Raw genomic sequence first — 144,179 nt, forward strand, 5'->3', positions numbered from 1 at the left:
GAAAAGCACAGGCTCAAACTCCATTTTGCGAAGAACAGGTTCTGGCCACGAATCTCTGGCTGCCCTATCGCTCTCTACTTGCCCCTAGTTATTTTAGAATGGCAAGCTCACTCCCTGTTGGCACATATCAGAAAGACTAACATACAGGACTTCATGTCTTCTGATTCAGTGCTGACACGGAAAGTTAAAGAGAAGAAAAGGAGGCATCAGAACATGACGTTTCAAAAGCACGAGCTGAGCGAAAGTCCTGCAGGTCCTACTTCCAGAAAGGTTCCATACCTCTGAGTATAGAATTCCCATGCTGGTTCTTCACAGGCTTCACTTCACCTCTAAAGCTTATCTTCTGGACGTGTTTCTGATCAATATCAGAGTCTTTCCCAGCTCGGAGAAGAGTCTCTAGAAGCCCAGACCAGCGTCAAGTCCTGTCTTTCCACGCCTGGGAGTGCTTCCCAGCCACTCAGGCAGCAGCACACCTTGTGGAAGCCCAGCCCAGGGAAACAAAGGCATTGGCTTACAGTCCAATGATCCAAGCAGTGTGTCATCTAATGTTACAAGCCAGAGGAGCCGGTTTCTGAGTCATCTATGCTCTGCCAGTGGTAGTATCTCTGGAGAGGAAGAAGCCAAATTGAGGGGAGAGTAAAGTTCTCCTATTGGCAGGAAGTTCTGGGGTTCACAACAGGGCACTGCAGTTGGGACACTTCCGGAGTGACCTCGGGTCCTTGAGCAAGGCTGGAAACTGAGAATTCACCTAGAGAGCCACACCTGCCTGGCAAAGAGGATGGTCCAACAGTTAAGAAACACAGAAGCAAAAGTAATCTCCAAAATTGTCCATATTAATTTGGTAGTATTTTTAAACACTGATAAAAATCATGTATTAAAAAATAAATAATGACTTACTATCCTGTGAAGGTTTTATGCATTAGTGTAAGCTGATATTTGTTAGTGAAGCGCAAATGTTTTGAGAGTGTTGAGGGAAGTGAATGTACAAATGTGCTTTACACAATTGATGTATGTATGGATTGTGATAAGAGTTGTATGAGCCTCCAATAAAATGATTTTTTTAAATTAGCAACAAATTAAGGCCAATTTCTAAGTGGCTGTTTTACATAATGATTTGTTCACTGTCATTTTTGAGGGCTCATTTGAGCAACTCAAATTGAAAAATAAATGGAACGCTTTGAAGAATCAGTTACATTTATGTCCAGTAGTTAATTATATTCACTCACAAGGTTTAAACAACGCTAATAAAATTAATTATTTAATTTTTTCCTTTTGAAGATGTCAATTTCCAACTACTCAAGCCAGCTTGTAAGTCTAAATTAATTACATTTACCAATATAATAAATGTCAAGTTGACTGCAATATTCCACTATTTATAAACTTAGTCTATCATATAATATTTAATTTTAAAATCTTTTTTTAAACGTTTTATTAGGGTTTCATACAACTCATCACAATACATACATACATCAAGTGTGATAATATACATCTGTATATTCATTGCACTCATCATTTTCAAAACATTTGCTCTCCACTTACGCCCTTGGCATCAGGTCCTTTATTTCCCCCTCCCTTCCCGCTCCCCCCTCCCTCATGAGCCCTTGATAATTATTAATTATTATTTTGTCATATCTTGCCCTGTCCGATGTCTCCCTTCACCCCATTTTCTGTTGTCCGTCCCCCAGAGAGAAGGTCACATGTACATCCTTGTAATCAGTTCCCTCTTTCCAACCCACTCTCCCTCTACCCTCCCAGTATCGCCACTCACACCCCTGGTCCTGAAGGTATCATCCAACCTAGATTCCCTGTGTTTCCAGTTCCTATCTGTACCAGTGTACATCCTCTGGTCTAGCCAGACTTTCAAGGTAGAATTAGAATCATGATAGTGGGGGTGAGGGGTGAGGTGGGGAAGCATTTAGGAACTAGAGGAAAGTTGTATATTTCATTGGTGCTATTAAGCACCTTGACTGACTCATCTCCTCCCCTAGACCCCTCTGCAAGGGAATCTCCAGTGGCCAACAAATGGGCTTTGGGTCTCCACTGTGTACTTCCCCCTTCATTCACTATGGTAAGATTTTTTGTTCTGATGATACCTTATACCTGATTCCTTCAACACCTCATGATCGCACAGGCTGGTGTGCTTCTTCCATGTGGGCTTTATTGCTTCTGAGCTAGATGGCTGCTTGCTTACCTTCAAGCCTTTAAGACCCCAGACACTATATATTTTGATAGCCGGGCTCCATCAGCTTTCTTCACCACATTTACTTATGTAGCCATTTGTCTTCAGCAATCGTATCAGGGAGGTGAACACACAATGATATGATTTTTTTTTCTTTGATGCCTGATAACTTATCTCTTCAGCAACTCGTGATCACACAGGCTGGTGTGCTTCTTCCATGTGGGCTTTGTTGCTTCTGAACTAGATGGCCGCTTGTTTACCTTCAAGTCTTTAAGACTCCAGATGCAGCATCTTTTGATAGCCGGGCACAATCAGCTTTCTTAACCGCATTTGCTTATTCATACACTTTGTCTTCAGGGATTGTGTCAGGAAGGTGAGCATCATAGAATGCCAATTTAATAGAAGAAAGTATTTTTGCATTGATGGAGTACTTGAGTGGAGGCCCAATATCCTTCTGCTACCTTAATACTAAACCTATAAATATATGCACATAGATCTATTTCCCCATTCTCATATATAAATATATTTACATATATGCATGTCTTTATTTAGACTTCTATAAATTCCCTTTGTCTCCTTGCTCTTTCCTCTATTTCCTTTGACTTTCCTCTTGTCTCACTATCATGCTCAGTCTCCATTTGGGTTTCAGTAATTCCTCTTGGTTACATTACCCTTGATCACGCCCTACCAGGCCTCCTACACCCTCCTCATCACCAATTTGGATCACTTGTTGTTCCCTTGTCCCTGGGTTTGTTAACACCACTACCTTTTCCCTCACCTCCCCTTCTCCCATGTCCCACTGTCGGTCCCATTGTTTTCACCTCCAGATTGTTCATCCAGCCTATCTTATTTAGACAGACCTGTGGAGATAATAACATGCACACAAACAAGACAGAGCAAAACCAAGCAACAATATATAACAAAACCACAACCACAAAAAACCAATGGAAAAAAAACACAAAAAAGAAAAGCTTGTAGTTAGTTCAAGGACTATTTGTTGGCCTTTAGGAGTGTTTTCCAGTCCAGTCTGTTGGGGCACCATGTCCTGGCCCTGAAGTTCACCTTCAGCATTCCCTGTAGACCTCACAGCTCCGGTCCCTTACTGTTCTATTGCACCCCCTTAGTGTTTTGCCTCGGTGTGGCGGGATCAGATCAGGTGCAAGAATTGGCTAATTCTATAAATGAATTTGGAAGTCTGCACCTAAGATTGCAATGGACTTCCTCTTTGACTTAGTTTTGTTCTGTATTTCTTTAGTCTCTGAAGACATTTCAGTGTCATCCTGGTGGTTTTAAAAAAAAGTTAATGTCATTTCCATTGGGTACTCTCTTATGCAAATCTCTGGTAACTTTTTTTTTGGGGGGTGGGGGTGGGAAGCCCTGGTGGCAATGCAGTTATGTGTCAGGCTGCTTACCACGAGGTCAGCAGTTTGAAACTACCAGTCGCTCTGCAGGAGAAAAATGAGGCTTGCTACTCCAGCAAAGAGTTAGTTAGCATCTCAGAAACCCACAAGGGCAGTCTACCCTTTGCTATGGGGGCCCTATGGGCCACAATCGACTCTGTGGCAAGGAGTTGGGTTGGGGTTTGTGGGTCCTGGTCACATAGTGGTTAAGAGTTGGGCTGCAACCCAATAGTTCAGCAATTTGAACTGATCAGTCACCCTGTGGGAGAACAATGAGGTCTTCTACTCCCATAGAGAGTCACAGTCTCAGAAACCCACCCACCCAAAAAGCCAAACTCACTGCCATCTTGTCAGTGCTGACTCATAGTGACCCCCTGTGACTTTCAGAGACTCTAACAATTTGCAGGATGAGAAAGCCCAGTCTTTCTCCTTCAGAGCTGCTGGTGGTTTTGAACTGCCAATCATGTGGATCACAGCCCAATCCTTAACCACTGCACTGTCCTATAGTGTCACTATGAGTCAGAACTGACTTCATGACAGTGAATTTGGTTTGGGGTTTAAGGAGTCCCTGCTGTACAAGCGTGAACCAGCTTGGCTGTTAATTGAAAGGGTAGAAGTTCAAGTCCACCCAGAGGTGCGTTAGAAGAAAAGCCATCCTTGTTTGGCTTCCAGAAAATCCATCCATTGAAAGCCTTGTGTGACACAGTTCTACTCTGGAACATATGGCTTATGGAACTGGTTGCTTTTGTGTTTTAACCTTTTAAAAAATGATTATGTGGGAAGAACCCTTCACCCTCATAGCCTCTCTGCTAAGATTGCTGCTAACTTCCTCCTTCAAGCTCTTTCCTCCTTTACATAACGCTGAAGAGTTTATTTTTTTATAATTTTGGTCAGAATCACAACTCATCTAATTGGATGCTGCGCCTCTCTCGTGAGTCCCATTTGTAAGGTATAATATTCATTATTCATATTCATTATCACCTCATAATTGTGAAAGACTACCTCTTTCATTGGAGGGTTAACTCCAAAACAAACCAATTAAAAGAGCAACTGACTCATCAACATTGGATACTTCCATTTAACTCTAGGTCAGTGATGCTCAACCAGGAGTGACTTTACCTTCCAGGTAGAGTTGCTAGATTTAGCAAATAAATATACAGGCTGAGCAGATAGAGGTTAACTAAGAGGCAATGGTGCTCAAACTAGGAGGGCAGCAGTGTGGATGGCGAAGAGAGGATGTGCTGCAGAGAGAGGCGGAGAGGGGTGGAAATAAGAAGCTGGGGAAATTGTGGGTTATGAGGCTATTTGTTCTCTGCTCCAATCCCCCTTTTCTATGTTGTCTTCTGCCACTGGCACTCTGCAAGCATGCTTCTTTTCTCTTAACTGACTTCCTGGTGGATTCTCCACATAGGGAACTCTCAAGGGCAACTTCAAGACTGAAGGAAGAAGAGACCTACAAGGCGCCCCCCTGCCTATCCACATCATCCCAGGAACAGACAGCACTGTGACCTAGAAATAGGTCCAGATTTGTCCCACCTTCCAGGAACAGTCTCAGTCATACGCTTCAGAGATGCTGCACCAGGTGGTCACCCTCTTCTTTAAAGCAAGTTCAAGAAGTCACTCGGCTGAGCTCTTGGCAAACCAGCAACAACCAGGCAATGAATGATGCCTCCTCAATCACTTCTCAGATTTTTAGGATCCTTCCTCCAAGCTCCAAAAATGTCATAAGCCCAACCTTTCGCCCTGGTTTCTCCAACCGTGGCAGTGGGAATTGTCCCTACCATTCTTTCACTTCCTTATCACGCTTGTGTACCCTCTATGTTTCTTCAGTCCTCTGATGTCTTATAAATTGCCTGTATTAAATTACTTCTTTAAAACCACTAGCAACTTTTTACTGACTGACAGAGTACTGAAAAGAAGTGTATAAGCCAACCACCACAAGTCTTCTCGATTATGACTTCTCCATGAAATACATGGAATGAAGGATGGCAGGCATGTTTCCAAATTGGGAAATTTGGCAGATTTGAATCCCCCACCGTCAAAGTCCAAAGCACCCTAAGGAAAGCAAGGTTAGGGGAGGGAAGAAACAATGAGTTCAGTTTTGTACCAGTATCTTCAAGTGACTTGTAGAACATCCAATTGAATGTTCAGCTTATGACTCTGGAATTTTAGAGTGAGGTTTGGGCTAGAGAGAAATATTTTGAGAGTCAGCATAGAGGACAATGGCCCTCCATACAAGAAACAATGGGGTTTAGATAGTTTTAGAGAATAATTTACTGTATTTTCAGTAAAAATGTACTCGGCAAATTAGTTTCCCTTTGAACAATTCAGATACAATTTGCCCATGACATTGGGTGCTATCCCCACAATGTGTTGGATTCTCCCATGTCCATTCCTCTGGTTTCCCTGTCCCTCCTTAATGTTTCATCTTTGCTTTTGGCAAATGTTGCTTTTTTTGGTCTTTTTTTTTCCAAATCATTTTATTGGGGGCTTGTACAACTCTTATCACAATGTATACATCCATCCATGTGGGTCAAGCACGTCTGTACATTTGTTGCCCTCATCATTCTCAAAAGATTTGCTTTCCACTTGAGCCCTTGGAATAAGCTCATTTGCCCCCTCCCCCTCCATCATGAACCTTTGATAATCTATAAGTTATTATTATTTTATCACATCTTACATTGTCCGACGTCTCCCTTCATCCACTTTACTGGTGTCCATCCCCCAGGGAGGAGCTTAAATGAAGATACTTGTAATTGGTTCTGCCTTTATACCCACCTTCCCTCCACCCTCCCGGTATCGCCACTCTCACCACTGGTCTTGAAGGGCTCATCTGTCCTGGATTCCCTGTGTTTCCAGTTCCTATTTGAACCAGTGTACATCCTCTGGTCTAACCAGGTTTTTAAGGTAGAATTGAGATCATGATAGTAGGGGGTGGGGAGAAAAGAAGCATTAAAAACTAGAGGAAAGTTGTCTGTTTCATTGGTGCTACACTGCACCCTGAGTGACTCATTTCCTCCCCACTACCCCTCTGCAAAGGGATGTCCAGTTGCCTACAGATGGGTCTTGGGTCCCCAACCCATACTCCCCCCTATTCATGATGATATGATTTTTTGCTCTTTGGTGCTTGATACCTGATCCCTTCGACACCTCATGATCACACAGGCTGGTGTGCTTCTTCCATGTGGGCTTTGTTGCTTCTAAGTTGGATGGCCGCTTGTTTACCTTCAAGCCTTTAAGACCCCAGACGCTATAACTCTCAATAGCCGGGCACCATCAGCCTTCTTCACCACACTTGCTTATACACACATTTGTCTTCAGCATTTGTATGGGGAAGGTGAGCACACAATGATGATTTTTTTGCTCCTTTGGTGCCTGCTATCTGATCCCTTCAACCCCTTGTCATCACACAGGTTGATGTGCTTCTTCCATGTGAGTTTTGTTGTTTCTCAGCTAAATAGCCACTTGTTTACTTTTAAGCCTTTAAGACCACAGGCGCTATATCTTTTGATGGCCAGGCACCATCAACTTTCTTCACCACATTTGCTTATGCATTTGTCTTCAGCGATTGTGTTGGGAAGGTAGGTATCATGGAATATCTGTTTAATCGAGCAAAGTGTTCTTGTACTGAGGGAGTACTTGAGTGGAGATCCAGTGTCCATCTGCTACCTTAATACTAAACCTATAAATATATACACATAGATCTATTTCCCCATCATCATGTATAAATATATTTACATATGTAAATGCCTGTATTTAGCCCTCTAAATATGCCCTTGTCCTCCTATTTCTTTCCTCTATTTCCATTTGCTTTCCTCTTGTCCCACCATCATGCACAGCCTTTATTTGGGTTTCAGTCATTCCTCTCGGTTACATTCCCCTTGATGCTTTTTTGGTCTCTTATAATAGATTGTTTAAAGGAGAACAGTCCTACCTGGTATTATTGTTTATGTTATATAGGTTTATTTAGGTCAATCTATTATTTTGTTGGCAGGTGATATCCAGGAGTGGTTTCAATTCCAGTTTAAAAGGTATATAGGGGCTTCCTCTAGTCTATATCAATCCAATAAGCCTGGTCTTTTTATTAATTCAAGTTTTTCTCTACAGTTTTCTCTCATTCTAAGCAGGACCTTCTATTATGTCGCTGATCAGAACAGTCATTTGTGATTGCCAAGCACCATCTAGCTCTTCTGGTCTCAGGTCAGAGGAGGATACTGTTGGTGCCAGTCGTTCAAGTTCTGTGGACTAACAGCTTCCTGAAGGCCTTGGCTTTTGTTATGCTCCTTTGTTGCAGACAGGAAGAGATCAATAGTTACATCTTAGGTGGCCACTCAAACGCTTTTAAGGCCCAAGATGCTGCTCACCAAACTAGAATGGAGAACATTATCTTTATGAACTATGCCAACAGATCTAGCTCTCCTCTAATTATAGTCTGAAGATTTGAGGCCAGTAAATCACTCTGATGAAGTATTTGGATATGTCTAAGAACTTTCCACAACTGTGCTTCTATGTTCCCTATTACATACATGAATATATATGCAACTATACAAATGTCCACAATTCTATGGCAATTACACACACATATATGTACTTTCATACACCCTCCACACATGCATATTTATCTGTATAACTACTCATAAATATTTGGCTGCTTTGTTATGCAAGATTGACTAGAGAAAAAAATCCAGAGATGCTCATATGTGTGTAAGAAAGCACCAGAGAGAGAGAGAGAGAGAGAGAGACAACCGAATCCTGACCCACCAAGCCTGGAGGATGACATTCTGCTTGGAGCAGCCAATGCACAGAGAGGCCGTCACTGAACCACAGTGCTGTGGGGAACTGCACTGGGAACATTGCAGGAATTGTGCCCAGTCTGACCCCCACTCCCACTGGAGTGAGACAAAAAGGGAGCACACGGGAATCAAAGCAATGGAGTCCCCTAGGAATCCTCAAAATAGACTTCTGACTCAGAGGCAGGACTTGCACCTCATCAGACCCGATCAGGAAACAATTCATAAGGGACAGCAGAAAGACCTAGAACTAGTTATAGGCTTAAAAAAAAAACAAACAAACCCATGTCTGTCTATATAAAATAGGCAGGATTACTTACAATCCTGAGAAGAAAGCAATGGAACTGACAGTTCCAGAGGGACATGATAGAGGAGGAGGTTGGGAAAAGGGAGTAGGGAGCCAACAAACCCAGGAACAACAACAAACAAGGGAACAACAGATCTAAAATCAATGGTGAGGAGGGCATAGAATGCCTGGTGGGGGTTGATCAAGTAGAATGTAGCCAAGAGGAATTACTGAGAGTTGAAGAATGAAGGTTGAACATGATAATGGGACAGGAGGAATGTAAAAGATATAGAGGCAAGAACTAGAAGGCAAAAGACATTTGTAGAGGTATAAATATAGGCATGTATATATGTAAATATATTAATATATAATGATAGGGAGATAGGTCTGTATACATATATTTATGTGTTAATCAATAAGGTAGCAGATGGACATTGGGCCTCTCCACTCAAGGCCTCCCTCAATGAAAGAACACTTTGTTCTAATAATCTGGTATTCTATGATGCTCACCTTCCCAACATGATTGCTGAGGTTAAAATAGGGCATAAGCAAATGTGGTGAAGAAAGCTGATGGTGCTTGGCTATTAGAAGGATCTTAAAGGCCTGAAGTTAAACAAATGGCCACCTAGCAGGGAGGCAACAAAGCCCACATGGAAGAAGCACACCAGCCTGTGTGATCACAAGATGTCAATGGGATCCCTATCAGGTATCAGATGACTCAAAACAATCATATTGATGCAAACAAGGCTGATCGAAGTAGAGACCCAAAAGCCAGGTATAGACAATTGGACATCCCCTCACAGAAGGGTCACAAGGAAGAAATGAGTCAGCTAGGATATAGTATAGCACCGATAAAACACACAACATTCGTCTAGTTCTTTAAGGCTTCCTCCCCCCACTATCATGATCACAGTTCTACCGTACAAATCCAGCTAGACTGCAGCATGTACACTGGTACAGATAAGAGCTCTCGACACACAGAATCAAGGACAGATAAACCCCATGGGAACAGTGTGTTAGGCTGGATACTTTAGAGAAACAAATCCACAGAATCTCATGTATAAGAGAGAGTTTTATATAAAAGTTAAGTGCACATCAAGAAAACATCCCAACCCAGGGCTGCCCAACCCACAAGTCCAACATTAACCCATATGTCCAACACCAATCCACAAAGTCCTCCTCCATCTCACAAAACACACACAATGATGCAGACTGTAGGAGGAAAGCTGAATCAGTGAATGTGTAAGCATCTCAGCGCTGGCAGGGGTCTCCACACGGGTGCTCCAGCACCCAGGACTGCATCAGGGTAGGTCCATGTGGCTTCTCCTCAGGGATGTCTTACAGGAAGTAAGCCTTGACAGCTAAAGCAGGGAACTGGCTAAGGCAGCTGTACCCTGGTCCGACCATCAGAAAGCAAGAGACCTGAGAACTAGAAAGGAGAGGCTCACTGAGCCACTTATCTCTCTGCCCTTCAATTAACCCCACATGTGTTTATTGACCAGGTTGGCACCATAACTACCTCAAATATTAGTGGGAGTAGTGATACCATGAGAGTAGGGTGAAGGTGGGGGAACAAGGGGAGAAAGGGGGAACCAATTGCAACGATCAACATATAACCACTCCACATTCCCCACCACTGAGGGAACAAACAACAGAAATATGGGTGAACATGGCAGATGTGTAAGATATGAAAATAATAGTAATTTATTAGTTATCAAGGGTTGTGAGGGTGGGGAAGGAAGGGAAAAAAGAGGAGCTGAGACCAAGTTGATATCAAGTAGAAAAAAAAGTTTTGAAAATGATTATGGCAATGTGTATATAAATGTGCTTGATACAACTGATGTTATAAGCCCCCAATAAAATTATTTATTTAAAAATAAAAAGAAGGTGTATATCGGGAAAACATCCCAGCCCAGTCCAACTCAATTCCATGAGTCTGATACGATACTAGTCTTTAATCCCTCCTCAGACTCATGAACCCATGAGTCTGATCCAATGACACAGAATGCAGGAACATCACTGGCTGGTAGGTGCAAATTCCCGTGGATTTAATGGCAAAGATGCATTACAGGGCTCACACAAATCTCAGCATGGCTTGCCAGGATGAAGGTGAAGGAAAGGATTGGGGGGTGTCCGGGACCCTCCTGACAAGGAGGTCACACCCACAAAGAAGCACCATCAGGCTGTGACCTGTTTGACAGGCTAGACTTCCCCCTTACACTTCAAGTCAACACAAAATGACGTCACTACCACAGCTGCTGTTATTGTTGCCAGATAATTGAATAGTTATAGCACCTGCCATCCAATAAAAGAAGCAAACTCACCACCCTTGAGTCAATTCCTACCTTAAAGGACTGTACGGGAAGTACTCCCTGTGGATTTCTGAGACTGCGATCTTTGCTGGAGCAGAAAGCCTGATCTTTCTCCCTCAAAGTGCCTGGTGATTTCAAACTGCTGACCTGGTGGTTAGCAGCCCAGAGCATTACTCATGGTGCCACCAAGGCTCCAGAATTGACTATAGTTATCCTTACTTATGCTTACTTCTCAGTGTAGATACCTTATTAAAATCTGTTTCATTTTGTGTTTCCTTCTAAAAAAACCCCAAACTCAATGCCATTGAGTTCATTCTGACTCATGGTGATTACAGAGCAGAGGCTCCAGAGAATAACACTTTAGAGAAGTAGAAGCCTCGTTTTCCTCCCATGAAGAAGCTGGTGGTTCTGAACCACTTACATTCTGGTTAGCAGCCCAACACACAATCTGCTGCACCACAATACTTGGTGACGTAGGGTTCTTTTTCCTGTGAATAACATAAGGCCTTTTTATTTTCATTTTCATACTTTTTAATGTTGACAATTGCTATCAAATAAGGTTTTTGCTAATTTTCATGCTTGCATTTCAATTTTTTCTGCATTAAAACCTTTCCACCTCTTTCTAGAATGCTCTTACAAATGTTTTTTATATTGCTTTTCACTTCAAATTAAGTTCAAGATTCAGAGGCCAAATTGCAATAACACATTTTGTTTTATATTAATTAATACAGAGTCTTTACTTCCAAGATTTAAAAAAGCTTTGAAATCAATTTTGAACTTACCCTTAAGTAAGAAATATATTATTTATAATGACAAAGGAAGTGGAGTCAGCCAGTCCCTAAAATTAAAGAATAGAAATAAATAAAATGTATGTTGGCCTTCTAGGTTTCAGCTTAGAGTAGGTCACTCCATTGCTACGTGAGATAGTTTAGCGCTCTGGCAACACTTAATTCCATGAGTGTTCTCTTTCCTTGTCACCCTCTACTATTTACTTGCAGCGTTAGTCATTAACACGCCAATTGAAAGTAAAGAAAAAGAGGAAATATCAGACTCGAGGCCCTATAGCCTTTGGGATATTGTGGTTTGTATTTCTTAATAGTTAAGATATTTTTCTCTGAGACCAGGGAACCTATTTATATTTCTTAGTAAAAAACAATGCAAAACAGAAAATCAAATCCGAAAACAGCTTCACCACTGACAGGTCCTGCTGCACTGGGTGAAGGACGATGTAATAACCTACTTCTGCAAACTGCCCAGTGACTCAGGAATCTGCCAGATCACTTAGATTGTTGGCCTCTTTTTATTTGGTAGCAAAACCAGTTTCACAGTGTGAGACAAGCTATATTCTTTGGGGTGTGAATAAAGTATTTAGTGCTCTCACCTAGATGGAAACCGATGCCTACTTTAAACTGGGAGCTATAATTTCCCCATGTTTGTCAGGGTCTAAAGAAGAGACCATTTATGATGACTCCCTGGAGGGACATTCCATTCTGAGCCTATGAAACGCAGCCTCAAGTTTGCATGGGTGTTTCTATGTGTTTAGTTTGTTCTATTCTTAATAAGGGATTTTTGTTTTTTAATTAAGCTTTGTTAAGGTCAAGGCTATCAGTCTCCAGCTGGCCAGAATCCCTTTTTTTCTCATTAGAAACTGACATACTTCCCAAGCTCATGTTAATGCTGGACTTTTTCACACAACCATTAACCATACAAAAAGGCATGGCCCCAAGGAAGTAGCTTCATGTACCACTCCATCAGATCAAAACATTCCTTTCATTTATCAGTCACACATTGTGTTAGTCTGGGTACTTTAGAGAAACAAATCCACAGAATCTCATGTATAAGAGAGAGTTTTATATAAAGGTTAAGTGCACATCAAGAAAATATCCCAACCCAGTGCTGCCCAAGCCTACAAGTCCAATATTAACCCATATGTCCAACACCAATCCACAAAATCCTCCTTCATCTCACAAAACACACACAATGATGCCGACTGAAGGACGAAAGTCAAGACAGTGAGTATGTAAGCATCTCAGGGCTGGAAGGGGTCTCCACACGGCTGCTCCAGCACCCAGGACTGCATCAGGGTAGGTCCATGTGACTTCTCCTTGGGGATGTCTTGTAGGAAGTGAGCCTTGCCAGCTGAAGCAGGGCACTGCTAAGGCAGCTGCATCCTGGTTCAACCATCAGAGAGCAAGACACCCAAGAACTAGAAAGAGGAGACTCACTGAGCCATTTATCCCTCCACCCTTCAATTAACCCCACGTGTGTTTATCAGCCAGGTTGACACAATAAGCTACCTCACACATCCATCTGAACAAGCAAACGTCCAATTGCCTGGACTTTGTGAAGATGGCCTGCAAAGTACTAAGAATGGCAATGTCCAAAAGTTAAAAATCCTAAGTTCATACTTCATTCGTGACCAACCGTTTTATAAGACACATAACTTACTAATCCATAGACATATCTGTCCATGTTCATAACCACCCCTCACCTCCTCCACCAAAGGCCCTCACTCATTACTGTGCTTTGATGAAGTATTTTAAAAGGCTGCAGAAACTAGAACAGCCAGAAATCCTCATGATGCTTAGAGTCTAAGAAAAACCATCAATTTTTTAAAATCAAAGTATATGTAATTTGAGCATTACTTGCCAAGGCTTTGAATAAATTCTCTAATGGTCAAATTCCTTGGGACTTCCCTTCCCTGCAATATTGAAGAACCCTAGAGGTCAGACACAGAGTAATTTAACGCAATTTAACCAACATTGCTATTAATATCCCGATCACTATTATGTCAAATGCTGGGGGGGGGCGGGGGGGATAAGTGAACCGTGAGGGCTTGTTACTGTGTACATTCCTCATCCCCACATCAGAATCGTTAGGTGAGCGGCTAGCAACGTGCATTTCAGTTAGCATCCCAGATGGTTCCGAAGCTGGGCTCTAGGAGTCCTTTGAGAAAAGTGGTGTTTAATGTCAGATGCAAAAGCAGAAGAAGCACAGCAACCTTTTTCACTCGCTCAGAATGCAGTGTAGTTTTGCACTTACATGTAAATGTCTTTGTCGGTGAGATTTTTATGTCTTTCACATAAAATGAGTAAAGTTACGTTCTGAAGGTGGGGTGGGCGCACTGTGGTAGAAATGGCAAACACACGGAGAGGTCAGCTTTGAAACCATCTCTTCACACTAAACCACCACTGTTAACTCAATTTGACTCATAGCAACCCAATCGAACCAAGTAGAACTGACTGCTTGCTAGGGTTTCCAAGACTGGAGACCTTTACAGCAGCAGACCACCTGGCCTAATCTTGCTTCCAAAGAGAGGCTGCTGCGTTTGAGTAACTGCCTGATAATTAACCCACTGTGGCACCAAGAGTCTTTACATTACACAATGGGCACGGAGAAGGAAAAGAAACAACCCAATATTGAATGGCACCAGCTCTTATTTAGATACTGCCTAAAAGCCCATTGCACTGGCACTGTGGGTCACGGACTTCCATCTCTCCCAGGTGCACAAGAAGCCAGGAACAGACAAGTCGGCAGTTTGAAGTCTTTAACGTTGTTTACCTTGGTCAACAGTATGAGTTCCCCTGGACACCATTTGTCTTATGCTCAGTGCTTCTCGAGGGCAGGCAAGGGTCTGGAAACAACTTATATTTTACAAAGTATTGTACTTGATACTTGGGAGCATCACAGTGTTCCCTGTGGTTACAGACCCTCCACACTTACCCTAGCTGGGTTAAAATACCTCCATAACTTCCATGCCCCTGTTCTCTCCACAGATACTCTCACCCCTCTGGGCATAAAACTACCTGTTGACTTCCAGTTAAAAACAAAAACACACCCAGCCTTTGATAGGATATAGGAACTGAAACCTGCAACAAGTGGAGTGAAACCAGCAAATAGGGTTTTCTAGGATCCTCCCACCACACTACCTCCTCCTTGCCCCATCAACATAGAAGGCGCAGGACCTTAATATGTCTTCCCACACTTAGAATTGGCATGTCCTTTGCTGTTCTGAATGGTAATGCTGAGTCCCACCTATGAACACCTGTACCACATATTGCATCTCAGTCCTGAGTCATTCAATGCCACAGAGGTGCCTATCTTTTTTTGACAAACGTGATAGGAAAAACCGCAATCTGCCTTTACTCTTCTCTTCCTAGAAGGATTCAGATTCATCCTGGCATGCCCTTCCTCTATCAACAGGGTACGGGGGTAAGGGGGGCCACATAAAAGTATCCAATGCAATTAGAAGAACCAAAAGAAACGAACTCACTGCATTTGAGATGGTTTAGACTCATAGTGACCCTGTAGGAGGACCGAGTTGCAGCTGCCGCTGGGCGTTCCCAAGACAGAACATTTACTGGAACAGACAATCCTCTTTCCCCCTCTGAGCAGCTGGTGGTTTCCAATGGATGGTCTTATGGTTAACTGCCCAACTCATAAACCACTGTGTCACCAAACCCAAGCCAAACTCACTGCCATTGAGCTGATTCCAGTCAATGATGACTCAGAGTGATCCTAGAAAGGCAGGAGAGAAATGCCCCCATGGATTTCCAGGACTAAACCTGGAGTTAAGGGAATTGAAAGCCTCGTGTTCCTCAGAGAGGCTGACGATTTTGAACTCCTGACCTGAGGTTTAGCAGCCCAGCATGTAACCTACTATGCCACCAGACCTAACCAAACTCACTGCCCTGGAGTCAGTGCCGACGTGGTGTGTCCCCCCCCCCCCCACACACATGATTTTTGAGAGTGTAATTCTTTATGGGAGTAGAAAGCCCAGCCTTTCCCCAAAAGCTGTTCCGCTGGTGGTGTCAAACTGCTGACCTTGAGGATTGCAGCCCTAGGCATAACCACAACACCACCAGAGCTTTTCAATGAGGAGAAGTAGAAAATGACCTCTTAGGCTGCCATCTGGTATTCTGCCAGTTGACACAAGCACCTCTGTAGTTAAGAGCCATCATGAGGGATGATGATAGACCTCTCCCTTTGGACCTAACTTTTAACAGAGTCATTAGAAACTCTTTGGGACAAATGGACTTAAACCTGCAACAAGTGGAGTTAAACCAACAAATAAGGTATTACTTGGGGAAATGTGGAAGAGCTGATGTAGTGAACTTTTGTATACGATTTGGGATGTGATTCTAAACATGAGGTTTTTCCCACTAGGGAAAACAACAACAGAAAACAAGTAGATTTGTAAAACTTTTTTATATCAGACATAAGCATACGAGAATAGATCGAAAGGTATTGCTATTGGGATTCAGAATGAGTTTATTGCAAACAGAATGTGTTCAAAGCTGTCTCTGAGATCAGCGGATGGCTGCAGACAAGTTCTCTTGGTAATAGACTTGTCTTCGTCCCATTAGGGTGACTTCCCCAAAAACCAGCCTCAATGAAAACAGTGGCCTGGACGGAGATCTTCTGGGTCAGCTAACTTCAAGCCACAAAGGTCAGCTCAGAAGGTTATGGGTTGTTTCTAGGAATCCCAAAAGGGTACTCTTGATAGAGTTTCTCAAAGAACTTGAGTTAGTCAGAGGGGGCTTATGAGGAAGAAGTTAGGAAGAAAATGGAAGCCAAACTTGGTGAGGAAAATCCAGGTAAGTATCACTGAGGAAAGGTAGCAAATTGTATTGGAACACCTTACCCCCTTGACCCCGCAACCCTGACCTTGCCCCTTCAGACATTTTTGATCCCCAAACTCATGAAATGTGTTTGCAGTGCCAATGTGCCCAGATAAATTGATGCCTGCATAAGCAGTGAATGTGTTACCAAAAATGAATAAAAATTCAGGTTTCTTATGATTTCTACCTTTCATACAAATATCTCGGAAAAGATGTTGCTGTTGTTGTTAGGTACCACCAAGTAGGTTCCGACTCATAGCAGGAAATGCTGTCTAGTCCTGTGCCATCCTCATAACCATTGCTATGTCTGAGACACAGCAGTTGCTGCTACTGTGTCTATCTAATTCACTGAAAGTCTCCATCTTTTTTATTGACCTTCTACCTGGCCAGCCTTCTGCATAACGGACGGTCCCTCCTGATAACATGTCTAAAGCACAGGAAACAAAGACTTTCCATTCTCTCATCTAAGGAGCATTCTGGCTGTACTTCTTTCAAGACATATTTGTTAGTTCTTCTGACAGTCCTAGTCTCTATTCTTCACTAGTATCACCGTTCAAATCTGTCAGCTCTCCTTCGGCCTCCCTGGTTCATTATTCAGTTTTTGCATGCAGACAGGCAATTGAGCACATCATGGCTTGGGTAAGGTGCACTGCCATCAATCCTGGCTGATACTATCAATATCAGCTAATTGTCACTTGAAAAATAAATATTTGTGTCGATTTTCTGTCCTTTGTTTTGTCTGGCTTATCTGCCCACTTAGAAGGTAAGCTGTTCTCCTTGCCAGGCATAAAATCCCTCCTGGATGTGCTCTCAGAAAAGAAGTGGATAATGATCTTATTCAGACAATCAGAACCCAGGGTGTGTTACAGTTTCTGAAGGTGTTGTCTTGTCTCTGGCTTTTCAGGTTGCTGGAAACTTGGGGATTTTGTCTTAACTTAAGATGAAAATAATTTCGTTTGGGGAGAACCGTGGATGAGTTTAATCCTTTCTTGATTGCTTCTCCACAACAATGCCTCCCTGGTATAATTTTTCACCATTCTTATAAAACAAAATTTTCCTCCACTGATTTACACAAGCGCATATACACTTACTGGGCGTCCTGAGTTTAATATTTCTTATTAGCACATATATTTGTTGTTTATAATCATTTTTATAAATGTTGTACTTGAGGGAATGCCTTTCAAAAAGCTTCATAATCTTAAGACTGCTCTTTTAAACTAGAAACATTATTTATTGTGTTTGTGTTGTCCTTGCATTAAGAAAACACTTGGTGACTAGGCTGCATGCTATAGAAAGCAAGGACTTTAGATTCTGCCCTTTTGAGATACCCAACATCCTGGCGAAATTAATAATGCTATTAATAGAATTACCATTAGCCCCATGGGGATAGTTTACAATGTTCCCCAATAAAATGATAATGTTGTCTCTAAAGTGGACCAGACCCATATATAAACCATAGATATATGAATGGATTTTGAGATCAAACTTAATCATGGCCCTAATCTAAGGAAAATTCATTTTTGTGGTGTGTCCCTACTCAATACTTGCCCTCCTGATGAGATCATGAAGATATGGGTAATATCATAAAGTATGGTGAATTAGATGATGTCCTGCTTTCAGATAGAATAGCATCTGATGTCTTAAAGTCATGCCTTAAAACAACTAGCCATCTAGGTAAGGTGTCATCTAAGTCTGCACGTAAGAAGCACAATAGCCTGTGTGATAGAAGGATAGTAAATAATACAATCCAAGACTGGAACAGGGAACTGCATTAGAGCTTAATTCCAAGCAGCTGGTTTGCAGAAGGTTATGGCTGATCGTGAAAGCCCAAAACCCATTTGCAGGATCCCCATGTAAATTAAGCTCCAACCATTAACTGGGGCTGTGAGTAGTCTTGTAATCAGAAAAAGTACATTGAAAGAAAGTGGACTAATGCACATGTAGCAGGTTAATATTTAGCACCTTATCATTTGTTCTCTCTTTTGGCTCATTTTTAATTTATTCTAGTTTTCATTATTTTCTACTTTCTTTTACATTAAGGCTTTATTCTGTTTTGTTATTGTTGGTGGGTTTTTGGTTTTGCATGTTCTTGTTTATATGAAATCTGAGATAGGTAAAGCTGTAGACATGGTAACTGAATGGTTTCTTAAGGATATGGCAAAGCGATTGGGTGGAAATGGATGAACTAATAATAATGAAGAAGAATGAAGAAAATGTTCTAAAATTTATTGTGGGGATGATTTTACAATTCTGTTTAATATGATTAATCTATTGAATTGATATGTGAAATATATGTCAAAAACTGTTAAAAGTTAACAAATAAAATACCTCAAAAGAAAAGAAAAATGAAAAGCCTTTCTAACCATTTTCCAAGATGAAGTGTTCGTATTTCATTATCTTCAGTCTAAGATCAGCTACTTTGACTATATTTAAGTTAAGTTTCGATTGAATTAAATATGGCATTGCATCCCCTTGTATTTCAAAGGATGATGGGCTGTTCGAGGGAAGGGGCCTGAGAGATTATCTTCTGGTTTACTGTCCAACTGAGAGGACTCCTGCCTACTCCGATAAACCCCCTCTGCTGCTTTCATGCGTTACATTTGGGCAAAAGCAAAGAAGTAAGACTTGCTTCTCATTTTTTTAAAAAAGAAACAAGGTTTTTTAAAAAATATCCAGAGAGAATTTACTATCAATATGGATATGCATTTGTTGTCGGCTTTCTATGGATGCATTGCACACATAAATTTCAATGTGTATTTCATTTCTATCTTGATTATTTTTTCACTTGATTATTTATTTCAAAATGCATACATGTATTTTCTTCTTTGGGTTTGAAAGTACCAGCACTTCTAAAGATGGCCCCCACCCCTGCCAGAAATAAAAGGTGAGGAAAACTAAGATTGCAGGATGCAATTTTAAGATACCATTTTCAAATTAAATCCTTACTCCTGTAGAAATTTGTTTTCATTAATTGCATTGATCTATGGCAACCTTATATATAACCAAACAAAGTACTGTCCAGTTAAGGGCCATCTTCATGATTATGGAAAGGGTTGAGTCCATTGTGGTGGCTAGTGTGTTCACCCATCCCATTGATGGAGCCCCTACATTTGGCTGACTCACAGCCTTCAGCCATCCCATTGATGGTGTCCCTACATTTGGCTGACTCACAGCCTTCAGCCATCCCATTGATGGAGCCCCTACATTTGGCTGACTCACAGCCTTCAGCCATCCCATTGATTGTGTCCCTACATTTGGCTGACTCACAGCCTTACTGAGCTGGATGGCCTTTTCTAGTGATTGGCCTTTTCCGGGTGATGTGTCTAAAGTAAGCAAGCTGAAGTTATAAATCCTTGAGTACAAGCAGGGTCAGCTCCCAAAGCAAGGACTTTATCCTGAGCCCCAGTGGGGTCTCCGTTCTTCAACGTTAGAATACTGTATTTACATAAACACAAAGACCAGATAATGAATACCCCAGGCAAAGGCTCAGGGCGTAATCAGTTTAGGACTGTATTCTGCCTCCAGGCCCTCATCTCTTCCAATGGCCATGAACACAGAGGTCCTATCGACCTCGCACAATGACCTTCCACATTGGTGTGGAAAGAGACAAGCATCTTTCATAACTTCCAGAATTTTTATTATTGTATACGTTTTTTTTAATGTCATTTTCAGAAAAACACAAAACAGAAATAATAAAACTAGATTTTAAAAGAAGAAGAAAATATATATCACATGATTCTGTCTGCCCATCATCAAAGAGGTTCCATATTCAAATCATTTCTCAGGCACTGAGATAATACTTGATTAAGTTATTTCTACCACATCTGCTTCCTTAGGCTAAGTCAATACATTTTAATCAATGCAAATAGGATCTTAATGAAACATCTGCTGTTAGTCATTTTGTCTAGCCTGAATTGCAATCTGCTCCCCATAACAACTATAGCACAGGAAATCCTAGGAGTCAGAATAAACAGCACACAAGATGACCACACCTATTCCACAGAGAATGAAAATTCTCTTAACATGACTGGGAAGTCACAAACAAACACTCAAGCCCACATCTGTCTGACTCCAAAGTCCATTGTCTTAACTGTTGAACCAAATAGCTTCTCTCTCTGCACACGTGGCTCTTGATCGTGGCTCAAGGATCCAAGTACAGAGGGTTATGTGAAACCAAGGTAGTAGAAAGGGTCATTCTTTCAAACCTTCCCTCCCTAAAGAGCTTCCCTTTAGACCTAAAGTCCAACTTCTGTCGTGTCAGTAATCGCTGCTTTGTTTAGTACAGTTGCCCACCAAATTTTTATCAGCAATTTGGGAAGAAAGCTTATGCAGAAGAACTTCACTTTGGATAGATACCTAAGTCTACTAAAATCTTTGACCCTGCATTTTTCCTTTCATTTTTCCATTACGTCTCAGATGGGACATGTGTGAAGAGGCTATAATTATCCATGCTTATAACCATCCTCTGTCTTCTTGGAATTGGCAGTTAGATGGGGCTATAGGGAGCTTCTTGCTTCTGGTCTTTCTTTCCTTGTGCAGAATTTGGGAATGCAAGGGGAGAAAATTGGGGGAAATCTAGGAGGCTGTGAGTTGCGTAGATTTTGTGACAGCTTTGTTGGGCCAGGATCCTCAGTGGTTTGGCAGTTAAGACCTAGTAATCCCCCAAGAAATGATCCTGCACAATGTAATCAATTCCGTGATGGAATGGGCTATGAGCAGCCAATCAGTTGTAAGACGATCAGGCTGGAGTGCACCCCCCTCACTCAGGTCACGTCCTGATGCAATTGAAAGGAAGTGGTGGGGTGGGGCCTACTTCCTATATTTGTGAGTGCTGTGGAAAAGCTTGCTTGCTTTGTGCTGGGCCTGGACCCTGCATCTGGCTCAAAATGAAGACTTGAGCCAGAGAAGTGATCAGGAAAACCAAATTCCTGCACCGGCTGTGTCTGGAAGATAGTGTTGGAGTTTGGAGAATATATATTGAGAGAGGGGTTGTGGTCGAGCTCAAGGGGCTATGAGAAGACCTTGGGGCCAAATGCCTTTTATAACACTGAAAATGAGATAGAATGTTTAACATGATGAAAGTTCTTCCCTCTAATACTTTTAAGACACCCAGTTGTTACTGTCAGCTGTTGATGAATGAATTCCAACTCAGGATGATGCAACTGTATGGAGAAGAACTTGCCTCGTGGGGGTGGGGTTTACCACATCTGTGAACTCTTGGAAAGAGATCACCAGTCCCGCCTTCCAGGTTGTGTCTTAGTGGATTCGAAACACCAACCTTTCAGCTAGCCACACAGGGCTTAGTCAATTGCACCAAGGAAGAACTCCTGACACTCAGAAAAAATTTAAATTGCTCTCTGAAGTTTGAATGCTGTATGAATATTTCTTTAAATGCCACAACCTACCAAGATAGAGCTCTACGGTAAAAGAACATGATTCAAACTTCAGACTCTTACCTGACTGCTGAACAACTAACCCTACTGCTTGCACTCTTGCCCGTATTCCATCTTGCCTCCTTCGGAAGCTTACTCCCTTCATTATCTCTGTCCCCATTCCATCTTCCTCTTTCTACAAGTCCTGCTCCATGTGCAGATTCCCCTGCCTGGAGGGGAAAAAAATAAAAAGGTACTAAGCTCTGTAAACCTCTGATGAACAGCCTATTTCTCACCTCCCTTGGGGATGACTGGCCCACAGATATTGTCCTCATTACTTTCCCAACACGCACTCACCCTGCGAGCTGGCAAATGTGTCTACTCTTCTGCTAAAAATGGGCTCTCGATGCCCAGTCAGTTCTAAACAACCAGGTCAGATTCCGTTCTCTCGGGCTTTGATCTCCTTGCCCTCTCTGCAGCTGATGGCGTCCCTCATCAGCCCCACCTCCATGAAGCTCTCTCCTCCAGGGTCTTAAGAACACCAGCCCTCAACAGGACTCCACCACTCCAGTCCCTCCTCTGTAAAATGATGCTCTGATAATACGACCCCCCCCCTTCATTGGGTTGTAAGGACTTGGTGTGATAAAACAAGCAAAGCAATCACTTAGAGCTGGCTAACACAAAATAAGGGTCAGTCAAGGTCACCAGTTAGAATTATCACCACTCACACCATGGCTTCACCAAGGTGGCTGTTACCCAGTTCTGTAACTCATAGTACCACCCACCCACCTACCCCAGATCTCCTTCCATTCCATACTAGACAAAATCCTTAGTAATGTTTATTATCAATTTGAATCATAGATGAATATATAATAGATAAGATTGCAAGTTGCTTTAAAGGTATAATTTCTTAGATTACATGAAAATACTGACAAAATTGTTTTAGAAAATCTTTCAACATTGACTTACAGCATTGTTGTTAGGTACCATTGAGTCTTTCTGACTCAGAGACATATACACAACAGAACCAAACCTTGCCTGATCCTGTGCCATCCTCACAAACGTTGTTAAATTTGAGTTCATTGATTCAGACATTGTGTCTAAAATGTCTCATGGAGTATCTTTATCTTTCACTCTTATCCTCTCTACATTACTCTGTTAGTCTGGGTTGACGAGAGAAACAAAACCAGAGATATTCATATGTGTATGAGATAGTTAAAGTTTATTGTGCCAACCTGGCCAATAAACACACATGGAATTAATTGAAGGGTAGAGAGATAAATGGCTTGATAAGCCTCGCCTTTCTAGTTCTCAGGTCTCTGGTTTTGTGATGGTGGGACCAGGGTGAAGATGCCTGAGCCAGTTCCCTGCTTCAGCTGGCAAGGCTTACTTCCTGCAAGGCATCCCTGAAGAGAAGCCACATGAACCTACCCGGATGCAACCCTGGGTGCTGGAGCAGCCGTGTGGAGACCCCTGCCAACACTGAGATGAATACACATTCACTGATATGGCTTTTCTCCTGTAGTCAGTATCATTGCATGTGTTTTGTGAGATGGAGGAGGACTTTGTGGATTGGTTGTCGGACATATGGGCTAATGGTGGACTTGTTGGCTTGCGTAGCACTGGGTTGGGATGTTTTCTTGATGTGTACTTGCCTTTTATATAAAATTCTCTTAAACATAAGAGTTTCTGTGGATTTGTTTCTCTAAAGTACCAGGCTAACAAAGTGTATAAGAGAGCTTTATATAAAATAGCAATTGTATAATGTGAAAACATCGCAGCCTGGTCCAGATCATCCACAAGTCTGATATTAGCACATATGTCTAATACCAGTCCATAAATTTCTCTTTAGACTCATGCAGCACATGCAATGATGCCAAGTGCAGGAAGATCACAGGCCTGTGGGTGGAAAGTCTTGGGGATTCAGTGGCAGAGGAAGCATCTCAGTGCTGACGTGGGTCTCCACATGGCTCCTCCAGCTCTTGGGCTCTGGCTGGGGTGTCTTGCTCACCAGGAAGTCGAAGCAGAGAAGGATTGTTCCCCACCTCCATGGAGGAAGACAGGAGTTCCTAGGATCCTCAGGAGAAGGCCATGTCCACACAGAGTCATCGTTGACTAAGACCTGATTGACAGGCTAGACTCTACCCCTTCACTCAAGTTGACAGGAGATTATATAACTGGGATCATTGATTCAGACATTGTGTCTGAACAAAAATGAAAAGCTACTGAGCTCTGTAAATCTCTAAGTATCTTAAAGTTCCCATTCTTTAATATGCCATCTATAGTTTTTCCTAATCCTCATAGTCAAACACGTTTCATAGTCGATGAAAGCCAAGTAAACATTTTTCTGGTATTGTCAGATTTTAGTCAGTGTTCATCTGACATCAGTAATGGTATCCCTTATTCCATGTCCTCTTCTGAAACCTCCTTTTTTCAATGTACTGCTGCAACCATTTTGTGTGTGTGTATTTTTTATTTATATTAAATACTTTTATTTGGGAGTTCTTGCATCTCTTATTACAATCTATACTTTCATCCATTGTGTCAAGCACATTTGCACATATGCTGCCATCATCATTTCAAGAAAGCATTTTCTTTCTACTTGAACCCTTGCTATAAGCTCCTCATTTCCCCCTGCCTCCCCACCCACCCTCCCTCATGAACCCATGATAAGTTATAGATTATTCTTTTCATACCTTGCATTTTCCTCTGTCATCTTTTACGTACTTTTCCATTGTTCGTCCCCCTGGTAGGGGGTTATATGTTGATCCTTGTGATCAATTCCCTCTTTCTATCCCCTTATCCTCCTGGTATCTCTATTCTCACTGTTGTCCCTGAGGGGGTTATCTATCCTGGATTGTTTCGGGCTCTTATCTGTAGCAGTGTGCATGCTCTGGTCTAATCTGATTTGTAAGGTAGAATTGAGGTCATGATAGTGGGGTGAAGGAAGCACCAAAGAGCTAGAGGAAAGCTGTGTTTTATTGGTGCTATACTGCACACTGACTGCCTCATCTTTTTCCTGTGACCCCTCTGTGAGGGGATGTCCAATTGTCTACATATGGGCTTTGGGTCTCGACTTCATTCCCACCCCGCTGCCACCATTCACCTTGGGTATGGTTTTATTCTGGGATTTAGATGTCCGATACCTGATCCCAGCAACACCTCATGATCACAAAGGCTGGTGTGCTTCTTCCATGTGTACTTTGTTGCTTCTCAGCTAGATGGTCACTTGTTTATCTTCAAGCTTTTAAGACCCTAGATGCTATATCTTTGGATAGCCGGGCACCATCAACTTTCTTCACCATATTTGCTTATGCACACATTTTGTCTTCAGCAATCATGTCAGGAAGGTGAGCATCACAGAATGCCAGATTGTTAGAACAAAGTGTTCTTGTATTAAGGGAGTACTTGAGTAGAGGCCCAATGTCCATCTGTAACCTTAATTCTTAACATATAGATATAAGTACATAGATCTATTCCCTCTCTTTTTTTCCCCAAATGCATTACTTTAATTTTCCTTGTAAGGCAGCCAGACATTGTGAATCTACGCTCGTGACAGTCAGTGATTTCCTTCTCTGCCTGAGGTTCCCATGAACATCCCTGGAGCTCACAGAAGCAGAGTTCTGAGGTTTCAACTATTAAAGCTCTCTCCACAGCCACACATTCCTTTGATGTTTGGGTTACTGAACACAAACTCCCTGGATAATTTATCTTCTACAAAGTCCATTTCTGTTCCTAAAAGGGTGAGTTGTGCTTTCTTTTCGATGAACACTTTGACACCATCTTGAACTACTTCTTCATCAGAATCTCCTTTGGTCTTTGTATATTCTAAAGTATAAGAAAGGCCATTGCAACCCCTGGTTCGAACACCAACTTTCAAACCTACCCCTGCTATGCCCTCCAATGAACAGGAAATGGGCAACATGACACAGAAGCAGATTTCAGTCACGTTTGGTATGTTCAGGCTTATCTTGAAGAAGCTGTTTAATCTTGTGTACTGCTGAAGGTGTCAGGGTGAGGGCGGCCCAGGTGGCCTGCAGTTTCCTCTTGCTCACAGCCTGGACAGTGGCTCGGACTGATGAAGCCGACATCTTCGCTGTCCTGGTGCCTCCAGCAGGAGATCGAACTGCTCAACCTCTCTCCATGGACACAGCCGTACACAATGACCTATTCCCTCTCATTTTATATAAATATATTTACGTATGTACATGCTTATATTTAGACCTCTATAAATGCCCTTTGCCTCTTGGTTCTTTCCTTGATTTCCTTTTATGTTCCTCTTGTCCCACATCATTTTTCAGCCTTCGTTCGGATTTAGTAATTCCTTGCTGCTATATTGCCCTTGATTAAGTCTCACTAGGCATCCTACACCCTTTTCGCCATAGATTTTAGTTCACTAGTTGTTCCCTTGTCCCTTGGTTGGTTCCCCTCACCTTTTTTACTCCAACCTTCCCTTCTCCTGTATCCCCCCAAAACCATTGTTCCCATTCTTTTCATCTCCCAATTATTTATCCCACCTATCTTATCTGGATAGACATGCAGAGACATTAATAAGTGCAATAAAAAAAAAACAAAACAGGCAAAGCCTAACAAAACAGCAAAGGAAGTCAAAACCACAAAACAATAACAACAACAATAAAAAACAAAATCAAAATAACAACAAAAAGAAAGCCTATAATGGAAAAACCTATAAATGGGGTCGAGTTTGATGAGGTTCCACACTCTGTCTCCAAAATATATTTTTGGTATTCCCCAGGGATTTCATCACTTTGTTCCCCTTGCTGCTCTGTTGCATGCCCTTAGTGTTTCACCCCAGTGTGATGGGGTCAGATTGAGCACAAATCCCGCACTGTGTCTCCAGTGTTGCCCCCCGTAGCACTATGGTTTATTGAGGGATGTCATGTCTCGTGGTGAGGCTGGCTGTATGGTCCTCTCTGTGTATTGTCTGCTCTAACCAGGAATATCATCCTTGGAGCTTGGTGGGCCAGGATGTGTTCCCCTTCCTCTCCCTCTCCATCCCTCTTCCTGTACGCTCTAATCAGATGTGCCCCTCTCTCCAAGCTGTAGCTTCAGTGCTGTCCTCTGAAGTGCATTCTTCTGGGAGACAGGGGTGTCCACGTACTTGGGATTGGGACTGGCCCCGCAAACCTCTCTGTTGGTTCCCTGGTATATGTCGGTATGTTGTATTCACATCTTTGCACATTGGGTTGAAGCCTGTTCTCTCTCTCTCCCTCTCCTATGAAGGTATAAACAGTACCCTCCTTTTGGGTGGTTAGTGCCCTGCTCCCCGCCACCCATGTCTTTATTTTATCTCTTTCATTTCCCCTCCTATTTAGTTGGTGGCCATATGTATTCCTGAATTTGGTCTGGCCCCTGCCATAGTCCCTGAACTTCACCCCCAGAATGTATGTATATAGTAGCATTTTTCCTATGCCCCGTGTTTTTTTTTAAGCTTACCTCAGTGGGCTCATGGTGCACTTGTCCTTTTGTGCTTGGCTTACTTTGCTTAGCACGATTTCCTCCAGTTCTTCCCCTGCCTCAATGTGCTTCATGTGTTCATTACTGCTTTTTAGAGATGGGCACTCCTCCATTGTATGTATATACAACAGTTGTTTGATCCATTCTTCTGTTGATGGAAATTTGGGTTGTTTCCAACTCCTTGCTATTGTGAACTGTGCCACCATGAACATTGGAGCACAGATATCTGGCCGTGGTTTGTTTCTAGCCTCTTCAGGGTACATGCCCAGTAGGAGGATTGCTGGGTCAGATGTTAGCACGATTTCATTTGTTTTAGATATCACCAAATCTATTTCCATAATGGCTATACATACAGGTCCACCAGCAGTGGACAAGAATACCTATCTCACCACAACCCCTCCAACACTGGTTAATTTCTGCTGTCTTTGAGGGGGTTAGGTGGTATCTCATAGTTGTTTTAATTTTCATTTCTCTTATGGCTAATGATCAGAAATATTTTCTCGTGTTTATTGGCCATTCGGATTTCTGCCCTTGTTAAACTTCTGTTCAGGTCCTTTGCCCACCTTCTTAGTGGGTAGTTAGTTGGTTTGTTTTTTTCTTATTGAAAGCTTGCAAAGTATTATAGATTTGAGTAATAAGACCTTTGTCTGATGTGTTATCGCTAAGGATGCTATCCAAATCTGTGGGCATGCTTATTACTTTCTGTTGAATTCTTTTGATGTACACAGGTGATTTATTTTCAGTATGTCCCACTTGTCAATGTGTGACTCCTCTATTTGTATCCTTCCCTGTTTCTGATAGCCTGTGTATGCCCTGTGCCAAGGTTTTCAGGTTTGTCCCAATTCTCTCATTGATGGCAATAGTTTGGGGTTTTACCTCAAGGTCTGTGATCCACCTTGATTTTATGCTTGTGCATGGAGTGAGATAAGGGTCTTGCCCCATTTTTCTGCAGGTAGATGTCCATTTTTTTCTAGCACTACTTATTGAAGAGGGATCTGCTTCCCATTTGACATTGTTTTTTTTGGGGGGGCCTTATCAAAAATCAGATGTCTATATGCTGAAAATTGTATTTCTGGGTTTTCAGCTCTTTTTCATTGGTCTGAATGTCTGCCATTATACCCGTACTGCACTGCTTTAACCACTGTGGCCGTGTAAGCTATGCTCACGTCAATTAGAGCCAACCCTCCCACTTTGTCCTTCTTCTTGAGGAGTTTTCTGCCAATTCTGGGCTTCTTCCCTCTCCATGTGTAGTTGGTAATCAGAGTTTTCAATTATTTGAAGGAGGATGATGGGATTCGTATCAGGATAGCATTAAACTTATATAGTGCCTTGAGCAGAACTGACATCTTTTATATATTGACTCTTCCAATGCACAAAACATGGGATATTCTTCCATTTGTTGAGGTCACGCTTGGTTTCTTATAATAGTGATCTGTAGTTTTCCCCATAAAAATCTTTTGTTTTTTCAGTCAGGTACATCCCTAGATAATTCAATTTGTGCTCGGCTATTATAAAGAGTACTACCTTTTTAATTGCCTCTTCTTTGATTTTGTCTGTTGTGTATAGAAGTCCGATAGACTTTTGTTTGCTGATCTTTTTCCTCCCACTCTGCTATATTCCTCTATCACTTCCAACAATCCACTTGTGGAGTGTTGGATATTATCAATATATAAAATCATATTGACTGTTAATAACGATAGTTTTGCCTCTTCCTTCCCCAGATGAATTCCTTTGATGTCCTTTCTTTGTCTTATGCTGTTAGCTAGGACCTCCGATACGATGTCAAATAGGATTAGGGACAAGGGGCATCCTTATCTGGTCCCTTTTTTCAGTGGAATATTTGTCGACTTTTCTCCATTGATTACCATGTTGACTGTTGGTTTTTCATTTATAGTGTGTATTATATTGAGGAATTTATTTTCCATTCCTATCTTCTTGGGTATCTTAAACAGGAGGTTGGGCAGACGTTCCCATAGTAGTGTGGAGCACCACTAACAGTAGGCAGGAGTTTCCCCGGTCACTTGTAGGGCTTTGAGGTGTAGGCATGAGTTTCCCAAGCCATTTAAAGGGGAGATCCCCAAGCTGTTGGGGGTCATCAGAAGGCATGCATGACTTCCCCAGTTGCATGTAAAGCCAACAAGTGTGGGCAGGAGCTCCCCCAACTGGGCTGTCAGAGTTGCCCTAGGCAGAGGATAGTGACCTGGGCCCAGGGAGTGGCTTGTGAAAGGAAAGAGAGTGGGAAGAGAAGAAAAAGAGAGAAAGGAGAAAACAAAGACAAGAGCAAAAGTAAAAAACTAAACTAACACGCACCAAAAAAGAGCAAAGCCAAGACAAAGGAACAGACAAAGAACAACTGAGCCTGCTGAGACTGTGGTGGGAAAGAGAGAAGAGCTAGAAGAAGGGGGGAGTAAAAGGGAAAGAAGAAGAAAAGAAAGAATAATAATAGCTATAGAGATAGCTGAGCTCCGTGCCATGCTGCGTGTAGCACTGCCTCATGTCACTGCTTCCAGGCTGGAGCTCTCCTGACTGGGTGGGTTGAGTTGCCCTGCACCGAGGGCAGGGCACTGGAAGCCAGCAGTGGCAAGTGGAAGGAAAGAGAGGAAGAGGAGAGAAAAAGAGAAAAAATAGAAGAATGAAAGAGAAAGAAGAAGAAAACCACAACTGTGCTTGCTTAGACTGCCTGTGCCGGAAAGAGAGAAGAAAGAGAAAGAGTAAGAGATAATTGATTCCTGATTGCCTGAACGTTGGGGCTGGAGGGGTTTAAACCCTGCCCCAAAGTGGCAGGTGGGTGCGCCCTTGTGGTGCAATGTCCCACAGGTGTTGGGCGGAATTACCCTAGTTGGCAAGATCACTGTGGAGGCCAGGTGGAGATTTCCTCAGCAGTGTAGCACTGGAGAGGGCTGTCATGGCTACTCTGGGCAGTGTGCAGCACTTCCACAGAGGGCAGGCTGGAGTTCCCCCTGCTGTTTGGGCAGAGTCACCCTAGGTGGACGGTAGTGGTCCAGAAGCCGGCAGTGGCTTGTGAAAGGGAAGAGAGGGAGAGAAGAAGAAAAAAGAAAAACTGGGTCCACTGAGACCTCCTACAGTGTGAAAGAGAGAAGGGAGCAAGAATAAAGAGAGAAGAAAAAATAGAAAGTCAGGAGATAATTGAACCCTGATCGTCTGACCGTGGGGCTGGAGGACTTCCAACTCTGCCTCAAAGTAGCAGGGTGGTGTGCCTGCTTGGTGTAGAGTCCCACAGATGCTGGGCAGAATTACCCTTTAAGCAAGATCACAGTGGAAGCCAGGCAGCGGTTCCTGCAGTGGTGTTGAGCACTGGAAATCACTGGTCTGAAGCCATTTTAAAATTATCTTTAACAAACTTTTATTTACATGTGATGTTAAAGATGTTGTTTGATCATTTCCACATTTTGTTGGGGCCCCTTTCTTTGGAATGGGCACTAATCTGGATTTCTTCTAGTCAATTGGCCTGTTAACTGTTTTCCAAATGTCTTGGCATAGACTAGCATGTGCTTCCAGCGCTCCGTCAGTTTGTTGAGAATTTCAATTAGCATTCTCTCATTGTCTGGAGTCTTGTTTTTCACCATTGTCTTTAGTGCAGTGCCAACCTCAAAGTCACCGCCATCCAGTCGATTCTGGCTTGTGGCAAACCCATAGAGCAGGGAAGACCTGCCTCTGCGGGTTTCCATGACTTTAAATCTTCACAGGAGTAGACAGCCTCATCTTTCTCCCGTGGAGCAGCCTGTGAGTTTAAACTGCCAACCGGAGAGCTAGCAGCTCAATGAGTTACACAATAGGCTGTCGGGGCTCCCTCCATGAAGCTTACTTATACGTTACAAGCAACTGAGCCTTTAAAGCCTTTAAAATAGTTTTTCCTTTCTTTACTACTTTACACTTAAAAGAGGTTCACAAAAACGATCCCCAAAGTAGTGTAGCAATAACACCAGAAATCTGACAAAATCATTGATGATAAAAACCCCAGCAGCCAAACCAACAAAATAAAAACCAAACCAAAACAACAACAACAACCAAAAAAGCAGTCTATGCTTGCGGCAGGTGCAGATGAAGCCACATAATTCATGGGACTATTTTAATTTTGTAATTGGGTGAAAGGGACATCTCCAATTGGATTCCATTAGAAGTTTCAACAGGTAAACTAGCACAGTAAGTGTGTTGACATATATAAGCTGGGTCTATTCAAAATGTTTGTGTTATGACAACTAACTACAGGGATATTGTAATGAAAAATCCTACATTTCCACAGAGAAACTTCACTGATATTCCTTCTGGTGTCACTTTCTCTGATCATGTCATACCTGGCCACCCCCATGCAATACCACTGCACCCACACTTGGTAGGCTGTCTTACAAGTAGGGTCATCTGGGCCACTCTTTCTACGACTGCCCAGAACACGGGCACATTTACCAAGGTTAAATCCTTAGGGCTTGGCCCTTTCTCGTTCACTCCCCTTGATGCGTTTGTCCTTTCTCTGGTTTTCCCTTACCACGTGGTGGAGGATTTTCCAATCCCGAGGTGGATTTCTCAGGAGGAGGCTTTTCCATGTAGACGTTCTTCAGTCATCTCAAGCACATCCCTGTCTCCTGATAGTCTGTACTACTGAGTGATATTTTTGTTTCAAGGACACCAATCCATCTGTTATCTCAAAAACATCTTTGAACCCTTTCTTGACCCTTACTAGACATAACGTAGATGCTTTATAGTTGTGTAATTTAAGCTTCCTAAGGATTTTATCGATCCACAAAGAAACCCAAGCTTAGGGGAATTAATTAACTTGCCTTTAACTACAATTCTTGCCAATGAAAGCAACCACTTCTTTTATGCTCGCTTACCCTGCCACTTGATACTCAACTCCCACAACTTTCTGTCATGTATCCCTCTCCAATATGTAATAGGTGCCCATCCGTTCCCATGTAGCATTCCATGTAAGTTCGGACATGTATTGCCGTGTGACTTGTGGATGTGCAATTGTATCCTCCCCTAGTCTACTGCTCCTCTACACATAATCTCTTCACCTCTTGGCCTAATATATGCCCTTCTTGCCCCACAGGGCTGTGAAGGGAAACAATTGACATCGTGGCTAAGAAAGAACTGTACAGTCAGTAAAGCTAAAATCCAATGAAACTAGCTTGCGGTGAGCTAATGGAGTTTCCTGATTCCCAGGGACCATACTAGAGCAGACCAAGATTAGAATGACCGCAGTCGTCAGTGACCTTGACAAGTCGCACAAGCTCGACAGCTCTGTTCTCTCCTCTCAAAGGTAAGAGGACCTGACGGCCTGATGTCTGTGGAACCTTCTGCGTCTACGATGTGAGCGTTCTGTTTATTCAGAAGTCATCCTACTTTTCACCTTACGGTGTGCTAAAGGTTGCTCTTACAGAAAAAAATCAAAACCAAGGACTAAGGAAAATAACAAAGGGAGATCACTGTCAGTAACCACTTAACGTTTCTCCTTTGGGGGAGGGCTTTCTTTGCATTTCTTCAAGTCTCTTAAAATAGAATTAATTAGGATAGATTGCATTGTGATGGCAACACTACTGAAAGACCCAATAAATCAATGCTCCTAAGAGAATGAAGAATTCTACCGTTTCTAGGAGACTGGTATCAAGCAACCGCACACCATCATCTAATTCGTCTCTTTTGTTTATACAACTTGAATGGCAAATAACTGCTATCTATATTAGAAGGCTAAATGTTAAGCCCAGCAACACATGCCTAAATATATATTTAGATATCTGTTATTTTTAATATTTGTCCGCAGAAAAGGCCATGTCACTGCTTATGTAGCAACACATAAATATGAGTGTTTTATTTTAAAACAGTAATGTTTACTCCCAACGTCAGTGGCCCCATCCCTCCTCCCACCCCCCAACCTGAAGACATTCTTTTTCTGCAGATGGAAGTAATTTTATATTTCAAGAACTGATATCATACTACCATCAGTGCTTTCTGCTCAAACCTATTTAATAGCTGTTAAATAACAGGAAACCCTATAAGGAAAGGATTCATATTACATTGGAACAACTTCAGGGGAACTTTGCTGGGAGAAGATAAGTCCCTTCCATGGTTCTGTCTCAGCACACAAAAGCTTTGTACATGTAAATCAACCCCCAAAAAAGATTTCAAACAAACAAACAAATGAACAGCAATGACAAAAATCTAACACTGGATATACTATTAGTATTTTGTTCCACATGTACCAACATCTGATATTCCTGGGTGGTGCAAATGGTCTGCACTCATTGCACAATGGGCTGCTGACGTCAAAGCCATCGGTTTGAAACCACCAACTTCTTTTTAGGAGCAAGATGAGGCTTTCTACTCCGACAAAGAGTTACCGTCTCAGAAACCCAGCTGGGAACACTGAAACTCTGGCCTGTCGGGTTGCTATGAGTCATATTGACTCGACGACAGTGAGCTTGGTTTGGGGTTGTTGGGTTGGTTTTTTTTTTAATATATACACTAACCTTAAAAGATCCCTGTGACCCAGCAAGCTAAGCATCAGGCTGCTACCTCCCAGGAGAGTGGCTCAAGCCCACCAGCCATTCCACAGGAGAGAGATGAAGCGGCCTGCTCCTGTCAAGATCTACAGTCTCAGAAACCCTGCAAAGCGCTTCTACTCTGTCCTGTAGGATCCTTGCCAATCAGAATCAACGTGATGGCGGTAGATTTGATTTTGACTTTAACTAGTCTAAGGGTTGGCAGCTCAAGCCCTCTCAACAGTGTCCAGAAGAAAGGTCTACTAATTTGCTTGGGTAAAGAATAAAAACAGGAAAACCAAATGAAGCGGTTCTACTCTGCCAGGCATGAGGTCACCAGCCCTGTGAGCCACTCCATGGCAGTGGTGAGTTTTTATTATTTGGAACATTTCAAAATCAAAGGATCCAACAAATATAAGTTGATGAAAGAAGTCAGAGGTCCTCATCAAACATCTATCTGTCTACTGGAAAACACCTTTTAAAGGTAAAACACATGACAGTTTTTTTTTTAATGCTCTATGTATACCTTAGCTAATTGGCTTTAAGCTACACAAAGAAGCTTTAGGAGCCCAGGTGGTAAAGTGGGTTGTGTGTTGGATTGCTAACCTCACTCCTCAGGAGAAAGATGAGGCTTTCTCAAAAAAGAAAACAAACAAACAAATAACTCATAGCAACTTTACATGACAGGGTAGACCTGCCCCTGTGAGTTTCCAAGACTGTCACTCTTTATGGGAGTAAAAAGCCCCATCTTTCACCCAAGGAGCTACTGGAGGTTTCAAACTGCGAACCTTGCGGCTATCAGCCCAATGTATAACCACTAGCCACCAGGGTCCTCTACTCCTCTAAAAAGTCAGTCTCAGAAAGCCCAGGGGCAGTTCTACTCTGCCCCCTGGGGTCGCAGTGAGTCAGAATCTACTAGATGGCTTTGCATTTGGCTTTGGTGTGGAAGAGGGTCACATCCTCACTCTGTTTACAATGGGAAGAAATGTGGTTTAGGGACAAGGCCAAGGACAGGGGGCAAGATCCCAGGTATCCCATCTTCATGTGCAGCGTAATGGGCATAGGGACGTAACAGATACACAATTCTCTACAGCTAGAATAACTAACATGAAGAGCACACGGAAACAAGTCCTGTTCATGAAGAGAATCGGTCCATTGTGCCTGTGGTTTCCACGTTTGAAGCAGCTGTTCCCTGCGCTTCCCGGCACAGGTTGTTCCCAGGTTTGTATGATCCTCAAAGGAAAATGAGTTATTGAGAATTAACTAGTTTCCTAGTAGTATAAACCAGTGTTTCTATGACTTTTTGACAGCTAGAATTCTACAGGCTCTTAAATAAGCCATCCTAGGCACCAGATAACTTTTCTGTAGGTGCATTCTATTAAATTTTACTACACTAAAACCAAAACAATCTCAATCACATAATAAAACTATTTTTAAAATAATAAACCAATTACATGGTAACCTAAATACCAATTTATAATATAAATATAATTTATATAAATATAAAAATACAAACTATATGTTCCAAAAGAAAACCAAAAAAAATCAGTGAAAAGGCTATTACTGTTTTACATTTTTTAACAAATTTCTTCAAAACCTGTGTCTGTGATAAGAGAGAAAAAGAAAGAGAAGACACTGGGTTCTTACGTCTGCTTCAGCCTTTGAAGCATTGTAAATATCATATGTGGAAACCTATTCCACTGTAAATTCATGAGAGAATAGGAGCGAAAAGACCAAGAATGTGTTTGTATGAAAATACTCTTAAGGCTTAGGACTCTGAAGGAGCTTCGGGGGTCTCAGGGGCACATTCGGAGAACCACTCCTGGAACCCATAGTACAGTTATGAATTTTAAGAACATGTGTTTTTAAAGACAAGAATTTTCTGAGGTGATTGCTTTTAAGTACATAAAAATATCTGAACTGACTATTTCTTCTAACCCAATCAGTTAGCTATTTCAATTCTTGTCTCCCCTGAAGATTGAGACTTTGGAGAGGATTCCCAACTGGGATATTTTACATCTGTGAAACAGAGAACACTCTCCTGCCCATCCAATCCCAGAAAGAATGCTCAGTGCGGCTGGGACCACCGCCACACATACACCCAACAGCTAGAGGAGGACCCGGATGTGATTTTAATCCATGTCAATTCAACTAACGCGTAATCATTTTGCCCTGAGTTACCAGAAATAAAATCTGACTAGAAGGTTGATGTAAATGGAGGTGAGAAACTCCCCCAGACTCTAGAGCCTCATAGGAGATGGCAGACCTCCGTGTTACGGCCAATCAGAGGCAAGAAGAGCCTCTTTGTATTAAACACCAACACCCTGTGGCCACTCCCGTTTATCTGAACAAATCTGTTTCTAGCATTATTCATCCTGAAAAATAAAAAGAAAAACCCATGTACCGACTCTTGCATTGGTCAATGGGAAAGGTGTTTCCCTTTTGTCATTTGTCAGCAGTTGGGAAAAACTCAAATGCAGCAGTATTTAATGAGAGCAATTTAGAAAACAACATCCTATTTCTACACATGCATCAAATATGCAAATGACCAGGGCATCATAATCCCTTAATGCGTCAAGCTTCTCTGTGAAATAATGACTGTCCCTTCACTCCTTCTTCTCCTCCCTCCCTCCCTCTCTTTTTTTTCCTTTCCTTCCATCAACATTTATAATGTTCCTATTAGAAGTTATGTCCCGTTAGCTGACTACCATTCTATTTATTTTTAATTATATATCCTCTTTTCCCCCTAAAAAAGCAAAATATGCCCATTATAGAAAAATACATATTTAAATACAGTGAAAATAAGGAGATTATAATTGTCCCTCACATACTCTGCAGAGGATAATTTTAACAAATCCATCTCGATGGTTTTATCTATATTTCTACCTGTTTAAAACAATGCCGTGGCATCAGAACACTTCTAATTTGTGATGGAGAGAGAATCAATGGCAGCCTCTCCCCAAAGCTGATTCCCATCGGGGGGCTTCAGACACACCTCTGCTTTCTAGCTCTTCTCAGAGGGGGGGTGGGAGGGTGAGGAGCAGTGGTGGTGTGGTGCTATTTATTTGTTTGTTTTTCATTTTCTAAATTTTAATTCAGGGGCCAAAGAGATTATGACTTAATCTAAATTTACATATTTAGTTCTAAAGAGCCACAGTAAAAGTACATTTTTCCAGATATCCTAAAGCTAGAGCTAAACATAGGTTTATATGGCTGCCCAAATGAGTCAAAACTATTCATAGGTAAAATCTTAGAAGTATTAAGTTTACAGAGTGGTGGACTATGAAGATTATTAATTTTTTGTGGTAAGAGGAGAGACAAAATGAAATAATGGTTGACATTTATAAACTTTCATCAAAACCAAGGTTTAGCAAAAATATTGCCCCTAGGTCGAATCCAGCTCACCATCTAATTTTTTTTAACAGCTTTGTCAGCATGTAATAATATAATATACAATTCGATGGTACAAATATATTTTTTAAAGTTTTACAGTCATCACTCATTAATTTTAGGATATTTTTTCATTCTTGTACTCATTATTATTAGCACCCCATTCCCCCCTTGCCAGAACCATAAGGAATTATTAGCAGAGTCTCTGTCTCTGCAAATTACCCATCCTCTGATTTCATAAAGAAAATCCTACAAACAACTCCCAACAAAGACAAAATAAAACACAGAAAAACCACAATCTAAGGGAAAGCAGAAGATTGAAGATAGAACAAAAGAAAAATGGGTTAAAGGGAGAGCAAATGATAGAAAGGTAGTAAATACTTTTGGGGGTAATGGTCAGAAAGGAAAGCATTCAACAGAGCCTTCATCTGCTGTGAGGACGTTGGGTTTCACTATCACCCATCGTCTTCTGCAAATGGGTTGTTCAGATTTTAAGCTCTGATATAGGACCTCGGTTTCTTTGGTCATTCTTTTGATGGCCTTTTGGGCTGTTTCCAACTTCTTGCCATTGTGAATAGTGGCGCCATGGACATGGGAGTGCATACTTCCCGTCATGCGATGTCTTTTACTTCTTTAGGGTCTATGTGCAGCAGAGGTATTGCTGGATTATATGGTATTTCCATTCACAACTGTTTCAGGTAACACCATGCCACTTTCCACATCTCACATGGGTATAGCTCCCCCAGGAGGACATGAGAGTTCCAACCTCTCCACATCTTCTGCAGCATTTGTTCTTTCTGCTTTGTTTTGTTTCCATTGGATTGTAAGGTGGCATCTCATTCTTGTTTTGATTTGTGTATCCCTCCCATGTGACTAGTGAGCACTTTTTCATGTGCTTGTTAGTTATTTGAATGCCTTCTTTGGTGAATTGCTTATTCATGTCTTGTACCCACTTTTTAATTGGATTATTTGCTTGCTTGTTTGTTTGTTTTTCTTAATGTGATCTTGCAATATTCTATAGCTCTTAGAGATTAGATACTGTATAGCGGGTCATTTTAAATATTTTCCCAGTCCATGGGTTCACTTATTATACTTCTGATGAAGTGTTTAAAAAAAACTGGTATGTCACCAAAGATTCCAAGTCCACTTCAGTTTTATTTTTCCCCCTTTTATAGCAACTCAGACAAATGTTTACATCTAACAGATAAGAAATCTGGAGGATTTTAAGGCTGGGACCCTTCACTCTTTCTTTAGAAACAAGCAAACAAACCTTATTTATTTAGAGTTTTTAGTTTTTATTTAGTATATGTATTGTTTACATTTTTCTGCTTCGTGTGGGGGACATACTCCCTAAAATAAAGAACACATTATAGCAGTTGCACAGCCCTGGATGAAGTCTTTTGATGCATGTCAATGTCTTGGTTTTTGTGTGTCCCAGTCATCTGTTTTGTCTTCTCTGTGTGTTTCCTTTGTTAGATTGGATAATAGGTGAATGCCTCGCAATTGGGTCCTTCAGTTTGTCTTTGTTTTCTTATTGATGATCTTTAGAGCTCTGGGGTTTACATTTAGGTTTTGACCCACCTAGGTTCCGCTGTAGTACATGGGGTGGAGCATGGGCTCTGTTTCACTCTTCTGCAAATGGAGGTCTAAGTCTGCCAACACCATTTGCTGACAAGTCTGTCTTTTTCCGATTTATTGCCTCTTTGACCCCCTGTCTAAGATCAGTTGCCTGGAGGTAGGTGCATTCGGCCGCTCTTCTCACCAACTCTCTCCAAATCTCTACTGCAGCATTTCTCAACCTTCCTCATGCCATGACCCTTTAATACAGTTCCTCGTGTTATGGTGATCCCCAACCAAAAAATTATTTTTGTTGCTACTTCATAATTGTAATTTTTCTACTGTTTGAATTGTAATGTAAAGATCTGATATGAATGATGTATTTTCATTGTTACAAATGGAACATAATTAAAGCATAGTGATTAATCACAAAAAAAATATGCAGTGTTACCAAACCCAGGGACAAGTGAACAACAAGTGATCTAAAATTGATGGTGAGGAGGGTAAAAGAGAGGCCTGGTAGGGCTTGATCAAGGGCAATGTAACTGAGAGGGATTACTGAAACCAAAAAGAAGGCTGAACATGATAGTGGGACAAGATGAAAGTAAAAGAAAATAGAGGAAGGAACTAGGAGGCAAAGGGCATTTGTAGAGGTCTAAATACAGGCATGTACAAATGTAAATATATTTATATGTGATGATGGGGAAATAGATCTATGCCCATATATTTATAGGTTTAATATTAAGCTAGCAGATGGGCATTGGGCCTCTACGCAAGTACTCCCTCAATGCAAGAACACTTTGTTCTATTAAGCTGGCATTCCATGATGCTCATCTTCCCAACATGATCACTGAAGATGAAGCAGGTGCATAATCAAATGTAGTGAAGAAAGCCGATGGTGCCCTGCTATCAAAAGATATTGCATCTGGGGACTTAATAGCCTGAATATAAACAAGCAAGCGGTCATCTAGTTGGGAAGCAACAAAGCCCACGTGGAAGAAGCACACCAGCCTGTGTGATCATGAGGTGTTAATAGGATCAGGTATCCAGCATCAAAGAACACAAAATTACATCATTGTGAATGAGGGGGAATGCAGAGTAGAGACCCAAAGCCTATCTGTAGGCAACTGGACATCTCCTTACAGAAGGGTCATGGGGAGGAGATGAGCCAGTCAGGGTACAGTATAGCACCAATGAAACATACACAACATACACCTTTCTGCTAGTTCTTTAATGCCCCCCCCTGCAATATCATGATCCCAATTCTACCTTACAAATCCAGCTAGAGCCGAAGATGTACACTGGTACAGATCAGAGCTGGAAATACAGGGAATCCAGGACATATAAACCCCTCAAGACCAATAATGAGAGTAGTGATACCAGGAGATGATGGGTAAGGTCGGGAGGAAGGAGTAACCAATCACAATGATCTACATATACACCCCTCCCTGGGGAATGGACAATAGAAAAGTGGGTGAAGGGAGACATCGGACAGTGTACGACATAATAAAATAATAATAATTTATAAATTATCAAGGGTTCATGAGGGAGGGAGGGGAGAGAGGGGAAAAAATGAGGAGCTGATACCAAGGTCCCAAGTAGAAAGCAAATGTTTTGAGAATGACGTTGGAAACAAATGTACAAATGTGCTTGACACAATGGATGGATGTATGGATTGTGATAAGAGTTGTATGAGCCCCCAACAAAATGATTTAACAACAACAAAAACCACTATGTAATTATATATTGTGAAATATTTATATCTAATTACAAATAAATGAAATTTTGTCTTGAAGCATGGTGTAGCATGGGTAACAGTCTTAATTATAAAATAGTAAACTACATTGATACATTTTGAGACAGCATGCATAAAAAATCCAACATCAGTGTGAAAGTTGAGATAGCTTCTTTCTCACCAGATCAGAAATTCTTGGAGCAGTCTTTGAAAGAGCACAATGAAGATCATCTTCCACAGCAAGTCTACTTCTATGAAATTGACAACCAACAAGCTGGAAAGCCCTGTTTCACAAAGATATGTTGGAAAGGAAGAAGAAGACATAACACAGTCTCAGATAGAATAGGATATGACTGCAAACACTTGATCCACAATTTTTAAAATAGTATTGTAGAGAAATCAGTTCTCATGGCATTGCTGTTAATAAGTTCAATGAACTCCTCTTGTGCTGTCTCAGGAACACTTCAATGTTGACTGTGAATGGACTTTCAGAAAGTACAAATGGGGTGTGAGGTAAATTCGGAAAGTATGATGAAATTTCATCTGCAAGCATGTGCAAGTGTTCCTTTTGTCTGGTTCAATTTCATGTTCCCCAAAGAAAGCAGATAAGATAAGCGACATGTAAATTTTATTTTCATCCAATTTTTTTTTTTGGCCAAAGCTGAAATTTCATTTGGAATGATCAGATCTTTTCAGACAAATTGAGGCATGTTGCATTTGGTCCTTGCAGTGATAAATTTAACTCATTCAAGATGGCAAAGATGGCAACCAAGCAAAAGCTATTTTGTGCAGTTCACATTTAGCTGAAAAGTGCTTCAAACTGCAGTCTTGCTTTCTGATTAAAAATGGTTTGAGTTCATCACGAAGCTCAAAAACACGTCTAAAACATTTCCTGTCAACAACCATCTCACTTTAGTGTGAAATAACAGAACATTATTCAGCGCATCCAACTCATTGCACAGTTGCGGAAAACAGTCAACTGTTTAAAGTGCTCACCTTTACAAAATTGACAGAACTTATTACGCGTTTCATTACTTCTTAGAACTCTCATGGCAGTGTTTTTATTGCGAATATTTGCTGATGAATCATACAGTGAGTTCTGATGACTTTTGGTGACTCATTCAGCACCAAACATTGAAATCCAGATCGACATCCTAGCAAAGCTGGAGCACCATCTGTACAAACACCACAAACCTTTTCCCAAGAGATTTTATGCTCTTTCAGAAATGAACCAACTGTTTCAAATGCATCATGTGCAGTAGTTGTCATTTCAAGAGGCTTACAAAAAAGAAACCCATCGTTAAAGTCATCATCATTAATATACCTCATGTAGACCAGTAACTGTGAACAGTTTTCAATGTCTGTAGATCCATCAAGTTGGATGCTAAATATTGGAAGTGAAGTAGATTTAATTTTCAGGATTACCTGATCAAGAATATCAGCAGATATGTCATCTATTCTTCTGCAGACGGTGCCATTAGATAAGGAAATTGCACTCAATTTCATAAGAAAATCGGCTCTTATCATAACTCAAACAATGTCTTTGGCCACTGGCAACAGTAAATCCTCAGCAATGACGTGAGGTTTCATAGCTGGGGCAATTCTGGGTGCCACCAAATATGAAACATCAACGGCTACTACATTTTGTTTGTGGTACTTGCTTCCAGTGTCAAGTCTGGCTTTCTTGAGTTCATCAGCTTTGCTCCTAAAGTGGCTGATATCCTTGCCAGCAAAGCTCGATGCTTGCTATCAAAATGTCATTTAAGTTTGTTCTGCTTTATAGATTCTGCTGATAGAACTTCACAACAAATAATTCATTGCGGTTTCTCCATTCCTGTTGTAATTATTGAGGTAAAACCACACTGTAAAAAAAATCTTCACTATATTTCCTTTTCTTAACATTCTTCTCTACATGATCCATTGTCATGGGATCATTTGCTAATGACAATAATATATAACAATAACTTTAATAATACAAAAGATGATGCATGGCATAGTTCAGTCAATACAGTTCATTAAAGTTTCCTATGAAACTTTAGTGTGTTGGTTTTTTTTAACATAACTGTTACTATCACAATCGGGCAGTATTCATATCAAACACAGCTGAATATAAAAGGACCGATCAGCATCCAGATTGTGTCCATGGTACAGATATTTTTTGCAGTAGTTGATGATTTTACAGTACATGTTTTTACATTCACTCAGTAACTATAATTCATGAAGTGTCGTTTTACTTCCAATACTGCAGCTTTCAACACAGTAGCTATTTTTAACAGAGTAGCGGCTTTCAACACAGTAGCTGCTCTCTACACATGTGTGACTGGTCCGCATAAGTACATTATGGCGCCGACCCTGTCACATACAACTGTATTTGTATGGGGTCTATGTGATGGGGTTGGCACAATGATGCCATCACGTCGGGTACACGTATGTGGGCATATCTCCACATGGGTGGACCCATTCAGAGGTGGATAGAGGAGTGGTGTCTCAGTTTCTAAGACCATCAGAAATATGCATTTTCTGATGGTCATGGGTGACCCCTGTGAAAGGGTCGTTTGACACCAAAGGGGTCACGACCCACGGGTTGAGAATGCTGCTCTAATAGGTTCTATAACACACAGTTTGGGGGTTATTAGGGAAGAAACACACTATAATTCAGGAACAAGATCAACTTGGAAGAACAATAGGAACAATTTTTCTAACAGGACAGCTCCTTCTTTGACCATGCTTGCAGACAGGTCTCTGCTACCAGACTCTGCTTGGATCTGACCTCTTACTCATGGCCTTGGCTCCCAGCCCTTGGTCTTGGTACTCTCTGGGGTCTGGTTTGTGCCCATCCCTTTTGGCTAAGTATGACAAAGCTGTTTGTCTCCAAGGAAAGGTGTTCAGAGAGAGGCACTCTACTCTTCTTGGAAGCCTCCTGCCTGAAGGCACTCGGTTCTTTGGATTTTTGGGTAAGCAAACCCATTGTAGGCTGCTCTCTCGATGGCAGTGATGAGCGACATCTGGCCTGCAGGCTGTCCAGTGCCTGTGGGATCATTTGGTTTGGCCTTACCAGAGCAACTGCAGACAGGACTTGAAAGTCAATCTAGGAGCTTTTTTTCATAGTAACATACATTTCTAATAAGTGAATCACAGTAATGTAAAGTTTGAGGGACAAGCAAGTAATGCCCATCATGAGAAAGACAGGACTCATTTGAGTATATGATAGGACAGACTTGTCTGTTTCTCATCGACTGCACTCGCCTTTCAGCCTGTGACTCAGAGGACAGTCAGTGCCAGGCAGGTGGGAGCCTGCACATTTCGAAAGAATTAATATACTGTGGTGAAACTGGGCAGTGATCTGGTGATGATGAGATGAGTGGCAATGAGATGATTCTCAGGGTATTAAATGGCCTTGCCTCTGATGATTGACGTTAATGTTGTCAACTTTTTGTTGCCTTCCTTGTTGACACACATAATAACTCCAATCCAACCTTTATCCACATGTTCATTATTGACATTTCTTGAAGCAAAAACAAAGCAAAACAGAACTTCAGATGAATATTAAGGAAATTACGGTATACAGAAAAAAACTTTAAGAGTCAATGATAATTGGACATCCCCTCACATAAGGGTCACAAGGAAGGGATGAGCCAGTCAGGGTGCAGTATAGCACTGATGAAACACACAATATCCCTCTAGATTTTTAATGCTTTCTCCCACACTCCCCAAATATGTTGACCCCAGTTCTACTTTACAATCTGGCTAGACTGGAGCATATACACTGGTATAGATAAGGGCCTTTGACAAGCAAAATCCAGGACAGATAAACCCCTCGGGAACAGTAATGGGAGTAGCAACACCATGAGGGTAGGGGGAAGGTAGGGAGAGAGCGGGGAAATGGCCACAATGATCGATACCCCCCAGGGGAATGAACAATAGAAACATTGGGGAAGGGTGACAGCGGACAGTTTAAGATATGAAAATAATAATAATTTATAATTTATCAAAGGGTCACATGGGTGAAAGGGTGGCAGAGGGAGGGGGTATCAAGAGCTCAATTAGAAAGTAAATGTTTTGAAAATGATGATGGCAACATATGTTCCAATGTGCTTGATGCAATTGATGTATGGATTGTTGTAAGAGCTGTAAGAGTCCCTGATAAAATGATATATAAAAAAGTCAATGATACAAATATTGGATATGTTGCAAATCCAAGATGCAGTATCAGAACAGTGGGCAAAGCAAAATAATCATGTTGCTGGTTTCACATACACCAGATAGTTATTAAAACTTAAACAGTGCGACATCCTACAAGTGGTGACTGCAAGGAAAAGTTGATGCAGAGTGTCAATCAGGCCAAGAGAAGTGAACAAGTGATTTTTAGTTGTTGGTTGAAGTCAACGGCAAATCTGTGTGCCTCGTTTGTGGTGATGGATGCTCAGAGGAATGAACAAGGCCAATCTAGAGCATGGTTACAGCTCAACACATGCTCAACTCCATGAATCGGGAGACTGAATGCTTTTCAGCGGAGTTTGGAATCACAAGCCACTTTTGTTAGGCGTCACTGTGACAGAGACGACTGCATTCCAATGAGTTTTTAGTGAGCGACCTTAAACGTGAAGGAGCTGAGGCACCTCGTGGAGAGAGAGCATGTATGAAAGGGTGTGTGGTGGCTGTGGTGTTGTTAGCACTGAACAAATTACAATTGTTCCGGTGTAGTTTGCTTCGGAGAATCATCTCTCAGATCAAGCACTGGCTTAGCACAAGGTATTGAAATAACGCAGCAGGGTTCTGCAGATTTCCAATTTTTCTCCTTGGCTTGTGAGAAGACAAGGGACATAGCAAAGACTGCCCCATTAGCCACTTTTGCTCACGGGCTGACTGCAGAGCTTCACACGTGAAATTGCTGTCACTGGAGGCCATGCAGGGCACTACATGGGCTGAGGACTTGTTTGAGAGACTTGTTGCATCAATGAAAAAACTTGAGATAATCTTTGAAATGTTAAATGTTTTTGCTATTGTGGAATTTCCATGTACTGCAATGTCAGAGTACAGGGCCCCTAATACTTGAGCGGGTCCTCAGGAGCAACTTTGTGATTGTTGGAAATAAGACAGACAGACAGCAGGTCACAGGGGCTCCTTGTCCCAATGTCAGGACCAATAATAGAGTGAATGTATTTTCCAATGGATATGTATAATGGGACTTACAGATCTTTCAAAAGGCATGCACATCACACAGCAATACAGAGAACACATTACATAGTCCATGCGTAATATCACAAGCAGGTAACATAATAAAGAAGCAATGAAGTGAATCATCATCTTGACCTAATGTTAATTGACCTCAAATGCCTCTCACCAGGGGAGCAATCTATGATCAATATCAGGAAAAGGCATCAGAAAAGGGTTTGCTACATTTTACAGTGGGTTGGCTCTAGAACCTGATTACTCTTACCTACAGATACCTTCCTTCCACAGGGACTAGCCAGACTTAGGAATGATTCATCGTCTATGGTAACTCCTTTATAACCATTGCTTTATGGGGTGGGTTGGGGGCTCACTGGAGGGACTGTATTCTGTCATGAGAATGTGTATTAAGATTTATGTATATCTCATAACTGTGAGGGTCTTCTCTCACCAGAGTCAGCTTTCCAGACACGTAATTATGAGCACAGAGGATTCAGCCACATTACATTCTCATCCAGTTCCTCAGTTTACCACAATTCCCCCCTTTTGTATTGTGTTTTAAATTCAAAGGGGCTACATAAGTGGTTCAACTTTCTTCCATACACCAAAGTTTTCTGGAATAATAGCAAACAGTTACAAAGACCAAAATGGTGACAATAAGCCAAACAATTAATCCGGAGCCTAGCCTATATGATAGGCTTTGAACCCAGGCGCATGGATCCAATCCTTCCAAATCATCTACCAAATGTTTCATCATATCTGTGCTAGGGGACATTTTCAACCCATCCTTAAAGTATGGAAGCTCTCCTTTTTAAGCTGGTCGATATCTAATGAGGTGTTTCCCTGAAAACCCAGCAAATGGTTTCTAATCAGGGACCAATCTTGGTCCCTTCATTCTATGGATAAGGGGTTACACAAACGTCAATAATATTCCAATCACATTTCAGCATCAATTGCTGTTGCAAGTCCATGATTTGTTCTGACCACTGGAAGGTTTGTTGTAGCTTGGCAACCTTCCCCTCCAGGTCATCGTCCACCTTTGCCTGGGTGCCCAGTGGGTGTGAGTCCGTTTGCCACTTTTGTTCGGTTTTAACAGATTCTTGGAGTGTACCTCCTGTGACAGCAGCAATGGCGGACATTTCTGCAAGTCCTAGAATGGCCACAATGACCATTCCCATGAATCGGTGAGGTCATTTCAACATTTCCAACAATATCTGCAACATGAGAGATACTTGTGATATGTCTTCCCATCTATGGTCCATCTGTGCTGGGACCCATACCCCAACTGACTCCATAAGATGAGGATGCTGTCTTTAGAGAAGTTTATAAGCAGAGAATTGTTACCGAATGCAGTTTCATTTGTCACGATGTTCCCAACAGCAAGTACAGAAGGCAATTTTACACATGAGACCACGTACCATGTCTCATTTTTAAAGTAAGTCTATTTGGAGCTAGACTGGCTGGTACCTGTAAAATTCCCTATATATCCTGTTAAAGATTTTGTGGCAAGAGATATTTTCCATGAATCCCACTGTTCATGTCCTCTTTTAGGCTTCAGTAACCAGGAACAAGGAGGAGCAAGGCCTCCCTCAATTACCAGTTCCTGCGTTGACCACATTGCTAGGTTCTGCAATAAGCATATGTGTACATATATCTGTTCATGTTACATTCTTGATTTCTTTAGTGTCTAGACCCAGTAGAGTTTGCTGGATCATAAAGGACTTGTGTTTGCATTTGTATAAGGAAGTGCCATACTGATTTCCATAGTGTTTGTACAATTCTAAAGTTCCAACAGCAATGGAATTTAAAGCGTTCCTATCTCTCCATATCTTCTCTGGCATTTATTATTTTCTGTTTTATTGAATTTTGCCAATAAAACAGCGTCGGTGTGAGGTGATATCTCATTGTTGTTATAGTTTGCATTTCTCTTCTTGCCAATGATCATGAGCATTTCTTCATATGGTTGTGGGCCACCTGTCATCTTTGATAAATTGTCTGTTCATGTCGTGTGTTAATTTTTAATGGATTGTTTGTATTTTTCTTGTTAAGATATTATAGTTTTCTATAAATTTTAGAGATTAGCCCTTTGTCTGATGTATTATTACTGAATATTTTGCCCCAACCTGTGGGTTCTCTGTTGACTCTTGATGAAGTATTTGTTGTGCATAAATGTCGTATTTTTAGTAGGTCCCAATTTTTTATTTTGCCTTCCATAGCATGAATGTTTTTCTTTTCTTTTTTTAGAACTCAGCAAAATAAAATACCGGTTTTTTGTTGGACATTGTTTCACACATACGTTAAACAGGCCAAAAATAATTATAAGATAAACAGCAACTTCATAGACCCACAAAAAGGACAAAGAAACCTTTATCTTTGGCCATTTTAACCATATCTTACAAACCAACTACGTACAGTACAGTACAGATAAGTACATGCACGAAAACAGTTACTGGAATGCTCGGGATAAGATTGCATTTTTTGGTTGCTTTTGCTTTTTTTAACAAGGTTTTTTTTCTCCTTTGAGATTATAATGCACATGGTCACACCACAAGTAGAGTCAGAAGTAGGACAGAGGCTGGTGTGGTCATCCGAGATCATTAAAAATGGCTGACCCCTAACAATAGGTACAAAAATACAAACAAATTTTTCCTTTTTAAAGTCTTTTTAAGAAAAAAAGCAGAGCCTGGGAAGTTTGGGTTCTTTATGCCTCCCCTGTTGCAAATCCACGGTGTGATTTCGGTGGGTGGCACACCCCCAGGGGGCGGGCGGGACTCTCCAGGAAGGTGACCACCTTTAGATTCTGAGACGGGAAGCGGAGGGTGGATAGGGCACGATGGCCTCTGTGGTTTTGTTTGTTGTTTTAAGTTGAACTTTTCCTTTTACTGTCTAGTCATCCTCCTCGGCCTTTTGCTTCTTGATATCCACATCGTCATCCTCATCCTCCTCAGCTGCCGGTTTGCCTGTAGCTGCCTTGACCTCCTCCTCTTCTTCACCATCACCTTCCTCCTCCTCCTCCTCTTCCTCTTCCCCACCTTCTTCCTCCTCCTCATGGACCTCTATGTCAGCCTCCTGATCCCAGCGTTCCTGTTGGGGGTGGGGGGGTTGGGTGGGGCATCTCCTCCACGCTCCGCCTCCTCCTGTAGGTCCTTGGGCGGTGCTCTCTGAGCTGGGGTCCAGGGCCCTTCTGACAAGGCCAAGCGCTGGCGATGGGATGACAGAGAGCAAGAGTTGGGGACTCTGGTGAGAGAGCTGCGGAACAAGGCACAGAGGGCTCTTCGGAGCAGCCAGGCAGCATGGGTGTTTTCCATTATGCTCTGTAGTATGTCCATGTTTTGTATTAGAGTCCTAAAATGTGTTCTTAAAGTGTGTCCCTATTTTTACATTGATGGCCTTAAAAATTGTGTGATTTATCTAGAGGTCTTTGATTAAAAAAGGTATTTCCTCCTCTTTGGTGTACATCTGAGCAACAGCTTATTGTAGGTGCCTGTAGTAATGCTGATTTTCTCATAGTCATACAAACATTACAGAACCATGCTTGTAATATTTATTTGTTTTATAAAACTCATTGTAATTTGATTACATTTTTATTCCTCTATGTTTGTTCCTTCAGTAAACAAACATATGACATAAAGAGGAACAGAGGGTAGGTATCCATTTCAGTTCTCTGTTACACCTCAAATGCCCACGAGATCCTCTGAGTGGTGATCGCAATTGCTGTACGTTCAGCAGACATGGAAGGGGGTTTTGCAAGGATGACTATATGTTCATAGAAGAGAAGTCGCCTGTTTCTGATAAATCCAACATAATGACTCAACTAATTGGCCTACCTCTAAAAACCCACCGTGAAGAGATGGTTAAGGATGAATCACATAGCCAAAGATGCTCAGACAAACCTGGATAATATTACAAGTGAGGATGCCAATCAAGAAGCAATATGGAAATATCATGAATACGAATGCTATTGTTTTGTCAGGTATTATTTAATATTTTGTTAATATTTTAAAACTCATAGCAATCTAGTTTTGGGAAGCTCTTTTATTCTTAATTGAGCATTAACTGTATGAAATAATAAATGACCTTTCAGTATATCTCTTTTTTCATATTTGAAACGATCATGAGGGCAGCGAAGTGGCTGTGAAATGATTGGAATCCCACCACAGCTCAGGAGGTTTTACACACAAGGCAGGAGAAGGTCAAACAGTTCCTGGAGATGAAGGGAAAGCTGGCAGGGAATGCAGTGAGGGTGAGCGGCTGAGTGATTCATCATTCATGGTGAACATTGCAGAGAATCTCTCAGTGGGAACTTCAAGCTGCAGGGCCCCAACCAACTTCTCAGCAACTGCTTTCAAATGTAAAACCATTTGAAGCTAAACTAGAAAGTGGGAAGTGCAATTTAAGAGGACTAACACTGCATTTCCTCACTCTGGAAGGACAAACACCATCTCCACCCCCCTGACTATGCTGGTGACAACGGTGGGAAGCCAATTGAGGCTTTTCATGAAAGATTCAAGGACGTGAAAATAAACAAATAGAAACCCATATTTTGGCTACACTGTTCCATGTGGAACCAGCTGATGTGCCTGATAACCTACAACACCGAAGCATTAAGCTGCAACGTGATAGTGAGCTGGAAGCCAGGTACAACCACTTCCACTGTTACATAAGCTGTGATGAATTTCCCACTTTGAAAAGACACACTTTGAAATACTCGTCTGTGTTCAGAACAACTTAGAGTGGTGACCAGTTCTTTTCAAACATCACAGTTGGCAGTGCTTCAGACTGAACAACACAAATATCTGGAAAAGCAGCGACAGCAACATTGTCAATACCAGTTAGCATCACCACCACCCCTCCCAATGAGAAGCAGTTCCAGCTGTCACTGTCAGGGTGAGTTAATTAAATGCGTGGCCAGATATAGCCTGTGAATTTTTAAGTTGACCATTTTGAATGAGCCTTGAATGATGTTGTAAATATCCAAAGGGCCCTTGGCAGGAAAAGGGTTTCCCACCCCTGCTCTGTGGGCTGGGAAGCCCACTGTGCCATCTTGTGTTAGACCTTGGTTCGGCTGCCGCTGTTTCTCTGTTGCTAAACTCTGCCACGTTTGCCGTTGCATCTCACCACTTCACTTGTCACCAGTTCATCGTTGTCTATCTCTCATATATATCAGCTCTCCTTCTCGGTCTCTTTTGTCTAGGCTTTCTCAGATGTTCTCAATGCAGAAGCCATGGGTCCAAAAGACAGACTCTACTCCTGACTCTTCTTTGGATGGTTGTGAGGTCTCTCCTCATCTCATGGAATTAGTTCTTTTTAAACTTAATGGGATGGCAAAAATGGAATAATTCCCTTATTAGAGCACTGCACACCTTATTCTCCAAACCTCATTCGTGCAAGGACTCTGTGCACCTGCCAAGTGATCCAGTCCCCTTGGTGGCCACAATGGCCTTATTTCCACAGCCACATCCACTCATTACATGGGGGTTACAATACCATGTCTAGAAGGGGCATATAAATGATCCACTACACTGCATTACCTTCTTGATATTATGTATCTGTGCAAATTTGTATCTTTTTTGTTTCATGTTGTATTATAAGCAGTTTCAAGGTCGTTTAAAACCCATCATCACCATTTTAGGCCCAAAGTTGAATGTTAGTCACTATAAACAACACTGTAACAAATATCTGCATGGAAAATATTTGTCCCTATTTCAGACATACAGAACAGGTTGCTTGCCAACCCACTGCAAGCTGATTCTGACTCATCAAGACTCCAGAGAGCAGAATACAATCATCCCATACGATTTCTGAGGCTCTAGCTCGTTAAGGTAATGGACAGCCTCAGTTTTCTTCTGAGTAGTGACAAGTAGCTGTGATCTGCTGAACTAAAATTGAGTACCAGCATATGGAATAACTCCAAAAAACAGTGCTCATTTTACAAATTTTAATAACATATGGGTAAATTTGTTTGGTTATGGTGTATCAAAATTATACCACCAGGGTTGTGAGCCCATTCCCTTGTATTCTCACCACTACTGAAAGCAATGTTTATTTACAGGTAATTTCTACTAAAAATAATTTGTATGGTTTTAAAAATTAAAAAATGTATCTTCCTAAAATTTTATATTTTGTTACATCCATAAGTGAGGTGGAATTATACAGGGAGCAAAGTTATGAAAATTACTTAGACATAGCCAAATACCCGGGATGGAATGAGTCCCTGGGCCTGGACGATCAGGACCATAGTCTCTGGGAATATCAGTTTCAATTGGCGGAACCTAGTCCACAAAGACAGTATTCTATATGCAACTTGGGTGAGTAGCCATTGGGGTTTTATAAGCTCGTGAGTGACCCTCTAAGGTGCAACTATTGGCCTCTCTCAATACAGTAGAAAAAGAGTGATGAAAACGGAAAACACCTGGAAATAATTGTTAGACACGTGGGTTAATGAAGCACACAATCACCAATGTCTGTGGCCCTGAGACCAGAAGAACTCAATGATGCTTGGCTACAACTGTCAAGTGCTCTGCAAAGAATCTCATTAGAAGGCCTTGCGTTGAGTGGGAGAAGACCGTGGAACAAGGCTCAAAATCGTCAAAGAGATCAGATTTATGGTCAGATAGAGACTGGTGGAAGCCCTGAGACTACGGCCATTAGTCACCCTTCAGGTCTGAGACCGAACTAATCCTGTTGGCCCAGCATTTAGCTAGCTAATAGACAGATTTATAAAGGAAACAATAACACTAGTGATCTATGTACACCTTAAAATAATCAAACATTTGAGGCCAAAAATGTGGCATTTGCCCAAAAACAAAGTCAAATGGATAGGGAAAGGATGAGGAATGGAGACAGGAGACACAGGAAGAGGTGGGAACAGCGATGCTATGTTGAGGGCATTACACCGAATGAGATGAGCCCAAATGTGTATGAATTGTTGAATGTAAAACTGTAAACCTGCTCAACATAAAAAGCTTTAACAGTTTTGCATTTTTATCAATAACTAGTTTGAACTTTAAAAGATTATAGAACAACTGAAATGAAAGAGCTTTTTGAAATAATTTAAGCTAAAAGTTGTAGACATACATTTGTGTCAACTCTTAATTAGCTCGATTAATAAAAGAGAGACTGAGCTTGGATCACCCCCAAAATGCACTGTGTTAGTCAGAGTTCTTGGTGGCAAAAAAAGAAACTAATTCTGACTAACTTTCTGGTGAGAGAAATGTACTGGAAGACCATCAGGTAGTGAAACAGGAAGTTAAGAGAACCAAATTCCTAGGACACAAAGGGAAGCTCGGCTGTTAGAATCAAAACAGAGATCAAACCAAACTCTCAATTAGAATCCCAGTGCTATTGCCTTTAGACACAGCCGACCTCCTAGAGCACTGCTCTCCATAGACACAGAAGCCACTTCACGGCTAATGGAACTAATTCCAATGGTGTCTTCTTTGAATTACGGAGTTCAGATTCCAAGATATGGACAAGAGACTCTCTTTGGGTGAACGTAGGTCCTGAGATGATTATCTAACGAAGTTCAGGGACTGTAAGGTTTGGAACATTGGGCAAAGTTTCATGAGGGTTTGGATTCTATGTAGTCAGACCATGATCAACAAGCACTAGAAATCTATATATGAAGTATTTTGTTTTATAACAGGAATATGGTTAATTTTTTCAGTTATTTCTCAAATTTAGATAGCTCAGGAGGACATGAGCTTATTCAGTACAGAACCATAAACTCAAAGGTCTGTTTGGGTGCACAGGGATGGTCGGTACTGTGGAAAACTGAAGAGCAGCACTTTCCCAGTCTACATGGAACATCTGCTACGTGGCTCTCTTATCATAAGACTCCCATCCTGTGCCCAATGTTGCAAGATCTTCCAATTTTTTATAAGATGCCCAAAGTCTGAATTTTTGTGAAATTCCCAGATTTTAAAATTTGGAACCAAACTGAAAGCTAAAAGAACACCATCATTGCTTATTAAAAATCAAGGATTCTGGCTGCCAGACTGGCTAGTCCACTCATTGCAAATATCAGTGCTGGAGGTGAGGCCTGGTAAAGTGAAATGGGTGAAGTGCCTGCAGGCAAATAGCTCAGTTCAGTTAGTGCCTGAGCCAGGGCTAGAAGCCAGGTTTCCTCTGAGGAAAAGCCAAAGAGGAAAAGCTGATGGCACACCACTTGGTTCTGCAGTGTTTCACACAGAGATAACTTCCCAAATATACTCTGGAAAACTGCCTGCAACAATGTGTATAAAATGTTTATAGAGTCTGTCTAGGCAAATTAAAAAAAAAAAGGTTTGAGTATCAGACCGCAGTTTAAATGTCCTACCTTCATGGTTGGTGGTTCAAACCCACCAGCCCCTCTAAGGGAGAAAGATGAGATACTGGGCTCCATTAAAAGATACAATACTAGGAACCCTACAACAGTGGTTCTCAACCTGTGGGTCGTGACCCCTTTAGGGGTCCAAGGATTCTTTCACAGGGGTCACACGATTCATACCAGTAGCAAAATTACAGTGATGAAGTAGCAATGAAATAATTTTATGGTTGGGAAGTCACCACAACATGAGAAACTGTATTAAAGGGTCGCAGCATTAGGAAGGTTGGGAACCACTGCCCTACAGGGTCCCCTGAGGAGCTGGAGTCAACTTGGAATCAAGTTGGCAGTGGATTTAGTTTGGGTTTTCTTTTAGTCTATTGTACTTTTTGGTGACTTATTTATGGAAACAATGAGAGTACAATTTATAGAGTCACTTTTAAGAGGAGATACTTGGGTGTCACAAACTGTTAAGTGATTGACTAATGGAAAGTTTGGCATGAACCCACTCAGGCTCTGCTGAGGAGAGGCCTGGTTATCTGCTTCTGAGATTTTTGTGAAATGTTTTAAAATCCTTCTGAGCAGTTTTTCTCTGCACACACGAGTCACCCTTAGTTTCAACTGACTCCATAGTCATGAGGTTTGGTTGGGAAGAGATAAAATGAGATTGCGTGCATAGGCTGTCTGGCACAGAACACTTAGTTAAAAAACCCTATAAATACTAATTATAATAACGCTATAATAACACGAGGAAGATATTGTTTGTATCTCCCCGGCCCACGAAGATTAGGGGGCAAGGGTGTTAAGAAGACATCTCAAAGTCGAACCCCCATTCTAAGGTGTAAGGGCGTTTTTTATCTTTCAAACCCTACCCTTCTCTGAACGCCAATGTCAGTGTGAGTCAAACCCAGTTGCTTCTCTGCATAATCTGAAGTCCTCAAGGCGCTTCCTCGGGTCTTTTTGGTGAAACGGACGGGGAAACGGGAGAGCCCAGGTGGATCCCAGGGCTGGGGGTGGCTGAGATGTGGCGGGTTTCAGACCGGAAGGCCGCACCCAGTTCTCGTACTCCAGCACCCGGCCAAGTGCAGGGGCCGCCTTCCACCTGCACCCTCTGCCGGGGGCCGCCCCGCCGAGGAGGGGGCGGGGGCGGGGGCGGCCCCAGCCCGGGCACAGGAAGCCGCCAGCATCGCAGACAATTTCTCTTCCTGCGACCGCAGCCGCTGCCGCGGTGCCCAGGTCGGCCGGCCGGCGCGGCGGTTGCCCGGGCGGGCGCGGTGCGTCCCCGGCGCTGGGAAGCCAAGCCGAGAGCAGGAGGCGCAGGAGAGGGACAGGCGGAGGAGAGCGACGCCCCGAGCGCCAGCGAGTGCCCCCGGCGGAGAGGAAGGCTCGGCCCAGGCCAGCGCGCGGGCGCCGGCATCACCCGAGGGCCAGCGTCCCCGAGCAAACGCCACCGCGGCCGGGGCTGCAGCGGCCACACGGATGCCAAGGCCACGCGGCCGGCGCGGGAGAGCCGCCGCCGCCGGCCCACGCGGGCGCAGGACCGCGGGTGAGCAGAGGCGCGCGCGAGGGTGCGTGTGCATGGGAGCGCGCCCCGGCGCCGGCGAGGGTGCACGCCGGGTGCGGGTGCCGCGCGCGGGTGCCCCGCTTCCGCGAGGGGCGCCGGCCCGGGGCGGCCGCAGGGAAGAAAGGGCCCGGGGTGACCGCCGCCCGGCGTCCTGCGCTGCAGGGAGCGCCCTGGGCGCCCGGGCGCCCTCTGCGCGGAGCCCCCGGCCGCCTGCGGGCTGCTTTTCTTCTCCGGAGGGGAGGAAGAGAGGGAGGTGGGTAGGCTGGAAGCTGTGGCTCTCGGTGACAGGGCGGGACTCTAGCGGTGACTTACACCAGGATGCGCGCGCGCGTGTCTGCTTTAGACTTCGGGTGCAGCCCGCGAGAGGAGGTCGACTTTCCGAGGGGCCGCCGCACTTTCTTGACGCGTGTCCTGGGGAAGGGTGGGTGCAAGTGTTGGAGAAAACAGACTGAGCGTGTGGGGCGCCCTTTTATTTAGATCCGGTTTCGTTTCATGCCTTGAGGGGCGCCTCTGAGACCTTTCCTCTGGGCCCTGATAAATTTTTCATTTCATCGAAGGCCCCCGAAGAAGTGGCATGTCACTATAACCTGTCATTTTTTCCAGCGCTTAGCCTAAAACCGTACCCTGCAGATAGCCAATAGCCTAAGGTACTGTAATTATAAAATTAAGTTAAAAAAAAAACACACTGTATTTGTGGAAGAAGTCGTTTGATCCAGAACCCCGAGCTAGAGGACGGAGTGAAATCTGTCATGTTCTCTGTGGGACGCAGTGCTTGGTAGTAAGTAGAGCAGACATCTTTTAAAGCGAGCCCGAGTGAACGCAATGCTTTCCAAACATCTGGCTGTCCCTGAAAATTATACGGAACCCTGGGTTTTGAAGTGTTTCCAAAAACACAATGAGAGCGCCAGGATGTTAGTTTGTGACCTCATAATTCAAGGCCGTGTCAAGGTCACCTTAGATTTGTCATAACAGATAAATTACACCTGGATGTTTGTTTTCCTTTTCAAAGTTTGGCCTATGGTTTCCCATGATTGTTTGACGCATAGATATTAACAACCACCCCCACCCCCTCCATTTTCCTTCTCCAGACCTTGTTTCATTTGGCAATTTGGTTTACTGGATGGATACTAAATTGAACTTTTAAAATGTATCACCAACTGGACTATAGTGGGTTATTTTTAGCTGCAATGTAACTATCTTTTTTAAAATACAAGTCAATATATGTGAGTAGTTAGCTATCCTTGTTTTGGGTTTGTTTATTTGTTGTTATTTTGGGTCATTATGACTTCTTTTTTTTCTTTTTCCTTTTTTTTTTAAAGACCATTTTACTGGGGGTTCTTGCAGCTCTTATAATAGCGATTCTTGTTTACTGTTTGTTCCAGATAGTCTTTCATTTAAAGGCATAAAATGTTCATGGAATCTGCATGGAAAATGAACTGACCTGCTTTGTTTTCAGTTCAAGCATCTATGCTACAAATGGTTTGCCACTTGGGAGACTATATAGCAACCATAATTTGTGCATCATAAATTTATCCTGCGAGCCATAAAACTATACATCAGCCATATTCATGTATCAGTTAGTCTTTGGGAATTTTAAGAAAAACTTCGTTTATGAACTCTTTTAAAATCAACAACCAACACACCACTGTCTTAATCCATTCCAGTTCATCCTGACCCCATCCAGACACCCATCTCACTGGCATCAAGTCGATTCCGACCCATAGCAACCCTCTAGGACCAGGTACAACTGGCCCTGTGGGTTTCCGAGACTGTAACTCTTTACGGGAAGTAGAAAGCTTTGTCTCTGTTGCATGGAGCAACTGATGATTTCGAACTGCTGACCTTGAGGTTAGCAGCCCCACTCTTAACTACTACACCCCTAGAGCAGGTTGTTACAAACTACCCCATGGGATTTCCAGGCTGTAAATCTCCATGGAAGCGGACTGTCACATCTTCTTCCCATGGAGTGGCGGCTGGTTTCAAACCACCAACCTTTCAGTGAGCAGCCAATTTTCTTTATCCACTGTGTCACTAGAGTTCTTTGAAAAAATAAAAACCCAAACCAAACCCACTGCCCTGGAGTCCGACCCAACGTTACAATATGATGGTTAGCAGCCCAGCAACCCCCAGGGAAGAATTCAAGTGCTGTACCCACATTGCAGTATTGGGCCCTGACTGCCCATTAGAAGAGTCATGACGCAGGTGCTAAGGTAAGTTCAGCCGAGAGACGTGTACTGTCAGCTATGGCCCTATCCTACCCCTGGTGGAGGCGGGATGGTGGGTAGTAACAAAGAACTGTCTCATGGACTTGGTTCCAGAGAAGGACTGATGAAAACAGTTAACAAATTGTTATTAATAGTATCACTTTTTTCTTATTTTATTATTGAGGTAAATATGAATATTAACAAAGCATTGGCCATTTGAGCAAGTTTCATATCCACAACAGGGTGGCCTTATTTTTACCTATCCCACTAAGCATTTCCAAAGTTCCTATTGCCCTTAACAATTTTTGCCTCCTCATTTCAATCCAGAGGACCGACTTAAAGTCAATGAGCCTGCCCTGACTCTTAGAGACTGCTGTACACTAGAACAAGATGTTGTCTGCCCTGGGCCATCTTCATGATCATTGCTTTGTTTGAACCCATTGTTCCAGCTCCATCTCATGGGACGTCTTCTTTTTCCATTTCACAAAATGCGATGCCCTTTTCCAGGAACCGGTCCCTCCACTAACATGTCCAAAGTATAGGACATGAAGTCTCAACCTTCTGAGCGTACTTCTTCCGAGGCAGATGTGTGTATTCTCCTGGCAGTCCATGGTATGCTCAGCCTTCCCTACCAACACCATAAAGCACCGGCATCAACCCTTGGCCTTCCTTATTCCTGCCCAGCGTTCGCATGAAGACGAGGCCAGGGAAAACACCTTACAGGGTTCTTCCTAGGTTTACTTACTGCTACACCTCAAGAAGTGGGGTTGTTCTTTACAGCAAAGCGGAATAGTCTTACTCAAAAATACAGAGGATACAATAAAGTGAGAGAAAACATATAACCTCTGCCCAGGAAGTGGGTTTGGCTTCCTGTTGGGCCCCTTTGCGCCAATTAGAAACATTTATTTAATTCACTGAATTTATGATTATAAAATTAGCATTTTTCTTCACCCTGTGAAAGAGGTATTGTTAGTTGACATTGAGTTGATTTCAACATACCACTACTCCATGGGTCACAGAGTAGAACTGCCCCATGGGGTGTTCTTGGCTGTCATGTCAATGGAAACCGATCGCCAAGCCTTTGCTTTCTCAGTACCACTGGGTGAGTCCAGACTGCAGCTTTCCACGTAGCAACTGAGTGCAAACCATTTCTGCCACCTCGGTACCCTTGAAGAAGCTCTGGTGATGCCGGGATGAAGCACTAGGCTGCCAAACAGAAGGTTCGCAGCAGTTCAAGCTCACCATCCTCTCTACGAGACAAAGATGCAGCAGTCTGCCTCCAGCCATATTTAAAAACTTGGAAAAATCTACTGCCATGACCTAAAAGATAGCTCTGACTCAGAATTGAGTACGTGAACCTGGGTTTCTTGATCAATTGGAACAAGGAGAAGTTATAGGATCATCCCTGGAAAATATGAGTCAGTTTCCCATCGCTTGAGGTGGATGGATGGCAGCTGTTCAATAAACCATCCTCAAAGCAATGCTCGAGTATCTTTCTTCTTCCCACTCTAGCCACATCATCTCTTGGAATATTTTTTCCTTAATATCGTAACTTCATGTGACTTACCGGGTATTTCATCAAATTGAAGCCGGTGATATGTGTCATCAAGAAGACCAATGTCCTCAAACCAAGAAGAAAAAAAGAAAAAGCATTGTTCTCTAGGAGCAGTAATAACGCTCCCAAACAGAATAAGGACAAACTGAAAGTGCCGCACTGCTTCCTGTTGTTTTGCTTATGCAGCTGTCTGAGCATGTGAGCTTCCAGCTGGGTGTCTGAGTGCACATTCAGAAAACCCGCGCTGCCATCAGAATGTTCAGCTCAGGAATAGTCTGCATGTAGCCGCATCTGGATGTGGCTTTTGTCAGGAAGGATTTGCCTTTCCAAGCAAATCAGATGAACTTCCAGTCTAATCCTGCATCTCCTCAGGCCAATCCAGCGTTTGGCAAATTACTAAACCTCCAGAGTGATTTCTTTCTCAGTTTCAAATTGCACCCAGGATCATTTTGCCCTGTGATGTGGTTGGTGTAGAGAGATTAATTGAGATCGTTAGTTACTTAGTAACTTGTGTTGATTAAAAGCAGCCCCTTAATCGTAGCACCAGCAATTCGTAGGCTTTGATTTGTTCAAGGTACTCCAGGCAACCCGTGCAGTCCATGGCCTGCAAAAGGAAGGGTGGCGTGCCGGTGCCAGGAGCCCTGGTGGTATAGTGAGTTATGCGTTGGCTGCTACCCACAAGGCCCGCAGTGTGAACCTACCCGCGGCTTCTCTGTGCAGAAAGGTGGCGCTTTTTGTTCCCGTAATGATACACAGCCTAAGAACCCACGGGCCAGGTCTGCTCTGCCCACAGCGTGATTATGAGTCAGAATCGACTCTATGGTAGTGGGTTTGTTTTGGTTGGTTCATGGGGGGTGGGGGGTGGGTGGCTTTTCTGGGGTGGAAGGTAGAGCAAATGGTTTAAGCACTGGAGTATTCACCACAAGATTGGTGGTTCATATCCACCCAGCAGCCCCTCAGGAATAAGGCCTGGGTTCTTCCAAGAGGTCCCAGCCTTGAAAACGGTTCAGACGGTGAATCTATTCGGAGTGGCTATGTGTAGGACAGCGAACAGCAACAGGGTACGTTCACTTTTTAGCTTCAGTCCACGTTTTCCATCCTCCATCAGTCGAGGTTCTCCCTGTGGCTCATGATCTAATTTCAGGATTAAAGATTAGATAGCTGACTGAAAGCGTGCAGGATATTAGCCCCGTAGGGCTTTATAAGAGTGCTGATCTCCTCTTGGATTGTATTCTCTTTATATCCTCCTCCACAGGGCTTGATAGATCTTGTTTCAGTCTCAATGAAAATAAAATGAGAAGGATGAACAGTATGTTCACCCCATTGGACTACAAAATTCACTTTATAACGTGAAATAGCTTATCCCTGGAAGTACAGTGGTTGTGCATTGGGCTGCTTTCCTCAAGATCAGAGGTTTGAAACTACCACCTGCTTCTTGGGAGAAAGATGGGGTTTTCTACTCCTTTAACAATGTCAGTCTCAAAAACGCAAAGGGGCAATTCCACCTGCCTCATAGGGTTGCAATGAGTCAATCAACCTTGACTGAATGGCAAGAAGGTTGTTTTCTGTTTTTGTTTTTATCCAGAAGTAACATAAACTGTGTTTCTGCATACTGCAGTGTGACCATTTATATCAAGTATTTATTTGATATGTAGATACTTGATCATTTGAATTTAAGACAGGTTCTGCCCATGCCCTGTGATGGTCTTGAATACTGGGGAGGGTAAAATTTTGATTTGATGTGGTAGACAATTGTAGGTTCCTTGAAAGATCAAAGCATCTTTCTGGAAGAGTACAGTTGGGTGGGGAGTGGATTAAGTAGGAGCGGGGTGTGGAAGCAGCATTCTGGTATGAGATAATTACATCCTGAAATAGGATCCTGGACATTTGGAGAAGGGAAAACTTGAGGCAGTCAGCATCACGAGTCTTTGGGGTTTTTTTTTTTTTTTTTGTGGAACAAGGAGCATAATCATTTGTCACAAGTGTGTTCCTCAATGATTCCCTGTCCATGGCAGACATCACCAATCGATCACAGTATTCTCTCTTGCTGAGCCCCTGTGCAACCCAAGAATCGTGTAACCATTTGCCAAATATTTATGAACAAATATTAGTTATTGAACTTAGGCTCCAGCCCAGGTTCTGTACTAAGATGATGGAGTGGCTATGGGCATGCTTCATCTTCCCACTTAGCAGTTGTGTTTTCTTAGGCTAGTTTCTCTGAGTCTCGGTTTTCTCATCTTTCTAGTAGTTTCTATCTCAGGACTTGTGGCAGGATTAAATAAATAGGCGTAAAAGAAAAAGCTTAAAGCAGCATTTGGCACGGAATACGTGTTGCTTGTTATTATTGATGGAACCTTGTGCAATAGGGACCATTTTGCAGATTAGAAAATTGAGGTACTAAGAAGTTAGATAAATGACTCAGGATTATAGGCTGGTTAGTGATAGAACTGGACAAGCCAATTCGAGAGTTTGCTTTCTTAACTTGTGGCCATCCCTGCTTCCTATGAAGCGATTGCATGCTGAGTAATGGATGTCAAGGAGAACAGGAAAGGGGCGATTTGCCCTCACAGAGCTTCGAACTCACTAATCTCCCGTGTAGAATATGTCCTTTCTAACATAGGATTATACTGAATTATTGAACAAAATCTTTGCTCTCTTTCTTTGATATTTTGTAAATATTAATTTTTGAGTTCTTTATTAAAGCATTTTAAAATTTTTATTTTCACATGCTTTAAAAATCTGGTTTTCCCCCTAACACCACTGATGGGAGGAACCCTAGTGGTGTAGTGGTTACACATGGGGCTGAGAGCCTTAAGCTTAGCAGTTCAAAACCACAAGTCAGCTCCATGGGAGAAAGATGAGTCTTCCCACTCCTGTAGAGCCACAGTCTCAGAAGTTCCTGCCCTATGGAGCTGCCATGAGGCAGAATTGACTCTCTGGTAGTGTTTGGGGGTTTTGGGGGAACACTATTGACATATACAATAAATACTCATCAATAATCTTTCTCAGCCCCCAATAAAATGATTTTAAAAAGTAATCATCTTTCTCTTTATACCCTGTGATTCTGTGCTGGAAGCAGGGAAGGTCTATCTTGCTGGTATAATTTATACTCTGGGGCAAGTATCCCACTAACCCTCAAATTCGCTGACCCAAACCTAACTCACAGTGACCCTATGAGGAGTTTCTGAGACTATAAATCTTTATGGGAACAGACAGCCTCATCTTTCGTCTGGTAGGTTTGGGTTTGACCTGTTAACCTGGTAGTTAGCAGCCCAGTGCGTAACCCACGGTGCTACGGGGCCCATGGACTAGGCATCTATAGTCTGGAAAACTTCTATGTTAGTCACCTCTCTTTGCATTACAAGATGCTGATAGAGCTTTCTAGCCATGAGCTTGGTTAGTTTGGTTCAAACGTTTTTTACGATTCTTTTTAAAAATATTATGATTGTGATTTAATATATATATATCATAACATTCCATATTTCAATCATGTCAAATAGAATTGTACAATTGTTAAAACAGTCAGTTTCCAAACATTCTTTTTCTACATGGACTCCTTGACATGGTCTTCCCTTTATTGTACTACCAGGGTATCCCCCTCACCTCCAACCCCTTGTTCTTCTTGCTGTCCCTATAGGGTTATCAATCCTGGGTTTCAAATACCAAAACATGGAAAATCTTATAACACAACTTCAAGAGGCTGGCTTCCAATGGCATAATCCCTCTGAGACACACCCTAATGTGAACAAACAAAACAATACAAACCGCAAATACAGACAATTTTGGAAACCAGATCAGGCCCAGCCTGTATCCTAGGGGGATCTACTGACCAAGTTTTAACTGTTCAAGTCAGGTCCATGCGTTTGCTCCTCTATACTCCTCTTTCCCTGTACAGTGGTCACCTTCCTCCCATCCCATAATTTTAGATAGGGGGGATTCTCCAGAGGCTTGGTTCCTATGTAGTTCTACAAATGAGTCTTGGTGTCCCACTGTCATCCACTGCCTTCTATGCACCAGATTCTCATAATGTAGCCTCTAATACTGATCCCTCCTTTGATTTCAGATTATATGATTCCAATCCTTCGGTGCCTCATGATGTGTGCTTCTTATTTTATTGAGTAGCATCATCATGAATTACAGCTGTTTTTAGACTTATGGGAGTAATTGTATCTAATTAGAAAAAAAAACAGATTTTAATGATAGGTGAGAAAAGTTCTGTAGCAACAAAGGATATAAAATTGTATTTTAGCGTTATTACATGAGTCCTTATAATTAATTGTAAGGACTTGTTTTCTTAAATCACTTCAAAAATCTATAGTTAATATTTTTTATCTCGAACCAAGTGTAAAGATTATGCGTATATTTGGTTGCAGCACCTCTTTTAATTACATCTATAAAATATATTGCCTTCGATTTGTTCTTTTGCATAAATTACACATCCAATTATTTAATCAATGTTGATTTCTTAAAAAGGAACTTCTTTGACTGTCCATTAGTTTAAACTTGTTGAAACATGACAAGTTTTAAGAACTAGTGAATTTGCTGGGTTTTGTGTGCGTAGTTTTGTTCATCTTTGCTACATCGTACTGGGAGTCCTGGCAGAGCTGTTCGTACGTGTTACACTGCTGACCACAAGGTCAGTAGTTCAAATACACCAGCCCCTCCTTGGAAACCCAATAGAGAATGCCAATGAGTCAGCATGAACTGGATGGCACTGAGATATAGTACTTCTCTTTCAGTGACCTTGCCATAATTGAACAGATGATTCAGCAAAGGTGTATACAAGAGAACACTGTCTTGGTAATGAAATGATATTTGAAAAGAGACTAGTCAGCCTTTTCACACGGTCATGTTTCTGTTCCCCAAACAAAGCCCACTGCTGTCCAATCCATTCCAAATCACAGTGACCTCTGTGGGACAGGGCAGAAAGGACGGCTCTGGCTGCTGCCCCAGAGCACGGGGTAGATTCAAATCACTGACCCTGCCTACGGGTCTCGGCTGAACACGTTAGCCACATGTCACTAAGACTCCTTGTTCCGTTCAGTGTGACAGAAGAGCTGCTTGCGGAATCAGTACTTACTCAAAAAGGAAAAAAAAGAAACCATGTGGCAGCATGGTTGAGTGTAGAACTTGGGCTTTCAATGATGAAAATTCCAAAAATTAAAATTGGATCTTGAAGGCATATAAGCAACTGGCATATTCTTATGACACTGTTATTTTTCTTTCATGGAAAAAATTGACTAGGGCAGTGCTCCTTAAACAAGTCAACCTCCCCCTCTCTTCCCCGATAACCTCGACTCCATTCTTAAAGATAATTATTCTGTAGGTTTGACTGGGACCTAGGGGAGGGGGGTGTCCTCATTTATCAGCCTTCCCAGGGGAATCTGATACAGGCAAGGTCAATAAACACTTTGAGAAAGATCTACTCCTGTTTAAGACAGAATTTCATATTTGGACTCTTCTATTTTATGTTTCGTTCACTTATTCTTCCTTTGCATAGACATTTGCTAATAGCCACACCATGTTCCTTTGAGTCTTTATAATGACACGATACACTGCATTTCATCTGCTTATGAGTCCCTACGTTTTCATAATTGGTTTACAGGCATCCATTGAAGATGCTGCAGGTTTGGTTCCAGACCACTGCAATAAAGTAAATATTGAAATAAAGTGAGTGACACGCACAATATTGGTTGGTTTGTTTTCCCAATACATATGAAGGCTTTAGTCGCTTGACGGAGGAACCCCGTGGCACAGTGAGTTAGGCATTGCTCACTGTACAGCAGCAAGGCAAATCTACCAGCTGCTCTGTGGGAGAACGATGAGGCGCTTCCTACTTCTGTAAAACGTTACAGTCTCAGAAACTCAACAGTGGTCGTTCTCCCCTGCCCCGTAGGGTCCCTAGGGGTCAGAGTGACGGCAGTGAGTCGTCTCTGAAAGGAGCCCCGGTGGTGCAGTGTGTCAGGCAGTTGGTTGCTGATAATAAAGTCAGCAGTTAAAATGCACCTGCTGTTGATCATGAGCGAGAGAAAGCTCTCCGCTTTTCTAAAGATTTACAACCTCTAAAATCTTAGGTTGGAATTCTCCTCTGCCCTTCGGGCCACCACGAGTCAGGATGGACTGCATGGCAGTGGCTTGGGGCAGCCCATTACGTGTGTAACAGCATTAACATGTGAAAACATTTGAAACATTGGGAGACTCGCTGAGCAAAATGGGATCTAGGGAAGAAAGGGGCCCCTGCCGTTGAAGTAAGAGCACAGATAGACAATGCAAGAGTGTCCCAAGGGCAATATATATGTTATTTAAAAAGCATAATGTCTAGCACACTGTGTTAGTCTGGGTAGACTAGAGAAGCAAACCCAGAGACGCTCATATATGTATAGGCAAGAGCTTTATATACAAGAGCAATTCAATAGTGAGAAAACATCCCAGCCCATTCCAGATCAAGTCCCTAAGTTCAATATTAGCCCATATGTCCAATACCAATCTATAAAGTGCTCTTCTGACTCATGAAACACATGCAGTGACTCTGAACACAAGAGGATCACAGGCCAGTGGATGGGAAAACTTGTTGACCCATTGGTGTTCTAAGCATCTCAGCACTGGCAGGGGTCTCCATGTGGCTTCTTCAGGTCCAGGGCTCTTGCTGCCATCAGCATAGTTTCATGTGTCTTGTCAGTAGAGTCTTTCAGGGAGTGAGCAGAGAGAGAGAGTGTGTGTGTCTCCCATCTTTAAGGAGGAATACAGGAATTCCCAGAATCCTCAGGAGAAGGCCATGTCCACAGAGACGCCTCATTGGTTATGACAGCCTAGGCGGAACGCCTTCACTCTTACTCCTCTCATCCTAAATTGACAGCAGATTATGTAACTACCACAGATGCTTAATAAATCAAAGCACCGTGAAACAAGGTCTTCCTCTATGTTGCTATCTTTGACTGTATACACAGCCCAAACCTACACCAATTCCAGTTCCTACATGTTTGCTCCAGTGACATTGATTACATCTTTCAAGCTATAGAACCACCACCACCCCCTTTCCTTTACTGAGTTGTCACTCCTCATGCCCCCTAAGGGTCCTACCTAATCTTTCCAGTTGTGCTTGTCAACTTGACCGCCTCTAGAAAGATCTTAGAAGAGCAGAATGCTCAAGTCAGACATCCTCTCAGTTGAGCTAAAAGTATGGTTTTTTAAAAATGTCAGGAGCTATTTTTGGCTTGAGGTTAATTAAGACCTGCTTTTTATTGAAATAACCGGAAAACATAAGGTCAAAGGACATTTTCAAAGACAATACACATCCCTCTGAGTAGCCGATATTTGGACAGAGCAGAGACAGACAATCAGAGAGAAGTGAGGGGGGAGACTTCTGTCTGGGAGCAGGGAAAGCAAAGTCTAGCGATGCAGGGAGGGAATGAAATGCTGAAACCTCACCCGGTGAGCACTAGATTACCACTGTACGTCTTGGAGCAGAGCACTCTCAAAATGAGTTAGCATCAGAGCCCGAGACACACAGCACCCGGTCTGGAAACAGGTCAAAGCAGACTGGTTTGTCAGTATGAAGGCAGAGAAGGAGCAAGCGTGAGGACAAGGGTGAGGACAAGGGAGAGTCTGCATTAAAGCAGGATTGACATCAAATAGTTTCTACTGCAGAACGCTCCAACCCTGTACCCTTCAAGGTCTGTAACCTGTAAATCGCACTTTCCAGCAATGGTTTCAGGTCAGTAACCATCAGGTTAGATCAGCCCCTCTGGCGATTTTAACCCCTGGAATAATGATCATCAGTTCTATCACTTCGCTAGTATGACTCGGCAAGGAAGCCGCCAGTATTCTCATGTCAGACAGAAGCAGCAGACTAACAGAGTGAAGGCAGTATTCGGGATGCATGCCTCGCAATACCGTCAAGGCTAGCAGAATGTGAGTTCCACAAACCAGACACACCTGCCTCTGTGCTCACCATCCTGTCACTAACTTCTGGCAGAAAGTACAGGCTTATACCTAATGGTGACTGAATTAATGAATTTGTTTGCTAGCAGTATTCGTGGGGAAGAGATGTTTCATCGCGGATATATTGAGTGGGCCTTCGTGAAAATGAATGGCGGCGACTAGAAGGCGTGGTTGAGTCCATGAAAATATATGTACTGCAGGACAAAGTTGTGCTCAGAGGAAAGACCGAAGATGAATAGTTGAGATGCAGGGCAAAGGGAGCGGGAAGAAATGAGCACACGTCAGCTTTGTGGAGGCCAAGGCGGGACTCTGTAAAGTGAGGGAGATTCACCTGATCCAACGCAGATGCTTCAGTTCTTTGTAACTGCCTTGTTACTGGCTGTAGAGTCAGCTTCTCCTCCTAGAGACCCCACGTGTCACAATGAAACTGCCTGCTCCTTTTGCCACGTTCATGGTCATAGGCACGTTCAAACCCATTGTTAAGGCCATTGTGATCCACAGGGTTTCCATTGGGTTGATTTTTGGTAGTAGATTGCCAGGCTTTGCTTCCTAATCTTAGTCTAGGACCTTGGCTAAATCCGGTCCACCATGGTGAGCCTGCTGGTATTTAAAATGCTGCTGGCATAGGTCCCAGTATCATAGCAACATTCAGACCACCACAGCAAAATGAACTGGCGATGGTGGGTACTATCTTAGAGCAATTCTGTTCGTCAGTGATTTTAAAGTTTCATGTGTGCAAAGACATTCGGGTATGCGTGATAGAAATAGACATCCTTGGGACATTCTTTCTAGAAATTCTGACACAGTGGGGGCTAGAAATATATTTGTTGTTTTTATTTTTATGATCAGCCCCGCCTCTTTTGCCAAGTAATTTTGGTGCAGGTGGTCCAGGAACCTCTCTGGGAAATAATGACCTTCAAGGTGAGGATGGCAGCTGCGTAGAAGGAAGAGCAGGCCAGCCACTTGCTCACCATTCTGGTAGCATTAAAGAATGGGGGACATCATGTAGGGAGACCACCTCTATCGCTTTTGTCCATGAAATTGAGGCTATTGTCTAGTGCGGATCCCAATGTGTGATTGTAGCTGCAGTTCACTGGTGAGTGGTGAGCACAGCAGACACCCATGGCAGAGAGGAATTGGGGAAACCATGGATGCGCAGCCTTTCAAGAACACGGCCTTTGGTTTCTGAATAGAAGTCCTGGATGAAATGAATCTGGCTGAACGACTCTTCGTAGGAAATGCATGCCAATGAAATGAAATTGATGAAGGACTGGCCCAAGACCTGATCCTATCTCTCAGCTTTAGGCAACTGGCAGGCAGGAACATGATGTTATTTTAAAAATTCATTTCTGACTCACTCTTTGTTATTGAATCAGGCATCTTCTGGATAGCATTTTCTTACAAAATCAAATTACAGTAAAAAGGGAAGCATCTTAAAATGTCCATTTGAGTTTAAGTGCCTTGTTGATAGCATGTCCTTGGAATGCATCCTTTCCAGGAATCACCATTTGAAAAGAGAGCAATATTAGCATCTGCATAGATTTTGGATGCAATGAATGTCAATGTGAAATATGACTTTGTCCCTGGCACCCCGTTTCTTTAGCCAAAGGCTCTAGGGTGCATATAAATGAAGTCATCCCATTCAAAGTGAAGAGGATCCCCCATGATCATCTCCCCAGTCCCTAACCCCACCCTCACCACGTCCAAGTCATTCCAACTCACAGAAACCCCAAAGAACGGAGTAAGACTGCTTCCTGGGGTTCGTTTCCAAGGCTGTACCTTTTCAGGGAAGCAGAAGGCCTCTTCTTCCCTCGGAGAGGTTGGTGGAATTGAACTGCTGATGTTGTGGTTACCTGCCCACCACATAATCCATTGCCCCACCAGGACTACTGAATCCTATAGTAGGTCTACAAAGTAATATCTCGAGGAGGCCAGGTGGCATCGTGGATTATGAGTTGGGTGTCATGATACAAGCTCAATGGAGTTTCTGAAACTACTCCTGTCTGCAGGAGCACCCAGCTTCATCTTGCTCCTGGGGAGAAAGGTGTGTTTGAACTGCCAAACTTGCTGTGAACAGCCCCAAACTTGCTGCCATCAAGTCCATTCTGACTTATAGCAACCCCCTAAGACAGGGTAGAACTGCCCTCGTGGGATTCCGAAACTGTAAAGAATAGAAAGCTTCGTTTCTATCTCCCACGGAGCAGCTGGTGTATTTGAACTTAGCACAACACACAACCCACTTCGCCATCAGAGCTCCTTCGGCACCACCTTCAACAGGTCCCAATTGGTAAGAGTGTGACTCAGGAGCTTCTTCACTGTGCCTGTTGCCTTTAAGGCCTGGGAATGGCCCTTTACCGTTCTTTATCTAAATCAGATAAGGTCACAGGGTGGCTCAGGATCCTTTCCTTTGTGCAAGTTTAACCAAGTCAAGTGTGGCGTACTTCCTGGAACACAAGAACCCAGTGGAAGAAAGAAAGGCTCTGGTTTGGGCCAATGAGAAATGGGGCATGAGGGGTGGTGGGAGGTTTCTTGCGGCTGGCTCGCACCTGCCTGGCAGCACACACCTGCTTCTCCGCTCGCTGCAGCCCTCGGTGCCAAACAGTGCCAGGGAGAGGATGCCAGGTTGTGTACCGGCCTCGCGGGATCTTCTCTTTGTGCTCAGCTATTCTGACTTCTAAAGCTACTGTGGACTGCCTAGCATCTCCCTGCCACATTCTGGGAAAGATGACTTTTTCATTTAAGTGGGTCAGGAGTCTTAGCCCCAAAGGAAGGAAAAAAAGTATTTTAAAAGATTGAGGTTAAGAGAAGACAGAACAGTCACAAAATCGGCATTATGCTGAGTCATACGTATGCTCCCCCGTCCCAAGCCATTCTTGGTTCTAATTGCTGCTGATTGTAAGCAGCAGAATCGGTTTCTTCCACACTCCCTGGCGGGCATTGAGACTAGAGACATTGAGTTCAAAGCCAACAAGAGTCCCTGCGTTTATAACCCTCTCTACTCACATGGTCTAGTGTGTGAGTGTAGAGGGGGTAAAGGGGTACAAACTCAGAGCTGTGAAGTGTCAGGTTGGAAAAGGGCCCTGCATCCACCCACCCCGGGCCATCATGGCTAAGACTCTGTTCTAGCCACACCCCTGTGGGCACAGTCAGCTGCTTAATTGGTTCCAGCAGCTCAGAACAGCTGGAATGGAGGCCAGCCTCCAAGTGAGGATATAAGGCTTTGGCACCTCTATGGCATCTCATTCCTGAGCCTTTGTGTGCCAGGATCACCCAACTGCAGATCCCCCTCCCCCACCCCCACCTCTCATCTTGAGAAGGCCCATCCATGTCAAGAAGCAAGTAAGTGGGAGTTTGGCTCTTTGGAGGCCACTGAGAGGGAAAACATTGGAGATAAAGGTGAAAAGGCTGGAACTCTAAATCAAATAGACTCCTTCAGAGGCCTGCCCCAAGGCTGTTGTTTAGATGTTATCAAGTCACCGGAATGTGGGTTCTCCGTGGGGATGGGGAGTACAGAGCAGGTTGCGATCAAATCGGGCATTGCAGATGAAGGTTCTAAGTTGGTTGTAAGCCAAGACATCAATAAGGTGGTCTCTGATGACACCCCCACCATTGTGAAGGAGGAAAGGGAGCCTCAAAGGGGCTGAGTGAGGCTCCCTGTCGGGTGGGTAATGGAGCCAGAACTCACCCCCATGTGTCTGACTCAACAGAGCTGGCACAGTATGTTTCACAGCACCCTGGGGCCTCTTTTTGAAACTTGCATGCATATTTTTCATTGCATATGTGGTGGAGCACTTCCCATCTGCCTTGGGCGTCTTCTGGGTCTCTTGCTTCAGTGTATGTCTGACCCTCCAAATTGGATTTGTATCTTTAGTATCTTCAGCCTGTTTCCCCTTTCTCGAGTCTATAATGGTTAAGAGAGTATGTGCTTACATAATCTTATAAATATGTTTTAATTTTTAACACTACAAATATAAATAGATACAACCCATGTGTGATGGTTCAGGTTGTGTGCCAGTTTGACTGGCCATAATTCTCAGTGGTTTGGTAGTTACAGTGCAGTTTGGTAGTAATGATGAGCTCCTCCCACTGATGAAATCTCCTACAATGTAATCACCTCTATGACCCAACCCCCTAAGAGCAGCCAAACAGTTGAAAAGGAGTTTCTTTGGCCTGTGGGACTAGATTGTCTTAAGATGAACTCTGGGAAAGGAATATGTGCCAAAGTCTCTGAATGCAGAGATATTGGTGCTAAAGTCCCAGAACACAGAGAATCTGGAGCAGAATGCTGTCCCTGGCTTCTGAATAAGAAAAAGTGCCACTAGATACTTGTGATATTATAAAAATAAAGAGAGGAATGAGATTTCTTAAAGGGTTAGCGCTTCTGTTTAAAAACATTTTAAGTCAATTTCATAATTACTTTTACTCAGAATAGGTACGCAATTCTTTCTTTGTGGACAGTTTTGGGCCAAAACCTGGAATATAAATTACACAATGAACCTTCAAAGCCAATGCATTTTCGGGAGGGAGGCCATGGCAGGCGGGATACGGCCAGGTTTCTCTTGAGTGCTAGAAGTCAGTTCCAAGGCCTACACCAAACCAAACTCACTGCCGGAGATGCTAAGCCAACTGGTAGCAACCCTGTAGGAGAGCTCAGAACTACCCCCGTGAGTTTCCAAGACTGGAACTGTTTATGAGAGTAGAAAGGCCGTCTTTCTCCGGAGGAGAGCCTGGTGGGTTTGAACTGCAGGCTCTCCTGCTGGCAGCCCATGAGCACCGTACCACCAGTGCCCCCCCCACCCAACCTATAGTCAAGGAAAATTTAGCAGGACACCCAAGACAGGGCACGGCAGCATGTGAAGCAGCTGGGTCTGCATTGCTGCCCCCTCCAGGGTGGAGGCTGCATTTCTGAGAATGGTTACAAGCTCCCCGTAAGCCCATCTCTCTTTGGGGCCAGCACCTGGACTGTTCAAATAATTGGGAATGGTGAGTCATTATTTACTAGAAAGAGGGTCCCGGAGAGCTTGTGCCCTGCTTACAGATCATGAGAAACTGGAAGAACAATTGGGTAGCCCTTAATTGTCTGCTATGTCTGTGATGAATCGGTTTCAAAAGCAAACATGTTGTAGAAGAAATGGCACAGGAATAGCTAGATCCCACAGATGATGCCCTTCCGTCTAAGTCTGGCAGTCTGTCTACACTTCCCCAAAGCAAAACGGCCAGAGTGATTGCTGGTGGGTTTGGACAGTCAACTGTTTTGTTCCCAGGGGAGTGATTTAGCTTCTGTGCCATGAGGGTTCCCTGATTTTCTGTTAAGGACAATGAAAGGAATTAGAAGTTGTTGATGGTAGTTGTGCCATTCATGGTGAATGTAGTTAAATAATGTTACCCAATCATGCACATACAAGTGGTTAAAATGGCAAATGTTCACTATACACTTTTCACCAAAATGAATTTAATAAAAATAAAATATAAATAAGATATAAGTAAATATTATCAGCCTGACAGACGCGATGGCAGTGAGTGATATATTTAAAAACTCATTTTAAAAAATATTCATTGCCAACAGGTCAATTCTAATTCATAACGACCCCATAGTGCAGAATAGAAGTGCTCTTTGGGTGTCTGAGACTGTTAAATATTCGGGAATATAAAGCCTCATCTGTTTTTGTCAGAGGGCCTAGTGGTTTTGAACTGCTGACTTTGTGGTTAGCAGCCCAATGTGCAGCCATTATGCGACCAAGTCTCCTTCAAGCTCGTTACTTACTATTGCTGCTGCAGTTTTTCTTTTTAGGATGCATTTCTCATTGTTTTGGGCCAGTCAGCCTTGGCTCTTCTGTGCTTACTTAGCACATTCCACACCTTATAAGGTCAAGTTTACTACTTCCTATAGATGAATGATTTGTGAAATATTTGCATTTCTGATTTTTTGCATCCAAGCTTCAGTCATGTGACCTAGGCTCTGCCAGTTCAAACATGTCTGTTCCACTTTTGAAATAGACACTAGTGATGTAGAGAAATACATGTCAGCTGCATGTCATTCTCAGAGGAGCCTCTGATTATTGGTGGTAGGCCTAGACGCTGCAGGCGCTCCTGCTCCTCAGGCACCTCCGTGCTCTCTTTACCAGATCCTGCTGCAAGGTTGGGAGAAGTCCCTGGCTCTGTAGCCTCCAGGCCCAACTTCCCTGGCCCTGATGGAGCTGGTCATCTTTTCATTATGCTGTAAATTCAAGAGTGTGCGTTCAGATTCCTGACCGGTGTATCCCAAACGCAATGCTTAAAAAAAGCTGCATCTTGCCAAGGATTGATCGGCATCCCCTTTCCCAGTCTCACCTGGACTCACACATTTAAAACCAGTCGATTCGGAGTCTTCGTGGAGGAGCCCGAGGACCTGCATTTTAAATAAAGTTCTGGGACAGGTGGCGTTGCTTTGTTTGGTTTGGGTTGTCCGGGTTGTTTTAACAGTAAAATTCAAGAAGCACCCTCTTTCTGTTTTCAACTTAAAGTACCTTGCCATTTGTGTTGGGATCTGAGTACCCTTTAAGAGAAATACATCTTAAAGTTGTAAAAGACCCTAACAACGACCAGCCGCTCTGTGGGAGAAAGATGAGGCTGTCTGCCCCATGGAGATTTCGTCTTGGAAACCGGACAAAGCAGTTCTACTCTGTCCTCTTGGTCCACTCTGAATCCGAATGGACTTGGCCTAATAAATGACTGTCCAGTGTCACCTCGTCCCCTTTCTAGAAACCTTTGTTCTGTCTCCTCAACTGTTTTAAAAGACACAGATTTTTTTCTGGTTTATGTCTTCTGAATGAAAAAAATCACAGTTTCTCAAATGGGATTGCCTCTATCCAGTGGTGCTGGAGCTGATAACGGGGTTAAGCAACCCTGTGGGAGAGCTCTCGCTGGGTCATTACTTTGTGGAGAGGCTGGGAGGGACAGACTACAGCACCATGGCAGAGCAAAGGAAAAAGGGAAGGGTTGACGACCTGTGTATGCTTCTTGTCTGCTTATCTGCATGCAAATACTGGCAGGCTGTGCCCCAAACTACCAGGTTAGATTGATGGACAGGAGAGACATAGCCCTACTGGCATCACCCATTCAGTGATTGCTACTCTTATTCTGTGATGTAGCTGGACAACACACACACACACACACACACACAGTGCTGTCAAAGTTAAAGCTGTCTGTGCTTTTTAAAGGAAGCAAACATGAAACTATGACAGATTCCCCACAGGGAAATACTTCCCCTTCCCCAAATTAAACCATGACCATTAGTAAGTTGCTAGGCAGGTGCACTGTGGTTCTGGCCAGATGCAGTGGTCATGTCACCGCTCTCTGGCAACCACCATGATGCATGGCAGGGAGCCTTCCATGACCCCTGAGGCCTCTGTTCCGCTTCGGTGACTCACCTGGGCTTTGTTGCCTGCTGGACGACCCCAGTCTAGCATCTCCCAAGTCTCTACCTCTAAGTCTTGCTGATCTGGTGCTGGCTCTCACCACACTACCCAGACAAGCAGCGTTTTCTTGCTGCCTGCTACGTGGGCTTTGCACCTCAGGGAGAGGGGCCTGTAACACTACATTGTTCTCTGCCCAGCACCAGCCAGTTTTGCTACTCCTGTCTCCACTAGCAAGCCTCCTGCTCTGGGGTATCAGCCCAACCTGCAGTCGAAAGACCCCTACACAAGATCTTATGCTGTGGAGTTGGTTTTAACTCATGGCAATCCTGTGTACATCAGAACATAACATTCCCTGGCCCTGTGCCTTCCTCACACCATGGCTGTGGGTGAGTCCTGTGGTAAAGTGAGGACTTGGTAGAGTATATTTGGCCTTATTTCTACACTCACAACCACCGGCATGGAAAACTAGCCCTATTTTAAGAAAGAGCTCCATTGTTTTGAGAAAGAACTATTCAAATATACATTCTCCTGGCAGAAAATGGGCCCCCCTCCCCTTGACTATGCCAAACCACCGTAAAATGTAGCAACCCCCTGGAGAGGGTGCAGGGGCACCTGAGGTCAACTAGCACTAGGTCAAGATGATGACTCCCCTCATTGCTGGTTTATGATGTGACCCGCTTATGACATTACCCAGTGACTATGTAATATGCTTGTTGTGGGAAGTGCATGCCTTTTGAAAGATCTGTAAGCCCCATTACATATACCCATTGGAAAACGCATTCACTCTCTCATTCCTGACAGGGACAAGGAGCCCCTCTGCCCCATTGTCTGTCTGTCTTATTTTCTATACTCCCAAAGTCCCACTGTAAGGTATCTCAAGTGGGTCAGACCTCGGTTCTTGCCTTCGCACAATGAAAGAATTCATGCCAAAGCCTGTTGTGGGTTTTTATGAAGGACCGAACAAGTTTCAGGTTCGACAGTCTCAAAAGGATCCACACTATTTCAGGGAAGTGTGCCAAGCCATGCAGAAGTCGTGCTGGGGTTCGCAACTGGACCAACAACCTCGTGGAAAAGTGCACCTTGGGACCCACACGTACGGAACTGGGGCGGTTTCTGGAAGGCCATGCTCCTAGAACCCTAGAGGCTAAGAGCATGTGGGCCCCAAGTAGGCCTGGAGTGGGTGCATCTGTGCTCATGACAGGGAGGGAGACCCCACCCTCCAACCTGCCATTGACCAGGAGCAGGGTCAAAGCGAGCAGCCTTCCCACAGCCAGGATATTTCAAACCTCTGGCTGGGGAGGCAAAGTTGATGGTATTGGTTGACCCCCTTGGCTGGGTTGAGCACACCTGGGTGAGGTCATGAGCTTGGGCCTAGTTTGGAATGCCCAGGTGTACCTTCCACCTGGCTGGGGGACTTGAATTAGAGCATGCTCAGTTTAGGGTCTTCACAGGTGTCTCATGATTGCCTGATTTCTTCCCAACCTCCTCGATGGGGGCCTTTGCAGGCCTGGGAGGGACAAACTCCTGTCCCTGAATCTAGCTACCTAACAGCACCTGAGGACTCGTGGGAGTGTTGGGGTCTCCACGTCCCAACAGATCCCATTGTCGCAGCCACTGTTTAAGGGCCTTCCCCGTTTAAACTGGTTCTGTGCTTTACCAAGCGTCATGTTTTTCTCCCGACACTGGTCCCTCCTGATAGCATGTCCAGAGGTACGTGAGACAGTGTTGCCATTCCCCCTTCTAGGAATCCTTCTGGCTCGACTTCTTCAAGACAGATTTATCAGATTATCTGCTAGCCTGCCGCTTGTTCAGTATTCTTCCCAACGCTATCATTCTAATGTATCGTCCTTTCCGGGGCTTCCTTATTCATTGTCCACCTCTTGTGGACAACGAATCGGAGGCATGTGTGGGCATTTGAAGCAGTTGAACATACCTGGCTTGAGGCTGGTGTACGTTTAGTCCTCCAGGTGACAGCATCGTGGCTTTTTAACCCTTCAAATCTTTTGTAGCCAATTTGCCCAGTGTAAACTGTTCTGTACTTTGTTAATTGCTGCTTCTGTGGTTGTTGTGTTTCTAAGTAAAATAAATCCTGGATAACTTTGACCTTTTCTTCCTTTATCATGGGTTCATTTGTGAGGATTTTGTTTTCCTTGGGTTAAGAAAACCTAAAGCCTTTGAATTATTTGCATGGTCCCATCCAATTATTTTATGGGAGTGACGAGACTACGGCTAGAAAGGCCATAGCCAAGCAGTTTGGTGGCATAGTGGGTTATGCCTTGAGCTGCTAACCATGGGGTCAGTGGTTTGAACCCACCAGTCACAAGGTAGGAAGATGAGGCTGTCTACTCCTGGAAAGATCTGTGGTCTTGGTAAACAAATGGGCTGATCTCTTCTGTCCTGTAAGAGTACTGTGAGTCACAATCAACTCAATGGCAGTGAGTTTTATTTGGTTTTTAAGCAATTCTCTGTACCACAATTTATTCTGAGATTTTTAAAATGAAACAAGATCTGAGAAGAACGTAGCTTTCCCCCTTACTTCATAAATGAAGAATCGAGGGAAGATATATGTCCAAAATCACATAATGAATGAGTGTGGTAGAAAGAGCAAATAGATGTGGAAGAACAGAGGAGTGGTGACACAGAGCTTGCCCCAAACTAGCGTAAAGGGGAAGGACACTGATATTTATTGAGTGGCTGACCTTGGACAAATGTACTTAGCGTCTTTGAGCCTCAGTTTCCTCAACTGCAAAATAATATTCAAATAATAGCTAACACAAAATTTTGAAGCTCCCTGAGTAAAGAAAACAGTTTTTGCTCAGCTGCGAACTGGAAAGTTAATGGTTCAAATCTACCCATTGGTGCTACAGAGTCCCCTCCACATCGTTACAGTCACAGATTTACTCTGAAACATGTAGGGTCAGATAAGACCCAATATCAGTGGGTGCACAACATTGGCTATGAGTTGATAATCAGAAGGTTGGTAGTTCAAACCCACTAGCCACTACTCAGGAGAAAAATGAGACTATCTGCTCCTGTAAAGATTTACAGTCTCTTATACATGTATAATGTTGCTATGAGTCAGAAACTAGTTATTTTAACCACTGTATATGGTAGCTAATTTTATCAATGTGATATTTTATCCATATGATGTTATATGATATTTATATGGTAACTAATTTTATCCATATGACATAATAATGCTGCTGCTGTTGCTTTCATTAGGTATCAATACCGACAGCCTCTCTCAAATCTCAGGTTGAAATATGTAAATCATTTTTCTTTGCTTATATTCTTCGGAGGCGGTGAGACCCCGGCTTTGGGGGTCTGAGAAGCGGTTTATAACCCTAGCTCTAATTTTCCCCTTTGAAACAGATGACCTGACTGAGAGACACTGCGAACGCCTCCACCGGTAGACAGGAAACCATGGACCAGCCGTTTACCGTGAACTCCCTGGTAGGTAGCGCCCATTGCGAGCCCCCGAAGAAGGACAGAAATGAGCCTTAGGTGAAATGAGTCAGAGGTACTTCAAGAAGTTCAGCATTTCTAGTTTTCCTACATCTGTGTGACTGCCCCCTTTGAGGAAGTGACTAATAAAACCGCCCTCGCAGACATCAAAGCTACGCTTGCTTGCTGCCACCAAAGTGCGAGCTTGTCGTTAGCTTGGCCCGAGCCCACGGCGGTGGGCGAAGACTGGAGAGGACACTCGCATGCTGACATTGGAGCAGCCGCGTGACCCTCTCGGGGCTTGTTTCTCGGCAGATGGAAATCAGAACTGTGCCTCTGTGCTAACGACAGAGGCAAAAATACACATTTAATAGTTCGTCCCTAGATATCGCTGGTCGTAAGGTATGCATGCCTAAAACTGCCTCAGTTTTCCCGTACTGCCCGCCAGCTTGTTGCCCCAGGGGAAACCGTGCCAAAGAGGAAGCAGTAACAGAAACCTTGGGATCTGTGGTCTTAGCTGTGTATTTGAATGGTGTTAAAAATAAATGTAGCGAAACGTTTACTGGTTGGACAATTTTCCATGTACAGTTCAGTGACGCTGGCTACATTATCAGGTTGTGCCATCTGTCAGGTGGGCTTCTTCTTCTTTTAATAAAAAAAGAAAACAAACCTTTGTGGGGAGGGCTGACTTTCAATGGATCGCAGTGAGGGAGCTGCCCTGCTGCTACGAAACCCCGACCCCGACCCAGAAGCAGGTCCTCTGAATGGTTCAGCACCAGGCTCCCCACGAACGGGCGGTGCATGACGAGTGAGGGGTGGCCGCCTTTCCGGCCGCACCCCTTTCACGAGGCGGGCTTATTCTACGTCCTAGTTCAGCCCCTGAGTGTGAATGCGGCGCACTATCTCGCCCCACAGCCTTGTGTGTATACCTTGGGACTTATGACAACTGGAAACAACACACACATAGTGTGTTGGGGGGGGGGAGGGGATATGGAAAAATCTCTAGTAGCTTCTGTGAAATTGGAAATCCCTTCAGAGAATTACCAGAATAGCAAGACAGGGTTTGTAAGGGGTAAAACAGGAACAGACAGACAGACAGACAGAAGCATTCCATAAGATCACAGTTTGAATCGCCTTTAAGGAGAAAGTTAGTCATTTTTCTTTATTACCATATTAAGGCCTCCATTCAGAGAGTAAGAAGTTACTGTGCACGAAGCAAACTCCGTGGGGATGTGTTCTGCTTCAGTGAGCCAGCAAACCAAATATGCACACAAAAACATGAGCAACAAACTCATTGCCATTTAGTCCATTGCAACTCTCCGCAGCTCTGTGCGTTGCTGTGCGGCCCAGAAGCAGGTTGCCGGGTAAGGAGAAATAAAATGGGGTACACTTGGTTCCCCACCAAGTGCTTGGACCTGGAGCACACAGAGGACGTCAGTTTTTCTTATACCTCTGGTTGCATATTGAATTGGTTCACCCATAGAGTCACGAAGGGAATTGCTGGAGATTCTCAGGGCAAGGTGTCACTGTCAAGTAAAACAGTGGACTGTGAACAGCCAGGTCAGGCATTCAAACCCACAGGCCCCTCTGTCAGTGAAAGATGAGTCTGCCTGCCTCCTTTAAGACTTCCAAAGCCTCAGAAATGCTACCGTGGCTTGCTGTGAGTGAGAATTGGCTCACTGGCAGGGAGCTGCAGGGCAAGGAAGCCGGGCACTGGGAGCTTCTTTGTGGAGGGAGACATGAGAGGAGGCCTCAACCACCTAGCTCAGAGCCAAATCAAGAGAGAGAGAGAGGAAGTGATGGTGCTGGAGGCATTGCATGGTTCTAATTTAATGTACAGTTACGAAACAAGTTCATTGCTCCCTAGTTATATATTAAGCCGTTAGGAGTAACAGCCAATTCAGATATCTCTATCAGCTTTCATATTGCCATCAAAGTAACCCCGATAGCATTGGGATGCAAGCCAAAGATCCAATGCATTGCACTCTGCCCCCGACGGTTGGCTCTGTAACTATGTCCATCTGGATTGCTTCGACAGCTTTCTGGAGACCATATTCAAGTAATCTGTTCACCCTGTCGTCAGGCTTTCATTGGTCCTTTAACTGAGGAGTAGGACTCAGGAAGCTGAGTCAGCTCAAGGCTAAATCTATCCTTGGATGGTCAATGATTGTTGTTGTTAATTCCTAAGGGGTAGATCACACACTGGGGACCCCAAGTGTGCCCAGAATTGCTCTATAGGGTTTTCCAAAAGGTGAACATTCAGAAGCAGATCAGCAAGCTTAGCTTGTCTTTGAGGGCATCTCTTGGTGGTTTCGAACGGCCAACCTTGCTGCTAGTGAAGTACTTAACTGGTGTTGCCACTCAAATAAGGACTCAAATGATGACATTCTAAAACACTACTCCTCAAACTTTAGCATGCATAGACGCCCCTTTGTAATAGTTAAAGCATAAGTTCTTGGGCCAACCCGCAGAGATTCTGATTCCTATAGATCCAGAGGTGGGACTTGTTCAACATGTGCAGTTTTGCTGCAGGAACCTGAAGCACACGGTGAGCTGCACTGGGTTAAACGGGGGTTAGCTTATGACGGCATCAAAGACCAGATCCACTCTCAATATATTCTTCGCACACGGTCATTTGCATAATGCTTATAGCCGCTTTCACACCAGTAGAACTGAATCCGTGTCCCATGAACCCTAAAATATTTACTTTTCAGTCCTGTACAGGAAGGAAAACAAGTTGTAGATCTCTGATACAAAGCACTGACGTTTTGTTGAACACGAGAGAAAGACGTGACTTTTCTGCTCCCATAGAGAGTTACATTCTCAGAAACTCACTGGGGCAGGTCCACCCTGTCCTGAACTCCCTGGGGCAGTTCCACCCTGTCCTGAACTCACTGGGGCAGGTCCACCCTGTCTGTAGAGGATAGGCATCAACTCCATGGCTGTGAGTTTGGTTTATTGAGCTGAGTCATTACCTTAATTGCATATGGCCTATATTTTGCACATGGGCATAGATGCTGTTTTCACTCATCAGATCGATGAATGACATCACTGAGTTAGGTACTGTTTTTGTTTTCTACAGCCCTTGAAAGCATGATCCTTTATTATGTGGAGGGTTAAGAGTTTCTTTATAAACATATGTACAAATATGCTTGATAAATTGGATTGTTTTAAGAGACCCCAACAAAATGATCTTTTAATTTTAAAAAAAGTCTATATTAAAAAAAGATGAAGAACGTTGGGGGAGGTGTCTTTATGTTTGAAAAGATCTCTCTAGGGCTTATTGAATATTCAGTGAGGAATCAGGGAATCATCAGTGAAGAATCCTAAAAGTTTCTTATTTAACAAAATGCATTCTGGCAAAAAAATTTGAATATTTAAAGTGACTGAAATCAAGGCACCTGTCAGAGTCCTTTCCAGGTAGAATGACATGAACCTTACCATGGCAGGGGTCTCTTTATGGGGCTCTTCCCCATTATTTGAGAAACCCTTTTTCTGCCAAGGGCCATTGTTGGGTCCAGCCCCACAGTCGAAGGTCCTTAGGAGCAGCGCGTGCAGTTAAGGAAAATAGAGAAAGTGAGGAATAGGGGCTCAGCTCCAGTGATGGAATCAGAACAAATGAATGAGTTTATTTGACAGCAAATATATATAAAATAGTGAGCCAGGCACACCTCCAGCAGGCACACCCACAATCGCTTGGGCAGTGTCTTAACCTTGGATGTCCCCTGAGCTCACCAGGGGAAGGCCATGTGATAAGTACCAAAGGTGTCAGAGGGAGTCAACTGCACCTTGAGCAGGAAGGACAGAACAATCTGATTGCTCTGAGACAGGTGTTCTCCAGCTGCACAGTGAGCAGCCAGGTGCTGGTAGGAGGCATGTTTATAGTAGCTTTTATTATGGGGGGCTCTTGTGGGGACACCTTTGCACCTGGAGAATGTATATTTGATGTTATCTCCATCTCAGAACGGTGGAGATCTTTCTCTAACCCGAGGGCCGGTCTTCCAAGCTCCGTGGTTATGACCATACAGAACAGGCCGCATGGACTCCCTTCCAGGCTATTTGGATATTTATAATAGGATATACATATTAATAATAGGATATACATGGGCCATGCTGGTCAAACATTTAATGAACTCGCCGTAATGTGATGGCTGGAACTGCGTGTGATGTTAGCTGGTGTTGATGATTTCAAAGGCCCTATGTGGCCCCCAGGCTGGATGTTCCCCACCCATGACTTTAAATGACCTAGAACATTTTCGTACTGAGGGACTGCCACATAATAGTACTCTGAAACTTAAAAGAACACCTACCCTGAGAAAAATGACTATTCTGGAGACATGTCTCTTCAGTTTCTAGATTATGTATTTGATCATTAACAACAACCAAAACAGACTTCACTTTTATCATATGAATAGATTTCATTGGTGTCCAGTCCAGAAAATGCACCCATGATTTCAGCCACAGTCTTGTCTTGTAATAATCAGAGATTGCAATTTTGCTTTGCAGAAAAAGTTGGCTGCTATGCCTGACCATACGGATGTTTCGCTAAGCCCAGAGGAGCGAGTCCGCGCCCTGAGCAAGCTTGGTTGTAATATTACCATCAGCGAAGATATCACGCCACGCCGCTACTGTAGATCTGGAGTAGAAATGGAGAGGATGGCGTCTGTGTATTTGGAAGAAGGGAATCTGGAAAATGCCTTTGTTCTTTATAATAAGTTTATAACGTAAGCCTTTTGTTTTGGAATGTTCTGAAATGTGAAAAATTGCAATGATGATTACATGATATTTTGATGGAATCACGTGCCCGCCAAGAACATTTTCACATTCAGACTAATTTTACAATCTCCAAAAATATGAAATGTCAGGTCTTTGCATTGCTAAAATATGTGCTCAGTAGCATCCCCACACCATCTCTGAGATTTAGTGACCCAACAAAGTCAGTGACGGGAGGAGCGTAGAGAATCTCAGGTCCCCACTTACTGGGCTAACACAATTAACCTATGGTATATGTCCCTTTCGGTCACAGTTCTTATTTTGTGCCCCTCTCCCTTGATGGAGATGCAAGCCTTGGACCAGCAGCAGCCAGGTTGCGGTTCTATGTCATCTCACCGGGAACATACAACCAACACTTGCAAGTTTAGAACTGACAGGGAGAGACAGAGGGGCAAGTGGGGATCACAGAAAGGGCAGGATTTGAGGCTCGGCAATAGGAGTCAGTACTGCATCCTAACAAAACGCAGCTGTCATGCAGTTGCCTCTGACTCATGGTGGCTCTGCCCACCCTGCCTTTGTGTTGGAGAAGAACTGCCCTGAACTGTGCTCGGTGGCTGACTTTTCCAAAAGTAGACAATGCAGTGTTTCATTCTGTTGTGCCAGGGTCACTATGGGTCAGAGCTGACTCAGATGGCACCGAACAACAACAACGGATCTCCTGATCTTTACTCTGCAGCGCTTCTGGGTGGATCAAACCGCCAGCCTAATAGTTGTAGACTAGTGTTCGACTCATACTAAGTACCATATATACTCGTGTAAAGCCGAGTTTTTCAGTACATTTTTTAATGGTAAAATTAAGTGCTTTGGCTGATATTCAGGTCGGCTTATACTCGAGTATGTACAGTACTCAAAGAATATTTGTTACACGAATGACCAGTTCCCCATCTGTAAATGAAAACATCTAGGAGACCCCCTCTGGCCTCTTTTCAACACTAAATGGCTCTAGATTTATCCTACTTAGGAAGTCTTAGGCAAATAATAATTTGCATAGCCTCTTTATGCATGAATTTTCTACAAGATGGGGCTCCATCAGTGTGTGTGTAGTGGGGGGGGGGGCAGAGACAGGTTCCCTGTACCTGGGACTAATTTACCCGGTTTGCTGTTGGGGCTCCCTTTCCCTTCCGCTGTCCTTGGATCTTCAACAAGGCAATGAAGACTCATCCCCTTTTCACGGTTGGCAGTGAGCATCTTCTAATGGTCCCACCCAGGATTCTGCATCTGCACTTCCCTGTTCTTTACAAATGTGAGCCACAGAGGAGGTGCTACCAGTTCACACAAGTGGCTCTTTGAGTCATTTTTCTATGGTGAGAAGAGATTACACGGATCTTCCCTAACTGGCATTTTTGCAGGAGCGCCTCAGTGTCCAGAAGCACTCCTAGGTAGGATGGGGTCAAGGAAGTGGCACAGGACCTGAGAGAGGCCAGTGTGGCTTGCTCTGTTTATAAGGAATATCCCTAACCTTATGCAGGAGCCCTGGTAGCATAGTGGGCTGTGATTTAGGCCAAAAACTGAAAGGTCAGTTGTTTGAAACCACTGTGCACTCCTCAGAAGAAAGTTGAGACTTTCTATCCCTGTAAAGAGTTACAGGCTCGGAAACCCACAGGGGCAGTTGTGGGCTCACTGTGAGTCGGAATCGACGTGATGGCAGTGAAGTGTAGATGATGAGATCCTTGATCTTAATCCTGGCTAACATTAGTTCCCCATTGGCTGAAAGTACTACACTGCCATGCTGACATAAAGGTGCCCTGGTGGCTCAGGGGGTTAAACATGGCTGGTGACCATGCTTAAGTGGTTCAAACCCACCAGTTAAGTGGTTCAAATCCACCAGCTGCAAGAGAAAGGTGAGTCCATCAGCTTCCACAAAAGTTTACAGCCTTGAAAATCCTGTGAAACAGTAAGTTGTAACCCTGCTAGGGGCACTGTAGGTTGGAATCGATTGGACAGCAGTGCATTTTGGCTTTTTTTTTTTTTGGGGGGGGGGGGGGATTTTGGCTTTTTATGCCAAAATAAGGTCCATATAGGTGGAACAAATGGCTCGTGTCTGATCAAACACCTGAAGTTTGGCGGTTTAGACTGACCCAGTGGTGCCACGGAACAAAGGCCTGGCTGTTAGCCTCCATAAAGATGACAATCAAGAAAACTCTATGGAGCAGGTCTACTCTAACACACAGCATCCCCAAAGTCAGAGTGGACCGATGATGATGGGTTTGGTTTGTTTTTTTCTTTAATGCCATGGTCTTTGGTGAAAGGCTCATGGGAAAGGTATGTTAAATAGTACGTTCCTAGCTATATCGTTTTTTAAAAGAATGCTTTTTACTAGAAACTCTTTTGTACTTTTTTTTCTTAAATCCTACGATGCTCATGCTGTGTTTCTGTGTTTCTGTAGCTTGTTTGTAGAAAAGCTTCCCAGCCATCGGGATTACCAGCAATGTGCAGTTCCCGAGAAGCAGGAGATCATGAAGGTATTGGGAGGCTGCCTCTCCCCTGTGGGATCAGATGTTTCACAAGTCTCCATTATTGAGTCACCCTCTCTTCCTCGCTTCCTCTCTCTCAGCCTCTTGAGAGTTTGAGCACAGAAATTCATTCCATTAGCAACGTTATTTCGATTGTTTCTCAGGCATTTTATCATCATTACTAAACCACTGCGGGGTAGCTAATCGAAACTGGAGCATGGGTGGGAAGAGGAAAGAAATCGCCTTATGATGTCAAGGAGAAATTATTTACAGCCCCTCCTAGATATTGAGAATTGCATATTTCTCCTACTTCTTTGAGATTGCTATTTTGACGATAGTGATTTCTCCATGCAGCCTGGAATTCAATAAGTACTTGAAGTCTTGGTGTTTATTTTTACGGTAGCACAAGGTTCTTGTGGGTCTAATATAGATAGTAAAATTCTCAGGGGATGGCCTGGGACGTTTTTAAGGACAATGAGGGTGGTTGAAATGTATTTATACAAATGTACAATATTTGCGACATATCATTCCAAATATTTCAGTATAAAAATATGAATAAACATTCTAAGTACACATTGTAAATAAACATTTCAAATACCTCCCCCATTGTTTATCTTGAATGACTTGAGTGGATTCACGGAGAAAGATAGAACAGTGTATACCAAGCCAATTGTAGCACGGAATGAAAAAAAAACAAAAAACAAAGCGCATGAAAGCTTTTACTGTGTGACGGACTAAAGGAAGACCCTCAGCGAGATGGATTTGCAGAGTGGCTCAGACATCACACTTGTGAGGACGACACAGGGGACACACTGCTTCCTCCTGTCATACACAGGGAGGCCACGAGTGGGAAGTGACTCACTGCACCTATTAACTACAACAACAACTCTTTTTTCATACTATTTTTAAATGATTATTTTAATAAATCATTGGGGGCTCTTACAGCTCTTTTAAAAAATCATTTTATTAGGGGTTCGTACAACTCATCACAATCCATCCATCCATCCATGTGTCAAGCACATTTGTACATATGTTGCCATCATCATTCTCAAAACATTTGCTTTCTACTTGAGCCCTTGGTATCAGCTCCTCATTTTTCCCTCCCTTCATGCCCTCCCTCCCTCATGAACCCTTGATAATTTATAAATTATTATTATTTTGTCATGTCTTACACTGTCCGGCGTCTCCCTGCACCCGCTTTTCTGGTCTACCACTGGTCCTGAGGGGGTTCATCTGTCCTGGATTCCCTGGGTTTCCAGTTCCTTTCTGGACCAGAACAAAACCCACTCACTGCCACAGATGAGTTGAATTGCCTTGATGGCACTGTGTTTGGTTTGGGGTTTTGGTGGGTTTTTTTGCCTGGTTGCCTTGTATAAATCTGCAACCGCCTGTCACCAAGAACTCAGATTTTGTCCAGTGGGCCTCCATCGTATTTGGTTTCTGCATGCTCTCACCTGAGGAGCCCTTCCTTATGAACCTTTTGCAGGTCAGGCGCCCCAACTTGTGTTCACTGGGCTCCAGAGGGCTCCTGGTTGGGGACAGAAAAACCCAGGTGGCCACGGTGACTTGTTCGCTCTAATTCAGTGCTAGTCTTCTTCGTAAGGGGGAAAAATTCTTAAGAAATATATGTTTCCCTCGTCTTCTGTTGCTTAAACACGGGCTCGAATGACCGAATCAATGACAAAAGATGAAGAGAGTAGACATTACCGGGAGGAGTCCTAGGTAGAGTCTAGTTCTAACTGGTGCACTCAATAGGTAGTCCGACCCTGGACAATTCTTTCAGTCTCTCTAGGCCCATGTTTCCTCATTTCTTATAAAAGAAAAAAAGGGAAGAAATAGTTTGACATCAGACTCACCAATTTTGCTAAGAATCACTGGGAAAGTTGGAAATCTGTATTCTCTGGTCCATTCCATAGAAATGTTAATTCGTAGACCTGGGATTCATCCTAGGGATCTGCATTTTTTTAAGAAATATTCCAACTGCTTTTTAAAAAATCTGGCTCTCTTGCAGTATATGATATGCACACTATAGACGGTGCATACTACCTGCCTAAACTAAACCCTGACCCCAACCCTTGGAGCCAAGGAAGGTTTATAAAGAGGAATTCCCCACTCACAACACACCTTTCCTGCCAAGAACTTAAATTTTAGAACCTTAGAAAAAAAGAGGTTTTCTGTTCTGCCATCATCTTCAGTTACTCGTGACTTGATTTCTAATACACATACCAGCTGTTTTTCTTTCTCAGCTGAGAATCTGAAAGAGCATATTGGAAATCCCCACTAATCACCATGTGTATATATTTTTAAAAGAAACTGAAGGAGATTGCATTCCCAAGGACAGATGAATTGAAAAAGGACCTTTTAAAGAAATATAACATAGAATACCAAGAATATTTGCAAAGCAAAGTAAGTTCAATTGGTACATTTGTTTCATGATGATTTTCTGTGCAACTATTTATTTTAATTTTGTTTTTCCAGGATGTGCTTCCCAAATGTCATATGCAGTTAAATTAAACATTAAAGATGCAGTGAAGTAAAACCAATAAAAAATTCATGTTGACCACCGGGTTCAGCACTTGCACCAAAGATGTGGTCTTTTTATTTCCCCACAGCATCTAATAAAGCGGTGTATTAAAAACAGATTTCCTATGGGGGTGGAAATGGAGCTTTGATCCAACCCTTGCCAAGGTTACCTCCAGCCAGGTGGCCGCTCTTTGCCAGATGAATAGACAGCAGTAGGGGGCAGGTCTGTGGTATCTGATGTAGCCAATGAGGCCAGCCTGGGAAACAAAGATGAGGATCTTAAATTCAGTCAGTATGGCACTGGGATGGAAGAATAGCTGACCATGTGGGTGAACTGCAATGGTGCCACCAAGAGATGGTGACGTGCGAATTGTTAGGAACTAGAGAGTGACAATGATAATGAGGTCGACAAGACAGAAAAGCTTGCAGGAAGAACTGATCCTTTCATTTGCGGGGTAATCAGTCAAAACATGAATCCTTCAATATTTTCCTAGGATGGTTATAAAGGTTCCATGCACTCACTCGTGTGGGTCTATTTGTTTGGAAAGATTGTCACCTTTGCTGACTATCATTCCAGTTCAATCCCGGCTCTGCCAGCACTCTCCCAGCTTCTCTCCTTCCTTTGGGCATGACCAGCAGACTGGCTTGAATGAGGGATTTTTAACCACGGGAAGTTTGACAAGTCAATACTGACAGCTTGATTTGGAAGGAGAGAGGTGAAAATTACCTTGGAAGCCAAGACAGAGCCACAGGAACAGGGACAGGCCCATGTTCAAGTGTTTCTCCCATGCTCAGCAATGCGCATCCCAGGCCCTTCCCATCAGCCAGGGTGCACAGGCTCGTGAGCTAGTCTGCAGTCTGCACGTAACCGGTCTGCCTCTGGTGATGCCTTGTGCTCCACAGTGCACCGCGGCACCCCGGGGTGTGCCACGTGGAATCTCTTGTGGGGAGAGTATGGTAGCAGTATGCCAAGCAAAGATGAACGGAAATGCCCTAAAACCAAGCTACGGGCGGCATGGGCATCATCCGGGAGCTTGTTGAAAATGCAGAAACTCAGGCCACACCTGCTTAATCCGAGTGTGCATTCTGAACCGGAAAGACTGTGTGCTCCTGAAAGGGCAGCTGTAAACAGTCTCCCCTATTCCACTCCTGTCTTCGAGGAACCCTGGACCTGTCGTTTCCATCACAAGCCCCCCTCCAGGGACTAATCCCGAGATGACTGAAGAGCTTGCAGGTTTTACCTAAAGTCCCCATTGCACCTGCTAGTGACGGTTGGGCCACACTTTGATAACCAGTTCTTGGTGATTCCGTGCACATATCCCACCCCCTCCCTCTAAAGCTCCCACAGTGGGAGTTCTAGAGGCAGATTCCAGGAACGGTCTCTGGACAGCCCTGTCCCAGAGAGCTCTCTAAGGTGACGGGCCTGCGCTGTTTGACACTGTCCATTGTGGTAGCTGCTAGCCAGGTGTGGATGGATAGTAGTACTTAAAATGTGGGTGCGAATCAAATTTCTTAACTTATATCATGTTAATTAGTTTAAATTGTAGTTAAACAGGTGCACCTGGCTAGCAACTATTTGATTGGCAAGTACGGTCTAGGCCAGTGGTTCTCAACCTTCCTAATGCCACGACCCTTTAATCCAGTTCCTCATGTGGTGGTGACCCCCAGCCATAAAATTGTTTTCATTGCTGTCATCTTCTACTGTTTTGAATCGCGTGACCCCTGTGAAGGGGGCGTTCGACCCCCCAAAGGGGTTGTGACCCACAGGTTGAGAACCGCTGCTCTAGGCTGCTAGCCCTCTGCCTGTGCTGTTTTGTGCCACGTGGTCTGACCAGTCGGGCGGAGCCCACAGCCCTGACCTGAATTTCCCAGGACCTAGAGCAGTGTCCTGAATGTCATGACTTGGCTCTGGTAAAATGTGCGTGCACCTGGAGGGGTTTTAATCAGCTCTGGGGACTTTTTTGGTGGCGATGTCTATTTCCTCTGTGTTTCTTCACGAAGATCCTTGTGGCATACCGTGGCATCTAGCTGTGCCGCTCTTCCTGCTAGGAAGAGAGTCGCATCTCATTCCCACTTGATAGGTTTGCTTTGGAACTAACCTATTCTTCTGGTAACCGCCTTAAAAAAAACTATTTTTTTTTTAGAACAAATATAAAGCAGAAATTCTTAAAAAGTTGGAGCACCAGAGGCTGATAGAGGCAGAAAGGAAGCGGATCGCGCAGATGCGGCAGCAGCAGCTAGAATCCGAGCAGTTTCTGTTTTTTGAAGATCAACTCAAGAAGCAAGAATTAGCCCGCGGTCAGGTGCCCAGGCAGGAAAGCCCGGCCGGCCCGGCTGAGCAGATCGATGGGAGCTCGCTGTCCTGCTTCTCCACGCACCCGAACCACGCCGTGCTGAACGTGTTTGCGGAGCAACCGACCAGAAGCGGCGCCACCAGCCAGGCTGCCCACTCACCTCCCGTGAACAGGGCCTTAAAGCCGGCGGCGACTCTAAGTGCCGTTCAGGGTAAGTGGGACGCGCCCCACTGCTGGGGACAGGGCCCCTGCGTGTGGCACCGGGTTCCCACAGCACCTGGGAAAGGTTCTCATTTTTCTGGCTCCCAATGGGATAAGGCCGGGGTGACACAGCCAGCCTCTCAGTGCTGCCTGGCTTGCTCTTTAACCAGTAACCAGTTACCCCTGAATGATGCATGACTCGTGGTGGTGCATGTGTGTCAGAGTAGTATTGCTCTTCATGGGGGTTTTTGATGGCTGATTTGGGGTGGGAAGGGGGCAGGGAGGGGAGGATGGTTAATAGATTCCCAGACTTTTCTTCCAAGGCAGTTCTAAAAGGGCTCAAACCTCCAACCTTTCAATAACTAAGCATTTTGACCTTTGGCACCTCCCCGGACTCAGGCTTTTACCTTAGGGGGGTCCCTGGATTACAAGGGAGCTCGACCCAAGTCTGTCTTTAAGTCCAATTTGAACATAAGGCAGAACAGCGCAGAATGGTATGGCTCATATCGAATGTCAGACAGCTGTTTTCCTTAATATATAGTACACTTTTCTATGCATAGAAAAGTTAAACACTTCCAGATATACTAAGACATCTTTAACTCAATCAGACATAATACTGGTGCAAAATTGTGACCATTTGTATGTACCTTAATTTTTTAATGTCATGGATTGGTTCGTATCTACGAGTTGTGGGTAAGGCAGATGTTTGTACGCCGGAGCTGTCTGTATAGGTGACCTGTCCCTTGGGTACTGTATAATAACAGGGCTGCATTGTATCATCGTGCGGAACTTTACCAAGAGAAGAAACCCAAGCATTTTTCTTTCTTCCATCTATGCTAACCAAGAATCACATGGTCGTTTCAAGGTAAACAGTTGGAGTGTAGAGGAAAGAAGTTGAAGAAGTCATTTGTTCAGGTCTTTGTCAGCTAGGAAATGTTCATGCACAGCCTCCTTTCAGGTTTCGGCTCTGGCCCAGGAGGCCCTCGTGTAACCTCCAAATGGATTCTGGGTTTCTGCCAGCAATGAGTGCAACTTGGTGTAGTGCCCCCTTAGTTCTGGCAAGTTTCCAAACTCAGAGGAAGCGTCTTCCCAGCAGACACAGTCCAATGGAGTGTGGACTCCCACGCACTTCTGAAGAGTTACATGAGGCAAGCTTCTTGCAAGTTCCTCTCCTGCTATTTACTTATGAAAAACTTGTGATTGTACCTACAGAGCAACTGTCACAGAGCCTTGAGTAAAGGGAAAAACAACACCACAAAGAAGACTTAGCCTGTGCCTTATATGACATGAGAGCCATACATCCCATTCAATCTATGCATTCAGCAGTACATTCATGTATGTCAAAAGACAGTGTACACACATGCATAGTTGATTCATGGCCCAGAGGTAGAAAAGTGCTTGCACCTTCCCACCTTGTTTCGAAAGTTACTTCCATACAGAATTAATTTTCTCTCCCTCCTCATCCGTGTTTGGGGGGCCCCTCGGGGTGCAGTGGTTCTGAGTTGGGCTGCTAAGCAGAAGGTCAGCAGTTGGGAGCCACTAGCCAACTCCACGGGAGAGAGAGGAGGCTTTCCGCTCCTGCGGAGAGTGACAGTCTCAGAAACCCACGGGGCAGTTCCACCCTGTGCCATCAGGGCTCTGTGAGTCAGAATGGACTTGGTGGCAGTCAGTGTTTGTTTGTTTGTTTTGGGTCAGGGTTCACCACAACAGCTTTAAAACAAAATATGGAACGTGGCAGCACACAGAGTGTCATTTTTGAGATGCATTTAAACAGCAATTGCTGGCTATAAATACTTTTGGGGGGAATGCAAGAGTAAATGCTGTAGCTTTTCTGCTTTCTTCGGTTTCCTAGATTTATTGGTGGAAGGACTGAGATGTGTCCTCTTACCAATGGATCTCTGCCACAAATTTCTGCTGCTGGCCGAGTCTAATACAGTCAGAGGAATGGAAACCTGTGGAATCATCTGCGGGAAACTGGTACGGCTTTCCCTACACCCCCTCTGCACACGGTACTTTCACAGCACTGGCTTCAAAACATGCAAAGAACTGTCCATCGGATAAAATAAACGTTAAGTTCACAAAACTGCTGTCTGTATTAATGGCAGTAGCTTTATAAATAGGTACTGTAAGCATCCAAGGATGTGATAGAAGTCATTTTGAAGCAATTAATTAAAGCTTATGTCTTTGATTAGAAAAAAATGGCATATTTAATTTTCCAAATTCACTTAGATTGGTTAAAACACCTTTCCGTTACAATCACAGAAGAGCCTAGTGAGATTGCTCAATATTAGAAGAGAAGAAACTGTACATCTTGAAATAAAAATAAATATAATTTTTAAAAGAAGACTTTTCCATTGCAATTTTGGAAAACTCCAGTGAGACCCTTCAATATTAGAAGAAAAAAGTCATAGATCTGGGAATGAGGTGAAATGTAATTAGCAAAACAAAATCCAGTCCATCAGCCTTCCACAATCCTTAGAAATGTTATTTGACTATTAATTCCCAATTCCAAATAAATAAAGTATTGTTTTGTTTCAGCCTTTCCATTGTAGTTATAATACTGTACTTCTACAGGCCAGCCTAGGATGCAAATCCCTATTTATGATGCACTTGTGAAATATATGAGAACATATATTCCACGCTCCAATCCAGGGACTCTGAAAGAATCCAGTCTCGTGTTTGCAGCATTGCTTTAGAGTTGTGAGGGAGGAAGGAAGGTGTGACAGTACAGTTGGTAAGGGCTCCCTTGAGTTCTGTAGCAAAACAGTGCTGAACATTTCCTGTCCGGGTTTTTATTTTCAGTCGGATGCTTATTGTTCTTTTAGACACATAATGAATTTACTATTACCCACGTAATAGTGCCAAGGCAGTCTGCAGGACCAGACTACTGCGACATGGAGAATGTAGAAGACTTATTCAGTGTTCAGGATCAACACAATCTCCTCACTCTGGGATGGATCCATGTATGTCTGACTTTTCTTTCTCTAGTTCATGTAATTGATTCAGTGTGTGTGTGTGTGTGTAAGTACTATTCCCCCACCCCCACCTCCTCAGGATAACATGTAGCTTGTGTGTGTGTGTGTGTGTGTGTGTGTGTGTGTGTAATGTACTATCCCCCCACCCTCACCTCCTCAGGATAACATGTAGCTTAATGGAATACCGTATATACTTGAGTATAAGCCAACCCAAATATCAGCCGAGACACCAAATTTTACCACAAAAGCTGCATTAAAAATGTGCTGGAAAATTTGGCTTATACACGAGTATATATGGTAAGTTTATTTGTAATATTCTGCAATTTTAAAATATTTTTTGTCACTTAGGCCATGTGTAAGCCTGTCATATCGACATTTAGACAAGGGTTTTATATGCCTTTTCTACCACTCCCCCAAAAGAGATAAAGAGAAAAATATTTGGAAATGAGGGGCATGTTTTGAGTTCACTAGTCGGTCCAGATGTTTTAGATTTATAACCAATTTGCTTAGACAAGTACGTGTATTACACTATAAACAGCCACACAGTAGGGCCAGTGAGATTAGGTCAAAGGCCTGGGGATTCAATGTACATTGGGCATCATAGGAATACACCCCTGTGCTTACAAGCCAATTGGACATGAGCTCAAAGCACAGCTCTGCTGAAAATACACTATCGGGACATTAGCGAGACTTGAAAGCAATTTGAGCGGAGACTTTGTCACCCATGCAACCGCGTCTTAACCACCGACTCCACGGGATGGTGAGAATGAATGAGATACACTGACAGAGTTTCGTAGCACGTTTGTCTAGGGGCTCAGACACTGTAGCTGTTGTCACCGATGTTGTTGTACGGGTGCTGGTATTCTACTTTTTCTGACCATGGTTTAATCATCTGGGGCACAGTTTTCCATTTTGTCCTGTGCTTCTGGGCCTCCAGCAGGGACAAGTAAGCCTGCTCTCAGAGGATGCTGGCCACAAGGGTTTGTGGGCCGTCTGCTAACGAGTCATAAGTAAATTACGTAGCTAGGAGTGTATGTGCACATACGGTCAGCAGTTGGGGTTAGGTCATTTGGGAGTGTGGGGGAGCCATTAGTCTCTGCCACATCTCTCAGTCACTTTGTGAGGCTCCTGGAGCCTTCTCTCCCTCCCAGAATTTGTGTAGGTATTAACGTGAGATTACATGTGGATGCCCTTAGAAAATTATTGACTGCTTCTTAAATGCAGGGAGATGAGATATAACTGAGGGGTTTGAAAAGCTTTCCCTGTGTCTATTTGCTAATATGCCTAAGTGTTTGCTTAGAAATTACTAAGCTTTACAGGCAGCGTTTATTTTGGACATGATTCTATTTTTGTCACAAGACTTGCATTTTAAAGTTGAAACAAACTGGCCAATAAACTGTGGCATACATTGAGACTGGCTTGCAATTCTATTACAAATTCTTGTTGAAAAACCAATGCTAGTGTGTCTTATAGAAACATTTTCCCAAATTGGAGCCAGCAGTCTCTCCCTTATGGACAGCAGTGTAGGTGGTATCGTGTGCGATCATTAAATTAAATTCTTTTAATTAATAAATTTGACCTAATTTGAAAATGTTAGGATCCTGCTTTTTGTATCCTTTATTTCGCCCTATCAAATTGTTGTGGTTCAATGAAAATATGACAGTGTTACATGTCGAAACCTCCAGGATATAAAGATCTTCAGTAATGGTTATTATTGAGCATAGTATTGTGCAACAGATTCCAGAGCTAACTGCTCCCAGATATAAAATAGTCATTGGAAAAAAGGGCTTGGAATCAGTCAGTCCTGAGTTTGAATTTCGATTTCTCAACTTAATTAGCTCTCAAACTTTTAGCAAGTTGCTTCCCTTCCCACTTAGTTCCTTCGACTGTAAAATGGGGGTGATATAGGACTTAGCCCATCGAGTTTTTGTGAAAACTAAATGAACTAATTCGTGGCTAGAGCCCGTCTCGTTCCTCGGACGGACAGAAGGAGCAAACAGCATCTGCTGCTATTTTTACCACCACCATCATCACGTCATTTTCATCTCCACCGAGCAAGAGCTGAGGAGTAAGATTTCTCCTCTTTATGAGTTACGCATTGAGCGGCTAACCCCAAGGTTAATAGTTCAGATCCACCAGAAGGGAGAAAGAGGCAGCTGCCTACTTCTGTCATGATTTAAACTCTTGATAACCCCAAAGGACACTTCTTCTCTGCCGACCGGGTGGCCGTGAATCGGAACAGACTCAATAGCAGTGCATTCCATTGAGATGGGTTTAGAAAGGACTGCTCCTAGCGGAAATGAAGGGCTCGGAATGGCCTGTGATGTACATTCGCTCTAGAATGACTATGACGTACTGGAGTGACATGATTCCTTGCTCTATCTAGAGCACTATAATTCCACTGGGAGAAAGACGAGGCTTTCTACTCTCCTAAAGAGTTCAAGGTTTGGAAAGCCATGGGGGCAGTTACGCTGTACTGCCGGGTCACTATGAGTACAAATGGACTCGGATGGCAGTGAGTGAGTGAGTGAATAAGTGATAGTTCCATTGAAGCTTTGTTTGTGCTGTTAAACCATCCAGCTACTACCCACAAGGTCATTAGTTCAAACTCACCAGCTGCTCTTTGGGAGAAAAATGAGAAAAGGAGGCACCTGCTTCTGTACAGATGTACAGCCTCAGAAACTAGATAGCATTTGTATAAGTTGGAATTGGTTCGATGGTAGTGATTACAGTCTCATTGTTACCTTGCACTGTGTTACCAAGACATTGGAAGGTTCTACGTTCTAAAAAGATTTCACTGAACCAGATAATAGGCAGTTTGGAGTGCCAATTCATGCCCTCATAAAAAATCAGTTTTAATAATCAGAGTAATTTGCATTCCTCACTTTAAATCTTTACACTGAAAAAGAGTTCTTGTTCCCTACGGCCCCACCTCAAAGATGATTCTTAATGTCAGTCAATAATACTTTAATTCCATCTTACAAATGATGAAACATTGTATTAGTCCAGGTAGAGTAGAGAGAGAAATTCATAGAGACACACATATGTGTATAAGAAAGAGGTTTATATACAAGAGCAATTGAACATGGAGAAATCATCCCAGCCCCATCCATATCAAGTCCATAAGTCTGACATTAGCCAATATGTTCAATATCAATCTATAAAGTCCTCTTCAGACTCATGAAACACATGCAATGAAGCCAAATGCAGGACGATCACAAGCCAGTGGGTAGAAAGTCTTTGGATCCAGTGGTGCTGTAAGCATCTCAGCACTGGCAGGGGTCTCTCTGTGGCTTCACTGGCTTCAGAGGTCTGGTTGCATCCATATGGCTTGTCTTCTGCATTGTCTCCCAGGAAGTGGCAGAGAGAGAAAGGTGTCTTCTGCCTCCAAGGAGGAAGTTCTAGATTTCCCAGAATTCTCAGGAGAAGGCCATGCCCACACAGCCTAGCCGCCACAGCCTAGACTCCACCCCTACACTCTTCATCCTTAAATTGACACCAGATTAGGTGACTACCACAAACATACACAGGAAAATCAAGGAGATTCATGGTGTCATACAGTTAGTAAGTGACGGAGTCAGGATTCAGGCCAAGAGATTACATGTCTGGGACATTTCATGATGACAGTGGTCACATTCAAGCCGAATTAAAGGCAAATCTTAATTTCAAATCATATGAACACATGGGTTTCTCATATTCATACATGCATCTCTGATTTGTGTCTCAAAAACACAAGTTTGTAGCTCACCCAGAACCTTGCACAGGCGACCTCATCGTCTGGGCATTTAGCTAAGATGAGTCCCAAATACCTTCAGCAACTTGGAGATTCCCATTCCCCTTTTCGAAGAAGTAGTGATTTACAAAAGGATTCACAGCTCGTGGCAAGTTTCATGGAAACATTCCTTAAAACGCTCTAACGTCCAAGGCGTTGGATCCAAGCACCTCTGTTCCAGAGTGTCCTGGCTCTGCTACTGACCACAGGCAAGAACATCCTTAACTCTGACTCTCAGGACCTTCTGTAACATGGAGACAGCTGTAAACGTGGGCATGAAGAAATGAGAACCGGTTTAGCGTTTCTGGCAAATGAATTTCCAGCTTTTTTTTTTTTTTTAACCAACCAGAGAGTGTATGTGTCTTAAAATTCCGGCAACTCTTCTTAAAGTCTTCGCTACCTCAAGGAAAATGCTTACTCGGAATGCAGGAAGGGCTGAGTTAGGTTAGCAAAGCATTTTTAACATTTCTAATTGAGCAATTATGGTTGAAAGGAGAAAATGTATCCCCCACCCTTTAACTGGCACGCGTGTGTGTGTTGTATGAGTGTGTGTGTGTTTGGCTAAGACTCAGCTCCTCTAATAAGTGTGTCCTCTTTTCTGTTCTTAGACACACCCCACTCAGACAGCATTCTTGTCCAGTGTGGATCTTCATACCCACTGTTCCTATCAGCTCATGTTGCCAGAAGCAATTGCCATTGTTTGCTCTCCAAAGCATAATGAGTAAGTGTAACTGATGGGGAGATCACCCAGGAAGCCATGGTTGGGACTGCTGGGTTCACAGGTGTCCACATACCAATTTCCCGTACTTGGTTGGACAGGTACACGATGCTATTGGGAAAGAGGTTGGTGCCAGCAGGTTCATATACTCACAGCTCTGGAGTCTGGCTTTATAAGATCCCTTCAGTGGTAGAATTACTAGTTCACTTTCTTCTGTTAGCATGACCGTGATGTGGGTACAATTTAGGAGGACAGTTATTCCAGTTTGCTTCTAGAAAAATCTTCATTCTGCTGTATTATTTCCTGGGCTTAGGATATCATCCGCCTACACTTAATGACCTTCAAAACCTATTAGAGTTCTTGGAAAGCAATGATTATTGTAGCTTATTGAGGTTATAAGCACAGGCGTCAGGCTTCTATTACAATTCCTGGTTCTGCTTATTAAGATGGGATATGTTCTTTACAAAGACACCTGAGCACAGTGAGCCAAGCCTCCAGCATCTTCCACCCTAGCACGCCTTCCATTCTTGTGAGAATGAAAATAGCCGATAGTCTGTAACAGAAACAAACAGACCAGTTGCCACCTGACTCCTGTCAATGCTGTTAAGCTGTAAGTGACCTTTGGGAAAGAGATTGCCGATCACTTTCTCCAAGGTGCCTCTTGGTAGGTTTGAACCACCAACCTTCCCATTATTAGTAGCTGAATACTTAATGTTGGGCCCCCACAAGCAACTGGACTTCCTACATAAAGTGCACAGCCCGGTACCTGGTGCCAGAGTGAGCAGTAAGTGTTTGCTGTTGTTATAAACAGTGTTCCTCTTGGTGTGAGGAAATGTCCAGCACCAGCCTCTCCACTTCCTGCCCCCGGGGCTGCCTTTCTCGTGCTGTCTCACCCAACAGCTGGGCTGTCGCTTCGCCTGCACATTGCAGCCCTGCAGGTGCTTGGGGACAGCATTGCCCTCCATGCTGGGGCTCATTCTTCTGGCCTGCCATCCTCAGCACAATCCTGTAGTTGCTCAGTCAATTCGGGCTCCTCCTTGGGACCCCGTCACACAGAATGGAGCTGCCCCAGAGGACCCCCAAGGCTGTGATGTGCGCACAAGACTACTGCCACAGCTTCCTCCCACAGAGCAGTTCGCAGATTCTACCCACTGACCTTTTGGTTTGCAACTGAGTGCTTAACCCCTGTGCTCTTTGCTCCTGGGGCTCTTGGGCCAGTCAACACAAGCCGGCCTAAACAATCAGTGATTCCATGCATTTCTCCAACCTCCAATTCCCCCTTCTCCAAACTCTGTGAGGCATGTGTATGTGTCCGCCATTGGAATCAAGTAACCAGACAACCTAATTGACGGTTAACGTTTATGCCTCTCTTTTGTCTTGGAATTTAGCACTGGCATCTTCAGGCTCACCAATGCTGGCATGCTGGAAGTTTCTGCCTGTAAAAAGAAGGGCTTCCATCCACACACCAAGGACCCCAGGCTGTTCAGTGTGAGTAGATAACATTAGGTAGATACTGCGTTTTCAAATCATACCCCACCCTCTTTCCCTTTTTAGGATGAGAAATAGTATCAATTGAACTCAAGATAAAACACAATGCTGCTTAGTCTGGGATTTTTTTTAATCATTGAAAACTAATAAATCTTTATGTTCTCTCAATCTATGATTGCTTACTTATGTTTATTTTTTAAAAGCATAGGTATTTTTATATCAAGTTGATTAGATATAAAGCTGCCTTTTCTTTCAAATGCCTATGTGACATTTTAAATAAGTTGTCATCAGGCTAAGTAGGAGCCCTGGCATAGTGATTCCATGTCAGGTCAGCAGTTCAGAACAACTAGCTTCTCCCTGGGAGAAAGACAAGGCTTTCTACTTCCATAAAGACTGACAGTCTCAGAAACCCCCAGTGGCAGTGCTACCTAGCCTACAGGGTGTGAGTCAGCATCACCTTCATGGCAGTGAGTGAGCGAAGTAGGCAATTGCTAAAGAAAATTAGAATCGGTTTCTGTACAAATGACCAGATTGATTTTTTTTCAGAACAATCCAATAAAAACTGGCCATACTTCTTGATTAGCCCTATATTGGACCTTATCTTCATTCCCGCCCCCCTTGGCAGTTGTGTGGCCACAAAAAAAAATACTTAGAGGTCAAAATTCATTTTAAATGAGAATCATTTTGCAGCCTCTGTAAATACTTTGCTGCTGAAAATGAGCAAACCTGACTTCCTATGTTCTTCTGGTAGAAATAACCTTTTACATAAGGAAAGTCAAGTCCCTCCCTGCATAGAATGATGTGTTAAGTATGATGATGTCAAACAATTTTTGTTTCTTTCCTAGATATGCAAACATGTGCTGGTAAAAGACATAAAAGTAATTATGCTGGATCTCAGGTGATATGCTCCGAAGATTAGCACTGTCAGCTCCAGACACCTACCCATGGACAGGTGGTTCCCGGATTTTCTTAAGCTGTTTTCAGAAATGACTGATATTTTATATTTATACATTTAAGATCAGAATGTTTGATATTTATTGCTCTCTTGCACATTTGGCTTCCCCCCCACCCCCATTTGGTGGTTCAATCTAAAGAGAAGTTGAGAAGTTATTCATTCAGTACCTATTAATGTACCCAAATACCATGACCTGATAATAAATTGTGCTGCAAACAACAAATGCCCAGTGTTTATAGAAGTCTTTGCTCATAACATTAAGGCTTTTTCTGTACTTCTTTTTAATTCATGCATTTCCAAACAAATTCTGAGTAGTGTTCTCTAAGACAGGTGATCTATTGATGTAACATTTCTCTGCAGTTCAAGGTAAGCAGTTTCCGCCACATGAGAAGAAGTAGGGTTGCTGATGACAGAAATTTCTGTTTTCAATTGTTTTCAGTCCCAGCCCCTGAGATACACTTGCAGTGACTCATGGCCTCAAGGACCAGAACTAGCTTCTAATCCAGGAGGTCGGAACAACTGGGGTGTCGATGGCTCATTAGCTTGAGTAATAGGACTAAAAGCAGAGAAGCATGAGAGTCAGAGAGAAAAGGGTCAAATAAAAATATAAAGCCCATGGGTGTACAAGCAAATGTCGTGAAGAAAGCTGATAGTACCCAGCTACCAAAAGATATAGCACCTGAAGTCTTAAAGACCTGAAGATAAACAAGCAGCCATCTAGCTGAGAGACAACAAAACCACATGGAAGAAGCACACCAGCCTGACCTGATTCAATCGCTGAGGACAAAGTGGGTGCATAAGCAAAAGTTGTGAAGAAAGCTGAGGGTGCCCGGCTATCAATGATATAGCATCTGGGGGTCTTGTCTTAAAGGCTTGAAGACAATCAGGCAGCCATTTAGCTAAGAAATAAAGCCCACATGGAAGAAGCACACCAGCCTACCCCAACAGAAACGCTGAAGACAAAGCAGGTGCATAGGCAGATGCCATGAAGAAAGCTGATTGATGGTGCCCAGTTGTCAAAATATATAGAATCTGGGGTCCCATAGGCTGGAAGATAAACAAGGGGCCATCTAACTGAGAAACAACAAAACTGACATGGAAAATGCACACCAGCCTGTGAGATGACAAGGTGTCGAAGGATCAAGTATCAGGCATCAAAGACAAAACAAAACAAAAAAAATCATAGCATTGTGAATGATGGGGAGGGCAGAGTGGGGACCCAGGGTCCATCTGGGGGAATTTGGACATACCCTTGCAGAAGGGCTGTGGGGAGATGACAAGCCAGTCAGAGTGCAGTGTAGCAATGATGCAACAATTGTCCTCTAGTTCTTAAATGCTCCCCCCACACCCACTATCATGATCCCAATTCTTCCTTACATATTCTCCTGGACTGGAGGATGTGCACTGGCACAGATAGGAACTGGAAATTAAAGAAATCCAGGACAGATGAACCCCTCAGGATCAGTGGTGAGAGTGGCGATATTGGGAGGGTGGAGGGAGAGTGAGGGAGATGTCGGATGGTGTAAGATATGATAAAATAATAATTATAAATTATCAAGGATTCAGAGGAAGTGGGGAGGGAGGAGAAAATGAGCTGATACCAAGGGCTAAAGTAGAAAGCAGGTGTTTTGAGATTGATGATGGCAACATATGTACAAATGTGCTGGACACAAATGATGTATGTACAGATTGTGAGAAAAGAGTTGTATGAGCCCCTAATAAGATGATTTAAAAAAAAAAAAAGCCCATGACTGGAAATCCACAAGGGGGACCGGGAGACAGGATAAGGCAAAGGCAATAACAGCTGATTCTCAACAACAAAGAAATAATTTGAAAAGAATGTTTACAATTAAAAATACCTACATATGTGTTTATGCACAGGGACCAGGAAAGAAAAAAACTATGAAATTGAATAGAATCAAATGTATGGGACTGTAACTCAAAACCAGAAAAACTCACTACCATTGATTGAATCAATTGCAACTCACTCACTGTAGGACAGAGTAGTACTGCCCTGTGACTTTCTGAGACCTGTTTTGCATGGTTGACCTTACAGTTAGCAACCAAAATCATAGCCTACGAGCCCACCATGGCAAAGCCTGGAGCAATAATTAGTATTAGATTCAAGCATTGACCTGGATCAAAAGCCACAGAATAAATGGAAAGAGAGATCTGTCTAGAGCATTAGCAAATTGTGTAGGAAAGAAGAACCTGAGGGTGAAAACATGTTGGAGAAAAATAACCTTCAACTATAAGGTGAGATTGCTGTTGCTAGGCATCGTGGAGTTGGTTCCACCCCCTAGCAGCACTCTGGGAAACTGCCCGGTCCCGTCCCCCCCCCGCCCCCATCCTCACAATTGTTCCCATGCTGGAGCCCATAGTTGGAGCCACTGTGTCCAAGGCCACCGCCTTTTTCACTGCCCCTTTACATTACCACGTCCAATGTCCTCGATGGACTGGGCTCTCCTGACAACATGTCCAAATTATGGAAGATGTAGTCTCCTCTAAGGAGCACTCTGGCAGTACTTCTTCCAAGATAGATTTACTTGTACTTTTGGCAGTCCATGGTACTTTTAATATTCTTCTCCAGCACCACGGTTCAAATGCACCAATTTTTCTTCAGATCCCTTATTAAGTGTCCAACATTCACATGCATATGAGGCAATGGAGAATACCATGGCTTGGTTCAGGCACATACCTTAGTCCTCAAAGTAACATCTTTGCCCGTCAGTACGCTACAGAGGACTTACCTAGTGAAATGACTCTTGACCCCTGCTCCCATGAGCAATGATTATGGATCCAAGCAAGACAAAATCCTTGGCAGTGAGAAAACAAGCAATGTTACTGGAGGAGGAGAGGTGAGCCCTTCCAGCATGAAGGTGGCTGTAGATGAAGCCTGTCTGACGTCCTGTAGCAGACTGTGGTGAGGTGACCTGACATAGGGGTGCTGAGGAGGGCTCTCTCTCATCTTTTTCTCTCTCCAACTTTCGCATGTCCTTCTCCAGGCATCTCACCTAGGTCTTCTGTGTTTCGCCAAGCAGGGCCAAGCAGGGACCCTGGCCAGCCTTCCCTCTTCCCAGTGACTTTTACACCAACCACAGCTTTCCCAGATTTTGCGTTCCTCTGGGATTATAGTTGAGTTGCTTGAACAACCTTGCTTTTCAGCTACAATGTTTCAGCATTGCAATCAAGGGTAGATTCACTCTACTCTGTAATTGAATGGGCAACATCCATGGCCACATGTCTATCCCCAAAACTGATCTCAGGGCAACCAAATTCGGCTCCAGTGTCAATCAAGAAGAACCTGCCTAGGGGTGGCTCAGGAACGTGTTTCAGGCAGATGATATCTTGAAGCCTGGGAAAGTTTGGAATTCAAGCTCCCGAAGGAGAGCTTGACTCACGCTACCTAGTAAACCTCGAGCCTACTACCGTCACCAATCAGGTAAGGATAAATTAACTCTGCAAAATGAGTCAGCCTGTCCTCAGTTTCTAAGCACTTAAAGACACTGGGGTATCACAGTATACTGGAACAAGGGAAATGTTATATAAGTTGTCCAAGTAAAAATGATTGCTCAGACGCAAGATGGTTGAGAAATGAGGGCTCTCCTCAAAGCAGAACACATCAAACAATGAGCAGTAAGCCAAGAGGATGTACAAAACAAGAGATGGCTCAAGAGAGATGAATACAGCAGTGCCTTGAGGCAGACCGTTAACCAAGAACATGTATCTTTCTTCTGGAGGGAGGGAACAGAGAGAGGTATGGTATGCAAAGCCAATTACATCCTTTCTGCTGAGCAAATTAGAAGATGCCCACTACCTCCCCCCACGCCCCCCACCCTTTTTCCCACTAAAATGTATTTTATGGTCCCGGAAGAAGTGAGTATGTTCCTGACTCAATTCCTTGCAAAAACTTATGTTTCAACCTTCAGACCCAAGGTGAAGGCTGAAATGTAGTTTTTGAAGATGTGTTTTTCTTGGTTGCCAAGTACAAGCCCAACTGATGAACAGCCCAAAAGGAGTTTGCCTCAGAGCTGAAGAACAGGAGACATGAGAGGCAGCAAACCAGGGCCCCACCCTTGGTCGATGGAATGGTTCCAAGGCCCACAAGACGGTCTCCGAATGAAGAGTCATCAGAAGTGTGCTCACTCCATTGGGAAATGGGCTAGCCAGGGAATGAAGCCCATGTCACCCCACCTAGAGGCCAAGCTGCCAAGAGTCTGAGACCAGAGCATCCTTTGGATGGGCTTCCTCTGGAACATCTCATTCACAGCAGGCAAGCAAGCACTGTTCCTTCTTGAATGGGAATGTTTTCCAGGGGGTCAGGTCTTCCTGCCCTCCTAAGGCAATGCGCCCTTGGCTCCTGCTTTTGGTTTCTGAGATAATGAGCCAATGGATCCCGATTGTCCCTGAAGGGTGGTGTTTTGCTTGTGTTCATGATTTATTGGACTATTTCTTGTTGTGCTTGAATATGCACACAGCAAAACACTGAGTGAACAATTTCTGCTTGCACAACTCACTGACCCGGCATTCTTCACCCGGGCAGCCATGCTCACCTGCCTCTTCTGAATTGTATGTTGGACTAATAGAACCTCACCGCCCCTCCACTCACTGCCTACCGAACCTTCAGAGTCCTGCTGTCATTTTGATCCGATATTAATAGGTCCTTAAAAGTCAAGGCACCGGTGTGCTCTGATCAACACAATGGATGGAGGTAGGGATTGTAATAAGAATTGTACGAGCAGCCCCCAATAAAATGATTTTTTTTTAAGTTGAAGCAGATATTCTTTACTAATTGAGCTCAGGTATTGCTTGATTTAAGAGAGTTTCTTTATTTCTTCATGTCCTGTTTTCCTAGTTTCTGGCACTTAGTGAGACTTTATGTAAAATGTTTTCCCTCCAATTGCACAACCCCTTCATCCACTAGCCTGTAATGAGTGCTATACTAGTGGTTTGTATGTGCATGCCAATTATGAGTGCATTATAAGGCAAAAAAGAAAAAGACGGTATGTCAGCTGAGGCCACCTACTAGAATTGGTTCAGTCCTTGTTTTGTCCCTGATTCGCCCCACACTGCAGCTAACTCACTAGGGCGTGAGTCTGAGGTTTCTGTTGGGCAACCAGCTGATGTGTCTCAAATATGGAAACCAGATGTTTTTCTTCTGGCATTTCCTAGAGAATTATCTAGAAAGATAGTGTTGCCTGTGAAGAGGTTGGTGAAGAAATGGCATTCATTTGGCAATGACAAAGGAAGGTATGTGTCTTTCCCTACAGTCACACCTGTCTTCTTGTTTCACTTCATTGGGTTTCACAGAGATTTTATTTTTCAAGTAGGTTTGGCACAATCCTGTGTCACTTAAGTCTACTGGTATCATTTTTCCAATAGTATGTTCTCATGTCCTCTTCCTGCGTCATGTTTTAGTAATTCTCACAATATTCCAAACTTTTTCACAATGTTAGGGAACATTTAATAGATTTTAGTTTTGGTAAACATAACTTTTATGTGCACTGCACTGGGATACTGAAAATTTGTGTGGCCCGATATTGCAAGATTGGCTTTATGCCAGTGTCCTGAACCAAACCCCAAACATCTCCCAGGTATGCTGTTGCTGTTGTTACTAGGTGTTCCACCTCACAGCAACCTTGTGTAGAACAGAAGGAACACTGCCTGGTCCTGCACCACCCTCACAACTGCCCTTAGGTTTGAGCCCATTGTTGCAGCCACTGAGTCAATCCATCTCTTCCTCTCTTCCACTGTCCCTCTTTCCTCTCTTCCACTGTCCCTCTACTTTAGCAAGCATCGCATCCTTTTCCAGGGACTGGCCTCTCCTATTAACTTGTCCAAAGCATGTGAGACAAAGTCTTGCCATCCTTGCCTCTAAGAAGCATTCTGGTTGTACTTCTTCCAAGACAGATTTGTTGGTTCTTTTGACAGGCCGCAGTTCTTTCAATATTCTTTTCCAGCACCATAATTCAGATGCATTGAGTCTTCTTTGATTTTCCTTATTCAACATCCAACTTTCACGTTCATATGAGGTGATTGAAAATACCATGGCTTGGGTCAGGCACACCTTAGTCATCTTAGTAACCTCATTGCTTTACAGCACTCTAAAGAGATCTTTGCAACAGAGTTACCCAATACAATCCATCTTTTCACCTATTGGCTGGTGTTTCCATGGGCATTGACTGTGGATCCACCAAGCAAGATGGCATCCTTTGATGACCTCAAATTTCTCTCCATTTATCATGGACCTACGGGTCCAGTTGTGAGGGTTTGGGTTTTCTTTACATTGAGTTGTAATCCACACTGAAGACTGCAATCCTTGACCTTCATCGGGAAGTACCTGAAATCTTTCTCACTTTCAACAAGATTGTATCATCTGCATATCTCGGGTTGTTAGTAAGCCTTCCTCCAATCCTGATGCCACACTCCATACAATGCAGCTTCTCTGCTTATTCGCTCAGCACACAGATTGAGTAAGTATGCCCGCAGGTTGCAACACTGACACACCACCTTTCCTGATTTCAAACCACACAGTATTCCCTTATTCTGCTCTCACAACTCTCTCGATCCACTAACCAGTTCCAAATGAGCACAGTGAAGTGTCCTGGAATCCCCATTCTTTTCAAGGCAATCCATTGTTGTTACATTCCACAGAGTTCAATGCCTTTACAACGAGGTCTACCTGTACTGATCTGTAGTGAACACTTTCACGTGGGCTTCAAAGATGTGAAAAAACATGCTCAACTGTCCCCTTCAGATTTAGCAAGTAAGCTTGTGCTTACCTTGCTTACTGGATAATCCATCTCTGTCAGGGACTGTAAATTTGAAAAGAAGCTTTGGTTTTGAATGAAGATGCTGCTTTGGGTTAAGAGAGACAGTCATATTGAGAAGCAAAACCTTTGATGTGAAAAACTGTGAAATTGTTCACTACAGAGTAGTGAGCAGGCACAAGTAAGCCTGGGATTTAGCTTGTGTATAGGATAAACCAGGCTAAACCAACACTAATAGAAGATAAACACACAAGTCTTCATTTTCCTGTTCCAAATAATTCAGCTAGTTGTTTGTTTTTTGTGTGACATTTACAAAGAACTTCTTCTTGCTTCCATTAAGAGACTTGCCTTTTCTAGTATATTGGATCTTCATGAGACAAGAATGCGTTTTCCTTGGGGTGAGCTGTTGAAAACAGCTCAATGTTGAAAAACATTGTTCAATGATTCTTAGATACTTATCATACTGATGATCTACTCTCATACTAAGACATTTTATTTCAATGATCAAAACACAAGTGTCCAAAGCAGATCTTGTTTGTCTGCAGTTCTGCTTGGAAACTGGACCACCTACTCCCTTTGATTCCATAGCTGCAGTGTTAGAGTACCATGCAGATACAATTGTGAAAGCCTAGCATCATGTTACCTCTGAGCGAGCCAGTATTGAAAAGTCTTCAAACAGGCTTAAAGAATTAGTCCCTAGAAGTCATCTTTCAAAAAGAAATTTCAACTGAGGAAATCACACTGGACATTAGTTTCAAACTTACAGCAAAATAAATTTTTAAAAGGGAATATTATCTTCAAATGAATCTAGCATTATAATAAAGGAGTTTAGTTATGTATATATGCATTGAAGAATGAGGGAATGGGAGGTAATCAAGAGTCCCAGGAGTGATTAAGCATGACCTTCAAGGGAAGCTTTTTCCACTTAAAGTCTTCCTGTGACTTGTCCTCATTCATATTGGGAGTGGGGAGTTTTCAGAGGATAAGAGAGAAATACAGATGAACCCTGGAGAGAGGTGGTGGGATCGAAGTACTATAAAGCAAAAAAGAAAGAAAGAAAACCTGCTCTCAAGTCAATACTGACTCATAGTGACTCTATATGACAGGGAAGACTGCCCCTTTCGGTTTCTGAGACAGTAACTGTGAGGGAGTAAAAATCATCTTTCTCCCAGAGAGTGGCTGGTGGTTTCAAAATGCTGATCTGGTGAATTTAAGTCCAACATGTAACCATCACACCACCTAGCTCCTAAAAGTGCTATGGGCCTCCTTTAATTCATTTATTTGAATTAAATGCCTCAAATACTCTCTAGACCAAACCACTTTCTAAAACCACATGCAGATAAGGGAAGATGACTCCTGTATCAATATCGGGCTTGACTGTGAACCATCAAAATGGTTTACTCCAGTTAGCCGTTGTCCAGGTGGGTCCAGGAGGGACTGATGGAAAGAGTGGTGAATCTCTTCTGGAGTACGCAGAGGATGTTTAAGCATTCCTCCCCACAATTTTTCCAAGATTGTCAAAACAGAACTCCATTATGGCTGCTCCCAATACAAATACTGATGAACAAGGAGGGCAAAACAGAGAGAAGACATTTGCTCTATTCCAGACCACACACGCGGACACATTTGGGAGCGATAACGTATCTGGATTAAATGATTTTGCAGGTTCACTTTTTTCCATTCAAACGTTGTACTCCCAGCAGTTTCCAAAGCAAACTATTCCCTTGATTTGTTTAAATTTAAATTTTGATGGTGATAGGAATATGAATACAGATGTCAGTAGCTTCTAAAATTCACTCTCATCAAACCCCTACCCTGTTTCCCCGAAAATAAGACAGTGTCTTATATTAAATTTTGCTCCCAAAGGTGCGCTAGGTCTTATTTTCAGGGGATGTCTTATTTTTCCATGAAGAAAAATATGATACACATTTATTGTTTTATTAAAAGAGACCTCGCACTTCCTGTCTGCTCCAGCTGCGCTGCGCCCAACAATGAGCTGCTTGTCGCCCGCCGCTACGGACCAGAGTTACAGTAGCTTTGGGGGGCCTTATTTTCAGGGATGGATGTCATATTTTGGGGGGATGTCATATTTCAGCGAGAGGCAAAACTGTAAGTAGGTCTTATTTTCTGAGGATGCCTTACTTTCAGGGAAACAGGGTAATATGTGGAATGCCAGTCCCAGGTGCCAGCACCGCTTAGAGCAGGATGTGATTTCATCAAGGTCGTGGGTACAGGTTGTCAAGGAGTCAGCTCTGACTCACGGGTGCCTGTGTGTCAGAGGAGAATGATGCTCCACAGGGTTTTCAATGTCGGTATTTTGTTTGTTTCCGAAGTAAATTAGCTTATGTTCCTTCTGAGGCACCTCTAAGTGGATTTGAAACCCCAGCCTTTCTGTTAGCAACCACACACACACAGGAACCACGGTCACCACCTAAGGGCTCCTTATCAAAAATGGCCAGTACTTTTGACTGGATAGGGTTAGAAATACAAAAGAGATAAGAACCCAAAGAGCCACCGTAGTAACATGTTAAATGAATACCGTTGCTTTCCCTTAAATGCAGTGGTTGATTCTAAGAAAGGAGATAATGGCATGAGAATGGCCCACTACAATCAACAACTCCCCCCCCCCTTTTTTTTAAGACTGAGGGCTGGTCAAAGTGAGTGAGATATAATTGCGTTTACCTATGTGTACTTGTTTGAGTGGGCGATGGCATTTCTTTTTCAAGAAATGCTTTCTGGGTTTCTTTTTTTAATGGAATTTCAGGTTGTGGCGTAGGTTGAGCTACAAAGAGGAGGAAACAGCAGTGCCGATCCAGTGGAAACACAAAAGAATGAACCCTCAAGACTAAACTGGCCGAGCAGAATCGAAGGGCGTGCTCTCAAGCAGGGTGGGGAACCCTTTTCGGCCAGGACCCACTGGGAGGTTATATCATCGCTCTCCGGCCATACACACTTATCCACTTAGAAACCAGCCTCCTCTCTTTGGTTACACATTCAGACGATGGCTTGTGGTGCTGGGGAAGAATGTTGAAAGTACCAGGGACTGCCAAAAGAACCAACAAATCTGCCTTGGAAGAAGTGTGCCAGAATGCTCCGTTGAGGCAAGGATGGTGAGACTTCATCTTATGTGCGCTGGACATGTCAGGAGAGACCAGTCCCTGGAGAAGGACATCATGTTGGTAAAGCAGAGGGGCAGTGGAAAAGAAGAAGGCTCTCAATGGGATGGACTGACCCAGTGGCTGCAACAATGGGCTCTGGCGTAGGAATGACTGTGAGATGGTGCAGGACTGGGCAGCGTTTCCTTCTGTTGTGCATAGGGTCACTGTGGGTCAGTACTGACCCCGTGGTACCCAATAACAGCACCATCAATGTCATGGCTGGAGCTGCTTCTCGTTGGTGAGGCAGACAGGTGATGTTAGCTGATCCTAATAATGTAGGCCTTATGCAGCCATTCGGCTGGACTTTCCCCACCCCTGATCTAAGAAGAATATGAAAGAATAGGTGACAGGTGTGTTTACCTGACTCTGTTGCCACTGAGTCTAATCTGATTCACAATGACCCCAAATGTGTGAGTATAACTGAACTCCTCAGGGTTTTCAACAGCTATGATCTTACCTAACTAGATCATCAAGTGTTTTTCCATGGTGCCCCTGGGTAGATTTGAACCACCACCCTTTGGGCTAACATAAGTACAAACCATGGCACACCCTGGGACCTTGGTCTATCTAGAATACCACACATTTCTCTCCAAGGACAGGAAATCTGCTTAAGGATATCTAAGCTTTAAGCTACTCTGAAATTCTACCCATCACTATGCTCCATCCTCAGTTTTCCTTGAAGATAAGCTGGGTTTTAAACCCAAACAGGCAAAAATTATGTTCCCAACAGCCCTAGAGGTGTGTGAAACCACTGTAAGGAAAATGTGCTGGGAGAGCCACAGCCATCACGAGCAAACTAGAGTGAGAGGGGCCAGTGTAAGGCTGTTCAATTCCCAGATAGATTTCCGAACACAAAATGAAGATTTCCCTTAACCTGCAGGATGAAATGTGCAAAGAACAAATGAATTAATGATACCAAATATCTTACTGAAAATCACCTTAATTACTAGTAATTAGAGTGCAGTGGGTTATGTATTGGGCTGCTAGCCTCAAGGTTAGCAGTTCAAACCCACTAGCACCTGAGAGAGAGAAAGATGAGACTCTGTTCCTGGAATGACTTTCAGCCTTGGGAAGCCACAGGGACAGTTCTACTCTGTCCTATAGTGTCTCTATGAGTCAGAATAAACTTGAGGGCAGTGAGTTTTGTGCTGTCACAGAAAAACAATGTTAGGCATTTTATTTTGGAAAGGTGAAGTCCAGTCAGAGCCATTCTTTTAAAGTCTCTGTGTGTGGCCAGGTTTCTGGCTTGTCTTTTCACTTCCACCCATACAGCATGATCATGCGGCATCCTTTGAGAAAATCTATCAACACAAACCCTTTAGGATAGCACAAAGCAAGCAAACAAACAATAACAAGCCAGCTTCAATAACTTTCTTTCTGAGTTACCTTTTCTGCCTGGAATGAAACTGGCCCAGTACATCTTCCCAGAAGCCACTGTTCTGATTGGAACTTGCTCTTGGCTCATATTGGAATAACAAGACACCCCCCACCCCCAGTAATGATACCTTCCATTAAATCAATTTCATTCACGTCAATCTTGCTTAAAAGGCTTATGGAAAGATTAATTTGTAGAGTTCCCTGAACTACCTGTTATGTTTCCAGCATCCATCAAGCCAGGATATTCACTGAAAATTAAAATTGACCCCAACTTCAGCAGCAATTGCATCAGTGTTAATTCTATGGTCTTTAACCCCAGCTTCTGGACTCCTGCCAGTTATTTATCAGAGTTTCCTCTCTTGGCACATCTTTGAGGTCTTCCTGACCTTCATTAAAACACATAATCCATCTAAGAACTATTGTCTTATGTGCAAAGCATCAAAGATTTGGGAAGATGTTCACTTCAGTTTTGTGAAAAATGTTATATTAACCCTTACATCAAAATTGTTTTCTTTCCATGGCCCAGAAAGGTTTTGCTTGTTTGTTTAAAAGTACTCTAGTGGGGTAGTAGGAGCTGTGGTGGTATCGTGGTTACATGTTGGGCTGCAGTCCTTAAGATCAGCAGTTCGAACACCAGCCCCTCCACTGGAGAAAGATGGGATTTTCTATTCCTGTAAAGAGTTACAGTTGGTTCTAAGTCTGGGGAGGTGAAGAATATAGTTAGCAAGATGAACTAAGATGTGCAGGTGAGATCAATTAACCAAAAGTTAATAGAAACTGGAGAAAGAGAGCACGTCAAAGAATTGCTGAGAGCTAAATTAATTGAATGTAGCTGGAAGGATCAATTGAAAGCACACTGTAAAGAGGTAATTAAAGAAAAAGAATTAGAACATGTTCCTGGTGATAAGTGAACGGTTCTATGAATGTTAACCCCTGTCTAGATTCCCGTCGTTACCGGTACAATCAAGCCCTGGTACCTGCCTGTCAAGAAGGAGCTCCTACGGCGAATAGGAGCATCCCTTGCTCAGCATGCCAGCCTCTGAGACTGCATTCGCCCAGGTGATTCTGTGGTTTTCTCTCTGAGAACTTGCCATACATCAGAAATCCGTTTCCCCAAATAAAATCTTTTTGGTATGTTGGTAAAAAGGTGTTAGAACCTCAGAAACTCGCAGGGGCAGTTCTACCCTGTCCTATAGGGTAGGGTCTCCGAGTCGGAATGGAGTGGGTTCGGTTTTTGGTTTTGGGTGAGATGAAGACAAGGATATTTGTGAGGGAACGTGTCTGCAGGCATCCACTGCCGGCAGAGGCGCGTCTTGCTTGGGATAGACCTGTACATGCATGAACCGGAGCCCCGGAGCCATACCCATGCTTTGAGACTTACCCTGGGAACTCTGCTGTTGGAACCTTGACCTCAGCTCTATCTTCTTTCCTGTCTGCCTTCCTCGCTCGCTCGTCTGCCAGCTCCATACAGGCGGGATTTTGACTTGTTTACATCTTTCACAGGGACGCCTGCCCTATCGCGAAGTAAGTGATCATAAAGCCCCCGGTGAAGCCACGCGGCTCCCCAAGGGAACACATTTATGACAAGCCTCGGACTTCCAGGTGGGGAATGCCCTGCCCCAACCTGCCCAAGTCTCTTCAGTAGTAGCAGATCTTTGCCCCAAAGCCTCGCCACCGCTGGGGCTTCTGGCTGGCCTGAGTGTGCTGAGCCAGACAGCCTTCTCCCTCCCCACACAGAAAATCCCCAGCTAGTTCAGCCCTGGGATTTCTGTGTCCCAGAGAATCAGGGGGTGCCACACCGACTACGGAGAATTGCTTGTTTGTTAAAAGTAGAGAGCGCCGTCTCCCGCTCATCCACCTGGGCACGGGACTGCGCCTTCATTCTGTGGGTTCATGTTAAAAAGCGCACGCCATCCTCAGCAGTTGCACAATCCTGGTGCCAGGGGCGAGCGGAGGTCACAGACCACGGTGTTGTTAGGATTCCTGGTGGCACGGTGGTCCGCAGTTGCCACCCACCAGCTTCTCTGAGGGAGAAAGAGGTGAGTCTGTTGCCAAGCCTCCGAATCCCGCTGGGGACCGTTCTCGTGTGTCCTTTGGGGGGCCGTGAGGGGAAGTGTTAGGTTCGAGCTCCCGGCCAAGAAGGGTGGAACACCTAGGTGGGCGGTACACCTGGATTGGCCCATCTAGGCCAGGTGAATTTGATTCAGCCAATGGGGTCGACCAGTATCGTTGACCACGCCTTCCAACGGGGGCGGGGCTGAAGAGCCAGCCGTTTGCCACAGAGAGCTCTCCCACACAGTGCTGCGCAGCGGCTGCGGTGCCACAACCGTGCCATGACCGTGTCACGGACTCTGCCGGGCTTTGGTGCCATTTACCGCCTAACCCGAAACTGCTTCCAACGTTCAAAGAACTCACTTGGATCCCAAACCGGGCTTCAGCGCGAATGCTTTCTCTAGGAAGCCAAGGGCCGAGGTGTATCTCTCCCAGGAGAGAGCGCTCTAAAAGAAGCCCTGGTCTGGCTGGCCAGGCTGGTCGTTATGGTTAAGGGGCGAGAAGAGCATTCATTCAGCTTGTGGCCCACACCTGCTTGAGGAGGCTTTACCAAGTTCAGGAAAGAAAAAAAAAACTATATTTTTCATTCTTTTTTTTCTATGAACATTTTGAAGCCTGTTTATCCGCAGCTGGTTTGAGTTGCCCCGCCATCCCCTGCAAAACTCCTCAGGGGGACTAAGCTACCTCTGGAGGCCCCAGCTCTTCAGCATACTGGCGTTTTCTAGAATCATCCCTAGGGCAGCTCTTCATCTCCCACTGCGTGGAGGTGTGGAAGTCTCAAGAGGGAGGCACATTTCAATAAAACGTTTGTCAGAGGTTTTTCTGATTTTTGCCTCCGGGCAAGCATACTGTGGGGTCTTGGAGAAACTGTTCTTAGCATCTATTCCTTTACCAAGCCAGACTCCTCGTGGTGCACTGGGTGAGGCTGCTAACGGAAAGGTAGGCGGTTCAAGTCCACCAGCCGCTGCACTAGTGAAAGATGAGGCTGTCGGCCCTTGTAGCGATAAGACACTCCCTCAGAATGGATTCGATAGCAGTGTTTTGGTTTGGTTTGGGGAATAGTGGGTTACAAATTAGCTGCTAACTTCAAGGTGAGTGGTTCGAATCGACTAGCTGTTTTCTCGGTAGAAACCTGAGGATTTCTGATCTCCCAAAGATCCACAGCCTCGAAACCCCAAAAAAGGACAATTGTCTGTTCTCCAGGGTCCAAGTCTGAATCAACTCCATGGCAGTGAGTTTGCGTTTTTACCAGGGAGCTCCTGACCCCTGGTGGTAGAGTTAAAGTACGACAGCATAACAGACGCTTCAACTGAACTGTACAGTGATTTAACTGAACTGTACAGTGATTTTGGCCTCAAAAAATGGAAGTGATCTGGTTACAATCATCTTTAAATTTTAGTCTGGTGGATATTGAATGCCTGGTAAGTATTAACTTGCAGTTATATATTTAGCTAGTAGAAAAATAACAATATATATTTTTTCTTTTTAAATTACACCCGAGGAATCCTTAGTATGACAATGGGCATGTAACTGCCATCTGCTCCCAGCTGCCCTTTTTTGCAGGAGAAAGACCTGGTTATCCATCTGCTTCTACTACGTTGGCAAACCCTCTGTAGCACTACTACCCTGTCACAATGGGTCATTACGAGTTGCAACTGACTCATCAGCACGGTTAGGCCACTCCTTAGCTGTCTCTGGGTGGCACAGGGGCTCAACTAGTCACCAAGAAGCTGGCTCTTCAAACCCATCAGAAATGCCTCTGAAGAAAAGTCTTGTGTTTTGCTTCCCAAAGGTCACGTCCTTGGGAACCTTCTAGAACAGGGCTGCTCTGCAACCTGGGGTCACCGTGAGTCCCTATCCCCTTGGTGGCAATAAGGACAACCCCTTACTGGGGAAACACCGAAACACCCACCTTCCCTGTGTTGTATCCTGGGCCAGGCCACTAGAGAGAGTGACCCAATAGGAGTGAATCCAAACAAAACAAACTCATCGCTAGAGATTTATCGACCCCTGGTGTGTAGTAGTTACACTTCCAGCTGCTAACTTCAAGGTCAGCAGTTCAAAACCATCAGGGCCATTGTACACTGTACTATAATATCCCTGTGATGGGAGGCAGTGAGATTATGTGTTTGTGTGTTTAATCATTTTATTGGGAGCTTGTACAACTCTTATCATCCATCCATTGTGTCAAGCACATTTGTACATGTATTGCCACCATCATTTTCAAAACATTTTCTTTCTACTTTGACCCTTGGTATCAGCTCTTCATTTTCCCCCCTCCCTCTACCACCCTCCCTCCTGAACCCTTGATGATTTATAAATTATTATTTTTTCATGTCTTACACTGACTGATGTCTCCCTTTTCCCACTTTTCTGTTGTTCATACCCCTGGGAGGGGGTAACATGCAGATCATTGTGATCAGTTCCCCCTTTTCCCCAACCACCTTCCCCTTACCGTCCTGCTATAGCTATTCTCAATATTGGTTCTGAGGGGTTTATTCTGTCCTGGATTCCTTGTGTTTCCACCTTTTATCTGTACCAGTGTACACGCTGGTCCAGCCAGATTTGTAAGGTAGAATTGGGGTCATGATAGTGGGGGAGCATTAAAGAACTAGAAGAAAGTTGTATGTTTCATCGTTGCTACACTGCACCCTGACTGGCTCTCCTCCTCCCCATGACCCTTCTGTAAGGAGATGTCCAATTGTCTACAGATAGGCTTTGGTTCTCTACTGTACACTCCCCCTCATTAACAGTGATATGATTTTTTGTTCTGGGTGCCTGATACCTGATCCTATCAACACCTCATGATCACACAGGCTGGTGTGCTTCTTCCAGGTGGACTTCATTGATTCTCAACTAGATGGCCACTTATCTTCAATCCCTTAAGACTCCAGATGCTATATCTTTTGATAACTGGGCACCATCAGCTTCCTTCACCACATTTCCTTATATACCCATTTTGTCTTCAGTGATCATGTCAGGAAGGTGAGCATCATGGAATGTTAGGTTATTAGAACAAAGTGTTCTTGTGTCGAGGGAGTAGTTGAGTAGAGGCCCAATGTTCATCTGCTACCTTAATACTAAACCTATAAATATATGTATATAGATCTATTTCCCTATTATCATACATAAATATATTTACATATGTACATGTCTATATTTAGACTTCTATAAATGCCCTTTTGCCTCCTAGTTTTTTCCTCTATTTCCTTTTACTTTCCTCTTGTCCACTATCATGTATGGCATGAAGCAGGGAACCAATAGAGAGGTCTGAGGGGCTGGCCCCAATCCCAACTATGTGGACAATCCCCTCTCCCCCCAGAATAATTCCCTTCAGAGGACGGTACTGAATCTACAGCTCCAGGAGAGGGACATGTCTGATCAGAGCACACAGAAGCAAATGAAGGGGGAGGAAGAGAGAGTGGAGCACATCCACAGCCCGAGGATGATATTCCTGCTGACCCTACCATGAGATATGACGTCCCTCACCGACTGACCCATTACGCTACAGGGGACAACACTGGAGACACTGGGGTGAAACCAGGACATGCAAGGGAAGCACAGCAATGAAATCCCTGGAGAATACCAAAAGTAGACTGTGGGGCAAGGCCATGGCACCCCATCAGACTTGACCCAAAAACACTGCTAAAGGTCAACAAACAGACCTTGAACTATTTATAGGCTTTTCTATTTTTGTTGTTGTTGTTTTGTATTCTTTTCTTGCTTTGTTTTACGCTGTCTTGCTTTTGTGCTTATTATTGTTTCTGCATGTCTATCTAGACAGGCGGATTAGCAATCCAGAGGAGGAAAAAAATGGGTCTGACAGTTCCAGGGAGACATGTGAGAGGAGGAGGAGGGGAAAAGGAAGTGGGTGTTAACAAACCCAGGGCCAAGGGGAAAAGTGGTCTAAAATCGATGGCAAGGAGGGTGTAGGAGGCCTGGTAGGGAAATGTAACCGAGAGGAATTACTGAAATCCAAATGAAGGCTGAACATGACAGTGCTTTTTTTTTTTTTTTAACCTAGAGTAGATTCTGACTCATAGCGACCTTATATGAGTGCAAAGAGTAGTCAGGGGGCTGTTAATCAGACGTCAAAACAAGTCTCATATTACCAAGAGCACATTTCAGTTTTATTTAAAAAACACATAGGTAACCAGTCAGCGCTTTGGCTCGGAATGATTTGGAAAGGAACTAAGGCAGTCTTCCACAAAACCTTCACAGTCATGTGCTGGAGACAGACACCGAGAACAGAGGAGTTCTAGAAGCATTTGCGGTGGACAATGGAGGGCCCGGCTTCGTCGTACTCCTGTTTGCTGATCCACATCTGCTGGAAGGTGGACAGAGAGGCCAGGATGGAGCCCCCTATCCAGACGGAGTACTTGCGCTCGGGAGGCGCAATGATCTGTTGGTCAGGTAAGAAAGACAGGTGAGGTAGTGAACTTGGACAAGGTGCTGGGCAAGGCTGGACTCTGGCCCATTTCAAGGGTTTGTCTGTAGTTCCATGTGCCACAGAGACATGCTTAGGTCTTCTCTCACTGCTATCAGTGCTGACTCATAGCGACCCCATAGGACAGGGCAGAACTGTCCCCTTTGGGTTTCTGAGACTGTAGCTCTTTACTCAGGTAGAGAAAACAAAAAACCTAATCTTTCTCCCAGGGAGGTTTCAAACTGCTGACCTCTAAGGTAGCAGCCCAACTTGTAACCAACCTACTAAGCTACCAGGGCTCTTACTCTTGGCTGTTAGATGCCACAGACCACAACCAAACCACTGCCCTTGTGCTCATTCTGACCTTTAGTGACTCTCAAAGACAAAGGTGAGCTGCCCGATACGCTTTCCAAGGTTGAGAACATTACTGTACATCTTTCTCGCTGGGAGCAGCACATGACTTCAAACAGCCCCACTTTTAGTTAGCACTTGAGCACGTAGTCATTGCACAACCAGGCCTCCTGGTTACAGGCCAAAGGACTGTGAATAGACTTTGGACTGACAGATTCTTCAATGAGCAAATCCCTTCAAAGCATCCGAAACATCTTTTCTGCCTTCCCTCAATTACTGGACAAATGGAAAACCAGCTCTAACATGCAGCGCCTCAGCTTGAACAGCCTAACCATGTCTCTGTGACTTCCATGTCCTGGGTCTCCCCACCCCTTCAAGGAAACACTTCCATCTGAGGTGCGCTGTTGGTGGCACTGAGGAGTTCAGGGCGCCCTCGTGGATGAACATGTCCCTGAAAGTTCTCAGATAAGCACACTGGCTGGCATTCCCCACAGCACAGCCTGCCCTGCGAGGGAGCAGAATGCGTCCTACATGACTGAGTGGCGTGGTTATAGAGACGCCATGACTGCATTGTAGCTGGAAATCAGTGGAGGGGCCTCACCCACCTGCAGCCTCTCAAAAACTGGAGTTGAGAAATTCTAGATTTCACCCCATTCTTGGAATCTTGGGCCAAGAGACCAGTTGATTCTGAAATCTGTTACAGCGTTTTAAAATTCTTGTGACACCCCAAACTCTGACAGAGCATGTATGTTTAATAAAGCGAACAAGCATCCATTGAGCACTTGGTATGTGTCAGGCACTAGTTTGTGTTGTACTTCCTGTAACTCTTACCATCACCTGGAGGAGACTAAGTCTTAAGTTCCCTCCGCTCTACAGATGAGGAAATGGAGACTGAGGCAATTCTCAGCAACTTCCCCAGGTGACACGGTTCTACCGCTAAGTGCCAGATCCAATTCTTAACCCTCGTTCTACCCTAGGTGATTTTGGCAAGCATGTTCCTTTGTAAAACATAATTTCAGACTTCCAGAAAAGTTGCAAAGGTATTACACAGAATTTCAGTAGACCCCTCAGCCAGTTTGGGTTGTGTCTAACGTTAGCATCTTCCTGTTACGGGCTGTAACTATTCTGTCAGTTTCACTGTTCATCAAGAAGCCAAGTTTGGAGGATGAGGAACTGCCACGCCTAACCATGCACTTGGCTTTCAAGGACCTCTGTGGTTGGTTTTACGGCAGTTCTTCTGGTATGGGAATGAGAGGAGATCACAATGGATCATAGGAATATTTAAGAAACACAAATCATTCAGACAACACCTCTCACCCTACAGTTTGTTTTAGGACAGAGCCTAAAAGGAGAAGAGAGTGAGTCTCAGTCTACCACGCTGTCCTAGAACTATGTCAGTGTCCCTCCTTTTCCAAAAGGAAAGGCTCCGGGATACCCGAGAACTTGCATGGACACGTGTGCATGTGACCTTCCTAGGACTGCGCCTTTTCCTTTGACCTGGGTCAAAAGATCCAAAGAATGAGCTACATTTAACCTGCATTTCTGGAGTCAGTCTGTGGCTTTGAGCACCTGCCTCAAAGGGTGTGCCAGACAGTGAGATAAGGATAAAAGTCAAATTCCTGGCCACTGAGATGTGGTCACATTGAGTCGTAGAAGAGGAGGGTCATCTTCTAAATCTAAGGGTCGAAATGGCTTCTGTAATGTCAGGCTGGTCTCTCTTAAAAATCCTATACCTGGGAGATACCTTGTATTTATAACGAGGAAAAAATCATCAAATGTATGTGTTATAGTTTTGTGAGCCTTATTGCACCTGCTATATACAAAGATGCATAGAGATTGAAGTGTGTACAACATTATTCAACTTCTCTTATAAAATGAGCTGGCTTCTATCTGAAAAACAAACCAAAAAAAACCCACATGGATTTTACTCACACCATAGTGAGTAAAGTGCCCTACAGACTATGGGCATGTGACACCAAGATGTTTTTCATGTCTGATGACAAGCCCATGAGACCAGCACTGTACCTTGATCTTCATGGTGCTTGGCGCTAGGGCTGTGATCTCCTTCTGCATCCGGTCAGCGATGCCAGGGTACATGGTGGTGCCCCCCGAGAGGACGTTGTTAGCATAGAGGTCCTTCCGGATGTCGATATCACACTTCATGATGCTGTTGTAGGTGGTTTCGTGAATGCCAGCAGACTCCATGCCTGGAAGAGACGCAGGCCGTGGTCTTTGGGTGGGGGATGAACCCAGAGTAGCCTTAGAAAGCCAGTCTAGAGTAAAACTGGATGCCCTGACCCTGGCCCCCAACTGATGTTGTTATTGCTATATGCCATCGATTCCAACTCACAGCAACCCCGTTCGACTGGGCAGAGCTTCCCCATACAGGTTTTTAGACTCTAATCATTGGGCGACAGATCACCAAAATTTTTATCCTGACATTTTTGTTACCATCGGAACACTTAACCACCGTGGTACCTGAGCATCTTTGGGGCTGACGGCAGAAAGTCAAAATCATCCAGAAAGGGCCCATCTTAGAGAGCAGAGGGTTTTTCCCTGCCTAAGGAGGAAGGCCTGGGCCAGCATCTCCACAGGGGTGCAAATCCTACTACTGCTGACTTGCAGTGAGCTTACTGGTATGGCCCACCGATGGGTCAGCGCTTTCCTGGGCCCGCGGAAGGTCCTGTGCTGAGCCGAGGCTCGCCTCACTGCTCCACAAGCTGCTCTTGAGAGGCTGCCTGCTCTCCCCCAGAACTCAGCGGTGCTGAGTCCTCAGAGAAGGATTCCCGCCTAAGGGCCCGTCTCATCTTTTTTCAAACCTAATCATATTAGTTTGTCCGCTGTCACACAAAGCATTTGATGTGGTCTTTTTGAAAAGAGACTCTAGCTAGCCCTTTACCATTTGCTGGGCGAGGGGTAATGATAATAATAAGAAAATTAAACCAACTGCCTTCGAGGCAGTTCTGACAAGGTGATCTCATGAGTTCCTAGAGTAACAACTATTCCAGAGGGTTTCCAGTGGCTGAGTGTTTCAGAAGTAGACTGGCAGGCCTTTCTTCCGAGGGCCTTCTGGGCGAGTTTGAATCCCCAGCTTCTCAGGTAGTAGCTGAGCACTTACCAGTTGCACAACTCAGAGGCCCCACTAGTATCAGATGCCACTCCTCATCACTGACAAGATCTAATAGTTATTGAGTGTTTGTTGTGTGCTAGGCAGTAAGCTCAGTGCTTTGCACCGTCTCATGAAATTCACACAGCCATCCTATGACATAGGCTGTATTACCATCCTCATTTTATAGACTCGAGGCTCGGCCAAGGTCAAGACAACTGAAAGTGGTAGAACTAGATTCAAATGCAGCCTTAGTCTTTCCAGATCCACCCCTCTGGAAAGGACTCTGCGTCCCTGCCTCCTGAAATCAGTGCTCATGATGTCATCGCCGGCTCACAGTGGGTGCTCTTCCAGGTCCTCCCACCCGCCCCATTCCCAAGCTCTTAGCAAGTCTCCCACCCTCGCCTATACTACCGGCTCCACTGTGTCCTAAGCACTTTGAACTTGACTAAAATTCCGCTCAATCCGATCTTCCCACAAAGCAAACTCCCACCATGACCACTTTAAGAAATGTGACACTCTTTCCCTGGCCCTGGTTTAGAAATGCTTTCGATCTGTGGATCCTGTCCTCAGGTACAGAGCAGACCTGGGAGCTGGACAAGAAGAACGGGGTGACCAGGGCTTCCCAGGAGAGGGCTGTTGGTCACCTACCAATGAAGGATGGCTGGAACAGGGTCTCTGGACAGCGGAAGCGCTCGTTCCCGATGGTGATCACCTGCCCATCGGGCAGCTCATAGCTCTTCTCCAGAGAAGAGGAGGACGCTGCAGTGGCCATCTCATTTTCGAAGTCCAGAGCCACATAGCATAGCTTCTCCTTGATGTCCCGGACAATCTCACGTTCAGCTGCCAACAAGATGCACACGTGAGAGCAGACACTGGGGCTTCCGCAGGTGGTACAGAGTCACCTGCCCCACTTCATTCTCTCAAACTAGACACAATCCACCAAAGATGTGCTGAAAGTTCAATACTCTGCAATCCAAAACCCATGAGAGTAATTCAGCTGTCCCAGCTAGGGGGCCACGTCTGTGCCTAGCTGACTGCCCCACACATAGGAGGCACTGAATAGCAATGGTCTTGGAAATGTGTTAACTGGAGTAAAATGAAATGCACAGAGGCATATGGCGGGAAACCCTTTTGTACAATAACTCTTCTGCAGAATAACTGCTTTATGATTTGTTTCTGTTGGATTTTCAGTTGATGAAGAAGGCATATGATAAATCAGCTCCTCAGAGACCCCGTGGTATTCAAGAGGGCCTCCGAGCACTGTGCTGTCTGGCACAGACCAGTTACAGCTCAGTCCCTTGGCTTGTCTGTCAGTCACTTTGCAGGACCAATTCTAGTCCAGAAAGTTCCAGTGGTCTATCTAGGAGGAAGGGAAGAATGTGCACACAGATGCCTTTCAGGCTCCTGTACTCTCAGGTTCTAAGCTATTGGTTACATTGTGGTCACCGGAAACCTTCTGGAAATGTCTTGAGATACTTTGTGAAGAAGAGAGGAGGGAAGAAATGAATCTGTTCCCTACCCTAAAGCACATAAATATCATCAGAGTTCAAACCTTGGGGCTAGAGTATACCTTGGGCATGTGCAGATGTGTAAACATTAGACAACAGCAAAACAGGGGAGGGCAGACAGCTGGGGCCACAAGCACTTAAAGACCCGACAACCCACTGCCCTCAAGACCATTCCAGCACATGGAACTCATTAGGAAAGAGTAGAACTGCTCCTTGGCATTTGCAAGACTAAATCTTTGTGGGAGCAAACCGCCTCATCTTTCCCCCCACAGAGTGGCTGCTGGATTTGAACCGTGTAATCTACAGCACCACCAGAGGCTCTATTGCTGGTAATTGACCATTATTCAATAACCACTTTGTCCCAGGCATGTTATACGCATTACCTTATTTAATATATCAGTCTGGGTCTATTATTCTCCTCTCTAATGTCCCCAGGCTACAGTGTCACCCATCAGACTCTAGTACATTCCAGTCTCTGCTCTCCTCTCTTTGAGGAGGAAGATAGAGGTTATGTCATAAAACCAGACAAAGGCTCTCCTCCTCCTTGTCGTCAACAGCGACCATGGTCCACTGTGAAGAGCACACTGCCCTGCTTCTCCCACAGGCTCACCAGTTGTCACAAAGGAATAGCCACGCTCGGTCAGGATCTTCATGAGGTAGTCAGTGAGATCTCGGCCAGCAAGGTCCAGACGCATGATGGCGTGAGGCAGGGCGTAGCCCTCGTAGATGGGCACGTTGTGGGTGACGCCATCCCCCGAGTCCAGCACGATGCCTACGGGACAATTGGGCGTTATAGATGTCACCACTGCAGCTGGTGTCTGTTGATTTGGTGGTTTAGTGGAAGGAAGGCTTGGGGGAGAGGAGATTGCTAAGCCTCAGATTGGAAAGGGAAGAAAAAAGGGATTTTGTAGGAGAGCTAGGAGAGCTAGGGGCAGAGCTTGGGACAGATGAAGAAGCAAAATAGTATGAAGGGGAAGGCAACAGAGCAAATCCTGTCAGAAAGATCTGCTCAAAGGTTTATTTTAAAAGGTTAAAAAAAAATCTGTTAGGACTAGTGTTAGCACTGTCGTTTTAATAAGCCCACAACCCTCGAATCCCATCATTCACAGTGCATTCAATCAAGGCTCCAAATTCTTCCCAGCAACCTACCAGTTGTGCGTCCAGAGGCATAGAGAGACAGCACAGCCTGAATAGCTACGTACATGGCTGGGACGTTGAAGGTCTCAAACATGATCTGCAATTCAAAGAGCTGAGTCAGGGATGCTTTTGATCTTATGAAGAATGGCCTAGAGAACACCCAGAGAGCCCTGCCTGTCTGGTTCTGAACATCAAGGAGGGCCAGCGTAGCCCTGGCCACTGGAAGAGAAGCCATTGTTTGAAGAGAGAGACCCTCTCAGGGGTGCTCTGATGGAAAGGGGAAGGGAGGACCTCACCAGGGGCTAGGAGAGCCTCACTCTGGAGCTGGTCTTGTCCTTGATGTGAATGTGTCCTGGAAGAATTCATTAATTTTTGACTCGTGTGAGCTTCATTAGGTCTCTCAACTGACCAGAGCAGTTTGAACCTCCAGGATACCAGAGGTTCTTTCTACTTGGATAGACTGTCCAACGCCGAGGAAAAGAAATGACACCTTCTCTGTTTTCAACAAAGACCTTTGGAACCGGAAGCTTAGAATGGTTGGACTGCACCCCAGTTCCAATTGACCTGAGGTTGCCTGTCACTTTGGACTTTTAATATGGTTTCTAAGTCAATGTGACTCAGAGGTCACTCTGACTGCCTCGTCAGGGTCCTAGAAGACAAGAACTCCCTGCCGGTAATAAAGGACCACATCTGAAGGTCAATGGCAGCTCCTGCAGCCCAGGGGCAAGCTTCATGCCCTCGAGTCCTCCAGGGCACTCGTGTTTGTGCCCCACCAGATGCCCCAGCCTCCCTTTTTTGCCATCTGAGAATGTCTTACAGCGTCTCCTGGAAGCCATCATTCCCAATCCATCAGACCCTGTTCTACCATCAGACCCTGTTCTGCCATCACTCGATTCCTAGGACAAATGATTCCCATCAGGAACGGCATCCCAGGCCCATGGATGTTACTGTGGAGAGGACAGCTGCTGGGGCGTTGGTCTCTGAGGAGGCAAATATTTTGCAGGACTTGAGTTTATTATTCTACAAAGCCGAGAGACCATGGGTCAAACCCACTCTGCCATTTCTTGCTGTGTGCCCTTGGGGAGGTCAAAGTATCTGAACCTTGACTTCTTCACTTACAGTCGGCCCTCCATATCCGTGGGTTCTGCATCCACAGATTCAACCAATTTTGTATGGAAAATATGGGGTGGGAGGGCAGGTAGCAACTATGTGGTCAAAGAAATCTCTCAAAGACAAAGACAGAGAAATAGGTGCTATTTACATAGCACTGACTTACATTAGGTAATATGAGTAATCTAAAAGCAATTTGAAGTATAAGGGAGGAAGTACATAGTTTATTTGCAAACACCTACCCAACTTTTTCAGATTTTAGTACCTGTGAGGGCCTGGAACCAATGCCCCTCCCATACCAAGCAATGGGTGTACAGAATCAGAATAAGGCTTGCCTTACAAAGCTACTATTAGGAATTAGACATGGAGAAGTTAGAATGCTTAGCCCAGTGCTTGACTCTACCCAGGATTGATTAAAAGATGGTATCGTTAAAAGGCATTATTAGTAAATAGTTCATACAAACTAGAAACCATCTCTGCCTGGGGAACTGGTGACCTCTGCTGGAAGGATTTTGAGCCTTGGGGAAGTAACAATAACGACAACAGTTATGATTATTCACCGGATGTTTACATATCAGATACCATGACACCCATTTATCATTTTATTTTGCTCAGTGTCCCTTGACACCTGTGACCAATAATGTCAATATTATTATCCTCAATCTATAGACAAGGAAACCGAGATGGAGAAATTAAGTAGTCTCTCTAAGTGATTTATGGTCCCCCTGCTGTTTATGTTCCCCCAGTCCCTGGAGAGGGGTGAGTCTCTTGGTGGATGGCCAATGTGGACCTTTTTGTCTTTCCCTTCAGAAAAGGACTTGTCTCAAATGCCAAAGTAGCCCTGTCCACCATCATTCCACCCCTGGGTTCTGGGGTGTCTATTTACCTGGGTCATTTTCTCCCGATTGGCCTTGGGGTTCAGAGGTGCCTCTGTCAGCAGAGTTGGATGCTCTTCCGGGGCAACACGAAGCTCATTGTAGAAAGAGTGGTGCCAGATCTAGCAGTGGGTGGGAGATAGAAAACACAGTTATACCCTGGTGTATAACACCCTAGCCCCTGTGAAGGGACTCCACAGGAAAGTCAGACTCACTGCAATCTAGTCAGTGCTGACTCAGATTTGCCTGCCTGAGACTGTAACTGTTTATGGGCATAGAATGCCCCGTCTTCCTCCTCAGGAGCTGCTGGGGGTTTCGAACTGCTGACCATGAGGATCACAGCCCCATGCATAACTACTACACCACCCTAGAAAAGGGCCCAGAATGAACTACATGAAAGCAGACCTTAGGGAAATATTACCAGTACTCATTCTATCTCCATTGTGACAGATGCACAGGCTGCAGCCCAAAGAGTGTGAGTAACTTGCTCAGAGTCACATCCACTAAGAGGCTGAGCAAGCCCCGTCCACTGAAAACCCTGGGAGAGCAGCTCTGCCGTCACCCACCAGTCAGCACCCAACTGAAGGCAACTGGTTATTAGGGAATGAAGATTTCACTTAACACAAAAGAGACGCTTCTTAAAAACATAGCTTTTAAATGTTGTCACCTGCGACTGGGCTCTCATAACCTTGAGGAACATTAAGAAATGTATTCAAATTAAGATGCCACAATTCTCTTTTCTATAGTGGGAACTCAAAAAATTAAAAAAAATTTTTTTCAGAGTTCATGAAAAACTTTCAGACATGGATGATAAAATTATGTCCATCCTCCCATTTCTTTTAACAAGAGTGTACTGAGAGAGGCAGCCATTCAGCCTCTGAAGAGAAAGGAGAATAATTCTCCGGGCTGCTGGGAACACAGTACTTGTCCTGTGAGGATAATCCAGTTGACAGGAGCAGTGGACCATTAATTCCAACCACTGGCAAGGAACTATGATCATTTGAATCTGCAGAAATATCTTGCTCTGATTAATCTTGCTCTGTTAATCATGGTGTTTTAGTTCAAGTGAGCATTCCTGACTTTCCCTCCACAAGTTGGTAGAAATAATTCAAAATAAACATTCTCTAGTAAAAGTCTAATTGAACCACATGAGGCATTTATTTTCCCCGGTGGTTACATGAAGTTTCACAGGAGGGGTCCCTGGAGCTGTGTCCAGGATGTTCAACTTGCAATGAATCCCCACCCCGACCCCAGTACCTTTTCCATGTCGTCCCAGTTGGTGATGATGCCATGTTCTATTGGGTACTTCAAGGTCAGGATTCCTCTTTTGCTCTGTGCTTCATCACCCACGTAGCTGTCTTTTTGACCCATTCCCACCATCACCCCCTAAAAAGGTGCAACAGGGTACAGATTAGCTTCTCCCCCAAATGGTGGCTTAATTACCATCAATTCTGAAAGGTTCAAGTACTGAGTTAGATTGCCTCTTTTTTGGTAGCCGCAACAGTACGATGAGATGTCTTATTATCACATTTCTCTTAGGCAATATCCCTTTGTTGCTTGAATAGGGGCTGGAATCTGTCCCCCAATCACAGGGGACCCTGGGGGTAAGGCCACTTTCCATTTTCCTATCATCTAGGTTCCGTGATGAACTCTGTTTGTGCAAAGAGCATGTCATCTGGCTATCCTCATAGCAAATGCCCTGGCATATCATCGACACGCAAAAATGGTTTGTTTGAATGAATCTAAAATGTTTCGTGTTAGTTAGTTAGTTATATACTTATAAGAGGCAACACCGTTTAGTGAGTTTTCTCTTATAATTCTTTAAAACTGTGCTGTTTAGGCATCACCTAGCCCAGATTATATAAAATATTACATTCTAACCATTAGAAGCAGAAGTCTACAAATGATCACTTGATGCTTGACTATGGTCGGATTAATCTAACCAATCAGCTATTAAAATATGGGCCTAAATTAGTCAGTGGCACTCTTTCTAAATCATTAAGAGAAACCTTTAAAGGGGAAAAAAAGGCGAAATCTCATAGCTGAATTGTAAAGTGTGCAAAACTTCTCCTACACCCATAAACCAGTTCACAGAAAGGAGACAGAGAGGCAGTGTGCATTCCCTGGTGGAAGCTTCTATCATTTACTCTGGCAAATATCTGCCCAACTGAGGGTCATAATCATCCACCAGATCAATGTGCAGATTATATTCCAAAGGCGGCCAGGAATTTCGGAGATGAAGCTGCCCAGATTTGCTCAGCCATTTTACTTATCCATAACATGTAAAGTTACTGGGGGGCTTTCCAGATATATTTTTAGACAGGTAACATTAGGAAAATATATCTGGGAACAACATAATACAATCCAGCTAGAAACTCTATAAAAGTAAGAAGATTGCAGATTTTTATTTTAGTTTCTTTCCCAAAAGTCACTCATCGGGATTCATGATGATGTTGGTGATGAAGATGATGATTTGAAATAAAATAAGACCTATAAAATGGGGTTTAAACTCTATATAGACACCTGTCAGACAACCTGTCTCCATTTGAAAGGAAAGCGGCACCCATCCTGGTCATTAGATCTTGAAAGTGTGCTTTAAACCAGACCACATGACCACTGGGCCGAGTGAACGGTAGTCTGCGGGTACTCAGGGGGCATGGAGGGACCCGACCTGTAGCTCTGTTCTCTCCATTACATCAGAATGTTGCTCACCTGATGTCTGGGGCGACCCACAATGGATGGAAAAACAGCCCTGGGAGCGTCGTCCCCAGCGAAGCCGGCCTTGCAGAGCCCAGAGCCATTGTCGCACACCAGGGCGGTGCTGTCCTCGTCTTCACACATCTTTGGCTGGAGCGACTTCACGCGATCCTGCAGGGAACAGGAGGGCAGCTGTGATCCAGCAGTTGAGTCACAACTGACCACTTCTACCTGCTGGGCTGAGTGTGGGCAGCTGCCTCTGCTGATCCTTCTAACAACACGGCATTTACCTCAAGGCACTTCAATTTCGTCTCCCAGTCAGGGGGTTTCCCTTCCTGGCCAGTGTTGCTATGTTTAGCTTCCACCCTGCTGTCACTTTTGGCAGACTGCTATGGTGATGGTTTGAGGGAAACTTCCAGACTGAGATAGACTAGGAAGAAAGGCCTGGCAATCTACTTGTGAAAGCCAGTCTTGAAAACTTTGGTCACTAAGGTCCAATCCACAACTGATCATTTCTATGGCACAGGACCAGGCACACGGGGTTGCCATGAGTCACGGGCCGGCTCCGTGGTAGTTTCCAACAGCAAGTTTAATTAGATGGTTAGATTCTTATAAGCAGAGGCTCTGACTTCCATGCTCACATGACAGGCCCTTAGCACGGTAGCTGGCACGTCTGACAGACTCGATAAGTCCTTTAAAGATGGAGGGAGGGAGCGAACAAATAAAGACACTTCCGAATACAGATGGGAGTCCCAGATTTTCACAGGACCAATCAATTGCCATTTGTTAAAGAAATATCTAGAAGCATCTTGAGCAACTCAAACTTACATTTTATCTCAATATATTGTAACTCTAAATTTTTCTCCTCCAAAGTTAGGTGCTGAGAGATGAGGCACATATGACAATGTTCGAATGTTTCATGTAAAATATTTAAAAGAAAAATATCCCCTGGATCAAGGGAAGTTCTATTTAACACTCAGAGGAAAAAATAACAACAACAACAACAACAACAACAACATGAGATCACGTAAGACTTTCTGAAAGTGCACTCTGTCATCGTAAAAGTCCCAGTTGAAGCAAATCTGCCGGGCCAACAGGGAGAGTAAGGCCTGTGGATTACGTACCCTGTCCTTGAAGTCGACACTGAGATTCAAAAGGAGAGGCAAAAATAAGCTAAAATATATTCTTTGGTAAAGCAAAACAGGTCGGGGAAACTATATGTTGCATGATCCTACTAAATAATATATCTATTACAAAAGAGGAATCGTATTTGGTACGATGTTTTCTGGGTTATCTTAGAGTCGTGGCTTTTTGAGTATTTTCAATTTTCTTCCTGTGGTTTCCCAATATTTCTTGATGGAACATGTAGCCCAGGGTACTAAATGATGTTTTAAATAAGCTCTCTCAAAGTTGGGTGCTTTAGCAAAATTTGAAAGGCATGAGAAATAGAATTATTGATCTGGGAATGTGAAGAGACCATTGTTATCCAGTGCTCTCCTTTGTACGAATGAGCAAACCCAGGGAGAGTAACTTTCCCAGGGTCATGCAGGGGGTTGGATGTCGACTACAAGAGGCCTCCTGACTTCCAGTCCTGGATTTTACCCATTTTTTCTAGGGGAAATAGACCATGAAGAGAAAGAAACACAGGGTCATCTGCCTGGCATTGAGCCCTTGGTTAGGATGTCCAGTGAAGGAAGAGTTCTCTTCCCCCGCCCGCCAAATTTGTGAATTCATCGCATATCTAGACTTCAGTGTAAATGGCATCTCTTTTAGAGAAACTTCAAACAGGCAAGAAAAAGCAAGCAATTACAGTTAACTAGCAGATCATTCGCAGGACGGCAAGGCTGTCTTTCCAAGTGCCTACACCTGCATCAGTTATGCCCACGATACATAGCGCTTCTTCACAAGGAACATGCGCCTCAGTGTGGACAATGCTTTACAAATCCAGGCAGTGGAAAAGTATTTCCAATTGACAGATGAGAACACGGAAGCTCAAGGAGGTGAAATGACATAAATTTTTTCAAAATTGGCCAAGGTAATATAAAGGGAGATTACAGTGTCTGACAATTATGAGCTTGGCCTCAGAGTCAGATGGCCTGAGTTTGAAACCAGACTCCACCATTTAGCTACCTAGCTTAGAAAGCCACGTCCCATCTCCAAATAGCTTCCTTATCTAGAAAAGAAGAGTAACATTTATACACACATCTAGGGATTAAAAATAGTTCACTGTACTTGCGAATTATGAGAGCCAGCAACTGTCCATTTCGCCATTAGTAATATGCAATTACCTTAATTGCCCATACTTAAAAATCTTTTTCTAGTTTTTGTTTCTTTCCACACTGTCTCAGGCATTAGAATGGTCATCTTTGTCTTGGGCAAGAATGGGAGGCAGGACTTCAAAAGGATTGGACCTCCCTTTTCCCACCTTTGCCTCCCCTCCCCAGGCACTGAATGGCTGTTTAGAAGCCTGGAAATTTGCCTTCCCTCCTGGTAGAGTAGGATGAAGATGTTAGAGGGAAGGTGAGAACTGAGGGAGATAAGCCACAAGGAACAATCGGACACCCAAGGGTTGATCAGAGGCTATGACTACCAAAGCAATCCGGCAGGCTTTCTGTCGATGTCCTGAATATATGTTCTAAACCTTATAAAAAAGGGGGGGGGCAAGGCGGGGAAGGGTAGGAGAGGGAAGAAGCTGAAAGAGGGATTAAAATCTTTAGAATTAGCGGAAAAACCCAAAACTCACTGCCATCAAGTCAATGAGGACTCATAGAGCCCCCTGGTGGGTTTCCAAGTCTGCAGCTGCTGAGGGTAGTAGAAAGCCCTGTCTTTCCCTGGAAGGGGCTGATGGTTTCCAACTGCAGACCAAGCGGCTTGCAGCCCGGCATGTGACCACTACCCCACCAGGGATGGGTCTCTGAAAATGGGAAGGGATTGTCACTGAGAAGGCTCTCCCCAGGTGTTGGTCAGGAAGGGTTTGGGGAGATTTGAGTTGCCTGCAGTGTTCCTTTAGCATCAGCAGGCGTGTCAGGATATCTCCAAACTCGGTCAACGTAGTTTTGTTTGATGAAGCACAGGAGGACTGAATGCATAATGATACTAACGAATATAGGGACATGCAGTGGGGGCGGGGAGATGGGTAGGGAAAGGGGATTTCCGGGGTAACTAATGAAGACAGCAGAAGGGAGGGAGCACTGGAAAAGATTGTGATTGAATACATCATCTTAAAGGTGATTTAACCATGGGGGTGGGGAAGACGCTCTAAAATTGAGGTGGGGGTAATTGTACAATCCTCCGTGATATGATTGAATGATTGAACTATTGAATTATATGATGTGTAAATTACTTGCCAATAAAACTGTTGGGGGGAAAAAAAAAGAACAAGTTTCTAGCCCCTAGGCCTGCTCCCCTACCACCGGCTTCCCAAACAAGGAACCGTGTGACAAACAGACACATGGTGGCACACATACCCAAGTATACGATTATGGGAGATGATAACATGGAGGAAATGGAGTGAAGGATATATGGGAAAATCCCTTTTCTGTAATGATCTAAAGCAGTTGCCCAAACCAAAAGTCGATGAAAAAGAAAAATAGTCAATGCACAAATAAAAAGAAAGAAAGAAAGAAAAAATGTCCAGGAAGAAGCGTCTGATCCCTCTAGCAAGGCTGGCATCCGAGAAGGCTTTGGGTCCCAGGCAAGGCGCTGCCTCGGTGCCTGCTTCCCTTATCTGACCCGCAGGAGCAGCGAGCTGCCTTTGGAGCCGAACATTTCCTAATTAGGTAAAACACGCTTGCCGGGCTGCTTTGGAAACTGCACCGGGTCAGAGGATTTGCTCCAACTGACTGGAGCGCATCTTGTGCCAAAATGAGCAGTCAGTGGGAAGAGGAGGCGGGAAAGAGCCTTAGAATTCCCAGCTTGCTCCTCCTGAAACGCTCACCATATTTAGTCATGAATCACAACGTGGAAGGGAATCTCAGCCTGAAAACTCAGGTCCTGAAAGAAGCAGGCAAGCCCTGATGTGGAGGCCCAGTCAGTCTGCAGCCCTGCCTGCATCACCTGACGGAAGGGACTTTGCAAGGCAAACTAGACCTCGCAGGCTGAGCCGTGCACAGCAGTCAGATGGCCCCGCCGCTCCCTCCCCCCTCGGCCTTTGCAGAGACAGATGCAGTTGGCGTCCGCCTGTACTGTGCGGGGCAGTGACTAGGAACTCTGAAGTGCAAGCTAGCAGTCTGTCTCAACAGATGCACGCTTGCAACACCAGGCGTGGCCAGTGAGAGCCCAGGCCAATTCAGCCAAAATAAAAGAGGCCAGGCTCCCTCTCTCTGTTCACGGTCCAGATTCTTTTCAGATTCCGAAACCAACGCGCTGAGAAAAGAACCCCACACCAAACCTGATCCACAGGCAAATCGCGGAGCACTCAGAACCCGCATAAAAATAAATGGATCCCCTGTGGCAAACCGGTAGGTTGCATAGCGCTGAGGAGCTGCCACATCCAGGCTGTTGGTTTGGTATAAATGGATTGTATAGGTGACATGAGTAAAAGAAATCCATCCCCTCTCCCTTTCCACGTCCTCCCCCCACACAGAGTGGCACACTCAACTTGTGATTTAGACAAGTTGAAGCTCACAACTAAAATCATCTTAAAAAGTTGAAGCTAACAACTAAAATCATCTCAGGAGTCTAATCTTCACACAGAAATATCAGCATGCCTGAGCTCCGCTGATGACATCTGTCACGGGTAATTAAAGAGCCACTGGGCTTATCAATCTTGTCTTTCTGGGATGCCATCACTTACCCTGACGGTGAGTGCTCAGCCAGATCCCTCTGCTCTGGGTGGTGGTCAGGGAAGCTGGAAGGAAGGGTTATATAGCCCCTTGGCCTGTTCCCCTCCCACTGGCTTCCCAAACAAGGAACAGAGACAGCCTTGAGCCCTTCTTTCAGTGTAACACAACCATATAGGGACCTCAGCACCGAACTCTCTCATCTGGGTGGCCAGAGGCCTGGGTCTCTTCCACTGCATTCCACTGCTCTGCTCATGCGATGGGAGACAGCACAGCTGCCGGTGGGAGATAAACACCCCAAGCCTGCAGAAACAACTGCTCAAATGCCCAGAGAGACTGAGCGAGTGTGGATGGGGCGGATGCTGACAAGATTTGCACATTCCTCAGAAGATGCCAGGCTGACATCCCCCACTGAGCCAAGGGCAGTAAGGGCCTGCCCCTGATGGGTAGGGACTTTGCAAACTCTCCTATCAAAGCAACCCTTAATGAAGAAGGCAATGGCTTTGGTGGTCCGTAAATACATTACACGGAAAGGCAATGTTAGGGTAGCCACGCTTTGTTTCTAAATTGAGTTCACAATGGTGTTTTGGAAGTCGAAATTAAGGTAAAACTACGATGGCCCATATTTCTCAGGGAGGAACTTGGAAGTCAGCATTACCATAAGCCTTTGATAACTTAGGTTTGTCTGCTGAGATGTCACTGAACAATTTAGCATTGTGACTAGAGGACATCCTTTAATCAAGAGATCACGGCACACTGCCACAGAGAGAGAAAAGGGGGTGCTGAAACCAACCTCTTTAGCCCAACTCTGTCCTCACTAATCCATCTGACAGATAGAGACAGGTGGTCAGTCTTCTCTGAGGTATGCAGGGAGTAAGCAATAATCCAGTCTTAAGCTCCCTCCTCTTAGGGTCACTGGACAAGTTCAATGGTGTTACATTTGTCTACTCCTCTCTTCCAAGCCAAGGTTATAACTAAATTCATAATGGAAATAGTATGTATTTCTGGGCTGTCGAGATGTGAGAGAATCCCAGAACGAACGACTCTATTTTACAGGCGGGGCCAGCTGTTCGATTATGTCACTGCGTCTCGTCTGTGATTTGTAGTCTACGTACATACACATATCTGCCATTGAGAAATTGAACTGTGACTATCAGGGGTGAATATTAAGTAACTAAAGGTCAAATCATAATAGAATTCCTCAGGAATTTGTCAAATATATCCAGTTTCTACCAGCCAGAAATCATAACTGTCTGAATGTTTAAATATCGAGTACACAGTACAATATGGACCTGGGCATCTGGCATTTGCTCAATGGCTTTATAATGCAATGTAATTATTTTACTTTATTTTCTGCTATCAGGGTTGGGAATGTCATCTACTACGATTGAAGAGGAAAACAATGTAAGATAATAAAGATGAATAGCTCTCTCTCTCCCTCTACGTGGACCACCAAGCGGGGCTGAGGTCTTTGATGCCTGATACCTGATCCCACTGACACCTCGTGATCACACAGGCTGGTGTGCTTCTTCCATGTGGACTTTGCTGCTTCTCAGCTAGATGGCTGCTTGTTTACCTTCAAACCTTTAAAACCCCAGATGCTATAGCTTTTGATAGCCAGGCACCATCAGCTTTCTTCACCACATTTGCTTATGCACCCATTTGGTTTTCAGCAATCATACCAGGAAGGAATGAGTTCCGAGCATGGCCAGACATCAAGCCTGTGAAGCCAATAAAAGCCAAGACCCAGTATAAGCCCCCGGATGATAAGATGGCTCATGAGACCAGCTACAGCGCCTCGTTCAAAGGGGAGGCCAACAAGCCCGCGCCTGGCAATAATAAGGTCATGGATCACAGAAGGGTCCGCAGCCTCTACAGCGAACCTTTCAAGGAAACCTCAAAGGTGGAGAAACCTAGCTTTCAGAGTTCCAAACCAAAAAAGACCTCCGCCAGCCACAAGACCCCGAGGAAGGCCAAAGACAAGCAGGTGGTGTCCGGCCGGGCCACCAAGAAAAAGAGTGCGGAGGCTCCCAGTCCCGCAGGGCCCGAGGACACGGAGCAAAGTCAACCGATGAACAATAAACTGGCTGAGGCTAAAGAGTAAAAATAAATAAATAAATAAAGATGAATATACGAAACTCTCCTCTTTGGCTTTTAAAGTACCACTTATTTTCTAAAAGTACCAAGGACTAAATAGAGAAGAGATACTGCTTCTACTCAAGCTCTAATCAAGAAAGATGGACTATTTCTGTCTCACCTTATTCCTGTGATGAAAGCCATTTGTCAGAGCTCATTTTCATTTGTACTGTGTAGAATTTATATTTAAACATTCAGATAGTTTTCTTACAAGAGTTTATTGGCTTTGCCATCTATGACATTAACCAGAGAAGACTTGTAATTGAAAATAAAATTCTGAGCACATGATTAAATGGCCTCGTTGTTTGGGATCTTGATTTATACTTTCATGCTCCATCTAAGTCTCTTCAGTGAGAGAAAGTCATGTTGGATGAATATGTGTTTAAAAAGAAATCTACTGCCAAGTAGCTAGTTATGTCTTGGTGCAGTTAGCCATATATCAAAGGAGTGAGGTAGGAGGCAATACAAAGAGCAGTGTCTGATGACTTAGCTGCAGTTCAGACAAGTATACAATAAATTCCAAGCTATAAGCACACAGTCGAGAATCATCTCCAGACACATTGTTTAACAAACATCAGGCACCATCCTGGTAACCTTATTTAGTGATGATTTATCGTAAATTCCTTGAGATCTGAGTCAATGAAATATTTCAACTGCTTTTGTGGTTCAATCTAGCACTGACTAAGCAGTAGGTATTAATAATTACCTACTAAATATTCTTGGTTGATTATTTTTTTAATCCCCAGTAGCTTATTGATGTAAATTAGTCCATTCCAATATTTACAAATACCTATAATATGATGAAACTTGCTCTTTTCTCCTATCCTTTGGACACGTTATCAGGGAGAACCATTCCCTGAAAATGGGCATTATACTTGATGAAGGGTTAGCCAAAAAGAGGAAGAAAATAAGATGGACGGACACAGGGTTACAATAACAGACTCAAACATGACGAAGATGATGATGATGACAGCTTAGGTACTGTTTCATCCTGTTGTATGCAGGCTTACTATGAGCCAGAATAAGCTCAATGACACCTAAAAGCCACACAGAATATGGTGTGCAATAAGGAAAAAGATTTTCTGCTGCTATGGAAACATCGCCTTGTAGGAACCGTATTCCTTAAACTGATCACATTCATGAGTGATTTTACTCAGCTCACCCAGTGATTTTGTCTGAGGAGATAGAGTGAGAGTAGAGATCCTGGGTATCTCAGGACATGGGACTTTAATACTGAAGCCTGTAAAGTTTGAGTTAGCCATCCTATTCTTCACGAACGACTGCCCTGGACCATGTTCCACTCACCAGGGTTTTTAAGTATTTTCCCTAGATGCTATTGAAGACCACAGCTATGCACTTTACAGTTACGGTGGGCAGACTAGCCCTTTCTGTGATAGTAAAAAGGGTCACTGTTTCCACTGTCCAGTATAATAGCCACTAGCCACATGTGGCTAGGGACTGCCATTTTAATTTCATTTAATTTAACTTAACTAGGCACAAGATCATCAGTTTACAACCAACAGCTTTTCCGTGGGAGCAAGAGGAGGCATTCTTCTGTATAGAGTTACAGTCTCAGAAATCCAGAGAGGCCGTTCTACAGTACTCCTATGGGACCGCTGGGAGTTGGGACTGATTTGATGACCATGAGTTTGAGTCTGGGATTTGTGGCAAGTGACGACTCTCTTGATTAGCACAAGTATACCTAGTAAATTGGACGTGTGGCTGAAACTGGAAACACCTAAAGGGCTTTAAAATATACTAGGGCCCAGGTCACGCTCCAGATTGATTGAATCAGACTATCTGGATGGGAGACGCATACCACTCAACAGGAAGGCAGGGATCTGACAACTAGAATAGACCCAGGACCTCAAAGCATGGTCTGTGGACGGACTGACTCCCTCCCAATAAAACAGAGTCTATATTAGTGATACCCACACTTGAGTCTCACACACATACACATGAGCCCAAACACATACACAGACACTCAAGTTCCAAATAACAATGCCTGGGGAAGGTATTGGCATCTTCCTTTTAAAAATAAACTTCTTACTTGTGAAGAGTTCTGTATTCACAGAAGCACTATGAAGATAGTGCATATCCAGTATCTGCAATCATTAACATCTTACACTAGTCTGCAGACGAGGCCCTCGAAAACACCAAGGACTTTTGGTTCTGAGGATATTCACTAGGAGAAGAGTGCACAGACCACCAGAACTGGTGTAAAAAAGTTAGGCGATGTAGCCCTTGCTGTTCATGTTACGAGGTCCCTCGGTGGTACTTGTGCTTGACTATGAACTTCAGGTTAGTGGCTAGAATCCACCCAGTGGCGCCTGTAAGTTTCCAAAATCGTAACTCTTTACAGGAGGAGAAAACCTCCTCTGTCTCTGGGGGAGCAGCTGTGGCTTTCAAAGCACTGGCCTTGAGATTCGCAGTCCAGCACATGACCACTCTGCCGCCGGGTCAGTGATAAGTCTGCTGGATAAGCATTGACCTGTTACCCACAAGGTCTGTGAGTCAAGGCCACCAGCCAGCCCTCAGGAGAAAGATGAGGCTTTCTGCTCCTGTAGAGATTTACAGCCCATGCTGCATAAGGTGGCTCTGGGTCAGAATCCACTGCATGGCAGTGGGTTTGATTTGGTTGTAACTGAGTGAATACAACCCATTACATTCCCATTTTCAAGATAAAATGATTACTTTTCTAGTATCTGTATGACTAGAGGTAGATTTGCAATTTAGAAACTGGGCCATGTGGAAAACTGAAACCAAGCCCCTTTTTGTCAAGTCTGCTCCAATTCATGGCTACTGTGTGTGTGTACTAGGAAACTGAAAGATAGAGGAAAATTTCTGGAAGTTAGAATTTTAAAAGATGACTTAATATCACTTTTCAAAGAGATGGAGAAAGAAGGTACAAGTACACATTATCTAAAGTGAATTCTGAAAGAGCAGGGGGAGAAGGGAGCCTCTTATTTTCAACAGGGGAGATTAAAACTTCCAAATTTCCATTTGTATCTGCCTTGCTCTGGCCTCTTACTCTCCGAGTAGCTGCAAGAATTCAGAAGATCAAGAATGTTCAAGCTTGCACTTGCTCCATTTCCTTCTTCACATTTTCACTGCAAGCTTCACAAACCCGAAGTCTCCTCTTTCCCTCACAGCGCACATATTCATCCTCTGAGCCTGGATGCTTTCTTGGTCCTTATCCCACTAATCTTTTGACCTTAGTTTGAAGTCTCACTCAAAACACATCTAGAGGTAACTGCTTCTGATTAATTTTTGGCGAGGAGCATGCTCTAGTCGCCCCAAAAGATTCCTGCAACCCCTTTATGCACTGCATGCCTTTACATTCTCTCCTGTTTGTCATTCGCTCTCTGGTAGGCTGGATGCTTCTGGAGGCAAGGCAGTGGGTGTCAGGGTGTTGATTATTCTCCTAGGACACCGAGCCCTCCCACAGTTAGTGAGAACTCAGAAATGTAGTAAAGCAATTCCCTATTTACCCCAACCCTTAATGGAGCTACATTGACCATCTCAGGCACAGTTACTTTCAGAAAGTTTTGCTGATTTATTTTAAGAAAAGAATAGATAAGATGCACAAGATAAGGGGATTTCTGTGACTCAGGGCTTTCTTTAGCACATTTTAAGATGATTACACCACCTTTGCCCTGTTTTCTTTAAACAGCGGGTCGTTTCCTGGGGCACCAACCTTAGAAGGTAAAATACATGCAGGCTCTCTGTTAGCAAGAACTGCCAAAACCTTGTGCACCCAACAGATGCCTTCTGCATCCAGCCACCTTGGCCATGATTTGAGAACTAGGGACATCAAACAAAGCATCTAGGTTTTTCCTTCTGCCAAATGTAGTTTCTCCCAGGAGTTATTGCTTGCAAATCGAGCTTCTCTTGAGTTCATTTTAACTCATGGCTGCCCCACATGTGTCAGAGTGCAGCTGTGTTCAATGAGGTCCCCAAGAGTTGGTTTTCTGGAAGTAGCTTGCTGAGCTTTTCTCTCAAGCGCCTCTAGGTGGACTTGAACCAACTACCTCTCTGTCTGTAGTCATGTGATTCCCAGGGCAGTGCAAGCATGCTTGACTACTGAGTGAAGGAACCCGCTATGAAGGGGGCAGCAGCTTCACAGAAGGAGTTTCTGTTTCGTGACATGAGACATCCCTGACTTCCCCCAAACTCACTGCCAATGAGTCAATTCAGACTCATAGTGACCCTATAAAACAGGGTAGAACTGCCCCTGTGCGTTTCCGAGATGGTAATTCTTCACAGGAGTAGACAGGCTTGCCCTTCTGCCCCAGGGGAGCTCCGGTGCCATAGTGGTTATGCATTTGACTGCCCGTGGAAAGGTCTGATGTTTGAAACAACCAGCCGCTCCACAGGAGAAAGATGGTCTGGGGTCTATTCTCCTAAGTAGTGTCTCAGGAATTCACAAGGGCAGCTCTATTCTGCCCTAGAGGGTCACTATGAGTCAGCATCGTCTCGATGGCAGTCTTGTTAGTTAGTTGGCTTTTACTCCTGCAGAGCAGCATGTGGCTTTGAGCAGCTGACTTGCAGTTGGTGGGTCAATTCACTCACAAGGGGTCCCAACTGACTTACTACCAACCAGTCACCCCTTACTTCTGACCATGATGACTGGTTTCTGGGCCAGCCTAGCCTGGGCCAGTACCAGTTGCTTGTAGAGCCCATTCTACTTCAAGGTGACCTTGTGGGCTTCAGGGAAGGGTGCTTCATGGGTTCTCAATGACTGTGACCTGTGGAAGATAGATAGTTCAGATTCTTCCTAGATGACTCTGGTGGATTTGAACTACTAGCCTTTCACTTAGCAACTGAGCACTTAACTACTTACACTACTGAGGGGCTCCTGGGACAATCATACAAAAAGGAAAATGTTCCTTAAATGTCATTAACCAATATTTTCCCCACGACAGGCCTTGAAAAGAGTGAGTGGCCTAAACATTGGGAATACAGCCATCAGGATCACTTGAGGTGTTGGTAAAAATGAACATGGACCGGCCAGACTCTGCAGTGGGACTGCCGGTGTGTATTTAAGCAAGAAGCTCCCAGAACTGCTGGGACTGATGGAGAAAAAGAGTGTGACACAGAACTCTCAACATGTCGACCAATACCAAGGAGCTGTTTGTCATCCTTATCATCTCCCCGGTCCCAGAGTCCAAGTCATTTACCCAGAATGCAGCATGAAGAGAAGACACAGTCTGGGAGGAGACTGCACCAGGCTGGAAGCCCATGCTTATTTATGGGCCGAGCCACACATTGGTCGTGGGGCTTTGCGTAGGTCACTGACCCCTCTGGGATTGGGTTTCTGCCCTCTAACTGTAAGTGTGTGGGCACCAATCACCAAAGTGTTCCCTTTCCATAATCAGGGAAATGCCTTTTCAGCCACGGAGCAGTTCAGGGGAATTGAGTCTGTTTAGTCACAAGTGAGAACTCTGTGCCTCTTGTGTTTTCTGAAATATTGCATTTGAAATTTTTTTTTTTAAAAAAGCATAAAGTCTCCTGCTGACCTCTGGGAGGTAAAAGGCACAGAGGTGATCATTTACACAAAAGAAAAGATAAAGACACAGTGCTCGCAGGAAAGCTCCAACGATAACTGCAGTTACAACGCTGCCCAAGAACCCCAGGAAACGGCGGAGTGAATACCACAGTCGCGTTACAGCGAGGAAGAAACGGAAGTGCTGGTGACTTGCTCCGATCCCAGCCAGTAGGCGATAAAGCCCAGGGCAGAGGGGATGCCACTGAGCATGGCCAGATCCAGAGAGCAGAGCCTACCCCTGACCAAAGACATGAACTGTTTAAGTGTTTTGAAGCTAATAGTGCTCCAGTCAATGGCTTCCTATCAGTAGCCAGGCTTAGCCTAATAATCCCAGGTGAATATCAGTTGTTGCTAGGTACCACTGAGTCGGTCCAGACCCCTAGCTACCTTATGCACAACAGAGCAAAGCATGGCGGGGTCCTGCACCATCTCATCATTGTTTGATGCTTGAGCCCACCAGGTGCCGGGAGCTGCTAAAAAGCTGGATGTCCAGAGTACCGTGGGCAGCACGATGGAAGCAGTATCTCATTAGAAAGTGAGGCTGGAGTGAGAAGAGCCAGAAAGAGTCAAGTGACCTGAGCCAGGAGGGTAGACTGGGCACCAAGAGCAGCCCCAGTGTTTACACAATCCTTAGTTTAGCATCTCACATACTTGAGCTCCTAAAAAGAAACTAAGCAGGAGGGACCCTGCGAGCTATCTTTGGATGCTTCAAGAATGTGAAAAGCAGCAACTTGGAATTCAAAGCATTCACTTCCTTTTCCAGCAAAATTGAAACCCTATAGGGTCATTTTATTCTGAGGACCTCCCTCCTACTTCTTTATTCCACCCCTCCCCCACCCCAATTCCTCAAAGCTTGATTGGAATTTGAGATAGTTGGAATGGGCCAAGACTCTTATAATCTATGATGAGCGGCATCGTGAAGTTGGAGCAGGCTTGTGTGTTTTCAGATGCAGGAGGATTCCAGCCTGAGAAATTTCACCTTAGTTTGAGTCTTTGGGGAGATCATCCAGGGCCTTTGCTCTTCGGTCTTCTCCACTGGACACTGGGGATGGTCACTGGGCATTGTGAGGGCTGGTGAAGCGCACAGTGGACTGCTCCCTGCTGGGGCTCTCACTGTCCTCAGCATTGTGCCATTTCCCGGTGTTCCACTGCGAGCCACATGCCCCTCCAGTCGCTAACCGCAGGGCATCCCAGCAACCTGCACGCACTACCAGAAAGTAGCCTCATGGTCTCCGCATCGCAAAGATAAAAAAACATTAAAAAGCTATGCCTTTCAAAGCCAACAAAAGGAAAACAGGGCAATGATAACTCCACGGCTGGCCCATTGTACTAATCATCTAGGTTTTCCTCGGCCCCACGCCCCAACCTTTGCCCTTTGAAGCTAAGCTCGACATAAATATAAATGTTGATTTCTTTTCATTGAAGGAGCATCACGGGGATTGGTCGGCATGAACACCACACTGCAAGGCACAGTTTGCCCAGAACACAAACAACTATGGTTCCCAGACAGCAATGTCATATTTTTTCGGTAACATAAAACAGGAAGTAGTGTGTGTTTTTTTTTTTTTTTGCAGTTGTGATCTTCAAGGGCTTCCTGGTTCTGAAATTTCTTCAGACCTGTCCAATTCAGTGCTTCTTGTATATGCAGCTGATTGTATTAAACGTGCACTGTGTATACTTCGTTTCTCTTTAAACAGGCCTTTGAAGCTTAATAACTTGGGATATGGTAGATGTAACAGGGCTCATCGATCCAGGATGTTAGACAAACCAGAGTCTCTCAGTGTGTGTGTGTGTGTGTGTGTGTGTGTGTGTGTGTGTGTGTGTGTGTGTTTTCAGAACTCTGCATTTAAAGAACTTTCTCACTCGGCAGCTAGGATGTGTAATATAGGCATTTCCATCGAGAGACAGACCTTTGGGAAATCTACAGGCAGTTTTTCGTCACTTTGGGCTTAAAACTCATCCCCAAACAATGAAAAATATTTTCCTGGACCCCTCACCACAAGAATTTATCCAAAAATCACCAGTGAATGCCTTTGACCCGGCCACTCCACTGGCCGGAGAGGAAGTAGGCCCAGCTGGTATTTTGCATCATGCACTTGCTGGTGGAGGACTTTTTTGGTAGAGAAGAACAGGAAAGTCTGGCTTCTTTGTAGAACTATATGAGGTAACCCCTCCCTCCTCCAAAAGCTATCAAAATGCCACGCTAGAGAACCTTGACTTTATAAGGGAAGGCAGCTTCTCAATCACAGAATGTTTTCCTGCTTATTTTTCACTGGCTGGCCTGGACAGAGGCTCTGCTAAAAATGTTCCAGGCAATTGTTGAGTTAGGGATTTCTGCCCTCTTTTCTAAGAGCAGAATGTGCACATGTACTGCCCTCAGTCCTGGGTCTTGCTCACCCCTTTTAAAGCCCTCTTTTTGGAACATAGACGCCAAGGTTGGATTTCCCAGGCCTTGAGAAGAAAAGCAATGTCTTGGTGTGAGTTTTGCCTTTTGGGTAAAACATGGCATTGTTTGATGCTTTGTTGTATTCTGTCTCCCCACCCCACCCCTACCCCCACACGAACAAAGAGACAATGAAGATGCATGGCAGTCAGTTCAGTTCTGACTTATCGTGACCCTGTGTGTTATAGAGTGTAATGGCTCCATAAAGCATGCTTGGCTGCCATTGTTATGAAAACAACTTACCAGGCTTTTCTTCCGCAGTACAACCAGGTAGGTCTGAACCACCAACCTTTCTGCTAGTAGTTGAGGGTAAATGATTTATATCACCAAGGAAGATTTTCAGACTACAT

The 144,179-nt window shown here is 44.0% G+C and overlaps 3 protein-coding genes across 3 annotated transcripts; 1 reads left to right on the plus strand and 2 right to left on the minus strand.

The window, feature by feature from the left end:
• Positions 1 to 25,591: 25,591 nt before the first annotated feature.
• LOC142428631 (iron-sulfur cluster assembly 1 homolog, mitochondrial-like) lies at positions 25,592 to 26,051 on the minus strand. Its single transcript, XM_075533441.1, has 2 exons — positions 25,910 to 26,051; positions 25,592 to 25,848 (listed from the first exon to the last, which is right to left on the minus strand). Exons 1-2 carry the CDS (start codon positions 26,049 to 26,051, stop codon positions 25,592 to 25,594), a joined length of 399 nt encoding a protein of 132 aa, XP_075389556.1.
• A 29,194-nt stretch (positions 26,052 to 55,245) lies between these two features.
• On the plus strand, positions 55,246 to 100,574 carry STAMBPL1 (STAM binding protein like 1). The gene is made up of 11 exons (XM_075534138.1): positions 55,246 to 55,640; positions 78,128 to 78,208; positions 82,706 to 82,923; positions 85,359 to 85,434; positions 87,736 to 87,831; positions 90,093 to 90,453; positions 92,296 to 92,420; positions 93,269 to 93,406; positions 97,799 to 97,911; positions 99,297 to 99,396; positions 100,242 to 100,574. Exons 2-11 carry the CDS (start codon positions 78,179 to 78,181, stop codon positions 100,296 to 100,298), a joined length of 1,314 nt encoding a protein of 437 aa, XP_075390253.1. The 5' UTR covers positions 55,246 to 55,640; positions 78,128 to 78,178; the 3' UTR covers positions 100,299 to 100,574.
• A 17,242-nt stretch (positions 100,575 to 117,816) lies between these two features.
• Positions 117,817 to 133,877, minus strand: ACTA2 (actin alpha 2, smooth muscle). The gene is made up of 9 exons (XM_075535140.1): positions 133,717 to 133,877; positions 128,937 to 129,092; positions 127,482 to 127,610; positions 126,236 to 126,346; positions 124,252 to 124,336; positions 123,713 to 123,874; positions 122,243 to 122,434; positions 120,511 to 120,692; positions 117,817 to 118,110 (listed from the first exon to the last, which is right to left on the minus strand). The coding sequence occupies exons 2-9, from the start codon at positions 129,063 to 129,065 to the stop codon at positions 117,967 to 117,969; spliced, it is 1,134 nt and encodes a 377-aa protein (XP_075391255.1). The 5' UTR covers positions 129,066 to 129,092; positions 133,717 to 133,877; the 3' UTR covers positions 117,817 to 117,966.
• Positions 133,878 to 144,179: the final 10,302 nt, after the last annotated feature.

This window comes from Tenrec ecaudatus, chromosome 16, assembly GCF_050624435.1.
Source record: "Tenrec ecaudatus isolate mTenEca1 chromosome 16, mTenEca1.hap1, whole genome shotgun sequence".
Lineage (NCBI taxonomy): Eukaryota > Metazoa > Chordata > Mammalia > Afrosoricida > Tenrecidae > Tenrec > Tenrec ecaudatus.

What these genes read in the sequence shown, in the direction of transcription:
- LOC142428631 (XM_075533441.1), bottom strand. Translation starts at nt 26,051, where the DNA reads ATGTCGGCTTCATCAGTCCGAGCCACTGTCCAGGCTGTGAGCAAGAGG. An exon ending in TAAGCCTGAACATACCAAAC is followed by an intron (nt 25,849 to 25,909) that starts GTGACTGAAATC and finishes AGGGCATAGCAG; the next exon opens with GGGTAGGTTTGAAAGTTGGT.
- STAMBPL1 (XM_075534138.1), top strand. Translation starts at nt 78,179, where the DNA reads ATGGACCAGCCGTTTACCGTGAACTCCCTG. An exon ending in GACTCTAAGTGCCGTTCAGG is followed by an intron (nt 90,454 to 92,295) that starts GTAAGTGGGACG and finishes TCGGTTTCCTAG; the next exon opens with ATTTATTGGTGGAAGGACTG. An exon ending in TGCTCTCCAAAGCATAATGA is followed by an intron (nt 97,912 to 99,296) that starts GTAAGTGTAACT and finishes CTTGGAATTTAG; the next exon opens with CACTGGCATCTTCAGGCTCA.
- ACTA2 (XM_075535140.1), bottom strand. Translation starts at nt 129,065, where the DNA reads ATGTGTGAAGACGAGGACAGCACCGCCCTGGTGTGCGACAATGGCTCT. An exon ending in ATCGGGAGAAAATGACCCAG is followed by an intron (nt 124,337 to 126,235) that starts GTAAATAGACAC and finishes TTTGAATTGCAG; the next exon opens with ATCATGTTTGAGACCTTCAA. An exon ending in CAAGCACCATGAAGATCAAG is followed by an intron (nt 118,111 to 120,510) that starts GTACAGTGCTGG and finishes CCTGACCAACAG; the next exon opens with ATCATTGCGCCTCCCGAGCG.